Source organism: Diospyros lotus, chromosome 8 (assembly GCF_014633365.1).
Source record: "Diospyros lotus cultivar Yz01 chromosome 8, ASM1463336v1, whole genome shotgun sequence".
Classification (NCBI taxonomy): Eukaryota; Viridiplantae; Streptophyta; class Magnoliopsida; order Ericales; family Ebenaceae; genus Diospyros; species Diospyros lotus.
Window position 1 is genome coordinate 33,198,354 of NC_068345.1, and position 144,179 is coordinate 33,342,532.

Below are 144,179 nucleotides of genomic sequence, written 5' to 3' on the forward strand. Positions count from 1 at the left end.
TTATTAAAATAGATTATGAATATTGTATTTCAAATTAAAAATAATACTCCACCACATTTTTTATGGTTAAAGATGCATACAAAATTTATTTATATTGATATGATATAATTTATTATAAGATAGTGTCTATTAACCAATATACGAGCTAAAAAAAAGTAGAATATGAAAAATATTTTACATAAAAAAAAAATCATTATATTTGTTAAATTTATCTGATAACAATTAAAAACCAAGTCACGTGACTTTTTATATGAAATTATTCAGGTAAATTGATAGTTTAAGTACAAAAAAATTTATCAAAATGACTTTGGGTTGAGTGTTTGAAATACGTAGGTAACGTTTGTTAAAATGAGTAAAATAAGGTAGGATTAAGATATCTTATCCGAATAGGAGAAGAGATCGATTTATTTGAAAAGTATAAGATAAGAAGTCATATGATTTTTTTTCATATAAATTTAACAAATCCAATAAAAAATACATTTGTATGAAATGATTTATATATCATAATTTTTCACTCTATATCTTAGTTAACAAACACTATCTTAATGAATACAAATATAGGGTCATGTACTTGTCATATGCTAATTAATATTATTTTACTATTTCATTTATTTTACAATTATAGATTTCAAATTTATTATAAGTGAGAAGGTGAACGAATCCTTTAAATCAAATCTTACACTTTCATTTTACAAAATATCTATAATGATTAGTTAACTAGTCTACAATATTTACTTATCATGATAACGCGTGAAAATTATTTTTTTTAACAAATTGAGTTATTTGTAAAAGTCACCAATAAGATTTGATAGTAAGCACGTTTCTTATCAAACATTACATATAATAAAATGAGTTTCATTTATTCATTTGTTGAAAATCGTGGGATTAAGCAACGGGTCGCCCACAAGAAAAGGCATCCCAATATGAGTTTCACCTAAATCTAATTTTTTAGAGTTTTAAACTTGTGAATGGTTACTCACAATATATGTTGATTTTAGTTTTTATTATGATTTATTAACCTAATTAAATAACTTAGAAATATAACATAAAATTTGTGGTGGCTTTCATTCTGTGTTATTTTTCTATATTTATAATTGTTAAGTGAATGTTTTGGATTAATGTTATATATTAATCAATTTTCCGTTGTTGCTAATTTTATTCTTTTACTAGTTACTGCGGTATTCAACACATTTTTTTATTAGTCAATGGCAAGATTAATCAAAATAGCATAAAGATACAAAACTAAAAATAAAAATACAAATATAAATGTAATTGTTAAAATACAACAATCAATTTTTAAAGTAAAAAACGTCATAGTCAATATGTTTAAAATTGTTGTCGCCTAAGACAATCAACGCTCAAGAATATCGCCCACCTAAGATTGCAAGAAAGAGAATAATCAGAATGAGTTGAGAGCTCCTGCATAAACACTCAAATACTTAAATTAGGCATTAAAGATGTAAAAAACTATAAAATAGAGTTTTCACTAATATTAAAGACATGCAATTTATCGAATGAATGCTTGTTTATTTATAAAAAGGTATGAAATAATCATAAAGTTATTTGGTTTAGGATTTATAATAGATGGTGTTTATCCCAACATTATAATATCTCATTAGAATTATAATTTTTAATAGATAGTATTTATCTATTTTTTATAAGACCCTTTAAGGATTTTGTAAATGTCGAAATTATTTAGTTTGCGTATTACATGAAATCCCCTGCGAATAAGTAAAATTATTTGGGCTAGGGAAGATCTCTTATAGATTTTTAGGCTCTCCCAATTTCTTAGGTTCATTCATCTTATTTTTTACTGCACTAAATTTATATTTGCATGGTGATATATCAATAAAAATAAAAAATAAGTCCATTTAGTCATACCACAGTCATTCCTAACTATTTATTCGAAATTGTGATGTATTATTCGATTATGCAATGCGATTGTAAGTGAGTACAAGAAAAATGTGTACTTATTCTCAGCATACAGATCAAGTGGTAGGATCATGATAAATTAAGATTTGTACCAATAAATTGTGGGTTTAATTTTTTGTATTATATAATGAGATATAATTTTTATTTATAATTTATTTTCTCTATCAAAATACAAAATATGAATAAGAGACTGTCCTAAGATAATAATCCCAAAAGAGGACTCGTGCCCTATCCTCCCAAGGAGCCATTTTTCTCTTGATTGATTTGGATGGGGGAGCGGCTAAGTCCCGAGTCGGGACCCTGCCAGAGCGGATGACGCGAGATTTCTAAAATTTTCCCCAAACCAGGGGGCCGTTTGATAAATTGGTGTAAGGTCAGGTCCTGATCCCCAAATAATTCCGGCTACGATCTCTGTTCTTTCCGATCGGGCCAGACAATATAATTCCTCGTCTGGTTCAAACACCGGAAACCTTCTCTTGTTGGTATCTATAGTAGTCTCTCTCTACTACAGCAATCTCCAAATTCATCGGCAATCACAGATTTGTCGAATTGTTTCGATCCAATTCGCCGCTGTCCAGGTTTCACGGACGCTTTTCCTCATCCTATTAGATTTGGTTTTATTTGAGTCTGTTTGGTGTCTCGATTTTGAAGGATTAGATTATATTTTGCTTATGCGGAGTGGTCTGGGCTGGATGTGGTGAATGGATCTGTGATTTTACCGTGGATTTCGTCGCAATTTTGGTCGCGGCTGGCCTGGAAATATGGCGGGGCAAAACCAGGGAGGGCCAAATATGGATCAATTCGAAGCGTACTTCCAGAGAGCGGACTTGGACCGAGATGGAAGGATCAGTGGAGCTGAAGCTGTTGCTTTTTTTCAAGGATCCAACTTACCCAAACAAGTACTTGCTCAGGTTGTCTCCCCTGTCTGACATGTTATATTTGAAAATGTTATCAAATCGGCCGGTACACTTTTTTTTCTGTGTTATGCTATGGTTTCCTTACATAGTTGATGGATCCCTTTTTGTAGGATTTGGTCATGATGTTGTTCTTGTTGTTGATGTGATCAGATGAACTTCATGTAGAATACTCAGGAGTAGCATGCCTATCATCCTCCTATATGAACCCCCCAAAACACACGCATAAAGGCTGAATATACCAATGAAAGATGAAAAACAATTTGCCAATAGGAGCAACGACGCAGATTAGGCAAAACAGCACTATTGTCGTTGAGGGAATGCTGGGGAATGGGGTAGGCCAAAATTAACTTGGTTTGAGAATGCCAGGAGACGGGAACATATTAACTTTGTAGAGACAATAAACAAAGATCTAAAATCATGCCTCAACTGCAATTTTAACCCTTACACAGTGAAGTGAAAAGATGGGGTCTATGTTATATTCAGAAGTTAGAAAAGGGTTTAGTTGAGTTGAATCAGGCAGGTGGGGGAAATGTCATTTTGTTGAATCCCACAGCTCCCCTCTTAGAATACAGTTATTCGTTTTCAGTTGTTTAATTTGATCCAGGATATAGGATCATTTCTGGTCACAATTTGCATTATAAGGTGCCAAAATGCATCCGTACAGCCACAGCCAAGAGAACTGAGAAAAACATCATCTTCTTTCCCGAGTGACTAGAAAAGGGAGTGTCTCCTGGCTATGAATATGATTTTTGAATATTTGTGATATGAATTAGTAGTCATTGATCCTCAGTTACAAACTGTAGTCTTCCCTACAATAAGTTGTGGCATGTCAGGGCTTCAAATATACTTTATTTATTAGAAAGTTGAAATTAAAGTTTTAAATATATATCCAAGCAGCATGTTTGGAGCTGTTTCAAGTACGGAATTAAAGGGATTCACTTTGTAGCTTTTATGGGCTGCAGAGCAAAAGAAGGTTGAGGGTTTAGGATCAAAGGTCTTTTAGGGACTTAAATAGGTTTGGTGAACAACAAACTGGAATTATGGCCTTAAGATGTCCACAAGGGTTTTACGTGAGTCTTGCTTAAAAAAGACCAATGGAGTTTTTTTTTTTTTAAATTTTATTTTTGCGTGAGAGGGCAATGGAGTTTACCACTGAAAGATTGAAACTATTCAGAAATTTAATTTACCAAAAGTGTCTAATTTGTATCAACATACTAGCTCAAAACTTGTTCCTATCATATATTAAAAGAGGTTATATTGCCCATTCAAAAAGGTCTGCTTGTATTTCCTTTTCCAATTAAGGATCTTCTGAGTACCACTAAATAGAAAATTCTCAAACCTTTTGAAGTCTTGGACTAATTTTGGGCAAGCAAAGACTTAGCATCCTTTAATCACAAAAAAGGAAAGTAGAATGTTTGCCATAGCACTAGTGATATGATTCCCTATACCACCATAAACCATCTTATTTTGCTTGCATCAAATATTGTGCTTAAAAAGGAGTAGCCATCCAAGCATGCCTCAAACTTTTTGTGGCACAAATACAATTCCAAGCACTAAAAACCTCCAAATTTGTAGCCCAAGCATCACTTACTCCACATAAAAAATGCTAAAAACGAGATTTTGGAATTTCTCGAGGCACTAGGTAATGCAAAAGAGGATTATGAAATTTTGATCTCCAGAAAACTTTTGACCATAAACCCTTTACCGTTATCAGAGTGTTGCTTGATGGTAAACTCCATTTCCTGATAGCATTTTAGTCCATTTGCCCTCCTTCCAAATTGATAATGCTCAATGGTTGATCAAACATATATATATATATATTTGTATGTATATATGTGAAACTATCATGAGATTTATTACTTAATGTTGGAGGTTTTATGTCTAAACTGGGGGGAATAGATGATACCTTCAAGAGACTGTCTCATTCCCAAGGGTAGGATGGTCCATAAAATTTTGGAAGCTGCTAGGAGGTGTACTCAGGCAGTTATTAGCTAGCATCTCTTGGTGTACATTCCAGAAGATACATGTCAACTGACGGCTATATACATGTACTGTGGCATTAGCTACCAATCATGAAAATGGAAAGAATCTGATTTCTCTCTCCAATTTTGTTACTCTCTCTCTTCTCCGAATTCTCTTAGGATTCTCTCATTAGAATCCTAAATCACCCTTGTTCTAAGGTGTTGACAATTGGTATCAGAGTAGGGTGGTCATCGGCTTGAGGCAGCCTTTCGGCAAATCACGTGGTCCGAGCAATTGAAGTAGACGTCGTACCGATCGGAATTATTGATTGATTGAGTCGGGCATGAGTCAGGAAACGAAGGAGGGAAGAACAGGAGATACATGATTGGACATCTTGGTCGGGTGGTTTCGACGATCGAAGGAGTAGACTGTTGTGAGTATTAATAAGGAGGATGGTGGAAGGCATGCAGATGAAAGAATTGGAGTTGAGGTTGTATGCTTTGGAGCTGGGTCTTCGGCAGAACCATGAGCAAGTATATAAGAGACTAGAGACGGTCGAAGCAGGAATTCGACACACCCAGGAGGAAGTTAGCCACATTCGAGCAAATGTGTTGATGATTGAGAGGAACCTCTGAGAAGAATTATTGGGGTTGAGCCAGCAGTTGAGTGCTACCCTCACCATGTTTTTCCGGCAGCCTAACGCCAATTTGTCGGTGGACTTCCCTCCCGAGACACGACAACATCCATCATCACAGGATCAAGGGGTAGGCCAAAGGCGGACGGGCATATGGAGTATGCTGCTAGAAACTCTTTTCGGGGATCCTTGGCGAACCAAACTAATCCTCCTATGTCGAGGCTAGAAATTTTGATGTTTGAAGGAGATAAACCTCGGTGGTGGATCAAACGTTGTGAATGTTTCTTTTACCACTACAAAATATTAGAAGGGAGCAAGGTTAACATGGCAGTCTTATCTAAATGATGTGGTTTATTCATGGTTTCAAGGGTGGAGTGAGCAGAGAACGAAATGGAGGTGGCCTGAATTCACAGAGGAATTTTGTGCTCATTTCGGGGAATGAAACCTAACTGATGTTGTAGAAGAATTCAACAAGTTGAAGTAGGATGGAACAGTGGAAGAGTATCAGGTAAGGTTGAGGAACTTAAGTCTATATTAAGACAAGCTTACTTGACCTTAGATGAGCATTATTTCGTGTCTAGTTTCTTTAGCGGGCTGAGTGATGAACAAAGACCGACGGTCAAAATGCTACAACTAACTTTTGTAAGATAGGATTGAGAAGGCCCGCTTGCATGAATTGTCCTTGGAGGTGTTTGTGAAAAAGTACAAGATATCTTCAAGGGGATATGGGGGAAGTAATTGGTAGGGCAACGTAGGGGGAAACTTCAAGGGCATTAATTCACTAGTAACAAAGGGAACCCATCCCCCCGCCCCCCCCCCCCCCCAATCATGCTCCCTTGAAGCCTCTCACAATGGAGCAAAAGACAAATAGGACCGTGCTTTAGATGTGGAGAGAAGTATACACCCAAGTATCAATGCAAATGGAAGGGCAAGAGGAAGAAGGAGAAGAAGAAGGAAAGAAACTGGGCAGCAAGAAAAAGCTGGAGATGGAGCTGACGAAGAGGGAGGAGGATAAATATCCTTACATGCTCTTGAGGGTTGTCCATCGGAGAAAATAATCAAGATAAAGGGGATAGTGGGGAAGAAGAGGGTGATAGTCCTCATTGATAGCGGGAGCACACATAGCTTCCCAGATGAGGACACAACCAAGGAGTTGCAATACACCTTACAAGCCATCCTTCTGCTATCAGTTACAGTTGCAAACAGTAGCAAAATGATCAGTAAGTATAGGTGTAAAAACTTCACATGGAGGATGCAAGGTCATGAGTTCACCACTGATCTAAGGGTTTTACGCTTGGGGGCTGCCATTTTGTATTAGGTGTCGATTGAATGAGAACGGTGAGTCCATTGATATTTGATTTTAATGCATTGGAGGTGACTTTGAAGGGGGGGGGGGGTGGGGTGGGGTGGGGGGCAAGAGATTGACATTAATCGGGTGCTTGGAGGAGGGTGAATGTAAAGTGGTATCGGGCATAAAATTGTTTGAGCATGGAGAGGCTGCCATAGCTCAATTACACTTCTTGTATGCAATCGGGTTGGAGGAGGAACAAGGGGATACCAAGGAAGAGGCGGTGACTGATCATTGTTGGTTTAGATTGGATGCTATAGTAACCCCTTCAAGCGAGGTACTATCTTATGACTCTTTACAATCATTATTGGTTGAATTTGAGGATTTGGTTGTTGAGCCATCTACCTTACCCCCAACTTGGTTCCTAGAACACACCATCCATTTAAGACCCAATACCGAACCCATTAATGTTAGGTCCTACTAGTATTCTCCCTTCCAAAAGGCAGAGATCGAAAGGTTGGTGAAAGACATGTTATCTAAATCAATAATTCAACAAAGCCAGAGCCTATTTGCCTCCCTTGTCCTTCTCGTAAAAAAGAAGGATGGATCATGGAGCTTCTGTGTTGATTATCGCCAACTAAACTCCCACACGATCAAAAACAAATTCCTAATTCCTATCATAGAGGACCTCCTTAATGAATTATTCGGGGCTACCATATTTTCGAAACTTGATTTAAGGTTTGGATACCACCAGATTAGGATGAGCCCCATATACATCCCTAAAACTGCATTCAGAACCCACCAAGGCCTATTTGAACTTTCCAAACCTTGATGAATCACATCTTTGGCCCTTACCTTAGAAAATTTGTCCTTGTCTTTTTTGATGATATACTCATATACAATCCAAATTACGATCAACACTTGAGCTTCCTACAAACTACCTTCCAAATTCTTAGATGTAACCAATTGTTTGTGAAGAAGTCTTAAGTGTACCTTCACGGAGACAAAGGTGGAGTACTTAGGTCACATAATCACGGGGAAGGGAGTTAGCATTGATCCAAAGAAAATTGCTACCGTGGTGGAATGGCTGACACCACAGATGGTTAAGGAGCTAAGGGGATTCCTTGGATTGACGGGGTACTACAGAAAATTCATCAAGAATTATGGGATTATTAGCAAACCACTTACGGAGTTGCTCAAGAAGAATGGAGTTCTAGGGCAGAGACAACATTTTTCACCCTTAAGGAGGCCATGACACAGGCCCCAATCCTAGCCTTACCTGACTTCTCCAAACCCTTTACATTGGAGATCTATGCTTGTGAGTCGGGGGTGGGGGCAATGTAGTGCAAGAGGGAAAACCAATAGCCTTTCTCAGCCAAGTCTTGGCCCCAAAACACTTAGGGCTAAGCATCAACCTCTCTTATATGGAGAGGAATCCATTTGTGATAAAAACGGACTATGAAAGCCTCAAGTTCTTGATGCAATAGAGGTTTCACACTCAATTACAAAAAAAAAGGGAGTAACCAAGTTGTTGGGATTGGATTATACGATACAATACATAAAGGGAAAGGAGAATACAATGGCAAATGCATTGTCAAGAAGGGAGGAGGAAGGGGAGTGTCGAGTAGTTTCAGCCTTGGTGTCGGATTAGGCGAAAGAAGTGTCAAACAGCTATGAACAAACCCCTTGGGAAAATGACCTTATGGCTCAATCGGTTGTCAGGCCAACTTATCATAAAGGATATAGTTTAAAAGTTGGACTACTAAGGTACAAAGGAAGGTTGGTCATAAGTGTCAGCTCAACTCAAAAGGAGGATTTTACAATCCTTACATGACTCTCCCATTGGAGGACATTCGAGTATGAATGTCACTTACAACAAGGTAAGACAACTTTTTCATTGGCTGGGGTTGAAGAAAGACATGATCGAGTTTGTGCTGGAGTGTTCCATTTGCCAGCGTTGTAAACATAAGCAGGTTCCTTACCCGGGCTTACTTTAACCTCTAGACATATTAGAGCAGGTGTGGCAGCAAATTCCATGGATTTTGTGGAAGGTTTGCCTAGATTAGAGGGAAAGAATACTATATTGGTGGTAGTGGATAGGTTGACGAAGTTCAACCATTTTTAAGTCTAGCTCGCCCATTTACAGCCCTTGAAGTAGCTAGATTGCTATTGAACTCAGTGGTGAAGATGCACGGGTTACCCTTATCAATTATATCAGACAGGGATAAGGTGTTCACTAGCAATTTTTGGAAGGAATTGTTCAAATAGTTAGGAGTGGGGTTGCATATTTCAACAACCTACCATTCGGAAATGGATGGATAGACCGAGAGAGTAAAACAATGTCTGGAATATTACTCAGGTGCCTATGCTGCTCTAAACTGAAGAGTTGGAACGGGTGTTTACGCCTTGCTCAATGGTGGTATAATTCTAATTATCGCTGATATTTAAAAAGGTCCCCATTTGAAGCCCTCTTCGGGTACAAACCCTCTTTGATATTCGCAGTCATGTGATACGCCAGTGTGGAATTGGTTGCTGACCAATACTTACAACAGAGACAAGAAGCATTACAAGTGATAAAGAGAGAATTGGTTGTGGCACAGAAAAGGATGAAGCAACTTGCAGACACAAAGAGGAGTGAGAGAAGCTTCGAGGTGGGAGACACGGTCTACTTGCAGGTCAAGAGATTCCAGCAACAGCTTTTGGCTGGAAATCCTCCCACCAAGTTGAGCCCAAGGTACTACGGGACCTTCCAAGTGGTAGCCAAAGTGGGGAAGGTAGCCCTATTGATTGCAGCTGCTAGAGGGAGTAGGAATTCATCCAATCTTCCATGTCTCTTTGCTGAAACGGTTGGTGGGGCCTCTTGACCGTATAAGTTTACACCTTCCTCCCGTGGAAGCTAACTTAGCTAAAAGGCGATCTCTTAAAATTCTATTCCCATTACACAAGTGTTGGTGTAGTGGACCCACTATCACCTTGATCACACAACTTGGGAGTACCTACCTGACCTCCTCAAACAATTTTCCCGAGTTGCTTAGCTTTTGTAATTTCTTGAGGACAAGAAAGGTCTTAAAGGGAAGAGGTATTGTCACATTCCTAAGGGTAGGATAGTCCATAAAATTTTGTAAGCTGTTAGGAGTTGTACCTAGGCAGTTGTCAGCTAGCATCTCCTGGTGTACATTCCAGAAGATACAACTCAACTAACGGTTATATATATGTATTGTGGCATTAGCCACCAATCATGAAAATGGAAAGAATCTGATTTCTCTCTCCAATTCTATTATTCTCTCTCTCTCTTCCGAATTCTCTCATCAGAATCCTAAATCACCCTTGTCAGCTCTAAGGTGCTGACAGAGACAAGGATAAACAGTCTACCACTGAAGCCTCCTTAAACCTAGAAGTCTGGAAAAGGTCAAGGGAAACCTCACAAGATGACCTATGGTCATGCCTTGCAACAATTACTGGCCTTGAAAAGAATAAAATTATAGAACTCCCCATCTCATAATTCTTTTCCATAAACTAACACAATTCGTATGGCTGATGGTCTTAGGAGGCCACTATCCTCAAGAACAGCCATATTTGCTCCCCATAACTCTCAGCTGCAAGTTACTAAAACACTCTTGATTATTAACAACACTTTTTCCAACCTTGGGGATTATAATAATATAGGTCAGTTGACCTTAAAACACTAGCCATTGGTTCACTGATAGGGCCTTAATGGGCTGGATTTGATGTGCATGGCTTCCTCCCCTCACCTCAAACCCTAAACACATTTATATGCACCCTAGTAGCTCGGACATAAAACCTAATTGTTTGAATCTGTTAGTTCTATATAATGACAAGTATATCCCAAGAGGGGGGGGGGGGGGGTTGAATTGGGATTTGGGTAAATTTTTGACAACTTAAAAAACTTTGGCTTGCAGCACACTATGTTTCGAAACTACACTTACTGGCATGTATGTTTCGAAACCTTCTAAGGTATGTTTCGAAACCTTACTCACTGATTTGCAAATTTTGAAACTCCTTTATATTTTCAAAAACAATTCTTTTAAAAACATGAACAAGGATAATAAAAAGTAAGAATGAGAAATTAAGTACACACAAGATTTATAGTGGTTCGGCAACTTGCCTACTCCACTACCTTCAAGCTTTTACCCACTTGAAGGATTTGCAAACCACAATCACTTTCACTAGCGATCAATGACACTAAGAGTTTTACTACGGTTCACCCTAAAACCTTACACAATAAGTTTTTACAGGCTCAACTCAAACCTTACAACAAGATAAATAACACTTATCTTTTACAATCCTAACAATTTGAATGTAATTAAAAACACCTTACCAAATAGTTATAACAAACCTATTGGTATGGAGTGAGGAGAGCTTGAAGGAATTAGAGCTTTGGTTTCGGCTTGCTTCTCCTTTTTGCACCACAATGCACACCAATGAATGATTGAAAGGATTTTCCTTGAGAGTTCGTTAGAAGAGCTTCGTTCGCTTGTGCTTGTGGCAAAAATGTCTTGTAGATGTGTAAACTTGTGCATACTTGTTAGAGAGAATTTTCTTGTCTTCAAAGAGCTGATATATATATAACAAAAAGATAGACTTTTGGCTAATGAGACAAGATAAAAGAAGTAGGTTTTGAAACAATACATTTTTACACAGAGGTTTCGAAATATACATAACATGTTTCGAAACATACAGTTTTTACAACTGGATATGCACCAAGAGACAAAATGAGTGGAAAACATCTCTTTAAAAACAAAATGATTTGGTTTTATTCTCCACTTAAAACATATTTGAAATTAAATCATCAGGGTATGAGAATAATTTCAAAAATAGGCTTTTAAAATAGCTTTTGAAATAAAGTGCAAAAGCATGACATAATTTTTAAAATTCTTTTAACACAACAACAACATATCTAGCCTTTATCCCACTATGTGAGGTCGGCTACATGAATTCTAGACTTCCATGTATTTCTGTCTTTTGTCATATCCTCATTTAGATCCATATATTTCATATCAAATTTTAATGTCTCTCCCAAAGTCTTCTTGGGTCTACCTCTACCTCTTTTTGTGACTAATTGTTCAATTTCATCAACTCTCCTCACAGGAGCATCTCTTAGTCTCCTTCTCACATGACCAAACCATCTTAGTCAAGTCTCTCTCATCTTCTCCTCGATTGGCACTACTCCTACCTTATTACGAATAACTTCATTTCTAATTTTATCATTTCTTGTATGTCCGCACATCCATCTTAACATCCTCATCTCCACTACACTCGTCTTTTGCTCATGCTGGTATTTGACTGCCCAACATTCTGAGCCATACAACAAGACTGGTCTTATAGCTGTCCTATAAAATTTTCTTTTCAATTTTAATGGGATTTTACTATCACATAACACCCCCGATGCATTTCTCCATTTTAGCCAACCTGCCTTAATTCTATGTGCGACATCCTCGTGGATTTCTCCATCTTTTTGAATCATTGATCCCAAATATCGAAAATGGTATTTTCTTTGTAAGATTTGGTCTTCTAATTTTATTATAACATCATCCACTCTTGTAGAATTTTTAAAATTCTTTTGACAGAGTTAAATGTTTCGAAATATGAAAAGTAGGTTTCGAAACATACTTCAGAAACATGTTTTAAAACATGTTGAACAAGGATACACTGCTGACAGAGGTTTCGAAATATATTATATAGGTTTCGAAACATGAGCTTTAGTTTTTAAATAGGTTTCGAAATACAGCATATAGATTTAGCAAAACTTGAGACCTTATCAATATACATTTCGAAACATGTTTAGAAACATGACAGACTGATGTTTCGAAACATGATGCATAAAAAATTGAATTTATTCAAACATATCAAAGAGCATTTCAAATATGTATAGAAACATAACAGGACAATGTTTCGAAACATAAAACCTTGGTTTTGAAACATCTTGCATGAGTTTGGATTTTTTCAATCATTTAAGCATTTGCGCCAAAAATATTCATGCATGTTTTCGAAATATGAAAGCTTATTTCGAAATATGATTTTCACAAGGATAGGTTTGTATCACACACATTTTCTCATATACCAAAAAATATGATACAACAGAATCTGCCTCTATTTTACACATTGGTCTTTGGATGGAAACATCCTGATTATATGCGGTCTATGTATTTTGCTTTCCTTGGTATCTGTTATGTTTTTGGCTGCTTCACCATATCCATAGCAGGAGAAACATCCTGGCTCTTAGATGCTTCATTATTGTTACTTCTACTGGTAGAAAAGGGAACTCTGTTGCTTGGATGGAAGAAAGAGTTCATGTACACTACTAACAGTGATTTAATTCATTATTGTACTTGTGTGAAACTTCACAACTTATTCCTTAGCATGCTCATAGCTTCTCAAATCTGCCGTCTGTGACCTTGTTTTTGTGAAACCTTTTTATTTGGTTGCACATAGTGAGATAAATGCTTGTTATGTTGTTGTTGCAGATATGGATGCACGCTGACCAGCGCCGTACTGGATTTCTTGGCCGCACTGAATTTTATAATGCCCTCAAACTTGTAACTGTGGCACAGAGCAAGCGAGATTTAACTCCAGATATTGTCAAAGCAGCATTATATGGTCCTGCCTCAGCAAAAATCCCTCCTCCCCAAATTAGTCTTGCCACTACCCCAGCAGCCCAGGTAAATCCAGTGGTTGCTGCACCTACACCACAGATGGGTCCAGTTGCACCAACATCATCTCAAAGTCTTGCTTTCAGAGGACAAGTACCTTCAACTGCAAGTATAAGCCAGCAATATTTCCCATCTCAAGGGATTCAGTCAGTGAGGCCACCTCTTGCACAATCTATTGGTAATGTTTCCCATCCACAATGGGCTGTTGCAAGTCCTGCTCTTCCAAATTCAAACAATCCCAGCGATTGGCTTGGTGGAAGTACCGGTGGAATTTCGGCTGGTGTATCTCATGTCACAAACCAAGGAAGTCAGGCAATATCCTCTGCTGCATCTAAACCACAAGATTCACTTCTGTCAGCTTCATTACTTGCTAAGGATTCTAATAAATCAGTTGGTCCTGTGAATGGGTTTGCTTCTGACCCTGCATTTGGAGGTGATGCATTTTCTGTTGTCCTATCTTCAGCAAAAAATAATTTGCCAACACAATCTGCAAGTACTGCAGCAGTATTGTCTGCCATTGGTCCGGTATCTACTGGGCCACAACCTTCGCCTAAGCCAGATCCATTGGATTCATTGCGAAGTACATTTATGCAACCATCTACAGGAAACCAGCTACAGGTCACACAGTCACTTCCAAAACCTACTCAACCGGTTGCAGCTCAAACAGCTTCCACACTTGTATCGACAGGAATTTCAGGCAGCCCAGGAAGTTTTACTGCCAATCAATCTCAACTGTCGTGGCCAAAAATGACACCAGCTGGCATTCAAAAGTATACAAAAGTTTTTATGGAAGTAGATACTGATAGAGATGGTAAAATCACTGGTGAGCAGGCCCGGAACCTATTCTTGAGTTGGAGACTGCCAAGAGGTAGAGATACTTCCACCTTGATCTTAGCTTTGTGCTTCATCACCTTCTGGTTATTTGTTGTTTTCCTGATATCCAGGTTTTCTCGTTTAAGGATGCTTACATTGTATACTTTTTCCTTTTCTTGTTACTTTGACTGGTAAAGCAGTATGTGTTTCATGGCATATTATTGATGGTTTATGATGTTTATTTTTTTGGGTGACAAAGAAGGCACTTGGAATGTTCAGATTTTTAATTTCAGTTGCATTTTGGTAGTTTTGAATAGTTTGGCTTGCAATATAAAAGATAAGGAGGGGCAAGGCAAAAGCATGAAAACTTAAAAGTTTGGGAAATTACAAGATAGAAGAAAACCTAAGGACTTGAAAAAGATAATGAAGGGTATTTTGGTAATTCTGATCTCATTTTTTTGGAAGAAAGGAAAAGAGGCCAAAATTTTATTTTGAGATCTAATTCATCAAAAATATGGTTTGGATGGAAAGTTTGGGGTAAAATATGAAATTTTGTGAAAATTCAAAGAGTTGCCTGAAAGATCCTAAATAAATGTTAAAAATAGTAGTAAAGTCCTAAAAATGATGGAAAGATTCCATAAATGGGTTTTGAGTTGGAACTTACCAAAATATGAAATTTTTGAAATTTCGTGTATGGTCAAAAATTAGTAAAACTGCCCAAAAATATGAAAAATGAGGTCTAAAATTTTGAAAATTTCTGGAAAATTCCATAAAAATATATGAAAGCATAAAAGTCATTATGGAGCTGTTATATGGTGAAGAATACATTAGTTATGTGGAAATTTTAATTTTTTTTTCATAAATAAGGATAGTTAAGAAACATTAAAATAAATATTCTGAGATAGTGAGATTTTATAAAATTTAAGTGGCATATCCTCTGATGAAGATAAGATCTTTTATGAACAATTTATGTTGATTTGTTAGAGAGAAAATGGAGGAATTTAGCTTAAAATTTAAAAGACATGACTTGGGAAGCCATCTTTGAGAGTAAATTTTGAGCTCTACAAGGAGTCAGTTGGAGGCATTACAGGGCATTTAGATCTACAACTTTTTTTTGTTTAAGTTGTGACCTAAAAGTGATATGAGAAGGGTGCAAAACAGGCTCAATGTTGTTAGATTTCTTGTAGCTGACTGCCGACCTCATATAGTGGGATTAAGGCTTGATATGTTTTTGCTGCTGTTGTTATTCAAATACTTGCTGGACTTAAGACGACAATTTTGGTGTTCTGTCTTTTGGATATAATTTTTGCAAGCTAGAATCTATGTAGCTGACCCCACCTGGTGGGGTTGAGGCTTGAAACATTGTTGTTTATGATTTTTGCAAATTGGATGGAACTTTAGCCTAAAATGACAAATTTCTTTGACTTTCAAGATAGACATCTAGATGTTACAATTAAAGGTACCGAGTTGCACTATTAAGTTGGCATCTTCATGCTACATTTTAAGATATTCCTTTCCCTTTCCATATCCTGTTATTAGGTTTGGTAATCTTCTCTTATTACATTTTCTTTTTGATTTTTGGGTCGGGGGGTGGGGGTGGGGGGCGGCTGTTGGGGACTGGGGGTTATCTTGTAAGCTGTTTGTTCTCATAACATGTTATTCTCATTTTTAACACTGTTGGCCTTTGCCAGAGGTCTTAAAACAGGTTTGGGACTTATCTGATCAAGACAGTGATAGCATGCTTTCTTTGAGGGAGTTCTGCATTGCACTTTATTTGATGGAACGATACAGAGAAGGGCACCCTCTTCCACCAGTGCTTCCAAGCAATGTTTTGCTTGATGAGACTCTTTTGTCTCTGACTGGTCAGCCCAATACTTCCTATGGAACTGCAGCTTTGGGACATACTGCTGGTAGGATTTATTTATTTACTTTTCGCTTTTGATAAATAAAATTGTAATAACACGAATTGCCAAAAGAGAAATGGTAGTATGGATTAAATTGTATTTTAAGAATTCTGAGATTCGTCATTTAACATTCAAAATTTAAAATCAATCAACTTCATCTTTCTGTTTAGGTTTCAGACCGCAGCAAGGGATGCCTGGTGCCCAACCAACACCTGCAGGTGGTTCTAGGCCACCACTGCCTGGAATGTTTCCTCGAGCTGATGGAGCAATGCAATTTGATCAACAGAAGTCCAGAATGCCATCAATGGGAAGTTCCCCGGTAAGCCAATCCAATGATGGGGAACAGAAATCAGTAGACACAAAGTTTCAGGAGTTGGCAGACACAGAGAAAAAGGTTCTCATTTTCCACATGTTTCAATCTCTATATACCATAGAATCATTTGTAGTATATGAAACAAATTTCTTCTTGAAATTTCCTTGGCCCAAATGGTTTTTTGGTTTCAGCAGAAAAAAAGTATAATGATCCCCCATCTTTCTAAAATAAAAAAATAAAACTTCTTAGATACCTTGATTAGTTAGAATCAGTGTGAAAGAGTCTGTGCAGATATAGTGACCTAGAGCACATTTCCAGTCAGAAGTAGTGTGAGTTGTCCAGTAAAATTTAAATTTAGGAACTGATGCTGTCCATTCTTCTATAGATACTTACAATGATATCTTCAATTTGATATGGATGGTTTACAAAGCCAGAATTAATGACTCGTGCTTTAAAGCTTAAATTAGTGATGTCCTGGATTTGACATGGAGGGTTTAAATTGGTTGTTCAGACTGTATTCTGAACTCTTTTTAAGCTATCTTCAGTCTCAGTTACTTTGACTAGTGTCAGATTGGAATCTGACAATGGAGAATTCTCAATTTCCAAGAGGAATTGAGAGGAGGGAAATTGGGAAATTAGGGGGGAAAGACGAGAAGGGAGAGTGAGAGCGAATTCAGAAAGGGAGGAAACTGATTTCCAGATTTATTCATCATGTGTGGGGTAGGCGTAGATCAGTTGTATTTATACTGATCTTTAGCCTAGATTGGGTGCCAAAAACAGTTATCCCATCCCACTTGTCTTACAACTTGCCATAGGACATGTTGGAACATTCCTCCAGCTATGCCAGTACACACGACTTATTTAACAAGGCCTAACAATCTATTACATAGGGCTCAACAGCCTGCTAACGTGACAGTCCCCTCCCCTTAAGACATTTCTTGTCCTCAAGAAATGTATAATAAGCTGGCTGAGTTGGGAAATTGCTGGAAGAGATCTGGCAAATGCTCCCATGTATTGTTGTCTTCATGGAGGGATGACCATTTGACTAGGACCTGGTTGAAAGGAACTCCATTCTTGTGAATAACTCTTTTATCTAGGATAGCAGTAGCAACTGCCTCTTCCATTTCTTCTCTTACTATAGGGGGAAGCGAAGGAGTGGATCTTTGTGCTCTAATGGCTTTCTTGAGAAGAGAGACGTGGAACACATGATGAATTTTTGTCTCCTCTGGCAGCTATAGCCGGTAGGCTACTGTCCCTATCTTCTCCACTATGGTAAATGGCCCATAGTACTTAGGGCTCAATTTGGAGATGGGCTGATGGGTTAGGGCCTTGAGATGCTATTGGCCAAGCTTTAGGTAAACATCCTCTCCAATCGAGAACTCCCTCTCCCTCCTTTAGGTAAACATCCTCTCTGATCGAGAACTCCCTCTCACTCATTTTTCTGTCAACCAATTGCTTCATCCTGTTTTGTGCCCTGGCTAACTCTGCCTTAACCAACCTGATAGTCTCTTGTCTCTACTGCAAATAAGTTCCAATCGCAACCATTATAGACTGTTCCCCAATTGCTGGTAGAAGCCTTGGCTTATAGCCGTAGAGAGCCTCAAATGGGGTCATCCTGATTGAGCTGTGAAAGCTCGAATTATACCACCATTAAGCTATTGCCAACCACTTATGCCATCCCCTCGGTTGTAGAAAACTGTAACACCTTAAGTAAGACTCCAAATACTGATTTACCCTTTTTGATTGGCCATCTATTTCAGGGTGGTAAGCAATAAACATCAACATCTTAGTGCTTAACAATCTCATCAATTCCTTCCAAAATAGGCTGGTAAATATCTTATCCTTATCTGATACTATGGACTGAGGGATTCCATGCATCTTCACTACACCATCCATAAATGTTCTCTCCACTTCTTGTGCCGCGAACAAGTGGGATAGGCTAATAAAATGACTGAACTTAGATAATCTATCCACCACCACCGTAATGTAGTCCGTCCCTTCTGACCTTGGGAGCCCTTCTATAAAATCCATGGTTATATTGGTCCACGCTTGGTCTAGTATAGCCAGGGGTTGTAGTAGACCCGAATGAGCCACTGTCTCATGTTTGCATATCCTACATACATCACACTTCAACACATAGTCCCATACATATTTCTTTAACCGAAGACAAAAGAATACTTGTTGTACCGTAACCGAAAGAATACCCGTTGTACCGTAACCAAAAGAATACCTGTTGTACCTTACGGTAGGTATTCTAAATGTCCGAATGACCCCCAATAGGCTGAATGTCCGAATGACCCCCAATAGGGGACTCATGTAGTGCTCGTAGGATCCTACTCTTCAACTCCCCACACTCTCCAATCACCAGCCTGCCCTTGTACCTTATCACTCCATTGTTAAATGAATAATCCAGCCTGCTATTGGCATCCACGCTTAGTTGTTCCAACAACCCCTTGGTCCACTCTCCTTGTTGATAGCTATCTGTAATTTCTTGGAGCCAATCCGATACCACTGCTGAAATGGCTGCATTCATTCCTTCCTCTTGGCAGCAAGACAAAGTGTTTGCTTTTATATTTTTCTTTTCCTTCTTGAATTTGATCATATAATCCAATCCCATGAGTTTGGTCATACCCTTTTTTTGCAATTGGGTATGCAACCTCTGCTGCAATAGGACCTTCAAACTTTCATGATTTGTTTTGATAACGAATCTTCCTCCCTTAAGATAGTGTTGCCACTTCTCTACTACCATAAGGACTGCCATCAACTCCTTCTCATAAATATTGAGTCCTTGTGTCTGGGGGCTATGGATTGGCTAAGGAAGGCTAGGGGCTTGCCATCTTGTGAATGGACTGCCCCTTTACCTTGGTTGCTAGCATCGGTCTTTAGGACAAATGGCTTGCTGAAATTCGGCAATCTAAGCACTGGTACTTCACTTAGTGCTTTCTTCAACTGCTAAAAAGCCTCATCAGCCTTAGGGTTCCACTTAAAACCATCATTCTTTAACAATTCAGTTAAGGGCTTGTTGATCATCTCATAATTCTTTACAAATCTTCGGTAATACCCGGTGAGCCCTAGGAACCCTCTTAATGCCTTGATGCTGATAGGTTTAGGCCATGCCACAACAACCTTAATTTTCTTGGGATCCGTGCCCACTCCATCCCTTTAAATTATATGCCTAGGTATTCCACTTGTTTTTGTGCAAAATCACTCTTTGACCGCTTGATATACAATTTGTTCAATCTCAAGATCTCAAATGTAGCATTAAGATGGTCTAGGTGTTTATCAAAAGAGAGGCTATAGACTAGGATATCATCAAAGAAAACCAACACAAATTTTCTGAGGTATGGTTCATAAATTTGGTTCATGAGGGCTTGGAATGTGGCTGGTGCGATGGTTAGGCCGAAAGACATGGCAGTGAATTCAAAATGGTCGTGGTGTGTCTTGAAGGCTGTTTTGGGTATGTCATTTGGATTCACCCTAATTTGATGGTATCTTGATCTTAGGTCCAGTTTAGAGAATATAGAGGCGTGTTAAGTTCATCCAATAAGTCCTCAATGATTGGGATAGGGAATTTATCTTTTATGGTAATTGCATTGAGTTGTCTATAATCAATACAGAAATGCCATGTATGATATTTTTTCTTAACCAATAGGATGGGGGTGAAGCAAATGGGTTGTGGCTAGGTTTGATCACAGATTGGTTCAACATCTCTTTGACAAGTTTTTCAATCTCGGACTTGAGTTTAAGGGGTATCTATAAGACCTAATGTTCATTTTTTCAACATTAGGTAGAAGGGATATTGTGTGGTCCAAGGATCTTTTGAGGGGAAGTGACTTAGGTTCTACAAAAAGATCTTGGTATTCAACTAATAGTACATCAAGTAGGGCCAATTCGTGTGCTTGCCAGGTGGCTCTAGATGGTTGGCTCCCTAGTTTAGAATCTCCCTCATTCCCCATCTCCAGCTGCTCAGTAGCTTCAATTGAGAACATTTGTGCTACTTGGGACACCTTTTTCTTGAATAGTTGTTGCAATTTCTTCCCCCTGATTAGTTTGCATGTTCCCACTTCCATGTTCCCTTGCAAAACCACCCTCCTTCCATCCTTCTCTAGGGTCACCTCCATCTTGTTGAAGTCAAAACTAATTGGACTCACTTCCCTCATCCAATCAAAACAATATGGCATCCCCCCAACTTAAGTAATCTTAAATCAGCCTGATAATCTTCTCTTTGCATTTCCAAGTAGAATCCCAAACATGCGGATTTGCTGATGACTTTACTCCCATTGGCTACTATTACAGACATGGGTTGTGTGTTGACCAATGGCCACTTCATTCTCTTGGTTGTTCCCTCATCAGTAAAATTGTGGGTACTCCCACCACTATCTATCAAGACCATGAGGGTGTTGTCTTACATCCTTCTCTCCACTTTAATAATCTTGCTACTGGCCATTCATTTGATTGCATGTGTTGTGTTTTGAGGAAAAGTAAAAAGTATGTTTTATTCACAATGTGGTACACACACACACACACCAATGCACAAGGTACAAGCATGGGATAACACATCTTCCTAATATATATGTAGAACACTATATAACACATATAATATATGTACAACGTTAGTTCTAATACTCTTCCTCAAGCGGGTGCATATATATATATATCATATGTGCTTAGCTTGGTACAAATGTAGGCAAGCCGTGGACCTTGCAATGCCTTGGTAAAAAGATCAGCTAGCTGATGTACTAATCTCTCTAGAAATCAATTTCTGTCTCATAAAGTGACAGTCTATCTCTATGTGTTTGGTTTGCTCATGAAAAACTGGATTAGAGGCAATATGAAGAGCCGTCTGATTATCACAAATAAGTTGTATAGGCCTTGAATCTCCAAATTTGCTTGAGCCAAATCAACGCACATGTGGCTAAAGCCATGGCCTGATATTCCACTTCTATGCTAAATTTAGACATAACATTTTGTTTCTTACTCTTCCAAGACACCAAATTTCCTCCAACTAAGATGCGATAACCCGAGATAGAGCATTTATCTGTAGGACTATTAGCCCCATCTGCATCAGTATATCCAACAACCTGCTTGTGTTCTTTGTTCTCAAACAAGCAGCTTTTACTAGGAGAACTTTTAACGTATCTCAAGATACGCACTAAAGCATGCCAGTGACTCACATGGGGAGTCCAAGAATTGACTTACCACACTAACAACAAAAGAGATGTCTGGCCATGTAATGGTGAGGTAATTAAGTGATGTCTGGCAACAAAAGAGATCTCTTCCCTCTCTTTCTTCCCTATCCTTCTTGATTTTTATCTTCTTCCTTCCAGAGAATTCTTCAAATTCTCTGGACTCCTCGTCAGATTCACTAAGGTTTGACATTAAGCTTCCCAACCAGTTTCTTATATCGCCAAGGATCCTCTAATGGCTCCCCTTGTCCTGGTACAAGTTTAACATTAGGATCCATAGGAGTATCTATAGGTCGGGAATCAAGCATACCAGTCTCTTTCAAAATATCTAAGGCATACTTCCTTTGAAAGATGGACACACCATGGGTAGATTGAGCTACCTCAATACCAAGAAAATACTTCAGTTTGCCCAAATCCTTGGTTTGAAAATAAGTATGCAAACGAGTCCTCAACTGCCCAATACCAACATCATCATCTCCTGTAATAACAGTGTCATGTATGTACACTACCAATAATATGACTTCATCGGGAGAATGGCGATAGAAAATAGAATGATTAGCTTCACTTCTACTCATACCAAAAGATTATATGACAGAATGGAAGCAACCAAACCAGCACCGAGGAGATTGCTTCAGGTCATATAAGGACTTCCTTAGGCGACATAAGAAAAGCATTTTTAATATCCAATTGATAAGGGACGTAGAGGAATCAAAATGAGAGAATAAAGATTTATTACCAAAAATATGCTTTGAAGTAGCAGAATCAAGAATCCAAGGACTAAGCTGAGCATGAGCAAGACAGATATGAGGAGTACCATTGGGTGACTGAGTAGAAGAAAGAGATCCCTGGTAATAGAAGCTATGGGGGATGAGGCCTGTCTAGCTGGCTGAAACTGACGATACTCAGCCAACTCCTTAGCAGAGATCGCATATGTAGAAGCTGGTCACATAGTATGAGAGGTATCGGGTATCATAGATTGTGTTTGTACCCTTAGGAATCAAAATGTACGTTGGCCTTGGGAGGACGACCATGGAGTGCATAACATGGATTCTTATAATGACCAGAACGATGACAATAATTACAATAAGAGCGCTTACCACTACGACCACGACACCTCTACCATGACCACCTCTAAGTCCAATCTCAGAGGAAGATCCAGGAGTGAGAGGCAAGTATAGATTGCTCTCCATCTGATTAGTGTCTCACAACTTATAAGAGACCATAATCTTGGTTCTAAATTTAACTCCCATTCTTGTTTGATTAAGGACAAAAATTTCGGGCAGGTGCTACTCAAAGGATGCCTTGATCATGCTGCTTCCAGCTCTCCAACCCAGCCTGTTGAGTCTAATTCAATTGTTGGCAATAATTTTTGTCAAAGTGTAATGTTTTTCCTTTAAACAAATGTAAAAGACAACATCCATTTTGGCATGGACTGTCACCTAGTGTTCATGTAGCTCACAATGATAAGGTGTGTCAACAATGGCATGCAAAGTTAGGGCATCCATCGTTCAATGTATTGCATTTGGTTCTTAGTAAAATTCACATTCCTTGTTCTCATTTGATTTTTTCTTTTTGTGATTCATGTAAAATTGGAAAACTCCATCAACTTCCATTTGCTGATTGTCCAATTACAGCAAAAATAGTGTCAGCTTACCTTTCCTCATTCCCTAGTGGGTTCCTTAGAGCCTAGTTATGTTCACGAGGCCTTTTTAGACTCACAGTGGGTTAAAGCTATGGAGGAAGAGTTTTCAGCCTTGTAGTGCAATCATACTTGGGATTTAGTTCCATTTTCTGAGGATATGAACCTCATTGGCTGCAAATGGGTTTTTAGAGTTAAATATAATCCTGATGGGATAGTGGTTAAGCACAAGGCTTGGTTTGTAGCCAAGGGATTTCTTCAAACACTAGGAGTTGATTATGATGAGACTTTTAGCCTTGTTGTTAAGGCCCTTACTATTCAAGTTTTATTCACCTTAGCTGTTACCTTTGGTTGGGACATTTAGCAGGTGGATATAAACAATGCTTTTTTGAATGGTGACCTTACTGAGGATGTGTTTATGTCTTAGTCAGAGGGGTTTGTTGATGCTTGGTATCCTTCGCATGTGTGTAAGCTAAGGAAGTTTTTCTATGGCCTTAAGCAAGCTCCTCGAGCTTGGTATGCAAAGCTGAGAGTTGCTTTACAGTCATGGGGGTTTATACGGGCTGTGTCTGATGCTTCATTGTTCATTAAGCGCACTCCTCAATTTGTGCTGTTTGTATTGGTGTATGTAGATAATATCCTAGTCACAAGATCTGATACCGCAGCCCTTAGAGCATTTATTCAAGATTTGGACACTAATTTTGCTCTAAAAACTCTAGGACCTGTTCATTACTTCCTAGGGTTTGAAGCTCATAGATATCATAATGGGATTTACCTCACATAGTCTAAATATACCTTAAATTTATTGTAGAAGGCAGTTATGCAAGATTATAAACCATGTGATACTCCCATGAATTTAGCTATCTCCTTAACTGATGAGGGTGATTATTTCTCAAATCCATCTCTATATCGAACCATTATTGGGTCCTTGCAATATTTGACCTACACTAAACCAGATATCTCCTTTGCAGTCAATAAGCTAAGTTAGTTTTTGTTCTCTCCTAAACAACAGCATTGGATGGCCTATAAGAGATTGTTTAGATATCTCAAGGGTACCCTTGGTTTGGGTTTATTGTTCTCACCAACACCTATTGATTTACTATTAGTTGTCTACATTGATGCGGATCATAGTGGTTGTAGGGTTACCAGACAGTCAACTAGTGGTGTTTGTGTGTTTCTTGGGAATAATCTGATAGTGTGGAGTTCTTGGAAGTAGTCAGTGGTTGCTCGGTCTGTTGGCGAGATTGAATATAGGGCTATTGCTCAAGGGGTAACTGAGATATTGTGGCTGAAGTCACTGATTGTATGGAGTGACAATATGGCTGCTAAGAATATTGTTGAAAATCCGGTGTTTCATTCTTGCATGAAACACATTGAGATTGATGTGCACTTTGTGTGAGAAAAGGTGAAAAATGGTGAGGTGGAGATTCATTATGTTCCTACTTCCCATCAGCTAGCTAATATCTTCACTAAGGGTTTACCAAGGAGCAGATTTCAGTGTTTGTGTGTTAAACTCAGTCTAAAGTTGTCACCTATCCAGGCAGCAGTCTCTCAAGAATTTTCAGAGGTCAAGAGAGTCTAGTTTGAGGGGGAATGTGAAAGAGCATATTACCTGAGTTGCTGTTATTGTATTTGTGCTGATGATTATTTAATTAGTTGTGTTGTTGTTGTAATTTGCTATATAGTAGGTTGCTTTGATATGCGCTTATGTTGTCGTTGTTCAATCTTAGTTAGGCGGTGGCTTAGGCTTGCTGAGTATATATAATCAACAATGCCTTCATTTTATGTATCTTGGTTCTCATTTTGTTCATTTTATTTTCTCTAAGTAAAGATCCAAGTATTATTTTCTCTCGATTGTGCCCTAGCTTCTTTTGCCCTAGTTTCATTCGTTTCATTTATTTTATTTATTTTTTTAACTTTTACATTTGTTTGTGTAGTTTGTTTATAAATTATTTGTAGAAATAATTTTTAATAGATGGCTTTGACCCATGACTTCAAGTCTTCAACCTCCTACCCCCCCTCTCTTGTTGCAGTTTGATTAGAATAAAGATTTGTGGAGATGAATTTTGGTGGTTGCAGATTATTGTTTTTTTTTTAAATTATTATAATTTAAACTAGAATGCATGGAGGGCATTTTGAAAAATCAAAATATTGATAGAGCTTCATAACACAAATTTGGTGTTTGCTTATATAATAGAATAAGATAATTGAACAAACTTAATAGATGATCCAGCTGAGCTGGTTAACTCAATATGTAATAAATAAGTTTGGAGAAGCACCTAATGAAGACAAGATAAGAGAGTCACAATTAGATAGTTTGATATGTGAAAAAAGGTCAATAGAAGCACTTGTGAGGTGAGTGAATGAAAGGAGGAAATTTGTAGCAAATGAGATTAGATGAAGACTAAAGAAAAATTTGGTAATAGACATGGCATAGGATATAATGGTCTTACAGAGGACATGGCCATGGATGGGAATGGTTAGAGATCTTTAATTCATGTAGTCAAACCTATCAAGTGGGATTAAAGCTTGTGATTGTTGTCATTGCTGTTTGACAAGATTCACTTGAGTGGGGGATATGATCGTGAATGGAGATGGTGAGAGGTCTAGAATTCATGTAGCTGATCCCATCTAGGTGGATTAAGGCTTGTGATTGTTGTTGTTGTCTAATAAAGATTCACTTGATGTGCATATGCTGAATGGACATATTGACATGCTAACTATGTGATTTCCTTTTTCTGTTTGTTTTGTTATGGAAGGTTGAAGGCAAAGAGAAGGTTGTTCTAGATTCTAAAGAGAAGATTGAGTTCTACCGAATGAAAATGCAGGACCTTGTGAGTGGTTCTCCTTTCGCATCTGAAGTGTTACAGATATTTAACTTCTATGATTTGAGACACTATATTGCTATGCATTTTTCCTGTTCTTGACGTTCATGGTGCTTGATTTTTAGATCAACTATGTTTCAATATGTTAATTTCTTTTTAATGCTTTGTTTGTTTTGACTAGGTTCTGTACAAAAGCAGATGTGATAATCGCCTCAATGAGATCACAGAAAGGGCCTTAGCAGACAAGGCTGAGGTATTTCATTAGGTGTACTGGATTGTGTTCTTTAAGTTGTTGAGATTTGTCTTCCTGTTCACACAAATTTTTAATTTTTCCTTCTTCTTTTATACCCCTCCCCAACAACCAAAAAAAAAAAAAAAATGTATTGCAGGCTGAGTTTCTTGGTAAGAAATATGAAGAGAGATACAAACAAGTTGCTGAAGGAGCCTCTAAATTGACAATTGAAGAGGCAGCATTTCGTGAAATTCAGGTTGAATATCTTTTTCTTTTGTGACTTTGAAGTGTCCCAACTGTGCATGTTGATCAGAGCATTTATACAAATTTAGCAGTGTTGTAGTGGATAAAATCGATTGCCTATCATGTCTTGTTCTCAGCAACTACAGCCTTGCTGTGTTCTCCTTATCCTTGTAGTTTCTCCAACATTATCTACAGTACTTGTTGCAGTTGTTGTCAATTTTGAATTGCCTTGTTTCACAAGTAACTCCATCTTGGCTGACTCTTCTCATATTGCCTAAAAGTTGGGATAATTCTTTTGTTTACATGTTTCTTTCACTCTTTTCTTTCTTGTCTGTTTCTTTATTCTGTTGGGCCAAATTTGTTAGTGTGCTTTTACTAACTACCAACTTGATTTGGCAAGCAAAACGTGCTTATAGACATTTTGTGTAATTCTCCCCCACCCCAAGACTTTGATAATGGATTTAAATTAACATCATCTCTAGGAGAGGAAGATGGAGTTGCATCAGGCAATCCTTAAAATGGAACAAGGAGGCAGTGCAGATGGGATTCTTCAGGTAACTTTAATCACTGTGCTCCTATGAGCTAGAGAGATATGGATGAATATGTGCCACTGATATATTTCGGATGTACAGGTTCGTGCTGACCGTATACAATCAGACCTTGAGGAATTAATGAAGGCTTTAACTGATCGTTGCAAGAAACATGGAATAGACATTCGATCAACTACAGTTATTGAACTCCCCACTGGTATCTCTTTACTTGGTCTTGATTATTTTCTATTATTTAATTGCAACTGTTTCATGCTTCTACCTTTGAGGTCTCTGCAATGAGGTTTTTGGAATTGCTTTTTGTATGGTATATTGATATTCATATTGTACCTATGGTGACCACCTTAACCTGTAAAAATGTTATGTTCCAATCAGAAATGTCTGCTCATCTTTTCTAAATTTAAACTACATATAGATATTATATATGTGTGTCTGAAAGCTCCCTCAACGAAATAAGAGAAGGATAAATCTTGGATCTGCGCCGCCCATTCCCCCCCCCCCAACAAAAAAAAAAAAAAAAAACCACACACGGAAAAAAAAAAAGTGGTAGGTCAAGATCTGGATTGAGTCCTTGTACTGGTTGAAAATTACTTGGTGATTAGTCCTCTTCTGATATTTGGAGTAATTAGGAAGTAAGATGTTGTCAAATTATAACTCGCTTTTTTTTGAAATGGTAAATCCTATCTGCTCCTTTAGTACCTTCTCAAAGAAATCTCTCTCTCTCTCTCTCTCTAGAACACATTGGGCTAGCCCTCTTAGATATCCAACTCTAATGAGAGCAATAACTTCACTCATGGCCTTTATTTTGAAAAATGTCAATTTTAGGCTGGCAGCCTGGAATCCCAGAGGTATCATCTGTTTGGGATGAAGATTGGGATAAATTTGAAGATGAAGGTAGGCATCCTTTGTTCATGACAGGAAATTATGAGCTCTTCTCCTTTGAAGATGTGTGTTCTAATGCTTTCATTTTCAGGATTTTCATTTGGTGTTGCCATGCCACCCAAAACCAAATCCGCATCTTTCGAGAGGGAAAATGATTCTGTAAATGGTGCTTCATCCCCTGATTTAATGTCGTATGACGATGAAATGTCAGATAAGCCTTTCAGTACAGGTGGGCATGCCTTTGAGAGTGAATCAGCTTTCAATCACAGTGAAGATGAATCAGGAAAAAGCCCATCTGGCAGTTCAATAGGACATACTGCATCTGGAAGTCCATTTCAAGAATATTCAGATAACCATTTTAAGAAGAGTCCTGAGGCAGATGCAGAAAGCCATAGGTATGGTGTTTGATGATGTTGTTTCCATGTCAGTTTCTCCCGTCTATCTTTCCTGTATTAATATCTCTTGTAACATGGTGGTCCCAACTCCTAAATCTCATCATTTATGGACAGAAGCTTTGAAGAACCAACCTGGGGTAACTTTGACAACAATGATGAAGCAGATTCAGTGTGGGGATTTAACAAGGTGAGTATGGTTCTTTTAGATGCATATTTATGTGCATGATAATGAGGTGATTTTCACGGAAGTCGGTAATCAGTACATCTTAACGATGCTATGGGATACTTGAATCCTACATTTTTTCCATTTGATGTTGCCAAATTTTTTGTATATTGCTTTGAATGCTTAGTGCTCCCCCTCCCCAGTGTCTGGGGTTCTTTTTTTTTGGCTTGGAACCCTGAAGAAGGATTTGAACTGGGAGAATTGTTTGTAAGACTTGTGATAGACTAGCCTGAAACTGTAACACAGATTATGGAAGACCCAAGTACTCTAATTGGTGCAACTTGTCCATTTTCCTTCGTATCTGGGCACCTGGCAACATAGACAGGACAGTGATTTGTCTGCCCCCAAGACTGATAATATTCGCTATTGGCACTGAGCAATGAATTTTCTTTCATCTCCACCAAATCTGGCACTAGCTTTGACAGTGTAATTGTTGTTCTTGTCATGTACATATTGATTTGCCTCTCCTAACTGGCATCACTTTTCAGGATTCGGATCATGGCAAGCATGGAGAGAAGTATTTCTTTGAATCTAGTGACTTTGGGGCGAGTCCAAGAACAACAGATTCCCCAAGTGCAGGCAACATCTTCCCAAAGAAGAGCCCCTTTTTCGAGGATTCTGTACCTAGCACTCCAGTTTCCAGGACTGGTTTTTCCCCACCAAGGCACAGTGTGGGATCAACAGACCAATTCTTTGACAATAGCTCAAGGTTTGATTCTTTTAGCATGCACGATCAAGCATTCTCCCCTCGACGGGAGACTTTCACAAGGTTTGACTCTATAAACAGCAGCAGGGGATTCGACCCCAGTCAAGGAACTCTCTCTAGGTTTGACTCTATAAAAAGCACTGGAGGGTTTGACCGCAGCGAAAGGTTCTCTTCTTTTGACGATGCTGACCCATTTGGCTCGAGTGGTCCATTTAAGGTTTCATCAGACAATCAAACCTCTAAAAAGGGTTCTGACAACTGGAGTTCTTTCTAGATGGGGATTCATAAGCCTTCACGATTCAACCTCAACTCCTTCGCTTATCTTTATTCGTGTGGGGTGCCATGAAAATTTTGCGTGTTGTATAGCCTGAACAAGTTCTAGACACTGTTGATGTTGGATTGTCCTACGTGCCACAATTCAAAGGGTGAAGATTCATGCTTTTCTGTTGTCATTGATGATTTCCACTCGAAGATTCAGAGGATAGAAGCATCAGGTTCCCTTGTCAGCCAGCTCCCGGTGGTGTGTGCTTTAATGATTTTGGCTTTGTAATGGTGCTGTTATTGTGTTTGTTTTCTTTGAAAATTTTAGGTCAGCTCCGCTCTTCTCCTCTTTTTATATTAAGAGCATGGACAATATTCAAGGGCCTTATCTCATCGTTTAGAGTTGTAAGCAGAGAGAATTCTGGTGTGTTCTACTTGTCACCCTGGTTAAAAAGATTGATAGACTCTATTGTGAGGCAATAGTTGTTTAAATGTTTTAGTTTTTATTTTTTGTTGTTACCCGTTAACACGAGCTGAGAGTCAGTGCAGATCTATTTTTTTTATTTTTGAAAAAAATATTTAATGTAATTGTGATATCATATCATATTGATATTTATGCATAATAATCATTACATGGTAGTTAATGGGAAAATTTTTTATTGTTACATTTATCAAAAACTGCCCATTGTCATGTATTTAAGATGATTAACTGAACTGTGATGATACCCTAAATTTGTTGGATTTGGGTCTAATACAATGCATAGCAAGTGATGGCCATCAATCTGATAAAAAGAATAATGTCCAATCAGTGATTTTCCAGTAGTCCTATGCATATCTATATCTTTTTCTTCCCAAATGAAATGAATATAAAATAGGAGGCCATTGAATCATGAACGACCATATCAACTGAAAATAGTCGAAGACTAAAGACTACACTTCAAAATAAGCCATTCATCTCTGCAAGCCTGCAACTAGAGTTAGTAGTATATAAAGATAAAACAGAGTAAGAGGAATTCATCTTAAAGACCAAAAGCCATAATGATAAATCAAGTACTCCAACTTGCAGCCCTGGGGTAGAGAAATGTTGATAAGCTTCTCAGAAACAAAAATGATCTAAATATAAGGTGGCAATATGTCAATGATAATGTATAAACATGAATATCGGAGTTAATAGTTTTCTTTTTCATCTAAATCCAGCTACTCAATCGTACACCATACAATACAATTACAATCTGTCAAAAAGCAGGGATGTCCTGACAACGTATTTGTTTTATCAGTGAGAAGCTGGTACCAGTGTTCTTCAAGCAAAGGGAAAGAAATAAATACATGGCTTGATGTCAATCTCTTGTTCTATCCATCTCTTTCTGCACTTGATTATAAGCAGACAGCATTGATGATCGAATATTTGCTATTTCTACAAGGGTATCCAAAGCTGCAGGCATGAAATGCACATAAGAGGTAAACCTCAGAGCCTATGCTTGCAATGGACATATGTTTGGAGTGTGGAGTCACGAGGAGCTATAGTGAGTTAGATGGAGATAGCATCTTGCAAATTTACCTGTCTCGAATGAAAGTTGGGCAGCTCGAAGCTTTGGAGAAACCAAAGCCCCAAACATCGATAGTAATTTGAACCGTTCCTTTTGAATCTGCTGAAGGCAAAAACAAATATTGTAAAATGGATTCCTATACACATTTCCCCATTCCAACACAGAGGTGATATGGTGTTTACAACATTGTTCTGACACTCGAACTGGACTAACTGGCAATAACTGGTAAATCAAATGGTTCAATCAGGAAGTAGATGAACTAATTGGTTTAAATGGGAAAAATTTTATTTCGATGAAGGGGAAGAAAGATGGTGATCTTTCTGAGTTTTTAACCCATCAAAACAGCAAACGCCCAAATCTGGGTTTTGAATCCATCAAAACTCCCGGATCTTGGTTCAGCTAGATTTGAGTCCTCCCTGTTTTGTTCCCAGATATGGGTTTAGTGAACCCAGGACTGAACCCAAAACGAGAGCACCACAAGAAAGAAAAACAGGTGAGGGAAAGCTTGAGAAGAAGAGCCACGGGGCACAGGACAGAGGGGAGAGGCTGAGTGTTTTATTCCCTTTTATACATCCAAGCTCATTTTTGTAAATAAGACAATAAAATCATCCAGTACCATGGGCTAATTTTGCATAAAAAATTATAAAATGATAAAAATGTTACCATAGGATATTAATAATGCATAAAAATATTCATTGTTTTGGAATCCGGTTTGACCCTGGCCCAATAGATCATTGATCCTTCCCCTTTTTTGGTTTGATATCTTAATCTGGATTTGATAATATTAGTTTACAATGATCTACCAATAAATTTATTAATTCAAGGCCTCCAACCCTCTAACTTGAAAGTACAGTCTTTGTATTTCTACTTTTTGTCTATATTCACAATCTCCCCCCTTTAGTGGCCAAAAAATTGGAGAATTTGCAAAGAGCTTTTTATGGAGAGGTATAATGGACAAGACAAATTTTGTTTACCCTTAGCTAGGGGAGGCTTTGTGGTCTGGAAGTTAAAGACTCTTTAATCGGGTGTTCCCCTTGACAAGTGGCTGTGGAGGTTTGTAAGCGATAAAGATAGAATGTGCAAGGGGGTTCTTATGGATAAGTATGGCTTACAACGATATGATTGGTCTACATGGCCTGTTAGGCAGACGCCTGTGGAAAGGGATCATGAAGGTGTGGGCCAACATATTTAAATTCATCACTTAGGTAGGAAGTGTGGATATTTTGAGGTACTCACTATACAACTAGTGTGGCCACTGTCCTCTAAATGAGCAATTTACCAACCTCTACATTTATACTTGTAAGCAATAATTTCTAGTCCAGTCGATGACTCCATGCAATTCAGGTAAAATGTTTGGGATCTGGAAACTGACACCATGGTAGCTGCCTTTGACATTTCCTCAACCTCACTCAAGGTTTGAGTAGGATGAAAACAAATGCATCTGGAATTTAGAAAAAAAAAAATGCCTTTTTCGATTTGCTCATTCTACAATGCCTTCAATGACAAAGAGAGGATCCGGGGCTTGCTCTCCCTTGTCAAATTTCTTTAAATCATGCGATAGAGCTTGCTCAAACCGGCTTCATCAAAAAGGTTAGGGGGATTATTCTTTTTTGTGTCATATGGCATATTATGTATGGGAGGATATATGGGAGACTTTGCAACATGCGGGGGTCAGAGAAGAATTTTCTTTCTTTCTGTAGATGATCTTCTCCATGTAAGTCTGTCTGATAGGTTTTCGTACAGGGTTTGCTTCTTTAAGCTAAATAAGTACACAACTCATTTGATTTTTTGTTAAAAACTATGAAAATGTTCAATGGCAGTAGTTTCTAAATTGCATTTATACAATTTATGTATCCAAGTTAAATTCAAGTTAACACTAAATATACTTTTGACAGGTGGCAAAAAAATTGAACATTGATTTAGCTATAATTCAGAAACTAAAATTCTCTCTCTCTCCTTTTTTTTTTGCTAAGATCAGAAACTAACATTTTCAGTGTCACAAAGCAGTCTCTTTTCAGTTTTGCACATGTGGCAAGTTAACTTCTAGATATACCACCCTCGTAGCTGAACTCAAAGAAAGTAAACTATGGGAGGGGTGTTAGTGAAATAGTAGCACCGTCCGCCAACAAAACAAAAACAGCTAAAAGGAGATGATGGAATGGAGCAAGATCAGTTGCAATAAACTTACTTGATTATCGACTGTGAGTGTACGCCCATTACTTTCTGGTCTTTTCTCCTGAATTTCTTTGCACAATGATTCAAGAGAAAGTAAGAAGCAACATAAGATTAAAAGGCCCTGAAGGCTGATAGTAACCAGAAATGAAAAACAAAAGCACTAATCAGTATATTCCATGGAAAAATAGAGATCTCTGACAGAGAAACTGACAGGATGAGAATCTCCTAATTATTGGAAGTCAAAAATCAAGCAGAAAGGTATACAAAAGGTGAATTTTTGACAGTTGATACATGTACCAAGCTGTTGATAGATTCCTACTACTGCAACAGCAATAGCAAAATAATCCGTTGAAAAGACAAAAAGAGTACAAACGCATACCAGATGTTCCCCTATATCGAAGCTGTGGATTAGTTGCTTTGCTTAGTAACAACTCATCCTTGCCAACTTCTGTTTCCTCAGAGAAGCATTTCTGATTATCAGGGGAGACCCATTTGAACAGAGTAAAGTTTGGTTTCTTCATTGTAGAATCAACTACAGAAGACATGAACGTAAATTATTCACAGCTTCTGGTGCACAAGGACAAGGACAGAGAAAATCCAATGTGCACAAATCATTAGCTAAGCAAAATGAGATTGTCTATTTTTCTTTAGAAGCGTTTATTATCTGAACAGTAAAAGTTGATTTAAGAAATCCAACTATTAGAATCAATATCTGAAGTGACAGAGCATCTAAAAGTCCCTTCCATGATCTGAAAGTTCTCATTGCAGTGATAAATGCACCAAAGGACGCATATAGGAACTCTTCACGATTCAATTTCAGAAAAAAAATCCTTAAATACCATCTAATGCACTAAAATACAAGATATCATACAATATGCATAAGTTGTAACACAGACCCATTATTGAAAATCTAACTTATAATCAAAATCCGATTACTCTAGAAAGATTACCATCCTCTTGGGTGACTTGCAAAGATGTTGCAGCACAGTGGTGTTTGAGGTCAATCAAGGCACTGTTGATTCGTGAAGCACCCATGGAATGTCGAGCACTAGCTAAATCCAGCCATCCCTGCACAAATAGAACGCTTGTAACAACAAATGGTTGGTAAACATTATCTTCCCGCGTGCGCTATATCAACAACTGCAAGCCTGAAGTTGCTGGTCACCAATTGAATCATACTAGACATTAGTGCTAGACACGACCTAAAACCGAGCACAACGATTACAACTGCGTAACTTGCATTTGTTTGAATGAAATAGAGATGTAAAATTAAACACACTGTAGAAAAAATTAAGCAACCAAACGAACACGCAAAATTAGGTTAAATAGGAACGTGGAGAGCGGAAACAATATGTAAATTGCAGACCATTTACCTGGCGGAGAATTGAAGATAAGGAGTCGAGTAGGATCAGATAGCTATCCACCGAATCAAGAAACTCGAAAACGTTCAGCTCTCCTTTTCCTTCCCCTTCTTTCTCCGGTTGTTGTTTGGCCGATCCCCTTCGGTTCTCAAAATCGACCTCTTCTTCTTCTTCATCCGCTTGTTGTTCGGTGGATCCTCTTCGGTCCTCAAAATTTTCTTCTCCCATCGAAAATCGGGGGTCTGATAGTTCAACACTCGCAAGTCGCTGCAATCCAACACAACAATCGGGGGTCTGATCGTTCTTCTTGCAGCACAACGATGGCCTTCCGGCCTTTCACGGAAGGGCTTGGTCCCCTTTCTGTAAATTTATAAGTTTTTCTGGTTCAAAGTTCTAATTCAAGTAAAAAAGGTGCCGTTTTGGATTAATGGTAAAGAGGTGGGCCTAACAGGGAGAGCACGAATTGTTTGGTCCAAACTGTAGAAACCATTAAATTCTATTCCTTTGGTTCAGTTTAAGATTTTCTTAAAGCAAGGTTTGGTCTGTAAATTTTGACAAAAAAAGGTTTGAGTTTGACTGTTTTAGTTTGTTTGCAAAAATCAAATCGTATATTATAATATTTATTATATATCAAAAATATTTTATTGATAAATTTTATCCTTTTTTTTTTTAAACTTTGTATAGCAAACTTAAACAAATAAGCTACAAAATTTTTATTTTAAATTCTCATAAAAAATTTATATGAAAATTGATACCTCTTAATTCTTAAATTAAACAAATAACTAATCGAATAAAGAGTTTTTTCTTCTGGTAAGTTAGAACAAAGAAAGTGGTAAGTGCCCTAAAACTAAGGGGCAAAAACTTCGCAAGTGTTATTGTTTTAAAGGGAAACCAGAACCAGAAAATACAATAGTTTCGGTGCAAACATAAAATTTAAAAGAATTGGTGGGCACTTATGAAATATAGTAAAGATTTGTGGATAAATCAAAATTTTGTGAGTCGGCTTGACAAGTGCGCCAACCAAGCCGGCCTCGCGTTGGCCGCAATGAGGCGTTGGGGCTTGCTTTGAAGCTGGCCCATCAACCAGTCCATCAATGGTAATCAAATGGGCCCCCTCTATCGGGCTTCCTCCAGAATTGTCGTTCTCGGAAAAGTGGGACCCGTACGGCCGTACACATTTGACAGCTATTTTTTATTGACCAAATTTAATAATTAAATTGCCTTTCACACTGTAATATCTCATTAAATACGTCAGCTAGATGGTCCACCATAGACTTATAAGCATCTTTATTAATTAATTAATAGTTACTTCAGCATATTTTATGTCATATATTTTCTTCTTTATTAAATTTTTATGTTAATTCTTTTTTAATCTTGTGACAACTTTTCTTTATACCCTTCATTTATTTCATAAATATATATTTTCTCTTTCTTATGACAGGTCAAAATTATTTCAACCATATGTTTTATTATTATATATAATCTTATTTTTCATCAAACGAAATGAAAATATAAATTTATAATTCTTAAAAATGTCACATAATTAAGTTATTTTTAATTAAAATGTTATTTAAAGATTTAAGTATGGTACTTAATTTGATATTTATATATTAATATATTATATTACGTGCTTAATTAATATAAATATTTAAATATAAAAAATATTTAATATATTAAATAATAATACAGATTAAAGTTATAAAGTAAGTCCGTTTGAATGACTCGTCCTCTGAAAATTAATAATAATCCAGCAAATAATTTCAAAACTTCCATTTTGAAGGGATTATTTATGCGCTTGCAATAATAATCATTCCCCATATAGTGGTATAGAAGAGGACAGACAGAAAAATAATGAGTGAAAAAGGCAGGCAGCAAGGCTGGTTTTCCAGGTTTCGTAGGGACCAGTGAACTGTGAGAGAGAGGAGGCGGCGGGCTCGGCTCCGCAAGCCATGTTGTTTCGTCAATGGTCTACTCTGCTCTCTCTAAGCAGCTCAGCTAAGCCAGGAGAGCTGATTGATTTTTGGAGCTCAACAAGTCAACCCCCCCTCTCTCCCCCATCCTCTCTCTCTCTCTCTCTCGATATATATATATATATATCCTCCTTTAAAAATGATATTTAGTCGTCCCCTTTTGTTGTTCCCGTTTTCGACTCTCCGAAGTACTATTTTCCTCTCTCTTCCCACCCTGCCCTTACCGACTTTGAAGAAAACAGAAACGAACCCTAATTCCTGGATTCAAATAATCAATCTCCCCTAACTGTATATCTGCCTGCAGAATTTATCCCCAGATGATGGCGCATCACCGGATGGGAACTGAGTTTTCACGATAAGTTCCTCAAGTTTGAAGAATTAGCTTGGAGGGTAATGGATTTTTTGGTTTCTTCCTTTAATTTAAGCTGAATCGAGCCTGTGCACGTTTTTCTTGAAAATTCTTTTGCACGGGTATGCATGATTGTGAGTTCGGACTTGCTCTGATGCTGCTTACGTCGACTAGTGTTTGCTGTCTCGTTTCGTAAATGGGGTATTTTGAGACCAAGGATGCAGTTTTTAATCTGATCTACTTGAATTGGTTATATTCATATTCTTGGTGGTGTTCGGATGGTTAATTTTTTAAGGTTATGAATCAATTTTTAAGGGAAGGAAGAGAGCTTGATCAGTAAAAGTGAAACTAAATGGAAGTATGAGGGGGAGAAGATAAGATGAGTTCTTTTTTCTAATTTGAGCTGGTTAGCTCTGAATTTAACTGTAGGCTGAAAGAGATAATTTGAAGGAAATGTATTTCTTAGAGAGATTTACTTGAAGTTGAAAAAAGAAAAGGGAACTTAAGAAGGAAAGAGAGTTCCATCTCACATCCATGCGAGGTTAGAAAGTTTTCTTTATTACCATAAGTGAGCTTTTTATTTCTGTTTTAACTTTTTCTTTTAAAAAAAGGATACATGTGCAAGATTTGGGTGTGGTGGTCAGACATATATCTTATTTCATGACCTATTCCATATTGGTAGTATAATGGGGAACTTTTTGATATGGTACTTGGTCCTGAAATTAAAATGTGTACTTAACTAGCACTTTTGGATAAAAGACTTGTGTTGTTACAAGTAATATTAGTGCATAAAGGAGGATTGTTTTTCATGAGTCCATTCCATATTGGCATGTATTGGAGAAGACATTACTTAGGTTTAGAAATTTAAAAGTTAACTTCAGATAGCTTTGAGTGAGGTGAGGGCGTATGGCGTAACTATGGAAATAGAGTTGAACCAATTTTGAAGACTTAGAATATCGAATATCCATTATGGTCCTAAATATCCTTGGAACCCACCTTTCTCTTTCCTCCCTATAATTTTTTTTCTTCCAAGCACTAACTTGTGATGATGCCATTTATATTTTGTTGTTACCAGTTCTTACTTTTATTTTTCCCACTCAGGAATTGCGAAGTTTTATCTTCCGATCTGTCATTACAGCTGGTATATTAATTTCTTCTGTTAATATATATTCTTTGGCAGGTACTTATTATCTGATGGCTGGAAGCTGGGATGGAAGTCATGATCTTGGTAGCCAGTCGGATGAGAACTATCTCTTTGACAGACTACACATAGAACCCATATACGATGCATTTATATGCCCTTTAACAAAACAAATTATGCGCGATCCTGTTACATTAGAAAATGGACAAACTTTTGAGCGAGAAGCAATTGAAAAGTGGTTCAAAGAATGCAGGGAGAGTGGTAGAAGGCTGGTGTGTCCGTTGACGCTAAAAGAACTAAAAAGTACAGAATTGAACCCAAGTATAGCTTTGCGGAATACCATTGAAGAATGGAATGCCAGGAATGAAGCTGCTCAGCTTGATATGGCTCATAGGTCACTATCTCCAGGCAGTTCAGAGAATGATATTATGCAGTCCTTGAAGTTTGTCCAGCTGCTCTGCCAGAAAAGCCGGTCAAATAGGCATGTTATTCGTAATGCAGAACTCATTCCTATGATTGTTGACATGTTGAAGAGCACTAGTCGTAGAGTTCGCTATAGTGCTTTAGAAACTCTTCGAATCGTGGCGGAGGAAGACTCCGACAATAAGGTTGTAAATTTTGCTGCTACAAATTCAATAACCTGGGAATTCAAGCAATTGAATGCCTCTTATATATGCTTTTTTAAATATATGTTTTTTTTTTCTTTTTGCAGGAAATACTGGCTGAAGGTGACACAGTACGAACCATAGTTAAGTTCTTGTCCCATGAGCAATCCAAAGAGAGAGAAGAAGCTGTCTCTTTACTGTTTGAGCTCTCCAAGTCCGAGATTTTGTGTGAAAAGATTGGTTCAATTAATGGAGCTATTCTTATATTGGTTGGAATGACTAGCAGCAAGTCAGAAAATTTGTTGACTGTTGAGATGGCTGATAAAACTCTAGATAATCTCGCAAAGTGTGAGAATAATGTAAGACAGATTGCTGAAAATGGTAGACTGCAACCTCTTCTGACATTACTCCTGGAAGGTATTTCACTGTCATCGATATTTTTTTGTGTTTTCTTTGTTTGCCTAGAAATGGTACTTCTTTTTAGTGGTGGTGTTATTGTTTCTTCTTTTTTTTTTAGGGTACAAGTGTTATTGCTTCTTGGGGTCAATAACTTCGGTAGTTTCCTAAGGTAGAATAATTTTTTGTTTGTTGTTTAGAATGTACATACAATTTTTCCCATGTTAAAAGTTCAATCATAATCTGTGGGTGGAAAGAGTTCCTGCTCTAGAGTTTTACAGCACTTGTGCCAGTTAACTGGATAACAGAATGGATATAAGGTTGAAAGCTTCTTGGTGTCATATCATTTGCCACCTGAATATCTTCTATCAATATCATTGAACATGTTGACTTGCCATCATATACATCTCAATAGTGTAGGCCTTCAATTGGAACACATGCAGTGGTCCCATGCTGACAAATGAGTGGCCTAGCTACCCAAATGGGGCATTTGCATACTTATGATCCTATGAATAGCAAATTGAATTTCTCCTAATTATTGTGATATATTGTGCCTGAGTGAACATGTTTGTCTATGCCATCAGTCAGCTGTAGGCACAATAAATGACTTAGCATCATGCACCAGTGGACATGGGGTTCTTGAGGCTTTTGGTGGTTATAGATGGAAACATTGTATTTCATGCTGGTCATGGTTGCCTTTGAATTTGATCTGGATGCTGAGAGATTGCTGTAGTAAGGAAGGAAGGATTCTCAATAATGAGTCTAATCCCACAACTTTATCTTATCCACAATAAGATTTATGTTGTTTGAACTCTTTCACAAACCTTCGTAACTTATAAGACTTCAGTTTGAGAAGATACCAATTATGCTACTTGATTCTATGTTTGAGCTGCTTTATCCTTTGGCCAAACATCCATATGGCTCTCCTTTCTATATGCTACTCCACTGACAAATTTGATATCTTCTTTCTGCATACTACTCTACTAGCAAATTTGGCATTTCCGGCATTTCCTTTCTAAACTTCAAGTATGCATCTTCTATTAGTTCGAGTAGGTTGCTCGCAAGAAGAATAGGAAAACATAAAGAATTACTTGTCATGGTAGGACATCCTGTTTGATTTACTTTACATGGGAAACATAGGCCCTAAGTTTGGTGGTTTGAGAAGCTGTAATCATATTTTTTCTATACAAAACAGAGCATATGTTCTCCTTGAGGTCCTTCTAGGCTTTCTCCTCCTTTACATTCAGTCAAAAGCATAGTTATTTTTTCTATTGATAAGTGTGTAGGAATTCTCAGAATTCTTGTATATTCATAGCATAGATTTATAGTCAATTTAAGGCGACACCTTCATAAGGAAACTATCAATCTATCTTCTAAGGGAACTAGCTATTAAAGAAACATATACAATTAGAAAACTAACTAATTAGGCAGTTAGTTGATACAAAAAAACAACTAGCTGTACATTCCATATCTACATTAGGAAACATAATCTTTTACATTCAATGGTGAGCCAATTAGCTGAGTGAGTCTTCTATTTTCATTATTCCAACACTCCCCCTCAGGTTGGTGAGTGGATATCTGCCATTCATAGGTTACCAGCAATCTCTTGAAACCTAGAAGTGGGTAACTCTTTGGTTAGAACATCAACCAATTCATTTTCTGATGTCACGCGAGGTATAGTAATGAGTCCATTGTCAATTTTCTCTTTGATGAAATCTTTGTCCACTTTTGCATGCTTTATTTGATCATGTTGTATTGGGTTGTGCACTATACTAATAGTTGATTTGTTATCACGGTATAGTTTCATCGATCCATTTTTAATAATCAAATCCTTTAGAATTATTTTGATCCACAAAAGTTCACAAACACCTAGAGCCATAGTTTTGCTTCTGTACTTGATCTGGCTACCACATTTTGCTTCTTGCTTCTCCAAGTGACTAAATTTTCTCCTATGAAAGTGTAGTAGCATGTAGTTAACCTCCTGTTTGTGAGAGATCCGACATAGTCAACATCGGTTATACTTCTACTGTCAGGTTACTTCCCTTTTTGAATGAAATTCCTTTTCTTGGAGTAGTTTTTAAGTACTTGATAATTCTCTGAACTACTTGTAGATGTTCCTCCTTAGGATCATGCATAAACTAACTAACTATTTTCACAGCATAAACAATGTCAGGTCTAGTGTGATTAGATAAATCAATCTTTTTTCTAACTTCTGGTAACGCCCTTTATCAATAAGTATTCCCTCCCCGCTTTCTTGGCCTCATTCTATGGTTTGGATCAATAGGTGTACTCACTGGTTTGCATCCAAGGGTACTTGTTTCCTTCAGCAAGTCAAGTATATACTTTTGTTGGCATATAAATATCTCTTGTTTAGAATATGCCACTTCAATTTTGAGGAAGTATCTTAGTTTCCATTGCTCTTTCATTTCAAATTCTCAGGCCAATTGTGTTTTCAGCCTCAATTTTTCTTCTTCATCATTTTCAGTAACTATAATATCATCTACATATACCAATAGGACTATTATCTTTCTCTTACCTGAGTGTTTCACAAATAAAGTATGGTCACTAGGGGTGTTCAAAAAAATCGGTGCACCGCGGAAACCGGCCAAACCCAACCGAACCGGTCAATTTTTATTTTTTGCGGTCCAAAACGGTTTGGTGGTTGTACAAACCGCATGGTTTGCGGTTTGGTTTAAAACCAAACCGCCCAAGAAAATATAAAAAAAATATATTATTATAAAAATCACCCCAACATCCCCTACAACCCTTATTATTATAAAAATCACCCCTACAACCCTTATTATTATAAAAATCACCTTATATTTTTATAATAATATATAACAAGTTTATAATAATATATAACTATTATAATTGCCAACAGATTATAATAGTTTATAATAATATATAATTATCCTTTCCAATATTTTTATAATATATTATATGTTGTTAATAGTTATTTTCAAACCGCGATAAACCGCACCAAACCAGACCACAAATGCGGTGCGGTTTGGCCGCATCCAAACCAGACCGCAATCTAGTTTTATCAAAAAATCGCACTAGCGGTTTGGCTTGCTGAAAATGATTCAGACCGGCCAAACCGCACTGTGAACACTCCTAATGGTCACCATGACTCTGCTTATACCCAAACTGCATCATAGTCTTAGTGAATCTCCCAAACCAAGTTCATGGAGATTGTTTTAGCCTATACAAGGTTTTCTTCAGTCTGCAAACTTTGTCAGGACCATACTTGCTATCAAAGCTCGGTGGTGGCTCCATGTACACCTCTTCTTCTAAATCTCCATGAAGGAATGTATTTTTTTTACATCATATTGTTGGATTTCCTAGCCAAAATGAATTGCTAGAGATAATGGGATTCTCACTATGTTCATTTTTGTCACCAGTGCAAAAGTCTCTTGATAGTCCACCCCATAAGTTCGTGTGTAGCTTCTTGCAACTAGCCTTGCCTTATATCGTTCAATAGTTCCATTTGCCTTAAATTTAACAGTGTAGACCCATTTATAGCCAACTACTCTCTTTTCCTTGGGATGCACCACAATCTTCCATGTTTTATTCTTCTCCAAAGCTCTCATTTCCTCCTCCATGGCATATCTTCAGTTCCTATCCCTTAAAGCATCATATACTATTTTGGGTATTTTGATTGAGTTAAAGGTGGAAAGAAAACTTTTGTGTTGGGAGGATAGTTTATGTGAGGGGATGAAATGGGCTATAGGATGTTGGGTACACTTTCGTGTTCCTTTTCTCCAAGTAGGAAGATAGAGATCATAATTTGAGTTAGCATCACAAACAATAGTGCTATTAGTTTCAGAACTGAACAAGTTCAAAGTGTTTGCATTACCTAGGCTTGGAGTTGATTCTTGGACTTGCATGAGAGGCTGCGAGGGTTGTATTATTCTTGAATACTGCTTCAATGGCTTTAAAGGGTTATGGATTTGAACCTGTTCATGGACATTGGCAGTGTCATTGGTAGGTTCAATGTTGTCAGTGTCAGTATCTGCAATGTCTTTTGTTGCAGTGATATCTGCCATATCTACAACCTGTTCAATTGTTTATGGGATGATAACACTGGGAAAGGGTTGAGATGATGATGATGATGGTTTATCAAGAAGGTTTGCATGTAGTTCGAGAAAGGGTATGGAACCTGAGCACACATCTTTGTTTCTAGACTGCTGCCCCTAAAGATGGTTTGAGGAGATCTATAAAAAAGGTTGAGACTCATGAAATGTGACATTAAGAGAAACATAAGTGTGTCGATTAGAAGGATCATAACATTTGTAACCTTTTTGGGTAGAAGAATAACCAACAAAGATGCATTTTTACCTGGGAGTCCAATTTAGATCTGTGAATTTTGTGAATATGCAAGAAAGCAACACAACCAATTACTTTTGGGCAGTGTTCAAAAACGCGCTAGGCGTTAGTCGGGCAGCAGGCTGTGCCTAGCGCCTAGGTAGCGACTAGATCAACAGCAAGCTTGCTGCTATAACAAGCAGCAAGTTGCTGCTACTTGCTGTAGCGAGCAGCTACAGCATGCAGTAAGCAGCAACGCAACAGACAAGATCAACGAGATCGGAGGAAGATGGATACATATCGGAGGAACACGAGATCGACGACGACAGCCAACAGATGAGATCGGCGGCAACGAGACAGAACGACCAAGAGACGAGATCGACGGTGGCTGCGAACGACCAAGAGACAAGATCGGCAGCGAGAGAGAGAGAGAGAGAGAGAGAGAGAGAGAGAGAGAGAGACAACCCTTGATGAATGACTAGAGAGAGAAAGGGAAGGGGGAAATAGGTCGACCCAGGATGCACATGACCTAGGCGGCCCAGGCCGCGCGCGACCCAGGCGGTTAGGCACCACCGTGGCTCGATTAATCGGGCCCGGTGACTAGGGGTGTCAAGCAACCCTTAATCGCTGTGGCCAGTGGCCACTTAACGCCTAGGCGGCAGCTTAGGCCGAATTTTCGAACATTGCTTTTGGGGATAGATTTCTAGTAGACACAATGTTTGGAAAATGGTTGGACAGAATATGTATAGGACTATGATTGGCTAGGACTTTTGAAGGAAGATGATTTATGAGATAAGTAATTGTTAGAACTGCTTCCCTCCATAGGAATTTTGGAGCATTGGACTGAAAAAGAAGTGCACAAGTGACTTCTAGGAGATGATGGCTTTTCATGTTCAACCACTCCATTCTGTTGTAGGGTTTCAATACATAAAAATTCATGAATAATACCTTCCTTGATAAAAAAGGGAGAGAGATTCTAATTGAAAGAATTCCTGGCATTATCTAAGCAAAATTATTTTATTTTTGCTCCAAATTAAGTAAAAATCATTTTTTGAAATTGAGGAAGCAGTGAATTAACTTTAGATTTGTCTTTCATTGAGAACAACCAAGTAGCCCTAGTGCAGTCATCAATAAAAATGACAAACCACCTAGCCCCATGAATATCAAGAATTTTTGTTGGCCCCAAATATCAGAATGTATCAAAGTAAAAGATTGACTGCATTTCATTGAATTGATTGGGAATGAAGTACGACAATGTTTAGCAAATTGACACACTTCACATTGAAAATTTGACACAACTAGATATTTAAACAATGATGGAAACATATATTTTAGGAGAGGAAAATGTGGATGACCAAGATGAAAATGATGTGCCCAGATCATTTGTTTATTAGATGTGGTTAAAAGGGCTTGAGAGAAAGGAGATTGGTTTCCCTTTATTCGACCATTATCAAGATCCTCAAGGTAGTACAACCCATCACACTCTTTAGCATACCCAATCTTTTTCCCTGAGACTTGATCCTGAAACACAATGAGAGTTAAAGAACGTTAGTTTTCAATGGAGCTCTTTAGTAATTTTTTTGACAGAGATAAGATTAGTTGAAAGGTTAGGGATATGAAGGACATTTGTAAGAGATATGGAAGGGGTAAGCTGAAGACTTCCTTGTCCAACAATGTCAGTGGCAAAGTCATCAGCTATAGTAATTTTTTGGTTTCTTAGGGTTGGTTTGTATGAATTAAAGAAAGAGATATCATGAGTCATATGATCAGTTGCCTTGAAATCTACAACCCATTTACTCATTTTAGTATGTGATGCTTTAAAAGAATCAGTCATAAGACACATACCACTTTTGGGAGGAGAACAAGAACCTGAAGATTTATTCAGGGATTCAAGGAGTCTCAATCTTCCTATGTCTTCTTTGTTGAATTCTATAGACGACTCCTTGTCTGGCTGTGTAGTGTCGATTAGTGATTGCTTTTTTCTAGCCACATTAGCTTGGCTATTTCCTTGGCCCTTGAATCCTCCTGTTCGTGCCAAAACTTGGGCCTTACCATGTAGTTTAAAACAGTTCTCACAAGTGTGACAAGGTTTGTCGCAGTAGGTGCACCACAGTCATCTTTGCTGGACTGTTTCCTTGATTTTGTTGGCTGCAAATTACTGTTTCCTTTATTCCCTCATTCTCCAGGTCTATGAGAGATAATTGTTGCACCCTTTTATATACAAGGTTCCAACATAACAGCTTGTCAACTCTCTTTAGCACGAACAATTGAAAAACATTTATAGGAATCTTACCAAGAATTTGAACCCGGATTTGACCATACTCATAATTCAATCCTGCAAGAAATTCAGATACTCGATCATTTTCGAGTAATTCTTGAACCACTTGAATGTCATGGTTGCATTCTAGTTTCAAATCTCGGTAGTGGTCTATTTCAAGCCAAAATCCAGTGGTTGTAATACTCGATGATAGACATTCCCCCTTGTTTGGTAGAGCTTACTTGATTCTTTAGCTCGAAGAACAATGCTACATCTTTCTTCTTGTAGTGAGTCTGCTGTAGGTTTTCCCATATTTCCTTTGTAGTGGTAAGGGAACATCAAATTTTTACTGATCTTTTGTTTTATAGAATTTGTTGAACGAGGAAGAGAAATTCAAAGTTTGAAGAGGCTAAAAAAGATGGGATAATGATAAGACTTTAAAGTCTTGTAGATTAGATATTGTAAACTTGTATTTTAAAGTTTGATTAGCTTCTATAATTTAGGAGATAGGGCATCCTAAAATTTAAGAGATAGCATATCTTATCTCATCTCTTACTTTATAGGAGAACATATAAGAATAACTGTTGTACTTAATCCCTTTCTTGTTTCTAGTCGAATTAATCAAGCAAGAATTCACTGCTTGTTTCATGGTATCAGAACCCTAGGCAAGATCCCTAAGTAGTTTTTTCTTTTTTGCCGATGCAAATCAAAGATCATGGCCGATGCAAATCAAAACCCTACCCTTATTGAAACTTCAACCACTAGTTCCCTGAGTATGATTCAACCCTCTACTCCTTCTCAATCTTTCCCTAATCTGTCCAGCCATCCAATCGACAACCATCCACTACAAATTACTCACCATAAACTAAATGGGAGTAATTTTAGGAAATGGTTTCAATCCGTTTTACTAGTGATCAAGGGAAAAGGAAAATCAAGCTATTTGATCGGTGCAATTTTTGCTCCTCCATCAACATATGCCTTTTACAGCACTTGGGAAGCAGAAAATTCAACCATCATGGCATGATTGATAAATTCCATGGAGCCTAGGATTGGAAGGACATATCTCTTTCACAAAACAGCTAAGGAGATTTGGGATTCCGTGTAAGAAATGTACTTGGATTTGGAGAATTCATCTCAAAGTTTTGAAATCAGGTCAACCATAAGAAACTCCAAACAAGGAAACTCGAATGTTACAGATTATTTCAATACTTTGGTAGAATTATGGCGTGAGATGGACTTATTCTATACTATTGTTTGGGAGAATGTTGTTGATAGTATTAAGTACAACAAGATGGTTGAAAAAGATTGGATTTTTGATTTTCTCCATGGACTTAACAGTGATCTAGATGAAGTGCGTGGTAGGATTTTAGGTACTAAGTCTCTGCCTACTTTAAGAGAAGTTTTTGCATAAGTTAGACGAGAAGAAAGCCAACGCAAGGTGATGCTTCAATTAGCTAATGACCTAGCTCATCAACATTATGCTCTTGTTATTGTTAAGCAAGGGGAGTTTGTCTAAAAGGATGCAGGGAGGGAGAAGCAATGGTGTGATCATTACAAGAAACCATATCATACGCGAGAGACTTGTTGGAAGATCCATGGCAAACCCGCCAATTGGAAGCCGAAGGATAAGAGAGAAGGTACCAGATCAGCTTATGTAGCTGCTACATTTAGTGAGAATGGACCAAAACTAGTGGAAAAAGGACAAAAAACATATTTGAATCTAACAGAGAAACAAATCTAGACCTTGTGTCGACTGTTAAATCAGGGTAACAGCTTGGCCAGCCCTTCTAATCATCAATCTACAGTATTAGTTGCTCTGCAAGGTAATCCTCACTACTCTTTGGTGTCAAAATGGCTTCCTAAGGATGTATGGATAATAGACATTGGGGCATCTGACCATATGTCTAATTCTATGGATTGTAGACTGAATATAGGCCATGTCAAACACTGATTGAGATCTCTATGGTTGATGGTACTATTTCTCCTGGCTTGGGATTTGGTAAAGTTTGTATTTCTAACCTAAAACTTAATGCAGTCCTATATGTGCCAGGATTAAGCTACAACTTGTTATCAGTGAATAGAATTACAAATGACATGAATTGCAAAGTGATTTTCTTCCCATCCTTCTATTTATTTTAGGACCAAGTCTTGGGGATCATGATTGACAATGCTGAAGCTAAGGATGGTGACGCAGCGTGTAGCGCGAGTGTGAAGAAAACACACCAAAATAAACCCTTGAAAGAGCAAACTTCAATGGTCGAAGCTTGGCTTTCAAGAAGACGCAAAAACAAGACTGTTTTGCTAAGAAAACCTAAATAGGTTGCTGAAATTTGATTAAGAAAAACTTGATTACAAACTCTAGATCCTAGGCATATTTATAGTATTTGGCTAATCCAAATCCATCTAATATTTGGAAAACAAAATCCAACTAGAATCCTAATAGAAATAAATCTTAATCCAACATGAAGTAGAATCCTAAATCAAGTAGAAATATGAAATTGAATCCTAAATCAAGTAGAATTCTAAAAACTTAAGAAGTATTAAAATATTGTTTCGGCGTGGTCGAGAGTCAGCTTTAGGCTGGGTCTTGATTGGTGACCGCATCATTCACCTCCACTTGAGAAGAATTCGTCCTCGAATTATGATCTGGGTATGACAACTCAACGTCCGGCAAATACAAAGAAAGATCAGCAACATTGAATGTTTTGGAAATACCCATATGATTTGGCAAATCCACAACATAAGCATTATCATTGATCTTCTTTGTAATCTTGTAAGGACCATACTTCTTTGGCTTGAGCTTGTTCTGTTGTCCTGTAGGAATCCGTTCATTTTTCAAGAATATCATGACTTCATCTCCAACCGCAAATACCTTATGCTTCCTATGCTTGTCAGCTGCTGCCTTGTACTTCTTATTCGCCTCGTGCAACTTTTGCCTGACATCTTCCTGAACTGCTTGAACGTGTTCGGCTAAGTCACTGGCTGCAACACTGAAACCTGGTACCTTTGGCAATTTTACCAAATCCAATGCATGATTAGGAACTTTCATGTATACGATAGAGAATGGTGATCTTCCTGTTGAGCTATGTACGGCATTGTTGTAGGCAAATTCTGCTTGAGCTATGACTAGGTCCCATTGTCTTGGCTTGTCTTTGCAAACACTGCGAATCAGATTTCCTAAGGTACGATTCACCACCTCTGTTTGTCCATCAGTCTGGGGATGTGCTGTGCTACTGAAATTCAAAGATGAATCGAACATTCTCCACAAAGTAATCCAGAAGTGACTCAAAAACCTTGTATCACGATCCGAAGTAATAGTTTTAGGGACTCCATGTAGTCTAACAATCTCCTTGAAAAACAGTTTGGCTGTAGCTACTGCATCTGCCGTCTTCTTGCATGGGAGAAAGTGCGCCATCTTGGAAAACCTGTCAACCACTACAAAAACAGAATCCATACCTCGTTGGGTTCGCGGTAGACCCAACACGAAGTCCATAGACAAATCTTCCCAAATAGCATTGGGAACAGGCAATGGCATGTAAAGACCGGCGTTAGAAGAGTGCCCCTTAGCTGTTTGACATATATAACACCTCGCCACAATAATAGAAACATCTCTCCTTGCTCTTGGCCAATAATACCTTCCCATAACAGCTTCAATAGTCTTGTCTCTGCCAAGATGCCCTGCTAAGCCACCACCATGCAAATCCCGAATAATTTTCTCACGAAGAGATGTGCAAGGGATGCACAACTGATTTCCCTTCATGAGAAACCCATCATGCACATAAAAATCTCCTGATGGTTGCTGAGACATGCATTGTTCCCACACATGTTTGAAATCCTCGTCTGTCGCATATAATTCTTTCAAGCACTCAAACCCAACAATCTCAACACTAAGGGTCTTGATCAAATCCACACGCCTACTCAAAGCGTCTGCCACTCGATTATGTTGTCCCGACTTATGTACAATTTTATATGGAAATTTATCAATAAAAGCAGACCATCTAGCATGCATATCACTCCTCAATTGCCTTTGGCTACTCAAGTACTTAAGAGCTTGGTGATCTGTGTAAAGAACAAATTCTTTGGCAATCAAGTAATGTTCCCATATCTTAAGAGCCCTCACTACTGCATAAAACTCCTTATCATAAGTAGACCACTTTCTTCTGGCTTCACACAATTTCTCACTGAAAAATGCAATTGGTCTCTTCTCTTGGGACAACACAGCACCTATACCCACTCCACTCGCATCACACTCAACCTCAAACAATTTGTCAAAGCTTGGCAAAGCTAAGACAGGAGCGGTACATAATTTATCTTTTATCAAGGTGAAACTTTGCTCTTGTTCTTCACCCCAATGGAACTTTCCTTTCTTTAAACACTCAGTAATTGGAGCCACAATACTACTAAAGTGTTTGATAAACCGCCTATAGAAAGTTGCTAACCCATGGAAACTTCGCACATCACTGACATTTTTAGGAGTTGGCCACTCTCTAATAGCTCGCACTTTTTCCTCATCTACCTTTACGCCCTCTTTACTTATAACAAAGCCCAAGAACAACAAGCTCTCACTCATAAAAGTACACTTCTTCAAATTAGCATAAAGTTTGTTTTCCCTCAACACACTCAACACCTCTCGAATATGCCCCTCATGCTCATTAATAGACTTACTGTATATCAAAATATCATCAAAATACACCACAACGAATTTACCAATGAAAGGGCGTAATACTTGGTTCATTAGTCTCATGAAAGTGCTTGGTGCATTGGTTAGTCCAAAGGGCATGACTAACCACTCAAACAACCCATCTCTTGTCTTGAAAGCTGTCTTCCACTCATCTCCAGGTCGAATTCTAATTTGATGATAACCACTTCTAAGGTCAATTTTGGAAAAAATCACAGCCCCATCAAGTTGATCAAGCATGTCGTCGAGCCTAGGAATTGGAAATTTGTACCCAATAGTAATTTTGTTGATGGCTCTACTGTCAACACACATCCTCCAACTCCCATCTTTCTTTGGTGTCAATAATGCTGGCACTGCACATGGACTCATGCTAGTCTGAATGTGCCCTTTTCTCAACAATTCCTCTACCTGCTCACGCAAAATCTCATTCTCCCTAGGACTCATCCTGTAGTGTGGTAGGTTAGGCAAGCTAGCACCAGGAACCAAGTCAATGTGGTGTTGAATATCTCTCATAGGAGGTAGCTCATTAGGCAACTACTCAGGAACCACATCATGAAATTCCTCCAACAATCCCTGCACCTCCACTGGAATTTGATTTACCTTCAGTAGCTCACTCACACTCTCTCCCTTGATAACCAATAAATGAACCTCTCGAGTATCCTTACACTCCCTCACAAACTCTGTGTGTTTATGTGTAATGGTAAGAAAATTTCGCCCCTCCACTTTAGAAGCTTTGGTTTGATTCTTTTCCACTATGGGTAACAAAGTATAACGCACACCTTCTTTCTCAAGCTGATATGTGTTCTTCCTACCCGAGTGCTTAGCATCCACATCAAATTGCCAAGGCCTCCCAAATAAAATATGGCAAGCATCCATATCAACAATATCACAATAGACTTCGTCGGAGTACTTACCGATAGAGAAAGGCACCCTGCAACGTTCATTCACATGTATGCCACCAACTTCTTTGATCCATCCAATCATGTAAGGGCTTGGATGTTTTTCAGGAGTTAACTGCATCTTTGCCACCACGTCTCTTCCTATGATGTTCTCCTGACTTCCACTATCAATAATCAACTCAAAGATTTTTCCTTTCACCGTACACCTCGTGCGAAAAAGCTTATGTCGTTGAGTAGTATCTTCATTCTTTTGAGATAGCATTAACTTCTTCACTACACAGGTATATTGCCCATGTCCATAATCTTCTTCATCATCCTCCCCATCAGGCCCGCAATATACTTCCTCTTCAGCAACATCTTCCTCTTCCTTTTCAACAATGTTAACTGTTTTCCTCCTTGGACAATCACTAGATCGATGCCCAACCTCATTGCACTTGAAACATTTTAAAAGAATAGGCTTTGCATAAGGATTAGGGGATTTTTAAAGATTAGAAGTAGTACCTCGAATGTTTCCCCCCCATTGTAGCCTTATTAGGGTTGACTGTATGGGGTGGATTGGAGGGTTGCGCTCCTTGAACCGACTTGCCTTTATCAAAAGCTGGTTGTTTATTTTCATTCCCATTATACCGACGATAGGTGTCATTACGAGATCTCTCACTCAACATTAACTCAGCCTTTAAAGCTAAGTTCCTTGCTTCTTGCACACTTAGAACCATCTGAACTCCAATTTTATCACGAATAGCAGGCTTCAATCCATTCAAGTAACGAGCTGCTTGTTGATTGTCACTTTCTGACAATTGGTTTCTCTTCGCTAATCGTAAAAACTCAGAGGTATATTCATTCACACTCTTCATTCCCTGTGCACATCTTTGATAAGCTTCAAACATATATTGTTCATAGTCAGGGGGCAAAAACCTACCTCTTAACAATTGCTTCATTCGTCTCCATGTCTGAACTGGCTGTCGGCCTTCCCTCAATCTAGTTTCTCTTAATCGCTCCCACCAAACAGATGCACCGCCCTTCAACCTGTAAGCCACTAACTTTACTTGTCGTTCATCTGGGATCTCCATGTATTCGAAAAAACGGTCAACCTCAGTGATCCAATCCAGGAACCCCTCAATATCAAGATCTCCACTAAAGGTGGGAATATCAACTTTTAGTTTATACTCATCGTTGCTCCAGTGGTTGTGCTGATGCGCATTCCTCCTAACCCCTCTACCACCAGGGTTAGCTATTGCTCGACCAAAATCATCCTCTTCATCGCTATCTTCAATCACTGGTCTTCTAGGATTAACAAGGACATGATTAATAGGTGGTCTTCCCGCTCCGGCTTGATTCACCCCATTATTCAGGTTCCTGTCATCATCAACTCGTAGTAAGGTGCCCAATTGGTTGCTATGTTGCTCCAATCGCTGCTGGATAGTACGAGTTACTTCCCGCTGTTCTTCAATTGCTCTCCAAACTGCGGACAACCCCTGATCACCGTCACGAGGCTGGTTGCTACCGTTACCTTCAAGATTGGCCATCTGATTGGTTGATTAACCGCTCTGATACCACCTGACGCAGCGTGTAGCGCGAGTGTGAAGAAAACACACCAAAATAAACCCTTGAAAGAGCAAACTTCAATGGCCGAAGCTTGGCTTTCAAGAAGACGCAAAAACAAGACTGTTTTGCTAAGAAAACCTAAATAGGTTGCTGAAATTTGATTAAGAAAAACTTGATTACAAACTCTAGATCCTAGGCATATTTATAGTATTTGGCTAATCCAAATCCATCTAATATTTGGAAAACAAAATCCAACTAGAATCCTAATAGAAATAAATCTTAATCCAACATGAAGTAGAATCCTAAATCAAGTAGAAATATGAAATTGAATCCTAAATCAAGTAGAATTCTAAAAACTTAAGAAGTATTAAAATATTGTTTCGGCGTGGTCGAGAGTCAGCTTTAGGCTGGGTCTTGATTGGTGACCGCATCAGATGGTCTCTATTGGTTGAAAGGAAGTCCCTCAAATCCATTCCATTCGAATAAAGTTGTTCTAAATGTTAATTCAAATGCCAAAGCTATGTTATGGCATAAACGTTTAGGACATCCTAGTTTCCCTTATCCTAAATTTTTGTACCCTCAATTCTTCATTAATAAATATCACACTCGTTCATGTGAACAATATACTCTTGCAAAACAACCTTGAGCTCATCATTCCATCCAACCCTATAAACTCTCATCACCATTTCATTTGGTTTATAGTGACATTTGGGGCCCTTCTAAACTCTCAAATATTTCAGGCTCTAGGTGGTTCATTACCTTCATAGATGACCACTCTAGGACTTGTTGGGTATATTTTATGAAAGAGAAATCCGAAGCTAGCAGTATTTTCAAACAATTCCATAAGTTTGTCTTGAATATGTTCCAAACTTCTATTCATATTGTTAGAACTGATAATGGGAGGGAATATTTTTCACATGACATAACCAATTACCTACTTGACAATGGAATTGTACATCAAAGTTCTTGTCCTTACACACCACAACAAAATGATGTGGCTGGAAGAAAAAATAGGCATCTCTTAGAAGTTGCTAGAGCCATGATGTTCACCACTTATGTCCCTAATTCTTATTGGGGGGAGGCAGTTCTTACGACCGCCTATCTCATATATCATCTTCCCTCCAAGACATTGAACTTTCAAACACCCCTCGAAACCCTTTGTGCTATATATCCTCATGCCCCATTCTTACAATCTCTTGAGCCTAGAGTGTTTGGTTGTGTTGTTTATGTTCACAACCATAGTATTTCTCACACTAAGCTTGATCCCAAGGCCCTAAAATGTCTATTCATTGGTTATTCCCCTACCCAAAAGGGCTACAAGTGTTACTGCCCTATGAACTGCAAGTATTACATCTCCACTGATATTACAATCTATGAAGATCTTCCCTTCTATCAGTCCACCTCCTCCATGGATATACCTGCTGATCCTATCACTGCTCTTCCTTTTTCACTGCCAGTGTATTCTCAAGGGGGAGAAACTCCAACTTATGACAATACTCTGACAGTGGAATCAATCCCTATAACAACAGCAGCCCCAGCAGCTCCTGAAGCAACCCCTGATTCAAAACCAACAACTTTTGACCATTGTTCTGGTCAGTCCTATTCATCTCAGCCTCAGTTTGTCTATTCCCAACGACCAAGGAACCAAACAAGGCTGCAACAGTGCCAATCATCTCTACCAAAAGCTGGTCCATCAGAGGATGACTGCAGCTTTGAAGGAGATATGTCAAGAAACAGCACAGAACATGGCACTGACAGTGATGCTATACCTAAGGATGGGTTAGATTGGGCAATGCCAATAGCCCTACAAAAGGGGGTGAGGTCTTGTGCAAAATATCCTATCAAAAATCATTTGACTTATGCTAAGTTATCTCCTAAGTTCAGAGGTTTTATTGCTAAAGTTGACAATATAGTAGTTCCAAAAGACATCCGGGAGCTATGCAAGATCCTAAATGGAAAGCAACAGGTATGGAGGAAATGAAGGCACTAGTTGGGAATGGTACTTGGGATATAGTGAAAAACCCTTAGACAAGAAAATAGTTGGATGCAAATGGGTATTTACTGTGAAGCACAAATCTGATGGCAGTGTTGAAAGATGTAAAGCTCGGTTGGTAGCCCAAGGTTTTACTCAAACCTATGGGATAGACTATGAGGAGGCCTTTTCTCTTGTGGCAAAATTAAATTCTATTCGGGCAATCCTTTCTATTACTGTAAATTTAGATTGGCCACTATTTCAATTTGATATTAAAAATGCATTTCTAAGTGGGGATTTGGATGAGGAAATATATATAAAAATCCCACCAGGTTTTGAAGATGAGGTTGGTATAGGAAATGTTTGCAAATTGAGGAAGGCATTATATGGCTTGAAGCAATCACCTAGGGCTTGGTTCAAAAAGTTCATTATGACCTTAATTCAGTTTGGGTATCAACAAGGATAGGTCGACCATACTTTGTTTGTGAAAACCACAGAAAATGGAAAGAAATCTATTCTAATTGTTTATGTTGATAATATTATTGTAACATGAGATGACCTACAAGGGATTGAAACCTTAAAGGGGTAGTTGAAGGCCAAATTTGAAGTCAAGGATCTCGGGCTTATGAAATACTTCTTAGGCATGGAGGTTGCTAGAAGCCGAGAAGGGTTATTTATCTCACAAAGGAAGTACACCATTGATTTGCTAAAGGACACTGGGATGATGGCTTGAGACCTATGGGAACTCCACTAGACAAAGGCTGGAAATCAAGAGAAGAAGATGATGATGTCCCTGTAGACAAGGAAAGGTACCAATGTTTGGTAGGAATATTGATTTATTTGTCTTTTACTAGGCCTAACATAGCCTATGCAGTAAGTAAAATAAGTCAATACATGCATTCACCCACACAAAGACACACAGATGTTGTTTTTCATGTACTAAGATATCTTAAAGGAACCCTTGGAAAAAGGGTTGATGTTTCGGAAAACCAAGTAAAGGGAAATTGAAGGATTTGTGGATGCAGATTGGGCAGGCTCAAGTAAAGACAATAGGTCAACAACTAGGTATTGTATCAAGGTATGGGGAAATGTTGTGACATGGAGAAGTAAAAAGCAATCAGTGGTGGCTCGTAGTATTGCTGAGACAGAATTTCGAGCTCTAGCTCAAGGAATATGTGAAGTTATTTGGTTAGAAAGGCTATTGGGAGATCTGAAGATACCCTTGGTTCAATCTATAAGGGTGTACAGTGATAGTAGGTCGACAATAAGCATAGTAAAGAATCCTATCCAGCATGATTGCATGAAACATGTTAGGATAGACAAAAACTTTATAAAACGAGAAATTGAAGAAGGGGGAATAATTTTGTCTTATATTCCTACCAATGATCAAATTGTAGATATATTCACAAAAGCCATGGCAAGACCCGAATTTGAATTTCTAATTGGCAAGCTGGGGATGACTAGCATCTACTCCTCAGCTTGAGGGGAAGTGTTGAACAAGGAAGAGAAATTCAACGTTTGAAGAGGCTAAAAAAGATGGGATAATGATAAGACTTTAAAGTCTTGTAGATTAGATGTTGTAAACTTGTATTTTAAAGTTTGATTAGCTTCTATAATTTAGGAGATAGGGTATCCTAAAATTTAGGAGATAACATATCTTATCTCATCTCCTACTTTATAGAAGAACATATAAGAATAGTTGTTGTATTTAATCCCTTTCTTGTTTCTAGTCGAATTAATCAAGCAAGAATTCACTGCTTGTTTCAGAATTCCATAGCCAAGACATAATCACCAAATCTTCTTCATCCCATGTGCTGAATCCTGGATCTTTTTCTTTCGGGCTAGGATCAGTTAGATGTCCAATCTTCCCTCTTCCTTTGAGAAAAGTGTGAACTACCTGACTCCACTACAAGTAGTTAGTTCCATCAAGCTGGTATAGATGATTTATATTCTGGAAATTGCTTCTTGTTCCTGTTGCGATGACAGTCATAGGTGAGGCCGATAGTTCACACATAGCAGTTGAGATATAGAATCCTTAGAAGCGGTTGACATATTGTGACGGAAAGAAAGGAGAATGATTAAGGAAGGTTGCAATGATGACATAACAAGAAATATGTGATGGTGGCAATGAAAGCCAGGAAAAAATGCCCTAGAAAGATGGCTCTAATACCATGTAGGAATTCTTGGAATTCTTATATATTCACAACATAGATTTTCAGTCATATTTAAGGTGAGTCTCGACACCTTCATAAGAAAACTATCAATCCATCTTCTAAGGGAACTAGCTATTAAGGAAACTAATTAATTAGGCAGCTAATTGATACAGAAAAACAACCAACTGCACATTCCATATCTACATTAGGAAACATAATCTTCTGCATTCAATGGTGAGCCAATAAGCTGAGTAAGTCTTCTATTTCCATTATTCCAACATAGAGGACAGCTTGTAATGTTCTACACATGCATGTCTTGGATGCCTGCTCATTTTTCTTTAGTAAGCTGGATCTCGCATGCAAGTCTTAGGTTATTTTTTGTTTTTAAATTCTCTTTCGTGCCTTCATCATATTCCAGCTTTGCTCTTTATCTTTGAGTTCAGTAAAACAGACTCTTCAGTTTTTATATTAACATTCAAACATCTCTCTCGTATGGCTCAAAATGTCAGGTAGCTAAACCCTAACACATGTCAAATATGAGCATAGTTAAGATAAGAATGTTGTTGAGTTAGATGTGATGTCATTTAAGAAATGACAAAATAAAAAATAAGATCTTACGTAATATGGTTGAAGTGACGCCCCTTAAGGCTAAGTTGAGGGAGTCACGATTAAGATAGTTTGGACGTGTGAGAAGAAGATTAATAGAACCAATTTGAGATGAGTGGATGAAATGGGGGAAATCTGTAGAAAAAGAGAGAGAGGAAGACCAAAGATGACTTGGTAGAAAACCTTTAGGCATCACATAGAATATAATGGTAGTAGTCAAGCTTACCCAGTGGGATTAAGGCTTGTGATTTTTGTTGTTGTATTCAAACTACATAGACAATTGGGCCACAACAATTAATGTGTTAAAAATAACCAGGTAGAGAGAAAAATGGGATAAGATAAACCCAAAAGACTTTAAAATCATAAGAAATAGGTATTCAGAAAAGGTAGTTCTGCACCTTGGAAAGGCCTTTAACCCTAAACACAGGAACAAATTAGGGGCTTAATTTCCAGAGTAAAGATGACAATGAAGAGCAAAGGACCAACATTAATTGCTAGCAAGGCTTGGTCTCAAAGATGGTGTCACAACCCAAGGATATATTAAGAATTATCTAATACATGTATTTTCTTCTCGTTGTACTTGCTGCTTCACTTGTTGTACCTTTCATTAGACAGCCTATAAATAGGTTAGTGTAGGTAGAGAATGTACGTTTTGAATGATAATGGAACTTGCTATTTCTCTCTCAACTTTCTGTTCTCTCTCGTTTCCCTCTGATCTCTCTCCCTTTCTCTGTTCTGACTGCATTTTTCCCTCTAATCTTTCTGTTATCTCCCTCTTTCTGTCTAATTCTACCTCCATTTCTGTTTTATCTTTCCCTGTTCCTACCAAATTCCTCTGTAATTTCCTATTCAACCCCTAGGAAAACCCTAGGTTCATGACCAATGGCAGTACTACAACAATTACAACATACCCAAGTCTTAATCTCACTAGGTGGGGTCAACTACATAAATTCTAGATCTCTACGCATCCTTATCCATATCTTCTACTACACCTAGCCATTAGAGGGATACTCCCTAACAATTTTCTTTGTCTAGAATTCATGGTATTTGATCTAATGAATTTTAGGTTGGTTGTGGGCTACTTATTGCAGCCCTCAAAGATGACGATGCAGTGAAAAAATATTCTTGATGCATATATCTTTACTAAAAAGTTGACCAGAGAAGAAAGGAAAGAAAATAGCTGATTACTTTTTTTCTTTGAATCTGGAATTCTGAGCTAAATATAAAGGGGTAATTCACTTCCCTCATTATACTAGGAGTGGAACTATAACATAAAGTTCAACTTACCTATAGTTGCAAGCCCCAAGTCCAGAGCTAAAGTGCAATAGAAGCTGCATTTGACGGACCATGTGAGCTGTTAGACATTTTTTCTTGGTTTTAGTTCAGCATCATCCATGAACCATATACTATTTTCTAGAAAGAGAAACATTGCTCTTTAGAGAGAAGAGAGAGAGAGAGAGAGAGAGAGGCGATACTACATGCCACCATCTTCCTTCACCGTTACCTGTCACCACCCCTCTTTCATGAGATATTTTGCAGCAATGCTTATATCAACTTCTCTCAGCTTGGACACTGATTAGTTATTCTAGCAATAAATTCATCAGTACCATTCAAACCTTGTTTACTTGCTTGTTTTATTTTCTATTTTTTTGGGAGTGGGAATTGTTGTGGGAAGCATTTGAACAATCAAATCTACACCATTCTTGTCAAAATGAGATGCGATGAATCTTGCATTGGTTGGTACAATCAGCACCTTTTTATTCTTTTCCTAACAGACAAAAATCAATTGTCAATAAGATGGTGAATACTTAAAGTTTCTGAACTTACCTACAGTTACAAGACCCAAGTCCAGAGCTAAAATGCAATAGCTAGCTGTGTTTACAGACCTAAGTAAGCTATTAAACTTTGTTTAATTTAATTCAGCATGCCCTCTTTACTATCCATGGACTATATGCGATTTTCTATAAAGAGAAAAATTGCTTTTCAGAGAGAGACAGATAGAGGGGGGAATACTATAGACCACTATTTCTTAGCTGTTATCTGTCACCATCCCTTTCTTTTATGAGATATTTCATACCAATGCTTACATCAACTTCTCTCAGCTTGGACACTGATTAAACCTTGTTTACTTGCTTCTTTTTTTTTTTTAAATTCTTTTTGGGTTGGGGTGGAGGGTTTGTTTGGGGGAAGCATTTGAACAATTAAATTCAAACCATTCTTGTAAATGAGATGCAATGAATCTTGCATCGGTTGGTACAATTAACACCCACCTTTTTATTTTTTTTTGCTAACCGACAAAAATCAATTGCAATATAATGGTGAATAGCACCATTTCTCTGGCACTGATTCAACAAGAAATGGCAGTGCTTTTATTCATGCATATGTACATAAACTCACCCATCTGAAGGCCTATATTAGTTTAGATATAAAACGTGGAGGGTGCAGAAATGCAGGACACCATATGCTTTGTTATTTCAAATATCAGCATCATTTCCTTAAATCAGGGAATCCCAACCCCAGACAAGTGCTGTTGTCTTGGGACCTTCAAATTCTATTTTATATATGTATTTGCATAATCAACTCATCACTTTTAGTGTTGAAGATATTCCTTCTATTCTTCTATTCGTGCACAATCAACATAAAATTCTTTCAATCTTTGCTCATGAACTCTAGACAAAATATTAATGGATAGAGATGATTGGAGAGCTATAATTTGTGTAGTTGATTCCACCTAGTGGGATTAAGGTTTTGGGATGACAATGATGCATTTGTGTGTATAACTTAATGCATAGAGAGATTAGGTTCATTTGATTGGTTTTATCCAAGATGTAATTGATGGGCAAAGATTTTTCAATTTTGCAATGATGGGTGGAGGCACCTGCAGCCATGGATGTAGATTGATGGATTACAGGTGATGTTTAATGGAGTCAGGGGGACTGGGGAAGAGGGATGGGAGTTACTGCATTATAAGGATATAGAAGACATTTCAAACTTTCCACTGAGCCAAAAAAAAAAGAAAGAGAGAAAAAATCCTAGTACAAAGCCAAATTGCACCTAATACATGCAGGACCTTCTCACCCTTAATTTATATGGAAAGATTAACAGTCTCACTTTAGTCTAATCTGAAGGGATGCCACCATGGGGTTTAAAAGTTAAAAGGGCACATGAGGGGCTTTCAGGTTCATGAGAAGGGATAAAGTGAAACTCCTAATTAACGTAAACTGGACTAGGTTTTGCATCAGGTCTTTTTTTTTTCTCTTATTGATCTTTTGAACAAATCTTTTTGATACTTCCAATAATCAAAATAATTTGGAGTTCAAGATTCTGTAGTCATTTACTTGTGGCTTTATCGGTAGAGACAATGCAATTCCTTCCGGCTGTCTACCTCCTAGAAGCTGTAGGTTGCGAGGCTTCTCTGTACTTCAAAATGTCTATTTGTTTCTTAGCCACTGAAAGGGGCAGGGAAAGAGTTGGTAGAAGTTCAGTTCTCCTTTTGCATATTGGGGTTGGTAGAAGCTGTAGTCATATACTTGGGGTTGGTAGAAGCTTAGTTGTTGGACAGAATAAATAGTGCATTGTATTTCCATCCCAAGTTATTTGCATAAAAGAATTCCATTTTCCTTTTGTTAATGTCGTCTTATTGCTAAATGGACTGTTGCAGGCCCACCTGAAACTAAGCTATTGATGGCTTCATACCTTGGTGAGTTGGTTCTAAACAATGATGTGAAGGTGTTTGTGGCCAGAACTGTTGGTTCATCACTAATCGATATCATGGGAAGTGGTAACATTCAGTCCAGAGAAGCTGCCCTCAAAGCACTGAATCAGATTTCATCTTGTGAAGCAAGTGCAAAGGTTTTGATAGAGGCAGGTATACTTCCCCCTCTGGTCAATGATCTATTGTTCACTGTTGGAATGAACCCGCTTCCCATGCGATTGAAAGAGGTCTCTGCAACAATTCTTGCCAATGTGGTGAACTCGGGTTATGATTTTGAGTCTGTCCCAGTTGGACCTGACAACCAGACTCTAGTTTCAGAAGAGATAGTTCATTACTTACTCCATCTGATTAGCAACACTGGTCCAGCAATAGAATGCAAGCTTCTCCAGGTTCTTGTTGGTCTCACCACTTCTCCCACTACTGTCCTGAGTGTTGTTGCTGCCATTAAAAGCTCTGGTGCCACCATCAGTTTAGTTCAGTTCATTGAGGTTCCACAGAAGGATTTGCGAGTGGCTACCATAAGGCTTCTCCAAAACCTCTCTCCTTACATGGGTAATGAACTAGCTGATGCTTTACGTGGGGCAGCTGGCCAGCTTGGTTCACTAATCAGAGTCATATCAGAAAACATTAGTATCAGCGAAGAGCAGGCAGCAGCAGTTGGCCTTTTAGCCGATCTTCCAGAGAGGGACATGGGCATCACAAGGCAGATGTTGGATGAAGATGCCTTTCCGTTGGTCATTTCGAGAATTGCTAGGATCAGGCAGGGCGAGACTCGGGGCAGCCGCTTTGTCACACCTTATCTAGAAGGGCTTGTTCGGGTTCTCGCAAGGGTTACTTTTGTGTTGGCTGATGAACCTGATGCAATAGCACTCTGCCGTGAGTACAATATCGCTGCATTGTTCATTGATATGCTTCAGTTCAATGGAATGGACAATGTACAGATGGTTTCTGCCATTGCCCTGGAGAACCTGTCCCAGGAATCCAAGAATCTGACAAGACTGCCCGACTTACCAAAACCTGGTTTCTGTGTTACAGTCTTTCCATGCTTAAGCAAGCCAACTGTTATAACTGGATTGTGTAGGATCCACCGCGGAGCATGTTCACTAAAAGAGACGTTCTGTCTTCTGGAAGGCCAAGCTGTGGAGAAGTTGGTGACCCTTCTGGACCACACAAACGAGAAAGTTGTTGAAGCATCACTTGCCGCACTCTCAACTCTGTTGGAAGATGGCGTTGTTATCGGGGAAGGAGTGCAGGTATTGTGTGATGCAGATGGAATCAAGCATATATTGGAGGTGTTACTAGAGAAAAGGACAGACAATCTTCAGAGGAGGGCAGTTTGGGCGGTTGAGAGAATCTTGCGTACTGAAGAAATAGCCTATCAAGTTTCTGGTGATCAAAATGTGAGCACTGCCCTTGTTGATGTTTTCCAGCATGGCGATTATCGAACACGACAGATTGCTGAACTTGCATTGAAGCATGTTGATAAGATACCCAACTTCTCTGGGATATTTCCAGTTTGAGCCCTTTGTAGATGCTTCACTTGCAATGACAGTTGATAAACTGGAGCGCCTTGCTTTTATTGACTTATTTCCCTTCGGGCACTAGTTTGAGCTACTGCTGTTGCATGTAGAATTCCCAATTCCGGTCTGGGAAGCATCGCGAGGTCTCTCTCTCTCTCTCTCTCTCTGTTTGATAATTTGTAGAGTGCCATGAACTATTCATTTGTTATTGCTGCATTGGGGTTTCTTTACAAAGCCGCATTTATTGTGCTAGCTTTTGAGTTTTTGTACATTTAGGACCAGATTTTCAACGAAGGGTTGAGCTGTCCAGTGGTTTTCCTCAGAACCCACTCATGATGCATGTCGAATTTCCGTTTTCTGTAATCACCACATCTACATTTCATCTATTCTCACTCCTCTAATATAAAAACAAGGTCAAGTGTTGTATTAATCTTTGTATCTTGTACATTGCCTCAGGAGCTAAATTGGTTTTCTTAATTTCAAAGGAGTTAAATAAGTTCTTATATTCTTAAACTCAGGACCTTGTTATCCTTGTAATATTATGATTTAAACGCCATCCACTGCCGTTTATATTCGTTCTATCCCAAATTAAATTCTGTCTCCTATAACGAAGAATAACATAATCTATATTTATCTAAAATGTACGGTACAAGGTATATATACAAGTGTATACTAAGTAATCTTATTTACATTAATACCCATATATTTATACATTTTAATACCTCCGTCGAGTGAAAGCATATATATTATGCATGTCTAATTTGGTACAAATGTCACTCAAGAATCTCTAAGTGATGATGAGTAAATTAACCAATTGATTATTGGAGCTCGTAAATGTTGCAACAACATCCCCAAAAAGTACCTTTTACAATCAATCTTAATATGCTTAATTCTCTTGTGGAGTATGGACTAGAAGCAATGTGCATAGTCACTTGGTGATTTTGATGACTCAATTAATTGTTTTAATCACATTAATTCACAAGTTACTTGAGTAAATCAACCAATTAATTATTCGAGCCCATAAATGTTGTTAATAGCATCCCATAAAGCACCCTTTCGAAATCAATCTTGATATGCTTGGTTCTGGTGGAGTATGGACTAGAAGCAATGTGCATGGTTAATAAACTTCATGATTTTTGACTTCTCAATTAATTGTTTCAATGACATTAGCTCACAAGTTGTAAAGAGTTATTGTCTTGTATAAGCTTCTGCATTGAACCTAGTAACAACATTTCATTTCTTAATTTTTTTAGAGACCAAATTGTTATCAACAAATGCACAATCTATCTGTAGGAGACTTTGCCCAATCAATATTTGTATATCCTACAATTTAGTTATTCAGTATCTAGATATATCATGCTATGACCAATGACACTTTTAATAAATTGAAACTTTTAATAAATTGAAGAATATGAATTACTGCATCATAGCTATTATCACAAGGTGAATCTAAAATTGGCTTACATACACTTACAACAAATGAAATATCAAAACGAGTGATTGTGAGGTAATTAAGCTTGTCAACTAATAAACAATAGAGCCAAAGATCAAAAATAGGCTCCCGTTGTCTAGAAAATAATTTGATATTTGGGTCTATAATGAGTCTATATGCTTACATCCAAGCATGTCAATCCCCTCGAGCATATTCAAGTCATATTTTCTTTAAGAAATATAGATTCTTTGCTTTGATCAAGCCACCTCAATATTTCAAGGAACCCAAATCCTTGATCTGAAACCATTATTGAAGGTGAGCTTTCAACTTAGTGATACTAACGTGATTGTTCCCTATAATAACTATATCATTAATATATATCACCAGGAGAATATGGCAATAGGATTAAAAGTGATAAAAAGAAAAAAATGATTTAAGTCCACTTTGAGCCAAAATAAACTCTAGGACAGTTGAATTGAATCCATCAAACCAATATCGAGAAAACTGTTTTAAGCCATATAAGGATTTTCAAATGTGACACACTAGGGTAGACTCCCATTGAGTAAAAAAAAAATAGAAGGTTGCTCCATATACACCTCATTTAAATCACCATGAGAAAAATATTCTTAATATCAAGCTAATAGAGAGGCCAATGAAACATAGTAGCAAGTGACAAGAAAAGACAAATAGAGGAGATCTAAACCTTAATGGTAAAAACCCAACAAGATTCAACAATAGACTTACCCTTTGGAATAGGTACTAAGTTCCAAGTTCCATTGGAATATAAAGTAGATATTTCTTCAACCTTAGCATCATGTCATCTTGGATGGGATACAGCTTCTATAACAGTCTTAGGAAGAGAGGTAAAAGAAAAAGAAGATAAAAAGAGTGATAACTAACAAAATTGAAATAGGATGTTCAAAAATGCAATGAGTACCTTTAAAAGAGCAATAGACAAGTCAAGATCAAAAAGTATGGAAGATGGATCATAAGTGGAAGGGCCAATTGGCACGAATGATGAGTTTTGATAAGGGCTCTATAGGTCTATTAACAATAGCTTCTTTGATAGGTCTACATGTCTGGGATGTCATTGATGAGTCTAAAGATTAGGCAATCGAGCTAAGATAAAGATGAGGGTGGTAAAGAAAATGGAAGATTAAGAAAGGGAACAAACAAAGGTAGCGAGATAAACACATTTGAAAGAAAATAGGATATGACTTAAAAAAAAGTAACATGAGCATAAACAAAGTAGTGAGCTAACTCAGGGGAGTAACATCGATATCCTTTTTGAAGACATGAATAATTAAGGAAAACACATTTGAAAAAACAATCTATCAGCTTATCATGACCAAGGGCAAGTTGATAAATAAAACAAGTACACCCAAAGATATGAGGAGGGAAAGAATACAAGTCAACTCAAGGAAAAAGAATTGAATGAGGAATTTGGTTATCAAGGATAAGGGAGGGCATTTGGTTAATGAAGTAACACATTGTTAAGAGAATATCATCCTAATATTAAAGAGGCAAATGCATATGGAAAAGGAGTGTGCTTGTAGTCTCAATTAAATGACGATTACTAACACGACTTAAACCTCATACATAAGAATGGATAACTAAAAAATGAGAATTAACACATTTATTAGCTTGAGCTGGGAAAGAACTACAACTATGTTCTCTAAGTTAAGACTAACACTCTAAAGTAGAAAGACTAGACAGATTGGAAACTATCTTCTTGAGATGAGATAAGAGTCAGGGTGCCCTAGTGAGGACTCATATCCATGCCAATCATCTGTCTATTTCTCATATCCTAAACAAAAACAAAATTAAACAAAAAAAGGTGATGGAACAATTTAGATTATGAGTTAGTTGACTAATATAAAGCAAATTAAAAGGACATTGTGGTAAATGTAACACATATGATAGTGGTAAAGTATGAAAGGGTTCTGCATTTTCAATACCCTAGACAGAGGTTTGAGAACCATCAACTAAGGTAACAGTAGGTAAGGATCCCAAGGTGTGAATATGTGAGATGTAATATCCCAAGAGCCCAGAGAAGTTAGTATATATCGAGGATAGTGTAAGGAATAAAACAACACCAGCTGGATATATTTTGGGTTGAATGTAGGCAAAGAACTCGAGGTTAAGCACACTTGAGCTAGGGAAGCTCAAGGATGGGTGACCCCCTGGGAAGTTCGCGTAGGCCTATCAGAGTAAGTTGTTTCGATCCTTTATATCTCTCGATGCGGGATGTTACAGGTGGTATCAGAGCCGACCCCCGAGCCTCTAAGCGCGGTGGTGGGGCAAACCTCAGTGAGGACACTGAGTCCCTAAGGGGGGATGTGTGTAGGCACTTTAGGCGAATCCCACATCGGCCATGCATCGGGAGGAGATCTGGGACCAGTTGTAAGGTCGCATGACGAGGACGTCATGTGCTCAAAGGGGGAAGAATGTAATACCCCGAGAGCCTAGAGAAGTTAGTATATATCAAGGATAGTGTAAGGAAGGAAACAATACCAGCTGGATACCTTCTAGGCTGAATGTAGGCAAAGAACTCCGGGGTTAAGCATGTTTGAGCTAGGGAAGCTCAAGAATAGGTGACCCCCTAGGAAGTTCGCGTAGGCCCATCGGGGTAAGTTGTTCCGATCCTTCATATCGCTCGATGCGAGATGTTACATGAGAAGAGTAAATGATTACCAAGCATTGGTAACACTAGAGTCAAAAAATCCATAGACTAAGAGAAAATTACTGTAAAACAAGTTGTGGGATTGCTAGTGTGAGCAAGGGATGCGACAAGTAAAGTGGCATATTGCAGTGTTCGAAAAATCGGCCTAGGCGGCCTGCCGCCGAGGCGTTAGGCGAACGCTGGCTGCCCCGATTTTGGCCTAGTTGACACCCCTAGGCGCCGGTCCGCCTAACCGGCCGTCGGCAGGCCCCTAGGCGTCCCAGGTCAGCCTAGGCGGCGCCTAACCGCCTGGGCGGCCTACTTCTAAATTTGTAGGGTTTTAAAGAGAGGAAACAAAACATAGCGGCCTCTCCTCGTCTGCCCCGATTGCTCTCTCCCAACTGCGACCGCCTCTCTCTTCGAAAGCTCATCCTCATCGCCGTTGACGCCTCCTGTAACAACCTGTTAATGGGTCTAGGTTTTTATGAGAAATGTGGTTTTATTATGTGTGATGTGTTTCGGGCATTTTCCAAATTAAATGGGCCAAAATATTTTATGCGTTTATAAAAATGCAAATTTATGAAATGTTAATTCATGAAAATTATGTGAAAAGATTAAAGAAGAATAAAGTTGAAAAGTCAACGGGAGATTAAGTGTAGTAGAAAGTCAAGGTGTGTGTGTCTAATTGGGTTTGGGTTGCTTGTTTAGGCCTAAGCCATGTAGTAATGTGTTGTGTATTTAGTGGATGGGTTGGGCTTGAGCCCATTGAGGAAAATTGTGTCTTAAATTAAAATAGAATGGCATAAATGAGATTTTTCTCACATGTGATGTGTTTAGATTAATGGATTGGGCCTTAGAAACTTGGGTTGAGCCAAGACGAGATTTTGTATATATATTAATTGTTGTAATGTTGTGAAGCCCATTGGGCTTGATGCTGTGTTGAGACCTTTGAGTGGGCTAATGGAAATGGGCCATTATAATTAATTGATCTAATGAGTTGGGCTTGGGCCTATGTAAGTGTATGAGTGGATTTTTGAATTGGGCTTAGGCCCATGAGAGATGGAATTTAATAAATGAAATTATATATATATATATTTGTATTTTGTAGGTTAAAGGAAAAGAAGAAAGAATTGTAAAATGCAAAGTGACCAAATGGTCCCTGCTTTATTGAAAAAGGTGAGGGTAAAATGAAGATTTGCAAAATTGGTTGATAAAGAAATTGAGAAAGAAATAAGAATAATGTAAAATGTCCAGCATGAGATATTTTGAGTTTTGTGTGTGCATTTGAGGGTGATTTGGTAATTCTTGTGGGGAGAGTGGTTGGCTTCATGCTCCTTCTTCATTTTTCTTCTCCCCTGGCGGATTCTTCTTCCTCCTTCCTCTTCTATTCTCATTTTTCTTCTTCCATTTTTGTTGCCATTGAAGCTTCAAGTGAGAGGTCCAAGTTGGGTGCTCTTCTTCTCCTTGGGATTCCATCATCAAGGCAAGTTCTCCTTGCACTCTTGTTCTCTTATGTGTGCAAGTTTATCATTTTCGTTTATTGAGATGTCAAAATGCCTCATGGCTCTTTACCTTCTCATGGTTAAAAGTATTTTTTGGTATTGGAAATATATTTTCTCTTAACCATTTTTAATTTTAAAACTTGTGTTGGGTCTTTGTGTTAGTCTCCATGGGGCTTGTTCACCCCATTTTTCATTTAAGGAATGGCATTTGTGGGTTAAGATGCTAGTGGGAATTGTTTTGGGTTTGTTTTGAGTGTTTATTGGCATTTTGAGGGTTTTTGGAGGCTTTTCGGGCCCTTTTTGGGCGTTCTCGGCCAAGTTGACTCGCCCAGGTGGTCAAGTCGACTCAGGCCGAGTTGACTCGGTTTTGGGCGAGTCGACTTGAGCCAAGTCGACTCGGATTTCCGCCAAGTCGACTCGGCCGCAGCTTTGACTGCTCCGTGCATGTTTCGCTATTTTGGTCATAACTTTTGACGTAGAACTCGGATTTGCAATCCGTTTGAAGCGTCATAAACTAGACTTTGAGGGCTTCGATTTGATATATAATATCATATATTTTGGATATGATTTGAGCTGATTAAAGCTTTTCTTAACCCAACTCAAGTGAAAGTGTCAAAGTAAATTGTTTCTAAATGCTCTCTTAGATATCCCTCAATCCTCTAAATGATAAGATGTGTTTGAAGATATATGTATGTTAATACATGAGATTCATAAGATGAAAATATAATTGACTTGCATAAGATAATAATAATAATAATCAATTGGGAGATTGTTAAGAAATATCCTTGGTAGGTATGTCCATGGAGTCTCATGGGAGATGTCTTGATAACTCTAGATGAATAATTGCCCTTAAATAAAAATGAAATGGCCATGTAAGGATGTGATTGGAGATATGCCTATGTGCATGCATGGGCTCATGAGTGAATATGTTATTAGCATGTTTAAATGTGCATGATATTCATGATGTGTACATTTCTATAATGGAGCATGTGTGTTATATTTATGTGAGATCTCATGAACATTGCATGGCATTATGATTTGCGCCCTATTGCTATTATTTTGACGCGACGGCTATGTTCCGCAAATGGGAAATGAAAAGGATATCCTAAAAGAGCGCTTGGCGCGGGTGAGGTAGCCATAAAACCCGGTAGGTGATGCTCGAGCCAATGAATGACAAATTGATTTTGTATATATATGTATGCATCTATGCATGTGAATAAACGGCTTGAGAGCTAATGGGAATAAAAGGGCTTGAGAGCCAATGTGATCCATGTATATGGACGGCTATGTGAGCCAATATGGTGCATGAAGACTTATATGTTCATGAGAGATGATTCGATGCATAAAATGCATAATGGCATGGGGATAATTTTTATTGATGGGAACTAAATGGAAAATGCTACTTGTACTTGGGGAGTAAGGTTTATTCCACTTTGAATTTTCATGCCTTAACTTTATTTCTCTCTTGTTGAAATATATGCTTGCCTATGAAATGGTTTTATTAATGAGAATTGAAGGATGGGTTCAAATGGTATTGGGGAGTCGAGTGTACTCCATGTTGTTATCCATCCCTTCTTTCTTGTTTTCGTGTATATATATATTTGTCGAGCCTTATGGCTCGCTTTGGCATATGGGTTGATAAACCAAAAGGAAGTATTTTTTTTTTTTAAGGATGTTGTTGTCTAGTTTAGAAGGTATGAATCCAATGGGTATTTAGATGTCGGGTAATGGTCTTTCTTTGGCTCTAAGTATTCATGCCTTCATGTATCGTGTTATGGTTACTTCCTTTGCTATATACTTGCTAAGCCTTGCGGCTCACGTTGTTTCTTTTGTCATTCCAGGTAATGGAAGATAGTTATTTTTGGAGCGAGTTCTGGTTAGATGTGTACAGAGATGTCCTGACCTCAAAGATTCGTGGGTATATGTTGAGGGCAAGAAATAAAGGGCTTATTGTATATATTTTTAAAAGCCTCAGTGTCCTTTCATTTCATAATGTATAGGCGGTAAGCCCAAGATGATGATGTATTGAATGATATGTAATTTATTCCGGCTCCTATTGTTAGTGAGCAAATTCGAAAAAGAAATTTCTTGAAAATTTGAGTATCTATATCCATCTTGAATGAACATTCTCTCGGATTTCCTGTGCTAGCGGAAAAATCCGAGAGCGGGCCCTGACACCTCGCCGTCCGACCATCGTCTCTCTTGGCTACGATTTTTCGATTTCCCTTGGCCTGGACCAGTCGTTTCTCTCGCTCCCTGAAACTATTCTTCCTCCGACCACCAGTATCTCTCTCTCTCTCTTTCTCTTTCGTTATGCTTCCTGATTTGCAGTAGCCATCTTGCACTCGATTCGCTGTTCTTCCCAATTTACAAATAGAAATTTTATTTGCTATATACTATATAGTATATAATATATATATAATATATATTATTACAATATTACTGGTATTGCTATATGCCTATATGTATTGTTATATAGTATATAAATAATATAATATGCTATTGCTATGTATATATTACTAATAGTAACAGTTATAGATTATATATATGTTATTGCATTATTGTTGATTTTCTACTTTGATTTACTTGAAAATAATATGACATTACATCAAAAAGTTAAAAAAATAAAAAAAAAACAACAATTTTTCTAGGCCCCGCCTAGGCACCCTAGGCGCTAGGCCCTAGCTTGACGCCCGACTAGCGCCTAGCACATTTTAGAACACTGGCATATTATGTTACCCAGAACTAAGCATACTTGTCTTAAGAGATAGTCACTAGTGAAGAAACACCAAGGGCGATAGCCCCCTAACATCTTAAAGTATCAATAACAATGTGGGTAATGTTAGTCATCGAGGTAGGTGACCATGTAAGCTATAGCAAATCTCCCAAAGGCTGTGAAGTATGAAAACGGCTCGAAGATGTCGTTTCGGCGTTTCCAAACCGTTTCCTATTTTGAAAATGTGAAAAACGGCCCTGAAACCTTTTTCGGGCTGTTCGTGTAATTTTTTAATTTGTAAAATTGCGAGCCGTTACAAAATTTAAAAAATTTGGCCGAAAACGCGTTTCTGGCGAGTGTTGCCCAGCAAAGGCACGAATCCCTAGAAAAATCTCCCATCCTTCTTTTTCCCCTCTTTTCTTCTTCTTCTTTTTCCAACGATTTCTTCCAATTCAATCTTCCTCGCCGTCATCTGCTCCATTGCTCCCTCGACTCGAGTTCTTTTTTCTCACCGCCGGTCGAATTGCTTCTCAGCCCTCTCGCTTCTGGTGCTGGTTCATTCGCTGACGATATCCATCGCTTCTAGATTAGGTTCCATGGTCGCCAGTTGTCCCTTCCCTTTTGTAAGTAACCCCTCTCTTTCTCTCTATCAATATATATATATATATATGTTTCTTACTCTTCTTCTTTATGCGAAGTTAAACTCATTGGTGAGAAATATATATATATATATATATAATTAGACTCCGCCACCTACTCTTTTTCTGTCCCTTTCTCCCAAACTCAATTGCCTTTAAACTTAATTGATTAAAAATGGGAAGTGAATCTTAATTTATAACATGAACTTGTCAAAGAAATAGATAAAGAAATTATACCATTATAAACTTTAGAAATTGCATCCGACAAGGTACTAATTTGTCATTAGTACAATATCAGGTATGTCTAATTGAACCTCCTAATTTTCTACTATCATTTACTGTTATATTCTATGGGGGATGGGGAGCACATATAAGTAATTTGTTATTATAATTTTGATCATCTATTGTTAGTTCATATATTGTTAGTTTACCATTTTGATTACTTAACTGATTGTTAGTTTCTTAAGTATATTGTTAGTTTACCAATTTAATCATCTATTGTTAGTTCATGAAAAATTTAGGGGCTATAAACACTAAACACTAATACATGTCAAAACTTTTTTGGAGCAATGTTGTATTTATAAATTTGTGGACTGCTACATATATTTAATTTGGTGGAATTTGATCTTATATTATGTTTATGTTTGTTTGAATACATTATGAAATTTATGTTTATTGTTTATATTTGTTTGTATTATGCTTGAATTTTTTTATAATTTTTTATATTAAAAATTATATTTACAAAACAAATCCCTATATTTTTTAAATTTACAGTTTACTCTGTATTTCTATTTCTTACTTTTTTGAAAAAAAATATCGTTTCTATGTTTTCGTTTCCGTGCAACCTAGCCAAAAGGTAACTAGTATGATTGCAATAGGAACATTAGACTGGAGTAAGTCCACCATGGTAACCACCACCATGACGTTCACCTAAATTACCCCCATGACTAGGAAGGAAACTAGTTTAAGTAGTGGTAAAAGTAGAGTGATCTCTAGGTAGAGAGGAGCTATGATCAACAATAACTAAAGAGACTTGAAGTAATCGAGCAAATGCCTTTATCAAAGGTGGAACAAAGGCACTGCCTAGAATTTGTGTTTTAACTGGCTCAAGTTCTAACCAAATCCCATGGAACTTGAATTTGTTTTATCTTGTTGCTTTTTTCACATTAGCATTAAACTACATTAGTTTATTAAAGTTAGTAATGGAAGCTTGAAACTTACAAGATAGGTAATCATGTCTAAATTATTTTGTTGAAGACGAAATAGAACATCAGTCGCATCATATATACAAGTGATGTCACTCGTATACAACTCATGGGTACAAGTCCATAAAGCATTACACTTATGAGGTTGAAAAATAGGCATCAAAATGAGCTCAAGAATTTGGCACGTCACTAACTCCATGCCCAACCCATGAAACTAAATTTCCACTACTAAAGATCATAAAGAATAATTATTTTCATTCATTTTTTTATTTTTTATTTTTTTTATATGGATCTAAATGAAGATATGACAAAAGATAAAAATACATGAAAGTTTAGAATTCATGTAATCGATCTCACATAATAGGATAAAATTTGAATATGTTATTATTGTTGTTGTGTGGTTAATTAGCATGCCCAAGAATTAGGGAATGGTAACAATTGATGAGATAGTTGCCATGAAGACCGTGGAATTATGAAGACATGATGATGATTACAAATTCGAATTTGATAATCAGCGAGAGAGCCAGAAATCAAATTTGAAAATCACCTAGAAGTCAAGGGGTTGCAAATTGAACTCGAGATTGCAACTAGATCTGCAGATCACTAGAAGTAAAAGCGAGCACGAAGCATTGGAAGGCGCGACGAGCAGTGTCAGTGAGAAGAGCAGTGCTGGTAAAGTACAACATCAGTGAGCAATGCTAGTGAAGTCTAACAATAATGCCGCAACTAGTTTTGTAGGCTCATATAACAACGAGTAGCACAAGTGAAAAGAGCGACCCCATGAAGACGACGACGATCAATAAGCAACGTTGACGAAGTCGACAGTGATGGCAGCCGCAACACTAGTTAGGGTTAAGGTTAGGGTATGACTCAGATACCATGTAAAGAAATAAAATAATTCATATTTATTTAAAATGTATAGTACAAGGTATCTAAATACCCTAATTACATTAATACATTTCCTTATATACTTATACACTTCAACACCACTAAAATGAGACTCAGGAAGCTCAACTCACATCAAACATGATTTGGTTATTATGGTTATTACATTTGATTTAGTCGAGATAAAGTTTTTACATTTGATTTAGGCTCAACTCACATTATCTATGACTGTGAGATGTTATTATGACTAATTATTTTTATACTTTTAGTCTTGTATGAAAGTATGAAGGTTTGTTCTTTTTAAAAGCAAAAAGATAATTTTGTCACAAATTTAAAAGTTCAATTACTTATTTAACTATTTTAAAAATATAAAGATTAATTTAGCCCCTAAACTAAATACACGAGCTAATTTGCCACTTTGCCTAAAATGCTAACCTAAATTTTAGTGTTATCAAAACTTTGTCAACTTCTCTAATTCCCAGAAAGACTTTCATGTATTCTACCATCTCAACTTTTCAAAACTTTCCCCCCACCAAGAACTTCCTCGCTCATAACTTTTCACATACAAACTATCCATTAAAACAAATAAATTTTCATAAATAAATACCTTTTCATTAAAATTTTAAATATATAATTCATTTATTTACTTGCAACTTAACGTTTGGATTAAGCAAACCAGTTATCTTTCTACTCGCATTACTCTATACCCAAAGCAAATACCTAGAGATGTAAATGTGTGCTCAATGATTTTCCAGTTAATCCCATTTAAAATTTAAATAGATATAAAAAATTAAAATTGAGAGATATAGATACAAACCTTACTTAAAAAATTATTATAATAAATATATAAACAGAGTTAACTGGAACTCGTTTACATCCCTTGGGGCGCACCATCTTATTTGCTAAGATTTTCAGTTCTCCAACGTATGTATAACAACACCAGCTTAGTCCATATTTCCCGGAACTTGTATTTTATCCAATATTGACTGAACCATCCGCAGGTCAAATATGGGATTTAAAGATTCATACACTGGGAAGGTGTTGTCAATTTTTGGGTTGTCCTGAAGAAAGAGTGACCTTAGAAAAGAGTAACCTTTTTACTAGGTTGGATTTGGTTGGCTTGCACTTACAGTACCATTAAGCTTCTAGCTATTCCTCTCTTGTCATCTGCTAGGGAGCTGTCTGTTGGATGGTAATTATGTGATCCTTTATATTCCAGTTTTACTAAATTCAAGCCATTATTGCAAGATTTTCAATACAAAATGTTATTATAAACTCAAAACCATTTCTGCCCTAAGAAGAAGTTGCTGGCACATAGAAGCCAACACATGCAAGCTTTTAACAGTTAGTCATCAAACCAACTTTTCACTGATGTTGATGATATATGAGGCTATTAGCAATTTTCTGAAGGCTAGACTAAAAAATGCTTTTATCATTATTTCACATCTGATTGAACTACAACCAGAATCAGCCTGCCGACCAACCAGCTCTGAACATGCAAATCACCACTATCAAAACAAAGATGTTTATCAAATTTGTTCAAAGAAAAGCTTCTTAATCCATTATCTTCTGAGGCAAATATAACCAACAAGGATAGGACCATTTTACCAAAAGCATATACCAAAGAAAGTATTCAGATAAATAAATGATAAATTTCTTTCGATGGTGGAGAACAAATTACATGGAAGCTAAAGAAACAAGAAGTAAATAATAATCTGAATAAGAAAGACCAGATGGAGCCACCATCACACAAGTTGAGAGAAATAAAACCAAAAATTACATCAGGAAGAAATCTCACAGGTCATGGTGCATGTTCAAAGTCTTAAGGTGCAAATAGACTTCCAGGCTTTTTCTGCGAATTCAAAAAATTTACCAAGGAGAAATCATAGATGTAGCACTGCCATTGATTTTGTCATGCAAGAGGAAGCATCCAGTTCATGTGTGACATGATTCCTTGAAATGTGGCTCCAGTTCATTCCTGTAACAGACGCATCACACATAGTGAAGAAGTCTAAGACTTGCCCAAATATTTTGAACATTTCAATGCCAAATATAAGATTTCTATCAGCAACAAATGCAGCATTCCAGTCCATTGGAGCATCAGGATGCGTTGAAGCCTCTGTCCAAGTAAGATACATGAGATCTAGCTCCCAGAGCTTCCTAATGGCTTTATTTCTCCTACCAATTTGGCCGTCCCCTTCACACCAGGAGACAGAGAGCATAAAAAGTCGACCGTTACATGATATGAGTTTTGGATAGTACTCATGTACACGGGGAGGGGATGGGCAGGTATGGATTCCAACCCAGTAACCCCTCTCAATGTCATATCCAGCAAGCTTGTCAGTTTCAGAATAAACGTAGAACATCCCATTACAAACAACCCCTGAACAAACAACACCAAAATCCACAGGCAGCCTCTGGATCTCCATCCATTTATTTGATACAGAATCATAAATTTCCCCTGAATCCAAGGGCTCATCCCACGAACCAAGCCCTCCTACAGAAATCAGCACAAACCTTTTACAATCTTTGGTGTTCAAGTGATCAATTTTTTGTCTGACTAATTTGTACGGCTTCATATTGGGAAACAAAGAAATGTCATTCTCATCAAGGGCATTTCTGAACTGCCGCCTTACTGACAGCCTGTGGGGATCCTCATAAACATCAGATACCCCACCAATCCTTGACCTGGGGAAACGTCTGTCTTGACGATTTTGATTGTTTCGGATAATCAAGCAATCTGAACTAATCTCACAAATCCCTAAAACAGGTGTCGACCTTGCATACTTCATGGATGCAACTTTATGCCATGATTTAGTCAAGGGGCTAAATACAAGCACTCCTTTATGTGTTTTGAATGAGCTCCTATCCACCTTCCCATAGTTGGCCAAGCTAGAACAACCTCCAACAATGTAAATATCATCCCAAATGCTGGCAACAGAAAAGGAGAATCTTCCTTTGAGAACTTCGGCATCTAGTCGATGCCACTGATTAAGAGAGACGTCCAGAGTATGTATCTCCCCGGAGCAATAACCATCTTTGACAACACCAAACACAAACAACCACGGGCTTTGATACAAACCTTCCCGTCTCATCTGCATGAACCGTTGAGTAGTTGTCAAATTTCTCCATTTTCTGCATACAAGTCGGGCATTCATGAGACTGGTCAGTGGGAGTCTCACTAAGCACATTTCCAGGATGTCATCTGGAAGAAACACATGCATTCTGTTATGTGGTGACTCTTCAGGTTCCGAAACCCTCCTGTGATTCCTCCTCCAAAGCTTCTCCTTCACTTTGTAAGAGAAGCAATCCACAGTGGTCTCCTCAGTTCCACATATTGAGGCATACCCTTTTCCTTCTTCACTGCAACTTGATCGCCTTCTACCACCTGGATCCCCAAATTCTTCACTTGTATCAGCACCAACTTTGCAACCTCCCCCCCTACCGTACAAATTAAGGCATCTCAAAGAAACCCCTTTTGCATCGTCCTCTTCATCCCCTTCACTTCCGTGGCTCTTCTTTTTCAATTTTTGGCTAACACTTCTGACAAGACGCTGGGACAAACTCAAAGGCTCAAAATTCCGTCGAAGAGATTCTTCTCCTATTAATCTTTCAGAGATCATCCTATTTCTTCCTTTTGGTAGAAAGAGCAATCAAAACATTTTTGTATAGCAACATGCATCCATCGTTACCGTCGAACTGGCTTATTCAATGATCCACCTACGACGAAACAAAAATTTGAAAAGAACTAAGCTGAAAGTTTCATGGGGAAATAAAAAAAATACAGACACTCATTAGGTATCATATTTATGGAAACGAATAGAGACATTAGGTATAGGACTTCCTTTCTGCTTGTTTGCCGACAACACACAGATTCAGAGGGAAAACAATCAATTAGCATCTTGACCTTAGGCACCATGTTCTAGGTAATATTTGGAATCTGACAAGTTATACGGAAAAAAAAAAAGGTAAAGAGAGGTTTTCCGGATCACCCCAGCAAAACTAATCTCATGAGAAAAAGATGATCATCAAACGGCACTTGATCGCATGCATTAAAAACAAGCAATAACCAAACATTCGATTTAAAGAACCGGGGAAAGCAGGAAAGAGCGAATTCAAGGTCCGACTTTTTCTCACAAACCGAACAGATCTCTACAGAAATGCTGAAATCAAGGTCAGCAAAGAACAAAAGACAACATCACTTAAGTTCCAGAAACGCACATTGAGCATAAACACTAGAAATCAAACTCTGCAGATCCACATCTCCAACCACCGAATCCAGACCGCAGGACAAGAAAACGTACCTCCGGCCTCCTTACGCATTGCCGCCCACAAATCGAAGCCGATCAAAAGTCAGAGAAACCAAAGGCGAGACAGAAGGATGAACTACGATACAACAACGTTACCAAATTCGAGCAGAATCATTGTTAGGTCTCAGCCATCATTCATCCGATCAGACGAAGAAGACGAAAGACTCTCTCTCTCTCTCTCTCTCTCTCTCTCTCTCTCTCGCTCGCTCGCTCCGGAATGAAATCTTGCTGCCGAATTAGGTTTGGGCAATGAGTGAGTGATTAATCTGAAAACAGTAAAGGGACGCGTACCCTGCAGAGAAAAGGCGACGCTTCAGCGCTTCTTTCTGTCTCTCTCTCTCTCTTTGCTTTGCCCATGTGGCATTCTCTGCCTTTCGTTGTTTTTTGCGGGGTTCGGTTTTCTTTCTTTCTTTCTTTCTTTTATTTGGAATTTAATTAATTATTAGTCATCTTTCTTTTTTTCTAGAAATAATAACGCTGGAGGAGGAGTCATGATTGCCAATGGAGCGTCCCCAGCTGAAGCTTTTCGGCCAAGTCAGCTTACAGCCGTTAGATTCTGTTTTGATCATCTCGAGGCGGTGATGTGATTTAACGACTAAAGTAATCACGGTTGTTTTTAAGCTCCTCCAAAATTCTCTTTTTCCCTACTCGTGTATGTGTGTGTGTATATATATCGCATATGTTGTATTGTATGGGCTCTCAGCCACTCACTCACGCTTGACACTCCTTTTTCAATCACTAATAAACTAATGAATAAAATGTATTCTGTTTTTTTGTACATGAGACGAGAGAAACCAAACCATGGTTGAATTTATTATTATTATTATTTAAATTATGTTTAGAAATTCATATAATTTTCAAAACGTAATAGATGTATCTTAAAAGTTAGTGAAATATCAAACGTATTTAAGTAAACTAATTGTCTTATTTGGGTTATTTAGCTGAAATTGGAACTCAAAAGACTATAAAGAGTGTGGAAAGAACGTTGAAATGTTCAATTGGGGAGAGAGAGAGAGAGAGAGAGAGAGAGTTAGTTGGTGTGAGTGTTTGGAACGGAACAGATCCACGTGGTGGCTTCGAGTGGTAACGTCCGAAAAGTGCGGCGGCGAATGTGGCCGTCAATTTCATAACAAATGGCCGGGGCCGGACTGAGTCTACCGCCGCCGTAGCTCCGCCTCTTTTCATTAAATCCTTCACACCTAACTAACCTTTTTCTTGAAGACCACACAAATCGCTCGTATTATTGGACTGAAACACCGAATAAAGGGATGTTAAAGGTGAAGGTGAGACACACCAACTACATCGTGCTATTGGTTCGCATTATTATTATTATTATTATTATTATTATTATTATTATTATTATTATCCTCTTTAGTCTTTCCCCATTGGAAAACAGAAGCTGCTTAAATTAAGGGCAGAGGATGGACATGGGACTGACGCCGATTAATGAGCTCGCACTCGCAATAGGGGTGGGTTGGGTTGGGTTTTCTTAATAAATCAACCAATTTCTAGTGTCAAATATGATAAGAGTTTCAGCTACTTCCTTTCACTGTTCCCTTCTGCTCTTTACGTCAAGAAACTATTTTGCAGTTTGGAGACACCTTCTTAAATTAATAAAAGTTTAAAAACTAACTACGATGTTGCACTGTTATGCATGTATAGGAACTTCAATTCTCTTTAATTTTTTTAGATAAATTTATATAAAAATAATGTTGGGTATAGTGGTATAATTTGTTCAATGTTAAATGTGAAGGGTCATGAGTTGAAATTTAGTTCACATAATAAATTTTTACTTTTAGAAATAAAATATCCGAGAAGTATTATTAAAATTTGACAAAATTTCAACAAAACAAAAAAAAAAAAAAGACATCGAATTGCTTGTTTATTTCAATATTTTTTGAGAAAAGCTTGAAACTTGCTTCGTTATAAAAGAATAAAAAGATTCATCATGCTGACGTCCAACCAAGAAGATTAATTTAAGCCGAGACCTATTTAGTGAGTGGTTGGTTGAGTGCAGTCTGAAAGAGGAGTACCCGGGCAATGAATTCAGTAGCTGACTGAAAAGTATGCCAATAGTCCTCGTTACCAAACATGCAATTATTTGGCCATGAAATATCCAAGCCATAAAGTTGCTCTACTTGAGCTTATCGCCTATGCGAATGCGAGGACCATTTCGCTTCAGTTCAATGGTCTTTTGAGTGAAGAAATGTAACTTGCGGCGTAAAGCAATTATTCTCTCCTGGCTTTCCTTCCTCTTAAAAGTGAGGGCCAGACAGATTTAATAGCAAATTAAGATTCCTGACTTTTTGCTTTAGTCTGGCCAAATCCAAATACGTGTACGGCCAATGAATATTGAAATGCCAAATCAATTTATGAAACCAAGCATTTTAACTTCAAATTTTAGGATCCAAAAGGTTTGAAAATTTACACTGCAACAATACGATGATGTGATGACCTCTCTTTTAATCCCTCCAACTAACTCCAAAAAGCATGATAATCGTCTTTCCTTTGTTTCAATTAAATCAAGCTCAAAAGCTTTAATCCTAGGACTAAGCCTGGTAACAATGAATTCTTCAAAAAATTACTTTGAAGGGGAACCACAATCTCCAGTGATTTAAAGATCTCTGTCGATCCCTTCATGGACCTTGCTGCTGTAAATAAAAAAAGAAAAAAAACAGGAGGTCTCAATTCTGAATAAAGCACAAGTCACAACTGCTTCCCAACAAGAAGTTTATGATAGATAGATTGGCAGTTTTTTTTTTTTTTTCCCTATGCTATTATCTATGCAGGATGAAGTAATTTGAGTAGAAATTAAGATCTTAATGGGCCGACCAGATAAGATAGGCGAGTCTTTAGTACCCAAATTTCATAAAAACAATTTCCTAGGAAAATGAGACTGAACCTTCTAAGACCAAGATCTTCCCCAGTTATGGGGCATGCTATAATTATTGGGTGGTTCACATACTAGGATGTAAGAAACATATATTCGCTATAGTGACAGTACGTGTGATTGTACAAGGATTGCTTCATCTAAGTTAAATTATGAACTAAGCTCCAAATTTACCTTGTCAGGCTACAATGCTTGCTGAGATCTTGACATAGAACCTTGCTCACTCCTCCAGCCTTAACAGATCCCTTCTTTATCAATTCGGCTAGCTGAATTAATCAATGCCAGCAAAATGTGTTTCTCAATATCATAGAAGATAAATCACTTTTACCCATTCGAACAAAGTGAGGAAGTTGTGAGCGAGAACTCACCTCATCCTCAGTTTCCTCAAGCAACCTGTGGCATAGCACATAAAATGATTATAAAGACATGAAAGCAAGGCCAAATAAAAATTCCATAAGCTCGCCCTGTAGTCAGGGATGGAAGACTTATTTGATAATCTCACCTTCCACAATAAGTTGACATATCTTTCGAATAGGCTCGGGCTTCTTGTTTATCTATGACAAGAAGTAGAAGAATCATTAATCATCTTTCAGAATAACCTTCATCTAATATGTAAAATATTCAGACGAAGCTCCACAATGAACAAACAAGGACTTTAGAAGTCATTGAGATGGAGTAAACAAAATGCTGACCAGAATAACTTCATCTTAACACATCCCAGAATAAAAATAAACATATTGGCATTTTTTAACTGCACCTATGAGTCTATGAAATCACCCATAAATACGCAAGCTACTGTTTGCTTTTGCACATTGACATGAAAACATTCAAACGGGACCAACAATTTGTATTTCATTGTTCCAACCTGTAGATAGAATAAGCCAGATCCTGTTATAAACACTGATACTAGCTTCTTTCTAAAGTTTCAAATGGTTGTGGTTGGCAAACCATTAACATGCATCCAACCAAACATTACAAGAACTATACCGAGTTAAAGGATCCTTCTTAAAAAAAAAACATTGACTGGTTAAGCCATGGATAGAGTCATAGACATCTGCTGAGGTTAGTATCTTTGCTCTTTTGTAGCCAGTACCCTGGGAGAATAAAGGGGGCTGCTTTGGGCAGATAGTGCTACCAATTTCATAAGCACATCTCAGACATGGATCCATAGAAACAATGCTAAATAGGACACTGCTTAATAAATGAAAATTGTGACAACTGCCACTAGTGGACTGAGAATTTGCTGCGATGAAGTTTGGATGGAGAGCTAAATCCATATGACTGCTACAAGCAAACTAGAATTTTGGCTTGTTTATTGAGTCTAATTAAGAAAAATAACATAAGTAGGCATAACCAAACCAAGGCACTATACTACTGTACCACATACATTTATTAGAGTAAAACACATTTCTATATATAAATCCAGAATTTGTTTCCATCAAGCAACTCAAAAAAAATGAAAGTTCTGTTGCAGTGAAAATCCGTAACCCAAAAATGCAAGCTGAAGGTAATTCTTGAGTTTATGACTTCATGTAACTAGGTAAATGTAACCAAGATCTCCCCAATCGACTACGATGTGGGATTGGGTTGTCACAAAGTCTATTTGCCAAGACTTGTTATATTCTATCCACTTTCTTCACTAGAGATTTATCATTTCTCTTTTCACATAATCAAACCATCTTAATTGTGTCCACATCTTATCTTTAATAGAGGTCACCCTAAGTTTATCACGGAGAACCTCTTTTTTAATTCTCTTCTTGTATAGTTGCACATCCATCGTAGCACTCTCATTTTTGTTCTACTAATATTTTGCACTTCTATGCCATACAAAAAAGCTAGTCTTATAGTTGTTTTATAAAAATTTTCTTCTCTTTTTTTTACTCGGATATAAAATTTTTCTTTTAACTGTACTATCACATAAAACATCAAACACACTTTTCCATTTTGCCTAAATTCTATAGGTCACATTTTCTTTAATCTATCTATATTTTTGAATAATTGATCCAAAATATCTAATTTGATCTTTTTATGGGATGACTTGATCTTCAAGTTTCAACATAACATCATCCACACTTATATTCTTACTAAACTTACATTATGATATTCAGTATTTAATTTGCTCAAAGAAAAACATGTAGATTCTAAAGTATTCCTCCATATCTCAAGATTAGTATTCATGCCTTGTCTCATCAACCAAGATAATATTATCTGCAAATAGCATATACCAAGACATCTCTACATGGATATGTTTGGTGAGTTCACCCTTTACTAGGGCAAAGAGAAGAACTTGATGCAAATCCTTGATGTAATCCAATTGTAATCGGAAAACCCTTAGTACATCCTCCACTTGTTTAGACACATGTTTCTATTTTATAATACATGGCTTTAATTACCTGTGTATAAGCAATTCAAACATGTTTTTCTCTAAGACCTCCCATAAGACTTCTCTAGTTTTTATTAAATTTATAAACACTTATTAAGTTCTTTTGTTATCTCTATGCCTTTGTGTTAGGCACCTAAGAAAGTATACAACTTCCATTGTTAACCTACCAGGCATGAAGCCAAACTGGTTTCGGATGCCTTGATTTCTCTTCTTAATTGTTGCTTATTCACTCACTCACAAAATTTCTTAGCGTGGCTCATTAGCTTAATTCCTCTATAATTTCACAACTTTGAACATCTCATTTATTCTCATAAATGGGCACTAAAGTACTACATAAGGTACTAGATTTGTTAATAGTAGGGTATATATCAATGTTGGATGAACCAAGATACTGTCTTAGAATTGTAATAAAATGTCTCATACATAATGACATTATTCAAGTAAATATTCTTGTTGAACAAATAATTATTTCAACATCTAGGAAACCATATTGTAAAAAAAAATGTGTCAGGAAACAATAAAAACATCACTATTGTCTAACGGCACGTCCTAAACAGACAATTTATCATAAATGTAGTTTAAATAGTTTATACAAACTTTAAAAGAATTCAAATATGGTTCAAGTATTTTCACAAGATACACATATTTAGTACATATTAGCACAAACAACTACTAATTGAGCTCCAAATATTTAGAAAAAAAATAACACTACAAAATAATAAATACAACAAAAATCACAAGCCTTAATCCCACCAAGCACGACCAACTACATGATTTCTAAACCTCTATCCATCTCTATCCATGTCCATATCTTATGTCATGCCATTATATCCCATGTCAAGTCTAAGGTTTCCTATCAAATTTTCTTTAGTTTCCCCCTCCCTCTTTTGCAATAAACTTCCTCCATTTGATCCACTTGCTTCACAAGTGTCTATCAATCAAAATTGTCAGGCATTTTTCTCTTCTAGAAATAAATTTGAAATAATACAAGAAATATAACAACTGTATAAGAAAACAGATATATGTAAAAAACATATAATTTCTCTATATATTGCAGCAAAATTTTCTAAACAAACAATATACAATCTTTTGTAGATTGCTGGGAGTTGGGAAAAGAATAAACAGTATACAGGAAATTCCCAGCAATTTTTTTGCATATTTCTACCAATTGAATATGGTGTAAAGTTCTATATAATCACTTGTATACAAAAAAAAATTGAGTAATTCCCCAGTTTCTACAAATAATTTGGGATTGGAGAACAACCTGGGGCAATTAGATTCAGAGCTGAAGAAAAGTGAAGCAAAAAAAGAAAAGGAAAAAGAAGGTAGCTGGAGCATCCACCATGATCAAGTTCTGTTCCATGTGGTACACCTCATTTGGCAACACTTTCACTGCAAGCCCAAACTTGGAAAATCTAGGATCGTCCACAACTTGTACACATCTCTTATACCAACCTTCTTCCAGTAAGATGGTGGGGCTGCCATGGTAGGACTCTCTCTCTCTCTCTCTCTCTCTGGGGTTTGGTTGGTGGGTGGTCGAATTTGGAGATGGTGGTTGGTTTTCCTCTCATTGGCCATCTCACACCCCTCATCCTTCGTGCAGTTGGCATATCAAGAAAATGCCTTAATCAAAATGCCACTTAGTAAACCGTTGTGACTGATATCCACTAAAAAATTAGGTGATACAATGTCCCTCATATTTTATATTGGATTTGCTTCACCATGAAACATGCTGGCCAGAAAAATACAAGACCTACAACTATGCCTAGAATACAGTCACATTCTAACTTAATAATGTATTGATAGTGAATTCTTGCCATATTACTTGCTTCTATGAGTTCAAAAAATAACTTTAACTAACATGTTAATATGGCAGTTTCTAGTTTTAGTTTCTAGTTTTACAAGTAATGCAAGAACCAATCATATGGAAGCAACTAATTGTGGTGCGTGGTGGTAACATATGATCAACCTCCATCTTTCAAATATAGAAACCCATAGAATTTCCTTTAGTGGGTAGCTAAAAGATCAGTAGTCTCAAATTGTGCAGAGAGCATCACGCATCAGTACCTTGTACTAATTTAATCCCACATTGGTAGCAAGGATGCTACATACTAAATAGGAAAAGCTTTTAGTAATTTAATCCCGCATCAGTACCATGCTAGAGATGTCTTGGTATATTACTTTGTTCTATTGGAGTTTAAATGGTAACTTCAACAGATTTTGCTTATGTATGAGCTGTGAATTAACATATGAGTTTATAGGAGTGGTCATTCTATGCATACCAATTGTGAGATTATCCCAATTATCCACCTTAATCCATTCTTGTTCGGTTGAAGCTATCTGCAATATTGAAGAACAAATTATCAGCATATGAGTGAGATGGAAACTGTATTTAAGGTCTTTGATGAATACTGACCAGCAAAATCTCTAGGCAATCTTATTGCACAAAAATTTATTTATAAAATAGCAGGAGTGGAAGGGCAATTTACAATCTATTGTGGTTGTTCGTGTTTTTTTCTCTTTTAGGTCCTGACCTAATGCGACTCATACTTAATCAAGGGAATGGCACCAAAACCCCAAGGTGTCCCCAAAAGAACACTTGCAGCTATCACTAAATGAAATTGTTTAATTGTTAACCATCATCTCATCTAAAAGCATAGGCTATTAGATAGAGGGGTTATCTATTACATTATCATTTTTACTCTCAACATGACCCCTCACGTGTGGCCAGATTTCACTGCATAACCAATCCAAACACATGCAACAATTTAAATATTGAGTAAGCAGTGAGGTTTCAATTCAAGATCTTTACTTGCTTTAATACCATGTTGAATTATTAACCATCATCTCATTTAAAGCTTAAACTGTTAGATAGAGGGTTAACTTTATCTTTTATATTATAGACAGGTACTTAAACCAGTTGCTACAATATTTTCCAACATAAACTCAGCTACAAAGTTGATTTGAGGAAGATGTCTCAGCTACAAAGGTGGGAAAAGGAGCTAATGTAAAGAGAGACTTACCTTCCTTAGTGTGTAGTCTTGCATTTTTTCACAGAGTCCATCCAGAAGTTCAACAACCCTCAGCTCACTGACTCTATTTTTATTAAGTGCATAGGATGCAGTCATCAGAAAACTTCTATCAGCAGAGAAACAAAAACAAAGACAGAAAAGAAGAAAAGATTGTTGTTCTTTTAACAAAAGCACTGCCTAGAGTTCAACTACTCTGCTCATTGATTATTACCTCAGTAATTGCGCAGAATGCAGGTATCAGGCCCTTGTACTTACAACAAAACAATATACAGATGCATACAAAGAGGACAACAAGAGGTGTTTTTCATAAATCCAATCCAAGAGTTCAAGAACTGGTTCATTGATCTTGCCTTAAGTAATTACACAGGATATACCTCCAGACACACATGTTAATGCCAACAAAAACATGTAAAGAAATGAGAGAAGATGCAGAACAAGTCCTGGTATTATGAACTTGATTTCGATCAACCATCCTTGCCACTGGCTCATTTACTCATTATCATTAATGTTGAGTGAAAATAATAGTGTAAAAGACAAAGTTACCCTTTCTCTATCAGCTAAGACTTTGATGAGTTAGTGGTTAATAATTTAACAAGCACGTGACATTGGCTCATCTATTTCAGTATTCTTTTTCCCCACACCTATTATTTTTGTCAACCAAGCAATTCCATAAACTCATAGATCAACAATATCTAGACATATTTTCCATTGATTCTATCAGAGTTAGACAGTTCTCCTTGCTGCTGATGTTTCTCAGTTCCAGCAAACCTTTTCTTCATAGTTTCTCAGAACTCCATTTACACAGAAATTATAACTTCATTTTACATCCTAAGTTTTTTCTAAGCTTACTTTGCATGGGAGTGAATGAAGATGTGGGTACTAGTCTACTAGAAGTAATGATTGGATTCTACTGTGGCTGAAATGGAACAAAAGTAAGAGAGGGAAGGAAGAGGGGTTGGTTATCAGAATGTGATGTCAATAGTTTTTGCAGTTAATTAATTGTTCCACTTGCTAAAAGATATCCAAGTTAATTGTGATAGTACTTCTGAGTCCAAGTAACTTATGGTGATACCACGCCCCTAGAAGACGTCCTACTAAAATTCACTCTCTAAACATTTGGTAGAAGTAAATTGGTCACCCTGCTTTTCTCCAGCGTGGGTGGTGATGTGGAAGAATTTGTGCTAGTTTGGTAATAGTTTGAAAGGTGAGTTGTTTTGGTAATTTTTTAAAATATATATATATTGTTAATTTTGTAAACAATTCTCTATTAAGAGCATCTTTGAAGTCAGGTTTCTACAGGATTTATAGCTTCTTTTGTTTAAAAGTATCAGGTTCGTTTAAAATCATATTGTTCTAATTTTTGCAAATATTCACCATTAATTTGGGCATTATCAATTTTAGCTATCATGTCTAAAATCAATAAAATTCTTTCCTTTGTAAATTACTCATCTTTTTAGAACAAGGACAAATTTCAGGATTGTAACATATACATTCAGAAGGCAAGAACTCACAGAATTTGCCACATTTCCAGCAATCTGTCATTAGAGGGGCAATTTGTCATGACCCAAGAGGAATTAGAGGGGCAATGCTGTCATTAGTTATAATTGTTTGTTAGGAGATGCTATTCATTCTATTAAAGTGCACATGAGTGCTGTTCTACAATATTCTATCAGTTGAACAGCCTATAAATAGGCCATAGCATGTAAAGAAATGTATACTGAAATAATATAGTGAATTCATATTTTCCCTCACTTTCTCCCTCTCATTCTTCCTAGTTCTCTCTCATTTCTCTTGATTTCTGCTCTATATCTCCCTCCAATTCTTCTCCATTTCCCTCCCGAATCCTTCCCAATTCCTTCCTAGACCCTAGCTAAATCCTAGGGTCGTGACATTTGGTATCAGAGTCGTTCGTTCCTCAGCGGCTTTCTTTGTCAAGTAATTCTGACAGCTCTAGCCGTGATTCAGAAGTTTGTAGTAGTTAGCCAAGGTGATTCAACGCCAACAATTTTTGGCAAATTGTAGGAGAGGCCAATTCCGTAATCCGATTCGACTTGAGTTTTGAAGGTAATTTCAGGAAGCCACAACAAATCTAATAGCTTCTCGGATCCAATTGATTCTCGAGGCTATTGAATTGTGTATTAGGTGAAGTTGGCAGTGATTGGGTGAGAAGGAAGACACGATTCAGGAAGTGGAGCAGAGGTGAATTCAAATCCGATGGTCCTCAGCAGATCAGTGAGGGTCAGAATTGCAAGCAACGCAAGGCGAGCGACTCTCGACACCAGTCTAGGTCACTGCATGTGACTGAGGTGGGAAGGAAGGCGCGATCGGAAATGGTTCAAAAGTTAATTCCGCAAGTGGCAATTCTCAATTGCCCTGATTTCAATTGTGATTTTCAACTCAGATTTGGAAGTTGAGCAAAAGGTCTGGGCGAGCGTGGAACTGAGATTCTAGGAGTAAGGAAGGTTGTCGATTATGGATCAGTTGCCAAGAGCGAAACAAGGCTAGGCAATTTAGGCAATCTAGAAGCTGAAGACGAAGCAGGTGGTAGCCTCGTGGTTGGAAACTCGGCTTTGGAAATGGATAGCAGCGATTCGATTGTGATTCCGACAGCTCTTTGCGATGAGACTTAGAATTGTTGAAGGTGCAATCAATCAGCTGCATCTCAGTTGCTGCTTGGGAGTTAAGCGAATCAGGATAGGGCTGATCGAGGCAGATTTGTGAGGTTCCAGTGACAGAATTCTGGTGAAGTTGGAAGCTGTGAGTAGGCGAACTTGAAGGCCAAACAAATTCGATCCTCGATTGCTGAAGTGAGGTTGAGGCGAGAAGGAAGCTTCGGTCGGAAGTGGATATTGAGTAATCGTTGTGCATCGAAGTGCAATTCAGTCCGAAGAATTTCTCAGCTGACTTGATCAAATTAATTGAGCATTTCCTTGGCCGCTGACTCTTGTTTGAGTTAATCAAGCAGATCTAGATCCAGATTTCAATGGATTTCGTTTGAGGCGGAATTAGATTGGCTGAACTTGAAGCTGCTAAGGTTGCGGACAAATTTTCGAAGCTGATTAGAACATATTGTCTTTTGAAATTATCCAAAGCCAGCAGATTGTTTGAAGGATAATTGATTTGGAAACCATCAGCAGCAACTAAAGGCTGATTCAGATCTAGCCTTTTGTGAATCTAAGGTTACTGAATTTGAGTACCGGAATAAGTTTCCGGAGTGGTCCTTGGAAGCTGATCAAGAGGCTGTTGTAGTGGTGAATTTTTAAGGAATTCAACTAAGGAGATGGCCGAAGGACTGTGCTGTGGCAACGAAAAATCAAATTATCACTATATTTATTCTTTTTTCTACTTCTTCTTCCATCTACTAATTCTTTGATTCCAATTAGTAAGAGGGACCTTGAACTAAGAAATAGACCCTAGAAGCTAAAAAAGGGTATCCTGAGCAATTGCAATAATCGGGTTCATTCTTTTACCAATTAACATATTAGAAGATTTCACAAAACCTTTATCACTTAGTTTTCGACTTTTCGAGAATATATTAGCCGATGAATTAGTAGTTTATTTGAATGATCGGTCTCAACTCGGGAGGAAGAACTGGTAATAGATACAAAACCATCCATTCTGGTTCTATATTTGTTCAATAAAATGCTTTGCTAATTCCATGCGTCTAACCAAAAAATCCTTTCTTCTTCCAATTTTTCGATCTTCCCATTCATTCCCTGTGGACCCTTCCTCCCCTAATAAACAACTGCATGATTTTTTTATCCTATTTTCATACAAATTCCAGGTAGTGCAGGAAGCTGATGAAGTAGCAGTGGAAAAGGAAGATGGTGTACATGCAGTTGATGCGAAGTATGAGACTGACAAGGTCATAACAATGGGAATAGTAGTTGCAAAGAATGAGGAAAAACCTGAACTGAATAAGGCAATTCTAAACGACAAGAAAGAAAAGGCAGTTGTTGAAGAAGAGACTGAGGTTCTACAAGAGGAAATACTTGTTGAAAATGTGCCTAGGGTATACTCCAACAATCAGCAAGTAGGAGGTTGGGGAAAACCTCCTGTTGAGGAATATGGTAGTCCACTCGATGGTGATGTTTATGGGGTTTTACAACAAGACCAACCCAACTATGAGGAAGAACCAGTTAATAAGACCAAACATTGGGGTGATCTGGAGGAAGAAGAGAGGATTGTACCGGGCAACTTGCTTGGAACATCTCATACGAATGTCATTGGCATGGGCACACAAGACAAGACAAAGGTGACATTGCAGCCAGAAGAATTGGGAGTATTGCACAGATTTTTGCCTATAGAGAGGATTGAAATTATCTCTATGGTTGGAAAAGATAGGGTTGCAAGACTGACAGCTCATTCATAACCATTTTTAATGGCAATAAGGAAGAAGTGGATGGCTGAGATTGGTGTTGCAGCAAGTCATAATACTGTTATTGTTGAGAAAAAAGAAAAGAGAAAGCAAGAGCAAAGAGAAATACGAGAGAAGAACAAAAAAAGACGAAGAAGAAACCAATTGGTGAAGAGAAGCATTGGATGAAGAAACACCGGCTCGGTTGTAATAAGTTTCTTGGGGACAAGAGACCTTTCAAGGAGAGGAAATTGTCATGACCCAAGAGGAATTAGAGGGGTAATGCTGTCATTAGTTACAATTGTTTGTTAGGAGATGTTATTCATTCTGTTAAAGTGCACATGGGTGCTGTTCTACAATATTCTATCAGTTGAACAGCTTATAAATAGGCCATAGCATGTAGAGAAATGTATGCTGAAATAATATAGTGAATTCATATTTTCCCTCCTTACTTTCTCCCTCTCATTTTTCCTAGTTCTCTCTCATTTCTCTTGATTTCTGCTCTATATCTCCCTCCAATTCTTCTCTGTTTCCCTCCCAAATCCTTCCCAATTCCTTCCTAGACCCTAGCTAAATCCTAGGGTCGTGACAATCTAGAAGAAAAAAAAGTAAAAACTGCAATACTTTTTTCTCTTCCACACTAGTGGATAGCTTTAACCCTTTATGTGCAGCAGCAGGTAAAAGCTCCTGGCTTTTCCATCTATATCACAGAGAATCCCATCCCTCCTTTCTAAATACACGTAAAAACTGGAGTTGTTTTTCAGGAAAAAAAAAAAAGGAAAGAAAAGGAAAAACTGTAATTTTCTTTTATAAGTTGCAACGCTCTTTCTCAAGTTCAATTTACTATGTAGATATAAGATGTTTGGGACAGGTTATACCTGTAATCAATCAGTTTCCCTTCACGCTGACCTTTAGAGTCTAGGCGATGCCTCATATCCAAATGATTCCTTGGCTTTTCCTGGAAGAAGCATAAAATTATTACAGCAAGGACAAATTTGAATGTGCAAAACAGGAAACAAGATAACATGAATGGTTAGTGACCAACGCTATTGTTTGCTCCTTGACATCTTGACTGCTAAAATTAGGAGAGATCTCAAGGAAAGAAGGATAATATTTTCTTTTTCAGCAGCATGTCATATATTTCTGGTATGGGCAATTGCACCTGATGCTGCTTAATCAAGATGGAACAAAAAAAAGTAAAACACTTAAATATTTATCATTATTGCTGCTCTTTTTCAATAGATTTATAACACCTCAAACTATAGACATGTTTAGATAAAGAAATATGAGTACATAATGCCAAAAGGATACCTTAAGTGAAAAAAGGACATTCTTTCTAATCTCCAGAAAGAAACACAGTGATGAAAAAAGAAGGAAAAAATTCCATTAACGTGGAAGAGATTAAAGCCCCTTTTTGGCCATTTGTGAGAATAAAGTGCCTTTTTTTTATTAATAAAAGCGTTTTTGTGATTTTTTTTTTATGATGCTTGGCCAAAATAGAAAGCGCTTGTACTACTAGCAAAAGCTATTTTTTTGCAGGGGAGAAAATGCAGAAAATAAAATTCTTTTTAATCAAAATTACCCACAATCAACATTTAAGATTAGAAACATTAAATCTTTAATCATATCTAATTCTTGCTGCATCTCTTTACAAACCACTCCATACATAATTCATATCCTCGCAAGCCACTAAACACAAATCACACATTGTGCCCTCTCATCAACCTTCATCGTAGTTTTTCATAATTTTGCAAATTTGGAATCTGCTCTACAAAAGAAAAAAAGGCTCCAATCATCAAGCAAAATGCACATATCCTTAAAATTCTCAATCTCGGTTTCTCTGATGTTATTGATTTTGTCATAATCCTCTACAGCTTGATATATTTTCCTAGAAAGATCACCAATTTGTATTGCAATTTGAATGCTTTTACTATGTTTTCTAAATCTTGATAGCAAATAAAAATTGGGGATTGGTTTTCATAAGATTTTGTAGTTGTTTTAAGTATGATTTCCTAATTTAGCTCATTTTTTTAATTAGAAGTAATATTTAATCATAAAAATTTAAAAGTATTAAAAATATTTGTATTTAACGGATAGACACCATCAATACCCTTTCTGATAAATTTATTGTTAAAAGCACTTCTTTTCACCCACAGGCCGAACACATATGACAACACTGAGATTGTCTCTCAAATGATCTGGCCAAATGCTAAACTGCTTTTTTCTTTTAAGTGATTCTTACAAAAACATTTTTTTTAAAAAGTGATTCTCACAATAGCAGAAATTTAACAAAAACGCCAAACGAGCACTAAAACCTTAGCAGCCTATAACCTTTCGCTTCTGAGGTCAGGGTGTGGACCTAATGTATTTCCTGTTACAAAAGTGATGTCTGTCCAAACTCACAAGAATTAGCAGTTTTTGAAATGAAATGGAAGCATGCTACAGGCTAGCAGTCTGAACAAGCACATTTATGGAGGAAAACTTACAATGCATGTCTGCAGTTCAATAACCCAATATACACAAAAACAAATATCAAATAGAAAAGCATGTGGCATACTCTAATGCAAACAACATCTTCTAACACAATAAAACAGTAATTATCTGTTTCTTGCTTTCATGTTTGGAAGCATAATAATATCAAATGACAGGTGAACAGTACGCAAGACAAGTGCACTCTTACGTTGGAAAGACCGAGCTCCAGTTCGTCCTGCACGTCATCCAACACGAAAATCAGATCCAGCACGAATATAATCTCTAAGTTACAAATATTTCAAATCTGAAATAAATACTTCAATTCCAGCAAATATGTTCACAGTGGCGATAAAAAGCTGCCAATTCTTTCGAAATGAAGAAAACAATCGGAAACAGATCGCCATCAAATCCAGAAAAATTAACGAAGTTCAAAACCCTAGATAAAGAGCAATAGATGATGTTTTACCGCAACGGCATTGCAAGCGGCACATTTATCATCGATGGACGCAGCGAGTGAGAAAAGGGCGGTAACTGTAAGGAATAAGGCGACCGACTCAACATTCATCTTGCAATCCTCCCCCACCCTCTCTCTCTCTCTCTCTAAGTCCTAAGGCTTCTATGCAGGCAATCAATCGTTCAAACTTCAAACCTTCTCTAAGGCCTCCGGATTCGATGCCCTTTCTGACGTCAACATCGAGCTATAGACTGGGAGTAATGTTATTTATTAGGTGGTATTTATTTATTAAGTAATAGAAATGAGTATAAAAAATATACACTTATATTTTTTTTATTATTTAATAAAAATATATTATTTAAACTGAAGATTAATCTCCAATATAGATAAATAATATTATTCTATAAATTAGATTCTGATCATTTATATAATAAAAATGTATCACTTAAATTAAACATTCATCTCCAATATAAATAAATAATATTATTTTATAAACTAAATTCTAATCATTTATACAAAAAGCTTAATATACAGCCATCACAAATAATATTTGGTATAGTTTTAAGATGTGAAGATTTGATATCTTACTAATATTATTACTTTCACTTTTTAAAGTCATTGAAATAAATAAAATTATTATTTATGTTATGTAATATATTACATCACATAAAAAATTACATTAGTTAGATACGTTAAATTAAATTTAATACATAAATATAATATTTAATTTTTTAATAATTACAAATTTTGACATTTAATCTAAAAAAATAATTAAATTTCATAAAAAATTCAAAAATTTTCGTAAAGACCTAAAAATATTTTAAGAAAATCTAAAAAATTTATATAAAAAACCTAAAAATAATTAAAAAAGACATAAATTTCATAAAAAAAAATAATGAAAATACCTACTTTTATAAAAAAAGATCTAAAAATATTAAAATAAATATATTTCAAAAAAACTAAAAATCCAAAAAAGGGATAAATTTCATAAAAAATTATGAAATTTTTTATTTATAAAATTTAGGTCTTTTATTATTTTTAGGTCTTTTGTGATTTTTTAATTTTTTTTATGAAATTTAGGTCTTTTAAATATTTTTATATATATTTATGAAATTTAGGTCTTTTTATCAAATTTTGTTTTTTTTTCATATCATTGACCAAATGTCAATTTTTTTAATTGTTAATGAACTAAATATCATATTTATATATTAAGCTTAATATCTAATGTGCCTCACTAACGTAATTTTTTTTTTATATGACGTGATATCCTATATGACATAAATAACAACTCAATTTACTCTTAGTTACTATAAGAATTTAAAATAATAATTTTTAATATTTGAGATATTGAACCTTGATGTTTGTACTTCAAATACCAAACGTCATATTTTTTAATTGTTGAGAGGCCTTCATATATATTACGTAACGATTCACCTCCCGAAGCCCCCACTAGCATAGAGGATCTGTAAGAAGATCATCACTTTAGTGATATAAAACAAAAGCACCACTAAAACTCACACATAACCTTTATCTAAACCATATTTTTTTTGCTAAAGGCATACCCAGCCCCCTCACCTTTCACCATTTAACTATTTTGCCCCCTCAACTTCCAATTTTAAACCTATTATATACCTTAACTACTAATTTTATAATAGTTACATACCTTAGTGCAGCAAGCATTGCTGCGTGAGTTGCACATGCCATCTGATGTGGGGCCCACATTGATCAAGCCAATGGAAGTGTGCCACTTGTCTCGATCTGCAAGATAGGAAGAAGGCCGATGGCTAATAGCCGCCTGAAATGACAGAAAGATAGGGAGAGCGAGAGCTACAAAGAGAGCGAGGGATACAGAGAGAACGAGAGATACAGAACGAGAGAGCGAGAGCGAGAGATACAGAGAGAGCGAGGGACACAGAAAGCGAGAGCGAGAGATACGGACAGAGAGATAGCGAGAGCGACAGATGCGAGAGCGAGAGAGACCGACAGAGAGAGCGAGAGTGAGAGAGAGGCGGAGAAAGGAAGAAGACGACGGCGGAATAAGAAAACGCCATCGCCGCCCCCCGACCCCAATCGACGCCCAACGCCCAAATCTGCCCACTACCCACCTCCCACACCGCCCCTTGACCTCAATTGACGCCATCACCCTCTGCCCGCCCACGCCTGACCGCTACTATCGACGGCCCCCCAACCTCGGTCGACGCCTCAGACGCTGCTGGCGACCACCGACAGAGAGAACGAGAAAGAGGCAGCGAGCGGCAGCAGGCGGGAAGAGGTCACCAGAGACAAGAATGAAGAAGAAGGTGATGTGCTGCACGCGCCTCAATCGCGTGTGTAATACACGCGTTAACCCAGGTGTGTGTAAGATTCAAAATTGGAAGTTGAGAGGGCTAATAGGTTATTGTTTAAGTTAAGGGGGCAAAATGGTTAAATGGTGAAAAGTGAGAGGGCTGGGTATGCCTTTAGCTTATTTTTTTAATCATATAATATCTTATAATCATCCTTACATAACCATTCACCATGTGGGCCCACCAGGGCTTACATAAGCTGCACTTACCTCAAAAGCATAAAAGCATTATTCTGACCAAATAGTCGACACCTAGGATCTAATATCGGGATAGCTCTGCACTTGCTATCACGGCTCGATGAACTGAACCCAACCTCGTCGAACGTACTTGTTCCCTTGGACAACTCTCTTACTTGGAATAATGGAAAACAAATATGAGTCGCGAGACTCAGCAAGCTCATGAAAGAAAGGCAACTGGTTACGGATATGACTGTTCCCAACATCCCATGCAATTCATGCCAATGCAATTATACCATGTCATGATCCATACGTGCCTTACTTCAAAATGTATAACATAAAATCAACTACACATAAAGGGTCATTGGGGCCTACATAAGCCACATATTGGCACCCAAGTCCCGCATACAAACCCGTTGGCAGTCTTTTATAGACTACCATATTATCACTATTCCAAATATGCTCTCTCCTGTCATCATATCGTCTTATCTTGTTGTTGCTGTGGGACTCTAACCCCCGGTCTTGTTGTTGCCGTGAGACTCTAACCCTCGATCTTTCTATTGCCGTGAGTCTCACCCCAAGGTTTTTTCCTCAGGCTTCTCCCGAGCTAATCTCTAAACCGAGCTGAATCTCCCCTGGGCCGGTACTCCCAACACCTAAACTGGCACGATACTCCCGCCCAGAATAACAGTAACAATAGAACCATGCAATGCAACACATAAGAATGCAATGGCTTCTGTAGCATAAACGTGATAGCAAGGCCCCCATAAACTAAGCATCATGTCATGTTACGTTCACATAGGAATACATACATACGGCATGCTCTAAATGCATATGTTCACCTAGGATACCCAAATTGGCTCCTAGACCAACCGGGTCATGCAAATGCTCACACATTCCATCACACACAAAACATGTCCCACCAGTAAGTGCAACTCAGTCCCTATGCAGCACACACATCATGATATGCACAAACCAAGGCGGGAATCTGGCAGTACTGGCTCTTTTGGCCCGTCTAGCGCTTATCGTAACAGCCGATGACTGGCGCTCATACATCCAACCATCAACTGCCACGACCTACGGTCAACAGTCAGTGACTTTGTGACTGCACTCTCACCCTGCAATTAAAACATAATAAGAACAAATCATAATAAAACTTTTATATTTTTTTATTTTAGTGAGAGGTTTATACTCGTCAGTGTACGAGTGCAGTTGTAGTCCAAATTTAAATTTATATTTTCTGGATGAATCCAGGTCGTCCACTGAGAGATTTATTTATGGCAAAAGAAAAAGAATGTCACACACACGCACACGCATTTGGACAAATTGGCAACAAGGTTTTTTTATGAGTTTTTTTAGACAACAGATACTAGAAAATAAAGTAAGGCAGAAATTGAAATAAACATTAAACGTAAAAATATGAATTTGGATAGTGTTTGAGTTAAGACAATTTCAGTACCAACCCGTTGATTCCCAAATTTTAGCATAAAAGATTAGCAACATTAATTTAATTTCAGATATGAGGGTTTGTTATTAAATGCAATTAGAGATGATGATAGTTCTAGGTTAAGCAATCCCCATACATGATATGCGGGATTCTAATTTAAACAACCACCATAAATCCAATTGCAATTAATACACAAAACAACTAAATTAATCATCTGGGTTTAGGTATGATAGCGTTTCCAGTTCTAGTAACTCTCATACATGGCATGAAAGCTCTAAGTTAGGCTTACGCTCCAATCCAAACCTAGTGATTTTTTAATAATTAATACACACTCATACTGAAATTTAAATTAATGTTACTTATTTAAAGCGCAGCTTTCTTTGGGAATCATTGGCGTTGGACACTGTCATTGCCTTAACCCAAGATTAGATTTAACTACTCATTTTTATTTGAAAGTTAATTGACAGAAATTTAAATGACGTAATTTAAATAGCAGAATTTAAATGACAAGAAATTTAAAGGCATAAACTAACCGGCCATTTAGGCGGTGGATAATTAAATGACAAGAATTAAAATTGCAGAAATTTAAAGGCACAAATTAACCGGCCATTTAGGCGGTGAATAATAAAGTAATAATAAATGACATAAGAATTTAAAAGAAGAAAGAAAAAAAGTAAGATTATAAGAGAAAGTACTAAAGAAAATGAGAAAGAACAAGAACAATTCTCAAAGAGAGAATTATAAGGAAACAACTAAACTTTTATTCAAGAATAATAATCACACTTACAAATGCAATCAAGTGATCTATTTATAGGCCACAAGATGCAATACAAACCACACAATTTCAATTATTCAACTAGACATAATTATATCTAATGGGCACTCACACACTTAAAGTTAAATGGATTTTAGCTATAATACACACCTAATATTAAATGGATTTTAGCTAAAATACATACCTAATAAAGCACTCATAAAGTTAAATGGATTTTAGCTATAATATCCACCTAATAGTTAAATGGATTTTAGCTAAAAAACACACCTAATAAAGCTCTCACATAAAAAATAAAAATAGATTTCTATAAATTGGTTTTTAATCTTCATTAGGATTAAAAATAATCCTTGGACCTTCTCCAAATAATATCTTCCATGGGTTGCTCAAATTGGGCCTTAATTCTTCATGGGCTTGAATTCTTCATGGACTTTAATTTTTCATGGGCTTGATTTTTCATGGGTTTGATTTCTTCATGGACTTGAATTCTTTATGGGCTTGATTTCTTCATGCCTAAAAAAAAAATAATTTAATGTTATTAATAAATTATATATTATATATATGTATTACACATGGCACATATATATATATATTACATACATGCATATAATGATGTATATGTATTATATATAATTTGATATATTATTCATTTTTTAAATTTTACTTTATAACTTCATTTCATTCATTTTTCAATTTAAACTTGCATATAACCATAAAATATATATTAATATCTAATTTAAACTATTTTTAAGATCAAAAGAAGGGTATAATTATAACAAAATTTTTACAAAATTAACCACTAATCATACCCCCCAACTTAAACATTGCTAGTCCCTTAGCAATCAGATTATACACCTGCCAAACTTTATTCAGAATAACTGTATGAATGTAAAAATTTCAAATTTGAAACCAAAATACATAAAATTGAATAAGTAATTTAGCATTCTAAATTAGATTTTTGGTTAAAGGTCATACAATCTCAGGAATAGTAATTAGGATAACCAACACACAGACTTATTCTCTTGAAGTTTTGACTTCAAACTTTACTATGGATTTTCTCTCCAATAAAAAAGATTCCTCAGGTGTACACACAAGGGGGTGCACCGTTATAAGAGTAAATGCAGAACAAGTTCAAAACTCGGTGCCATCCCAAATACAAGGAACGTATTTGCACGAAAGAACAAGGAAATTAACACAGCTTCATGATTGGAATAATGCTCTAGACGAGTAACTTCTGAATTTAAACATGATTCCCTACTCCAAACTCGAATTCTGAGATCACATGATTTATAGAATCAAAAAGGACTAGACTGGGTTGTAATGGGGCTATAAGGTTAATACGGGTTGTCAAAGAAAAGGTAGAGTGTGCAAAGGGTATGTCGGGATTTTTTTTTTTTTTTTTTAGCATTTATTTTGAAACAGTTATGCTGAATATCTAAGAGAATTTGCCCCATTTTTTTCACTTTTTTTTTTCTTCCTTTTTTTTTTCTTTTTTTTTTCTTTTCCTCTTTAAATATGAAAATAGATAAACAGACTAATTCCCAAAATCACACCAGGTTGGATAAAATTCATATGGTTATGGGTTAAATAAGGGTAACGAAAGAAGTTGTACTACAAATGGCTCAAATGGGCTAACAAGAGGTTGATTTAAAGAAAGAAATAGGTTTAATAGGCTCAAACTGAAAGAAATTGATCCCCCTATCATGCTTCTCAGTCATCTAAGTCGAAGTTTGAAACCAGTCAAATTCATCCGCTATCATACTAGACATTCAAAGCGAATTGATATTTTGAAGCCATTGAAAAGATAAGATAAACAAGAGAGCATATTTAGAGTAAGTGTTATTTCACTCAGAATTAACGGTTATTAGGCTCAAACACTTACTTGGGTAATAGTCTCCACTTCTGTTGAGGGATCATACAATGTACTAATCAGCTAATTACTGTTACCTTTGACTTTATGACCGATAACCAATTTTTAAATTTTGAATCCCCGATGAATGCAAATTACTTATTCTAATGCATATAGGTTTTCAAATAAGAAATCAATACATCCATGTTTCGTATTGCAAACTTAACCGACTATCAGTACATAATTTCAAAACTTTAGGAATAACGTTATTTAAAACATAATTTTTTTTTTAATAAGAACAGATAAAGATAATCAATTCACACAAGACTACAAACTAGCAATAGCAAACTCACAGTTAAATATGAACAAGATAATTCATAACTAAACCTTACACCCCCAACTTGAATTGCAGTAATAAATTAGGGTTGTTAGGAATACCTGTAACTCCATAAGTCCACTTTGCTGTGAATTGCTAAAACTTAAACAACAAATGAGCACACCATATATATATATTTATATTTTCACACCAAAATAAAAATTCCATGCAAGTCATAAGATAAGCAAAATGCGTCTCAAGAGTACAAAAAGTACTCCTTACTCAGCCATCTTATCAAAGACTTTGCTAACAACATTCCACAGTTTTGTTTTTTTTTATTTTTTATTTTTTTATTTTTTTTTTAAAGAACACAACCAAGAAAAATCCTGCAAGGTGTAAAATAACTAGATGCGTCTCAAGAGTACAAAAAGTACTCCTTACTCAGCCATCTTAATAAAGAGCATTTCTCACAGTGATAAATCTAAATTAATCGGACCCCTTTGGCGCTTGTTACTAATTGCCTTAGACCAGTCTATCCGAGGCTCATGAGGATCGTACTGTGGAACATAAGCATGTAATTTCTCTAGCAGCTTATCAATGGTGGATGCAGAAATGAGAATCTTTCTTGCTGAACGAGAAATGAACTGTTGGTCCACAGCCTGATCAAGAAAAGAGAGTAACCCATCGAAAAAATGGTTAACATTTAAAAGTCCAATGGGTTTGGTATGGAGATTACTCTTGGCCCAGGAGATTATACAAAAGATTTCTTCAAGTGTTCTAAAACCTCCTAGTAAAGCAATGAAGGCATCTGACTGATAAATCTTACAAGCCATGCGCTCAGACATAGAAGTCGTTTCTATAAGTTGACCGCGTGTAATCCCGGAAATATGTGGTTCAGCTAAAGGGATTGGCATTACACCTACCACAGATGAATTTCCAAGATGTACAGCTTGTGAAACATAACCATTCAATCCACGACTTCTCCCTCCATATACCAAATTAATTTTTTTCTCTCCTAGTTTTTTACCAAGTTCGCTCGCTGCAAGTGCGTAACAAATATCGCTCCCAAGTTAAGAGCCACAAAGTACACATATGGTATTGATTCGACGAACTAACTGGCCTTCCATGTTTGTTCCTTTTGTATGTCCTGAAAAGAAGTTTGGCGATCAAAAGTAGCTATACAACAATTCAACAAGAAATAAATACAAACAAAAATCATGCGTATGTATAAGTAGTTGTGATTGTGGCTCATATCTTCCTCTGGTTTTACGTCCAGAAACGGCTTAAACACTTTTTATGAAACGGGGATAAGCTTCCCATCCAATTTTCTTATAGATTGGCAAACAGGGTCGTTTTTAGTCAGATTCCCAAGACTATAGCGTTGGTGGTCACTTCTGAACTGGGTCCATAAAGCAAGAAATTCTCTTTGCACTATTCCACATGGATGCGTCTCAAGAGTCAATCGGATATCATCCAAAGACTCCTTACTCAGTCCATCCTTTATGAAACTAATTTTATCTTCTCGATTTATGGACGTAAACCCCACAGATTTGCATCGTGTGTTACAGGTCCATCGAGCACATTTGTAACAACCATTCACTCTTTTCGCTCTTCTTTTCTTCGCAAAACTACTCTTCCCTAAGCCTGGAAAATGCTTAAAACTAGGTGAAGTTTCACCAGCTAATCGAACTTTTGCTTCGATCAACCAACGAATATCTTCAGGGATGTTATTACGCATCAACAGCCTAAGTCTTTCACACCTAGCAGCATAAATTTTTTTCAAATCATTCTGCGGGAGAGATGAATAGTACTTGTGAATTTTTGAGAGATAAAGATCCATTTTTTTTAAAAAAAAAAAAAATATACTAAGAAGAAAGTAAAGAACTATAAACTTTACAAAATGGATGAGAGTACCTGATCGGAGAATAACACAAATGAGAGAAGATTGAGCTCAAGAGGGGTGACTTGCCTCATACAGATATGGAGTCTCTTATAGAGCAATGGGCATCACTATTCTACACTCGACTCGAGGCATGCCATAATTGCACCGTCAGACTTGACGTCGTTTAGCGTCTCATTTTTTAACATTCGGCAGTGTGCCTTTTTTTTTTCAACGCTCGGCGCCTCTGTTTTCAACATTTGGCAGTGTGTCTTCTTTCTTTATAGGGTAGTGTGATTGCACTGCCCAAGAAAAGATGGCTACCACCAGCGTCAATTCTGTCTCTCTCAATTCAATTTTTTTTTAATTAATTTTGTTTTAATTTTTTTATTTTTTTAAGGTAAAATTTTGTAGACACCTTACCCCCCAACTTAAATTGCGCATTGTCCTCAATTAGCAATAAAAGGATAGAAGATAGGCATACCTGGCGGTTTTCAATACATAAACTCGTATGGAGAAATTTTATTTAAACTGCACATAGAGAAACACTAGTTAAGTAATGCAGAAAATGAACAACTTATATGTATATATAAAATTATTTTATTATATTTTTATTTATTTTTTTTTGAATTTTTTTTTCTTTTCTTCCAATTAAGGATCAAATGAGTGGTTGCCCACCTAATCGTATAATATCTCCCATTCACTACACCACTTTTAAAGTTATTTTCAAAATTATATAAATTGATTTTTCTCATGAATGCACATACATATTTTGAAAATATATCGTCCGGAGGTGTTGGTTTTATTATATCCGCGTATGGTACATTAATTTGCACAAACATCTCACACGTGTTTGGTTTAATTTGATCCTCAATAATATCGACTAACCTAAAAGATAGAAATTGAGGGGTAAATGTGGATAAACTTATGATTTTTTCACATTTTGGCTCTCGAATTTTATCCTTTTCTTCCTCCCAGGTTTCTTCTTTTCTTACATCATTTTGGTCTCTTTTTTTTTCCAAGGCTTCATTGACATCTACCTCACTGTGATCAACCACTCTCTCTTCTTGCACCAAAGGGTGTACTGTCCTAGGGGCATCAAGTTTCTCAATTATTTCTCCATTCCTTAAGACAGTCACTCCTATGTCCTGCTCCTGACTTTCACTTTTGATGATGGGTTTTATTAATGGGATTTGGAGTGAGTTGGGATGGACAGGCTCTGACATGCTCAAAGTCTGTGTTAGCTGTGTCAATTGGTTCCTAATGTCCTCTGTAACTCTAATGGTATGTTCTTGACATTTGGACATTTGTGTAAAAATTTCCATTTGGCCTTGCATAAATAGATTGAAGGTATCTTCTAATGAACTCCCATGAGGGGGTTGATATGCATCGAATGTAGACCCTTCATTCGTTTGAAATGATTGAGGCTGGGAAAGGAAGTGCTCATGTGGTTGAGCTACAAAATCATTTTTCCATGAGAAATTTGGATGAAAGTGTGAATTAAGGTGATATGCATCAAAGTCCGAATGGTAATTTTCCTCATGGTTCTGGTAATACATTCCCTCATAGTTGTGTGTGTGTGTGTAACTGGATTGACCATACAATACCTCTTTAAAAGCAGGTATTATAGGGCAGTCATCCGTTAAATGAGCTGAAATCTCACACACAGCACACCAAACCTCAATTTCATGGTAAGTGGGTAACAAATGGGTAGTGTCTGGTTGCAGATCAAAAGTGGATTGCCTAAGAGGGTATAGATAATCCTTAAGAGGTCTAGACAAATCGGATTCAAAATGATAATTTTCATCATGATAAGTATCTTGTGCAGACAGATTGTAGTAATTTTGAGACATGAGTGTAAAGTTGACAATCCAATTGTAGGTAAAGACTCAAAATGATATGAAAATACTGTTTCAAAATTCTACATGATTTCAGTTTCATATACAATGCACAAACAAAAATAAAGTAAAAGAGAAATAGAGTTATCGATTTTATCAAGAGATGCTTATTCTTTTATTTTTTTTTATTTTTTTCTTTTTGTTTTTGCCTTAATCTCCCCGGCAACGGCGCCAAAATTTGACTGCACTTTCACCCTGCAATTAAAACATAATAAGAACAAATCATAATAAAACTTTTATATTTTTTTTATTTTAGTGAGAGGTTTATACTCGCCAGTGTACGAGTGCAGTTGTAGTCCAAATTTAAATTTATATTTTCTAGATGAATCTAGGTCGTCCATTGAGAGATTTATTTATGGCAAAAGAAAAAGAATGTCACACACACGCACACGCATTTGGACAAATTGGCAACAAGATTTTTTTATGAGTTTTTTTAGACAACAGATACTAGAAAATAAAGTAAGGCAGAAATTGAAATAAACATTAAACGTAAAAATATGAATTTGGATAGTGTTTGAGTTAAGACAATTTCAGTACCAACCCGTTGATTCCCAAATTTTAGCATAAAAGATTAGCAACATTAATTTAATTTCAGATATGAGAGTTTGTTATTAAATTCAATTAGAGATGATGATAGTTCTAGGTTAAGCAATCCCCATACATGATATGCGGGATTCTAATTTAAGCAACCACCATAAATCCAATTGCAATTAATACACAAAACAACTAAATTAATCATCTGGGTTTAGGTATGATAGCGTTTCCAGTTCTAGTAACTCTCATACATGACATGAAAGCTCTAAGTTAGGCTTACGCTCCAATCCAAACCTAGTGATTTTTTAATAATTAATACACACTCATACTGAAATTTAAATTAATGTTACTTATTTAAAGCGCAGCTTTCTTTGGGAATCATTGGCGTTGGACACTGTCATTGCCTTAACCCAAGATTAGATTTAACTACTCATTTTTATTTGAAAGTTAATTGACAGAAATTTAAATGACGTAATTTAAATAACAGAATTTAAATGACAAGAAATTTAAAGGCATAAACTAACCGGCCATTTAGGCGGTGGATAATTAAATGACAAGAATTAAAATTGCAGAAATTTAAAGGCACAAATTAACCGGCCATTTAGGCGGTGAATAATAAAGTAATAATAAATGACATAAGAATTTAAAAGAAGAAAGAAAAAAAGTAAGATTATAAGAGAAAGTACTAAAGAAAATGAGAAAGAACAAGAACAATTCTCAAAGAGAGAATTATAAGGAAACAACTAAACTTTTATTCAAGAATAATAATCACACTTACAAATGCAATCAAGTGATCTATTTATAGGCCACAAGATGCAATACAAACCACACAATTTCAATTATTCAACTAGACATAATTATATCTAATGGGCACTCACACACTTAAAGTTAAATGGATTTTAGCTATAATACACACCTAATATTAAATGGATTTTAGCTAAAATACATACCTAATAAAGCACTCATAAAGTTAAATGGATTTTAGCTATAATATCCACCTAATAGTTGGATTTTAGCTAAAAAACACACCTAATAAAGCTCTCACATAAAAAATAAAAATAGATTTTTATAAATTGGTTTTTAATCTTCATTAGAATTAAAAATAATCCTTGGGCCTTCTCCAAATAATATCTTCCATGGGTTGCTCAAATTGGGCCTTAATTCTTCATGGGCTTGAATTCTTCATGGACTTTAATTTTTCATGGGCTTGATTTTTCATGGGTTTGATTTCTTCATGGACTTGAATTCTTCATGGGCTTGATTTCTTCATGCTTAAAAAAAAAATAATTTAATGTTATTAATAAATTATATATTATATATATGTATTACACATGACACATATATATATATATTACATACATGCATATAATGATGTATATGTATTATATATAATTTGATATATTATTCATTTTTTAAATTTTACTTTATAACTTCATTTCATTCATTTTTCAATTTAAACTTGCATATAACCATAAAATATATATTAATATCTAATTTAAACTATTTTTAAGATCAAAAGAAGGGTATAATTATAACAAAATTTTTACAAAATTAACCACTAATCACTTTGTACCCTATACCCTTAAACTTAGTCACTTAAACCCATTGTTTCGCACACTTTACTCATGACAACATAGGCAACATTATGTCATTCACGTTCTCATCTATTATCATACAAAGGAAACCATCTCCACATTCTTGATAACTTATTAATAGAACCTCATAATCTTAACCATAGCCACTTTCTAAGAACCTAGCCCCATAGGTTCGACATCATTCCCAAGGGAAACGGAGCGATACAAAGCTCCATGACGGTCAAAATGAAAGACACCAAGACATCATTGCTTAGCTTATTCCATTAACAATAAACTCATTAATAAAATATAAGTCATATGGTGGTTACCATGCGGATTATTATTATTATTGCGTAGAGCCGAGTTATGGTGAGGAAGGGAATAAAATACGAAAAACCACGGATACTTTCACGGGAAATAAAGAACACGAGGAGAGGATTAGAAATTTACCTGAAAATGGTTGATTCTTGACTTTTACTCACTCACGCTGCAAAATAAAACGTTTAACAAAAAATAATAAGTATGTGACCTATATTAATCAAATCTAACTATATAAAACATGTAATTTGATCGTGTAAAACTTATAATCTAAATATAAAACACTTATACTAATTTTATCTATGTACTTGACTATCTTAACCGCATATTAACTCTAAAATCCCTTAATTTTCCTTCTTCTCAAAGCTGGCCGTGCCCTCTTCTCCCTTAATTTCCTCTCTTTCCTCCTCTATTTTCTTCTCTGTTTCACGCCAACGCTCTGGCCAAAATGGCCTCTAAATTGGCAACCAAACCTTGTAGCCAAGCCACTCGCACATCCTTATGCTAGCCATGCTTAATTTCAAATGAGTTGCTGAGGCTAGACGCGTGGCTGCACCTTGCCCTTATATTAACATGTTATTATCAAGTATTATGCCATTAATATAGTAATTGTTAATATTATATATATATATGTATTTCACTTATTCCTATTGAGAGCAATCACGCACCGCAACTTGCTCCAAATTGCAAACACTTTTCTTATTTAATTATTTTATATTATATATAAACATATTAATTGTTATATTTTTTTTTTACCTTAATCACTTAATAATCTAAGTCTTAGAAATTTTACAAACTTCTGATCACTTTCTCATTTATAAATATTTCATAAGTCACCAATCACTCTAAAACATTGGAATTAATAATTATTATTTATCTCTAAAATTTCGAATATTACATATTAAGCCTTTATGAAAAATAAGCATGAGTGAAATTTCTACTAAATTGGTATGATGCTTAAAAATAAAAAAAAATAAAAAAATTCATTTGATACTCATAATTATAAAAAAAATCAGTATTAATATATGAGAAAATACAATAAATATTTCTCATATTCAACGCAATGTTATAATTTTCTCTATATCATTAATTAATTTTGTTAAATATTAAAAATAAATAGAATACATTTATATTTAATTATCATTTTCTCTTTTTTTATTTATATTTTTCTCTCTTCTCAAATTCCTCATCTTTTCCTTCTTCTTTTTTTTCTAATGGTCTCAACAATATAACAATGACGACAAAGATGATAATGATAAATGTCTCTATCTTTCTTCTTCTTAGGTTCCAATGGAGATAGATTAGACTTTTTCTTCTTTTTCTTATTTTGTTTTTATTGAGTTCTAATAGAATCTTATTCTTATTTTTGATTGAGATGAAATCATTTTTCTTTTTTTAATCTTTTTCTTCTTTTTTGGGTCTGACCTCTAAAAAAACCCAAACTAATATAGGTTACATAAAATCTAAACACACCTATATAAAATCTAAATTTTTTCGTGTCATCAAATTTTTTTTTCTTTTTATTATAAAACTCTTTTTTTTTTTCTCTCTCTTGGTGTTTTGGGTTTAACATAACCCAGATCTAAATTCCATCAAACCTTCTTATTCTTATTTTTTTATTTCTTTTTGTTCATCATATAAGTTTATCACACGCAAACAATGAACTTTATGGATTCACTACACGTTGAACAATCTACTGGGTTCATCACCGACATCAACTATAAGTTTAGTGGATTTCATCCAACGTCAATTATTTTTTTAAAAAAAATATTTTATTTTTTAACAAAAAAATAAAGATAAATTAATTATATTTTTCTCTTTATTTAACATGAGAAATTATTATTGTTAATTTTCAAACTCAGGAGGCTTCTTGTAATTTGACTAAACCTCAAGATAATTTTTTATAATTTACTCAAAGGAAAAAAATGCAATTTCGTAGAGTTTTTAAGTGATAAACCCTAAGGGCTCATTCGATATTGTTGTGCATTTTCTATTTTTTGTTTTTATAAAATCAATTTTTTTTTTGTGTGTTTTTTATTTTTCAAAAAACTATTGTTGATTTTAAAAATCTAACCCTTTTTTTTCGTTTCTAGAAACATTTATGATGAAAATATATTACAACATTTGGTCATAAAAAAAATTAAGAAATATACAAACAAACGCAATCAAATTTATATATATTAATAAAATAATATATCATAACATCAAAAGAAGTACAATTGATCACACAATTATCTAGTAGTACTCATAAAAAAAGTTGTGCTAATCGATTCAAAACATTACTCATCTAATGAATTTGACTTGAATTAAAGTTAATACTTTCACTTAGGTTAATGTTTACCCCATATTCTTTGTCATCCCCAAGGATAATATTTTCATCGACATATTAGGTGAATAATGAATCCATCTAATTATGCATCTTGATATAGTTTTGTACGACACAACAAATGCGTGCTATACTTGAAGTCAAAAGGCAGCATATGTCTAAGAATGAGAAAATGTGCTTTCAACACTTGGAAGCATCGTTCAATGACATTGTGCAATGAAGAATGTCTATAATTAAATAACTATTCAATATTGACTAAATTTTGTCATCCCCTAAAATCACGCAAATGATTATGCTATTCATGATATGATGTGAGAAATCTCGATATATCAATATTAGAGATGGCAAACGGGCCGGCCCGGCCGGGCCCGGCCCGCCACCAAATGGCCCGCAGGCCGGGCCAAATCGGCCCGCTTAAAAACGGGCCAGCAAATTGCTAGCCCTAGCCCGGCCCGCAGGCCAAACGGGCCCGCCCATTTTTTTTTTTTTTTGATACCATATTTGGCCATTTAGCCCACTTTAAAGAAAAACAACCCGCTCAAAAAGTCATTTTTGGAGGCCAAATTACAAATAAGAAAAAAAAAACAATTAAAAATTATACCTCTAATCTTCATCATCTTCATCAACAACAACATTTAAGTCTTGTTTAGAAAGTCTTATATCATCAATGCTTGACTCCTCCTCCTCATCATCATCTATAATAAAAAATTACATATGTTAATTATTTATCATATAAGAGAAATGTTTAATATTATGTTAAATCCTAGATATTAGAAAGTTTAAAAAAAATTACCTCCAAAACCATGTAACCAACTCCGTGTGCACAAGAGAGCTTGAACTGTTTCATCATGCAAACGACTTCTATTGTAAGCACCCCCGCCCGGATATCCCAACCACCCGGTCTATCCGAACGAGTGCGCTCACAGAAGGGAAGAGGAATAGACAAAAGACAGAAATGCCCTGGCATGCATAAATAAGAAATTTAACAGCGGAAGCAAAACGGTAAACATGCATGCCCACAAGCACCCCGCTGATACAGCGGTCATGAAGTATATAAAAATACATACAGACCCTGTGCCAACAATAGGAGGTACAAATGACAACCTGGCACAGTCAAAAATAAAAGACAGCGACTCTAGCAAAACATCAGAGATGACGGGGGCAGCTAACTGTACACCTTACCAACGCGGCCGGCTGCTAAATGGAACGATCCTCGCCCTCGGCCTTTGCTTTACCCTTACCTGGAATGATGGAAAGCAAGGTGAGTCGCAAGACTCAGCAAGTTTATAAGAAATGAAAGGCTATAAATAAAAGAAGAGACCATCCCAAACACAGCCCCACAAGTACACACAAGTCATGAGACGCTACAACACAACAGTGCAGTATAGTGAAAGCACATACCGGTCCTTGGGGCCCACACAAGACACCGGCACCCAAGTCCCATACCAACCTGCCGCTGCCCTGGAAGGCAACAATATCCTCAACAAACCTGTGCGCACTGTCCCAGGGCGGTACTCCCGTCACCCGTATCCACGTCGGTACCCCCGACAACCGAGCCATAGGCTCCCTCGGAACGGTACTCCCGTCCGAGAACTAAATACTATCAGTAGCCATGTAATGCACATAAAATGCAATGGCGTAGTGAGCATCAACGTGATACCAGGCGCCCATACATCCAAGCATCAGGCCATGCTCCGCCCATATAGTAAGCCACACACGATGCATATGCCCGTGCTGGATGCATTATAATCAAGCTAAAATGCCCGTGACCAAGCATAACCAAATCATGTTAATCCCAACATGCAGCCCGTACCCATGTGCACATCAAGCCATGCAACGAGAATAAAATATAAGCAGGCATGCTATAATCACATAACGGCTAAGCAAGTTAGCAGTGCTTGGCACCGGTCAACGGTCAGTGGGTAGGAGAGACTCGCCGGCGGCCTAAGGTAGACCGTACGACAGTCACTCCGCCACCGAACCGTCGATCCCAGCCCCCACTGCACAACCGCTTCAGCTAGAAAATAACCAAAAATCCAATTAATACCCGAACCGCTAAGAACCTAGCCCCGGGTGAGTACGGCATCATTCCCAACAGGCAGGGGGGTGGCACAAACCCCCGTAGGCAACCAACGAATAAAACCCACGAGATCCATTTAATAAATTAAATCTTAAACTAATCGTTTAAAAACTTCATAATTAATTAATAGCCAAAACAAATGAAGAGAGGCCCAATAAATCGCCAACGAAAGAAACGACGAGATAGGTAAGAAGAACTTGCCTTATCAGAGATATCCTTAGGCTCGTTGGGTCCAAAAGCAGTAAAAATTATACAAACTGCAATATCCCAATTATTTGCCAAAATTAATAAAATTGGACGCAAAACGAAATTCTGACCGTACAGAATATTAATTACTAGCTGCTCTACATACCTGGATAATTAAATCTGGAATTAAACGCAATTTAATCTGAATTTTTCAGCCCCAAAATCTCACAATTTCTCCCGTGCGCGCGCTGGTTTTTCTCTAAAATTGCTACTGTTTCTATGCTCAAAATCATGCCCGAAATCGGGCTTAAATGTGGCCAAAAATAAGCGGAGGAGACGCGGCCACGTGGCAGCGCGCAGGCCAGCCACTGGGAGGCCACCGCCTCACCGAAACGACGTCGTTTCGGACGTCCAGTGGCTGATTAAAATCAGCCAAAAATCCCCCCCCGGCACGCAGCCCCCGCGACTCGAAGCCGCGTCCACCGCCTGGCAGCCTCGCGCGCGACCGCTCGCGCCCGCATGTGTCTTCAACCTATATGTGACTTATATTATATTTAAGGTGATTTTGAGCCCTTTTCTGCAACACACGCCAGCACCCGAAACTTTCCGTTAATTGCACTAACGCCCACTTAATTAATTACATTAACTCCCGAAATTTCTGAAAATCCCATTATTGAATTTCTTTTAATTTTCCTATAATTCCAGAAATTCCTAAAACAAATTAATTAATTATTTTAATTTCTTATTTCCTTAAAATCACATAAGTAAATTTTATTAAATCACAACAAATTATTTTAATATTTCTTTTAATTTAAATTACCCCAAAATTAAATTAAATTGGCATTTACGGGGCGTTACATCTATACTTGTTCAAAATACGAGATCTAATGCTACAAGCGGACTCCGATGCTACGGTTGTTATCGGAATACTCAATATATCACAAGCCATCTCTGCAATAATTTTCCCTCTATTAGCTCGCTCTCTCCAATATGCCAAGACATCAAATGCTCCCGATATTGGAATCCTTGGCTCTTCCAAATAAAGATCAAGTTGGGATTTTCCGGCATCGTTAGAAACTTGGCAATCAAATGCTTCAAAATCCTATCAAATAATAAAAAAAATAGTCAACCAAATATTTATATCAATTATATATGAACAAGTGTTTTAAAAAAATATAGACTTACATCATATATATTTTTTGACTTCTTTGCTTGTTCACCTCCAATGAAAATTTGTGATCCACTAACATTTGAGGAAGGCATTGAACTTGAACTTGATAAACCATTGTTAACATATTCACCATAAAGCCTATACAAAGTCGTCTTCACCCTTTCCAACTTCTCTTCATAGTTATAAGGATTGAACTTTGAATAAGTGTACCTCAAAAAGTTAAACTTCTTGGTTGGATCAAGAATTGCCCCAAATGCAAGAACCACTCTATAATCACTCCAATACTTATCAAATTTTTCTTTCATCCTTGCACTCACACTTGCAATCAACTCATCATCATTTTCCAAGTTAGATGTCAAGAGACACTCTATCCTCCAAATTTTCCCAAAATACAAATTAGATGTAGGGTAAGAGGATCCAGAAATCAAATTAGTGATAGTATAAAATGGCTTCAAGAATTCACAAATTATCTCCCCTCTTGTCCACTCATCACTTGATGGACACCACCTATAATTTTTATCACATAAGCTTAAACTATGAAATGCACGACGATACTTGAGTGCATTCTCAAGCATTATGTAGGTGGAGTTCCATCTAGTGACAACATCCGGTCTCAACCCAATTCCTGTATCAATTCCACCAACTTGCTCAATACATTGATAAAATTATCTCATCCTAGCTTCTGAACCCCTCACATAATGAACACTTTGTCTTATTTTATGCAATGCCTCACTAGCTACCTTCAAACCATCTTGAATAATAAGGTTCAGTATATGAGCACAACATCTAATGTGAAAGAACTCTCCATTAAGCAACAAAGTATTCGACAAATTTAAATGTTCTTTCAATATATTTTGCATGTTGTCATTTGAAGTGGCATTGTCCAAAGTGAGAGAAATTTTTTTTTTCTCCAATCCCCTATCCTTTAAAAATTCCAACACCTTCAATGATAATTCATGTCCACTATGTGGTGGCTTCATATGAGCAAATGACAATATCTTACTATTTAACTTCCAATTGCCATCAACATAATGAACAGTAAGAGAAATAAATCAATGATTAGTGCATGCAGTCCAAACATTAGAAGTCAAACAAACTCTACCAGGAATTTGGGCCAATTGTTGTTTTAACTTCTCTTTCTTTATTTCATATGTTCTCAAGACATCCGCTTTAGCAGTATTTCTACAAATGAACTTACAATGTTCATTCAGAAACTTTTGGTAATTTCTAAACCCCTTCCACTCAACCATATTAAAGGGAGCACCATGTGAAATAATCATCTGAGCAATAAGTTCACGATTTACTTTAGGGTCAAATTTTTTTCTCTTCAACTTCCCTTCATAATCAATAAGCATATCTCCCGCATCATTATACTTAGAAATCATCATACATTTAGGAATATGACGACTTAAATGAGAGGTTCCTGATTTAGATGGACATGAATATTCTTTACCACACCCATTGCATTTACACCTTGGTTTGCCATCACTACCAACACCAATTTTCACAAAATGGTTCCACACATCAGAGGTTAAAATCTTAGGCTTTTTTGATTGTGATTGTGAGATGAATTCCTCATTAACATTACTAGGGATTCCTCTCGAAATTTGATCATCACCATCCATTCTAAATTTCTAACAGAAGAATCCTCCCTGTAAATAATTAAAATAATTCATTTTAAATAATTAACACAAAACTTTAGGTAGGCAAATAATTAACAAAAAAAACTTAACTTACCTTGCTTTAGCTAGGCAATAGAGGCAGGCGGCGTGAGTGAGGCAGTGAGCGAGAGAGGGCGAGGGGCGCGGGCGACAGAGGGGGAGCGAGGGCGACTGAGGGGCGAGGGCGGCAAGCGAGGGCTGTAACACCCGAGAATAATTTTGAGGATAAAAATGATGGGCATAATTGGAATTTTGGGAAAAATAAGGCTATAAGGCACACTAACACAACTTTGGACGACCGAATTAATCAGAGGGAGTACCTCGGACCCTAGATAGCCAAGGAAAATGGTAAATTATCGACGATCAATTAAAATTATGATTTTTAGTGATGAAAGAAATGAGATCGGGAACAGTTTTCGGTACAACAAAAATATAGCTGCCAATTAGGCCATATTACCGAATTGTTGTAAACGACGGCCAAAAAGTCAACGGAGAGTGCCAAGGACTAGTATTCGATGTATAGAACAACCCTTAAGTGGTTTCAGGTTGAATCGATTGGATTTAAGGTCAAATAAATCAGTCGAGCCTAAGTGTAATTTTCTAAAAATTACCCGATGGAGGTTTAAACGACAATTTTTCGAAAGTTTCAAGAGATAAATGAGAAGTACCAATCTTGAGGGTTTTAGTGATGGTGCTAGAAAGATCAGGGGCTTGAGGATAAGGACCAAAATGCAAAAGGAAATTCGAGGGGGGCCAAACTGTAATTTTTGAAAATCTGCCATGGTTGGACAGATTTGGCCGCGATTTGTGGCCGAAAAATCCGGCGATTTGGGCAGCCTAGGGTCGTCAGGGAGTGGCCTAGGGTGGCTTAGGAGGCGTGGGGAAGAAGGCTTGGCCGGAGATCGGCCACGTGGGGGCGGATTTTGGCTATAAATAGCCAAGGGTTTCGGCCGAGAAGGAAGCACCAAATCGAGCTCGTTTTTGAACGATTTTTGGAGCTTTGATAGAGGGCTTTTGGTCTCTAGGAGTCAAGGATCATTTTGGGATCGATTTGAGGCGTTTTGGAGTAGGTTTGAGGGGGTTTCGAACTCGGCCGAGGGTTTGAGGCGGTTCGCCTTCCGCCGCCTGCAACTGGCCATTTGGGCCATTTTCCGGTGGCCTTTCGACCTGATTTTGGTGGGGTTGTGATCGACTTTGCAAGGGATTTCGGAGGGTACCGGTCTCATGGCCATCGGAGCAACCGTCGGCGGCCGACTAGAGGTTGAAGACGGTGGCGCTTGACTGCCACGCGCCAGTCCGAATTGTCCAGCCACTCACCCGCGCGTGGGGGCGCATGCCACGTAGGTAAATTCTGATTTTTTTCCAAAATTTTTGGAAAATTATTTTATGAATTATTATGTAAAAATATTTGAGAAAATAGTTGTATAGATATTTATTTTATATTATTAGAGAAGAAAATGGGAGAAAAATAGGAAAAATATGAGAAAATTAAGGAAAATTATAATTGTTGGATAAATGTGATGATTAGGGTGCCTTGAGGGTTGAGATGAAGTGACTCGTGCGAAGTTCGAAGAAGGCACGCAAATCAAGGCAGGCACACAAATCGAGGCAGGCACGCAAATCGAGGCGACTCGCGCTCTTCAAGAAAGTTGAATTACAAGGTGAGTGTTCGCCCCTAACTTTGTTTTAACTTGTGAGTGGTTCTACCCGAAAGGACCTTGAGTGACATGTGAATGGTTTACTGTGAATGTTCATCCCTATGGCTTGATTTATTATGGTTGTCCAAACAATTATTTACACATGCATTGAATTCCGTACGGTAAATTACATACATTGAGATGTTGATTTTATGCATGTTATGATTTTTCGGCATTGGCTTGTTTTGTGTCGTCTATGTGGGACGTGGGTTGGTAACTTGTGACGTAGCCCAGAGTGACAGCACTCGGGATGCGTACCTAGGATTAATGCTAGGTGACCCACTTGGGATGGGGCTGAGACGGACTTTACCCTACGGGACCCAAGTGGCGGGGCGGAGAGTGGACACCACCCCGGTTGTTGGCTCAAGTGGTGGGGCTGCGAGTGGACACCATCCCAGGTTCCTTTGAGCAATAGCATTAATGCCGAGGTGACGTCGATTCTGAGGATAGTGCTGATGTGACACTCTTGGGGCTAGGGTTGCGTTGGGTTTTGGAATGCTTTTGAGTTGGAGCGTAAAGCCTAACAATGACAATGGGGTGATTCCCGGGTTCATATGTCGAGGTTGTCCCTCTTAAGCAGGATTGTCTTGCCAATGGGCCGAAGTGGTTGTGTCGCCTTTAGAGAGATTGCATTTTCCCCGATTAGGGTTAATGCTGTGTGGGATTCTCTTAGGCTGGTGCATGTCAGGATTTATCGGTTTTATGCATATGATTTTGCATTCCTGTATGAAAATGTTTTTGAACTCTCACTTAGATGATTCAGCATCTAATTTGGACTATGTCCCTGGAATATTCAAACGTTCCAGGTAAAAGTAGTGGCGCTAAGGGAAAGAATGTCGTCGAGATGTAGCTGTTATGTTCAATTTTCGTAGGTTTTTGTCTATGATTATGATGTTCAAGGATAATGTAATATTGTGATATTTTCATGTGAAACATCGATTTGGTTATTATAAGAGAAATTTGTAAGATATATATATCATTGAGGTTTCGATCTTGCTTCCGCTGATGTGATTGATAATACATGTCTTAGTCTATTAATTTTTAAATTTGATATGCTGAGAAGGTACGATCGGGATTGTCGAGAAATGTCTATGATGAGGGTATGTATGTCGAGAGGTTTATGTTGTGATGTTGAAGAAAAAAAATATTCCCAAAATCTCGAGTTAACGCTCGTTGTGAGAAAGTGGGGCGTTACAAGGGCGAGAGCGAGAGGCGCGGGCCAAGGGCGCAGGCGCGGGCGAGGGCGAGACAGAGGGCGAGCGCGGGCGAGGGCGAGGGGCGCGGGCGAGGGCGAGGGAGTGGGCGAGAGCGAGGGCGAGAGCGATGGGCGCGGGCGAGGGCGAGACATAGGGCGAGCGCGGGCGAGGGCGAGGGCGAGGGCGAGAGCGAGGGGCGCGGGCGAGGGCTAGGGCGAGTGAAGGGCGCGGGCGCGGGCGAGGGCGAGGGCGAGGGCGAGCGAGGGCGAGGGGGAGAGCGAGGGGCGCGGGCCAGGGCGAGGGTGAGACAGAGGGCGAGCGAGGGGTGCGGGCGAGAGCGAGGGGCGCGGGCGAGGGCGAGAATGACAGAGGGCGAGACGAGGGTGAAGGCGAGGGCGAGAATGACAGAGGGCGTGACGAGGGTCAGGGCGAGGGCGAGGCAGAGGGTGAGGGCGAGGGTAAGGCAGAGGGTTAGGGTTAGGGCGAGGGCGAGGCTGAGAGTGGGGGGTTTTGTGGGCGATTAACGGGCTGACGGGCTGGGCCAAATCGGCCCGGCCTTAAATGGGCCAGCAAACTGCTAGCCCTAGCTCGGTCCCGGGCCGGGCCCATTTTGCCATCTCTAATCAATATATTTAGAATCAAGCAAATAATATTTATTTGTTGGTGGCATATGAAACCTATTTTTTGAATTAATTAGGTTGTGTTCTTTTTGTTGTTTTTAAGTTATTTCTAGTTTTTAATTTTTTAAAATAATGAAAACACGTTCTCTTTACTATTTTTAAAAATATATTTTTAAAAACAAAAAAAAAATGTAAAGAAAATTCAAAACATATTGTAGAATATCAAAACAGAAAATGACTTATTTGTAGAATAAAGTCTAAAATATATATTTTGTAGAATATTTTTGTAGAATATGAAGATCAAAACCTATAAATATTGTAGAATATGAAGATCAAAACCTATAAATAAAATCACATCATAGATTAGTCTAACTTATTATGCTATATAAATGAAGACAAAATAAGTCAATTACTAAATGAAGACAAAATAAAAACAAGTTTACACAATTAAATTAACAATAATAATTTATAAATTCTAAAACTCATTAGCAATTAAAGAAAATAACAAACAAGAAAAATAAACCAAACTCACATGTCTAAGAAAATAACAAAACACTCACAAACTCATTCATGATTAACAAAATCATGTATGATATATCATTTAAATTCAAATATTGACCACCCAATCCTTTTTTCTTTCATCTAGCATTGCCAAAAACATAGTCCTCCACAGTGGATCATCATGTGTAAGTCTGGCTCTATTAGCATAACAGTGTTTCGTTTACTCCTTCAAGAGCATTGAGTCCTTTTAAGCAATCTTTTAACATACTCTGATAACAGTACACTTGCCGGAAAAGTTGGTGGCGGTGAACTGTGACAGCGTGGTGGCAGTTGCTGGCGGTGACCGATGGCTCATTGAATTCATTTTCTTTTCCATTAATTCCAACTTTTTCCTTAGAATTTTCTCCTATTATAGTCAAAGCTTGAGCCATTGCATTTTGAAATTGCTCTCTTGCCTTGCGACGATTTGCTACTACACTACCGGATGCCTTTATTTAAAACTCACCCATCCTTTTCAATTTCTAGAATCTCATGGTCATCAACAATCTGTTATTGGCTTAAACAATCTATCTAATTGATAAAATAAAGAAGCTGACAAACCGTTGGGGATATTACAGCAATTTAATATTAATATAAACTGGTATAGTAAAACAGCAAGCAGTGGCCGATGTAGAGAGCACCACTGCAACAAACATATGAATGTTACAGATCGAGTCGCGCAAACATGCTATTTTGAAGACAGATTCGCCCTGCACTGGCGGCTAATAGACTATGTCGACAATTTTAACAGGATGAAACGATCTTTTCGACAAAACAATAGCCAAGAACATTTGGAGCTGACATAATTGTAATGGTATTTTGCTCTTTATTTTGGACAAGAGAGAGATTGGAAACGAATTGGGCTCTCAATTTTCAGTTGGAATAAGAACTCTCTGGTGAACAACGGAACGACAGGAAAGAGACACACAAAATGGGCTCTCTAATTTTCGTTTAACATTTTGGTAAAGGGATGGAGTTCGATTATATATAATCGAATCCGACCCGATATAAGGGCAAGCAACCCAACAGACAAGTCGTGAAAACTAATCATGAAAGTTGGAAAGATGTTGCAACAACTATTGTAGGAATTGAGGAACGCGTAGAGAAAATTCCAAAGACGTGTGGATGGAAATCTGAAATGGGGTTCGGATTATTTAAGAAAAATAAAAAATAAAAATAATATATATTAAATATTTTTTTAACAAAAAAATATATTATTTTATTCTTTTTAATTCGATTCGGACTGATCGAACGGACAGCGGCTTGCACATGTAGGTATGGGTTCGTTCGTTTACAAAATTTAAGTGCCCATTCGGACCCAAAATACATAATTTAGGCTATTTATACCCACATCCTTCCTCTTCACCAATTAATATAGTATAACTTATATTCCTACAGAGTCAGCACATGTACACTCACACACAACACAAACATCATATTTATCACATGTCAAATTATGCAAACAATTCAACAACCACAAATATTTAAATAAGTCTAAGCCCAAGCAGAGAGATGCGTACCTTTCTTCTGTATAATCACACCGCGAATTGAGAATATGGGTTTGTCTTGATTTGAAGGACTGTCTATGTCTCTTTCAAGTCAGTAGAAATATCAGAATAGAGATGAGAAAAACCAAAGAGTAAGAATGGAAAAAGATAAAGAAAAACCCAAGACACATTTTTGTATCAGAAAATAAATTATAAATGATCACGGATTCACAAGCTCCATATATATTTACAGATATGATATCACAAACTCACAGACTTCATAGAATAAATTTGGAATTGTAGATCTGATTTCAGAAGATAAAATTACACGAATTACATAAATAATCAGTCAATTTTGCATTAAGATACAAAAAAGTGACTAAACTTCAATTTATAACTAAAAAGTTATTAAACTTCAATTTAATATGTAATTCCGTAATTATCGTCAATTGCTGTTAAAAGAGACTAATGAGATGTTTTTAATTTAAAAACCCAAGAGACTATATAAAAGTCCAAAAGGAATAAGTCAAAAAAGAACCAAGAAAACTTTCATAATGAAAAATATTCCTATCCCGTGAGGCACTCTGGTGATTTTACTTTCGAGGTTGAAAATGAGAACTTTTCGTATAGTAAGACTCAAAAAAATTTTGGAAACCCTTTTGAGTCGTTCCCTTTCCATGAATGTGTCAATTCACTCTAAAGTCCTCGTCTTAAATGCCGGAACAAATAATGGTAATCTTAATTCCAAAAGAACAGGGGCTCTCCCATCTGGCTCTCGCCATTATAAATAAGAGGTGATCATTTATCTCTAAATATGTCAAAAACACTATAACAACTATTTGAATTATGTTCTAATTTTTAGTTGAATTAATTTAAATTTCAGAATGCTTGCATAAAAAAAAAACACACATAACGTCATTTGATTAGCATCTGTCTTGTAGGCTCCCAAAGATTTGAAAGTCAATTCTTTAACTATAAATTTTATTATTATATCTAGACAACAATAATAATATAAAAACATCGACGACATTAATAGATAATAAATTTAATAATGGTATTATTTCTTACGATTCCATATTATTATTTTGAAATTGATTGATAATTAATCATCATATAAAAACAATAGCACTATTATATTATAAATAGCAATAAATAGTAAATTGACTAATAATAAGTAGTCAAATTATTTAAAAATTAATCTTTAAACTTTTCCATTCATACTATATTTTAATTTTCGTTGCCACAATTACAAAATTTTAATTTTGTTAAAATTCAACACCTACTTTAATTTTTCATCAAACTCCATTAACGAAAATAAATATAACATACATTAATATAAACTCTATAATAACCTAACCTAAACCCCATAATCAAATAAATTTAAAAATTATATTAGTGTTTGTCACATCTAGTCATGGCATATAATACTTCGTGGAGGAGCAACAGAGCACAACCATCTTCTAATTGAATCAACAATGCTATAAGACAAATTTATACCATATTATTTGTAGAATAAATCACTCTAAATTAATTGTTTATGGAGGTGAAATCTCATATTACCTATCGAGTTAAAAAAAAAAATGTGATTTATATATAATTCTCATGATAATTTATTTTTGTACAAAATTATGTAACCTCTAATCATAGTAGAATACATAACATTTCAAATGTCAGTTATGTAACGAAAAGAACTTCTCGCTATATCAAATAACTTATACAAGACGTCGTAGAATATGATTGCAAGTTTATAATGAATTCCATATATTTTTACAAAACATTGGCATTTAACATGTGGGAGGGAATACTTGAAGAAAACTCTGTTTTGACGAGTGGAGGGCTGCCAAATCTAGTATTTGAATGAGCCATTCCTACGTCCACTTCAAAGTCAAAGATTTGCAGCTGTGTCGTGGGAACAGTATCCATTATTATAACAACAATAGTAATATGGTATTATTACATTCATTTGCTATTATTGTTTATATATATGAAAACGGTATTTATCAAATATATTGATGATGCTTTAGAGTTTTTTTTATCGTCTGATTTGTTTGAGAATTGTGTTATTAGTTAGATGTCGTTGAACTTTAATTTATTCAAAACTTATTTCATCGATAAAAGATAGGAGTTTTATTTTTCAGTATGTTCTCGGGCGATTAAGTCAACTATGAGATTCATAATAGAATAATGTGCTAATGATACAACTAATTAAGTATATGACTCTTAGAATTTTACATCTTAATATATGTGCATTGTAGAATCAATAGAGAGTTATGATCGTGTCACTTGAACGATTAAATGCAGATTTAATGAATGGCTATAATTATGTAATGTAAATAATTAAATTTGAATCAATGAACTATTAGGACAAGAATTGATTTGAGTTTAGATTTGGAATTTTTATTTGAACTTTCAAGTTAAATCTTAATTTTTAATCTAAAATATGTGATATCCTAGTTCAAATCTAAAAGGAAAATGCTATTGGTAGACATATTTTGTACATTTTGCGCTATATAAGTGGGTATTATGACAAAAAAATTTCTCATAAGACGCATAGAGGCGCGTGAGGCGCAGGGTATTTTGATCATAATACCCTCTTATGTAGTATAAGATGTACAAAATAGATGTACACTTAGCATGATTCAATCTAAAATGTCTTAATGTCAATGACCATACGTCACCTTTAGAAAATTTACAGAGAATGACAATTTTGTAATTATATATGAATGCGCATCATCAGGTATCGTGCTGTATTTGTTTAATTATAAAAATATTCGAGGCAGTGCTGTTTTATATTTAAATAATCTAAACCATAGTCCACTCATTCATTTATTGTTGCTCCTCTCACTGTCACACCCGCGCAGAAAAAAGTTAGCAATTAAGAGATAACAGAATATTTAGTGATTACTTATTGTATTAAAATATAATGATTAGTTCCACAATCAGCCTTATTTCATTAGCTCCTATAATTTTATTTTAAAACATCAAATAATAGTGGGATGATCTGTTGTCTGCAACACTGGGTAGCGGGGTGTGTAAATCCCACCCTTTCTCTTTTTTTATAAATTTCTTCGCATCTTGACGTGGATAACATGAGTTTTGTCAAATAATAATAGTTAATTCAAAATATGTAACTGTTGATTTCAAAAGAATAAGGGACGAACATGCAATTCTTAAAATTACCTCATGTTTAGGTCACGCATAGGAGTTAATGTGTATGAATTTATAAAAGTAACTAATTGAATAAAGTCAAAAGAAAAAAAAAAAAAAAAGAGATTGATAATGATGAAAGTGACAATAATAAAAGTTCAACGTTAAGTCTACTGACATTTAATTTTAAAATTATACCATTCCTTACCTATCGAATCATCAATGCATTCAATTCCAAATTAAAGTTCCCAATGACATGGACAGGCGATGGCTGTGACACAACATCGCACCTGCTCCGGTATTACCTTTAAAAGGAAAAATTACGTAAATTGCATGGCCTTTTAAAATTACATACGTAAATTGCTAATTTGAAACAAAAAATTGCATCGCCTTTTTAAAGCCGACCTAAATTAGATAAAGTCAACTCTAATCAATTAAAACATTTGAGAACATTTTTCTTACATGTCGACTAAATCTGTTGTTGTGTCGTAGACAAGAGCTTAAAATAACTTTTTAGATTAAAATGCATAAATTTTTCTTATGTAAAAGGATCTCACACAAATTCGCAAATTAAACAATTCTGATATTTAAAAATCTCTCCAAATATTCTAAAAAATAACAAACAATTATCCATAAAAAATTATAATTCTAAAAAGATTTCAAAATATTAGGATAAATATCATCCATAAAAATCATAATTATAATAAGATTAGAAAAAATTAAGATAAGCGTTATTTATAATAATATTAATTAATACAATAATCTTAATTTTAAATTAATTAAGATTATTGTATATCACTTTATAAATAAGAAAACATTCATTCCTAAAAATGAACGTCGCTAATAATAGTTTCAATATAATATTTATTACTCTTAATGTATGATTTAAGTATCGAAGTATTTGTGCAAAAATCTCCCCGCACTCTCTAACTATTTAATTTTTGTAGACTCAAGCAACTTAACAATGACGTTTTTCATCAAATAAAGTTATTATTATATTTAAACAATAACATAGTCAATTTCATTGTCTTCACCAACCATTGCCCAAATAAATAAAAAACTAATTATTCAAATTTAAAATGTAGGTAAAATACACATGCACCCACAAAATTTGGTATAAATATAGACTACCCATTACATTTAAAAAAATTATATGACGATCCCAACTGTTCAAAATTTGTATAAAATTATCCACTATCAATAAATTTACGTTATAAGAATATCCTAAGTTTTATATATTTACATAATTTTTTTTAAAAATTCACTTAATCAAAGGGATATCCAAGCAATATTTAAAACTTAAAAGCTAAAGCTCAAACATGTTTGACTGTAATTAGCTCTAAAATTTAAAGCGTCACCACTACTGGCAGGGAATTGGTAATTACCACGTTAGGAGTGGAAAATGAGTTGTTTTATTGGGGCACGTCCGGTGTAGATTTTTTTAGAGTCAAGTGTCTTCTGTGCTTTATCGCGTTAATAATGGCTTGTCATCAGCCCACAGCGTACGCCACCTGCTCCAATTTGCGGGCCATATTTTTGTTGGATTTTCGCAAATCCAAGCAATGGCAGTCTGATATATATTATCACGTGATATAAATAGTTAGCGTGTATCCTTACATAACAACTATATAAATATTTTTTTTTTGTTACATAAAATATTAATATTTATAAATATCATAAGAGTTTTTAATATTTTTTTATTTAAAACATCCTAATTTTACCCAACTAATTCTGATGAACAAGTGACTTAACCTTCTAATACACTATTGGCTAAATTTGGATATAATCACAATTTATACACATTTAAAATTAGATATTTAGCTTAGTTTATATAAAATTTATTTTTTAATTTTATTATTATTTTTAATTAAATATTATTTTATCTTTTAAATCATCAGGCTAATTCAAATATCTATAGTACACATCAAAGTTAAAGTATTTTATCACTGTGGGGTAGGGGGGTAGCATGCTTAAGGTGTGGTGTTGGCAGCTCAGGGCCACCAGCCCGTCCGCTGTCTTCTCGCCAGATCCACTGTTTGTCAATTGTCAACGTCTGCTTATTCAGGCTCCAATCTTCAAATTAGTTTTGCAAATCTCTCGTACGTATACGTTGATTTTAGCACATTAAATTATGGCACTTTTGATTTTAATACTGTCACATCAACTGCGGCACAATCAGAGTCCAAACTAAATCTTATATATTAATTATTAAAAATAATTGAATTTTATTTTGATTGTAGGTTAGATTTTTAATTTTTTTAAATAATAAATATTATATTCAATAAAATGAGTTCAACTCAAGTGGATAAAACCCATTGAAGAAAGTTAGAAAAACTACTAGTCCCTGAGTAATTCTCCTAAAGAACGTTTTTGGATATCCTCTCTAAGGTCTATTTTGAGTATCTCAATAGACAATTCTAACACTTCTCTTGAATATGTTCGAAAACCTTTTTAAAAGTCTCTCATAAGTTTAAGAACATGTCAATTAACTTCTGAAATCTTTACCTGAATATTAGTAACATATAATTTTGAAAAATTCAAGTGCTCATTTATTTGATAGTCTTAATTTCTATGAATAGGAATTGATTTCTCTTAATCGAAATATAATTAGAACTACACTCAAATTATATTTATAATATTTCTACGTACTCTATCATAAACTAACTTAAATATTAAAAGATTTGTACGGGAGACACTTTGTGCCATTAATTATTTTTTATTTTGCAAATTTTTCAAAAATTGAAATATTGAGACAAACTCTCACGTATAACTGTGAATTTATTCTTGCATCTACACAACAATGAACATTCAATATTTTTAAGATTTAAAACAAAACTAAGAAGTCAATAAGTGATGAGTTAGAAAATATTATTCAACTTACTGGATAGAATATTAAAAAAATAAATAAAAATTCACAAAATAAAAGAATGAAATAACAAAAAATAAAATAAATACTGAGAGGATAATTTTAGCCACCTTATATGCATTAACTTGTCATTTTATATTTTAATAACAATGTTAGAGTGTGATTCATAATTAAAATTAAACAACAAATAAATGTTACTGTTAAAAAAATAAAAATAAAAACTCAAACAAAGTTAAGTTTTTTGGTAGTAATTAAGGTTAAATTCACGAATTATTGACTGCATTCGAGTTATTTACAGTGAAGAAGATATTCCTGCCAAGTTGGAATTTTCTTTATAACAAGGTCTGAAGATCCAGTGTCTGTTTCTTCTCACTGAAGTCCAAAGCTGATAATAACCTGTTAACTTCTCCACGTGAATTTGGATTCCATTCCTTCTTCCTTCTTCTGCCTTCTTGCCGTGGCATCCATCTAACTTGCAGAATCCCACTCAATTTCAAACTCTGAATCCACTCCAGCTTATCCATCTTTTTCCTCAATTGAAAGGGGAGGACAAGTAACCGGTCATTTTCTATTCCACTTTATTCCATTGCTGCTCGTTTTTTTGATTTTTAATTATTTTCAGGTGAGCTTCTCAGTGTTTTGTTGTTTCCACCACCAACCGCCCAAGCCACCTCCCCATTCCATTTTGGCTTTGAACTGGGGTTTCCTTTTTTCCTTGTTTCGGATTTCATGGTTCTCGAGGTCACAACGTGCTTGATTCTGTCCAAATTCCATTTAAGGCTGATGGTTGTTAATTTTATCTTTTTTGGGGCTTTCATTTGACAAGAGAATCTAATTCTTGTTTCTGCTATCCGTTACCGTGACTTTCCTTTCCTTTTTCGTCTGCTTTACTGCGTTTTGGGTTCTGTTTGTCTCCTCATGTTCTATGTTCATGGAAACTAATGGGTTTCATGACATTTTGTCGAACCTTTCCTACGAATTACCCAAACCCATGAGTCGATTTGCAAGGGGTTCTCTTCTGAAGCAGGTGATTTGATTCATTTTAGGGGGTAGAAAGATAGCAGTGCCCATCCATCTAAAATGAACCTGCTTTGGATTCTTTCATTGTTCTTACTTCATTTTGGTCTTTTGGCAAATGGGTTAAGCGGGAATGTTTCTTCAAGACCTCCAGTTGTGAATATTGGAACTATTTTTTCGTTTGACTCTACCATTGGTAGAGTAGCCAAGATTGCAATTCAGGAGGCTGTGAAAGATGTCAACTCCAATTCAAGTATTCTTCCCGGAACCAAACTAGTGGTACAGATGCAAGATTCTAATTGCAGTGGGTTTCTTGGCATGGTTGGAGGTAATAAATTTATACCGTTTGTTTCAAATTTCACTAGCTCTGAATTGGTTGCTGGGAAAAGTAGGCAAACGGAAGAACAGAAATTCTGTACAACATGTTATATTTTATATCAATCCTGAAAAAACGAAGGCCGTCCCAGGTAACCAACTAGTTGAGTTAGGCTTGTTTAGTGAAGGTTTTGTCAAGCTCAACCCAGGAAGAGGAAAGAATTTCACTATTCTTGTTTTCCTGCATTTTTTTTCACCAATCAAATGGAGCCTAGTTGTTTCCTTGTATTTTAATTCATTTTACAACTCTGTTTTAGAGGAGTTGACTGATAATGAGTTGTTGTTTGCAGCCTTGCAGTTAATGGAGACTGATGTTGTTGCAATTATAGGTCCACAATCTTCTGTAGTTGCCCATATGGTATCGAATCTTGCAAATGAACTTCGTGTTCCCTTGGTTTCATTTGGAGCTACAGACCCCACTCTATCTTCTCTTCAGTTCCCTTATTTTGTTCAAATGATGCAAAGTGATTTATTCCAAATGACCGCAGTAGCTGAGATAGTTGATTATTATGGTTGGAAGGAAGTTATTGCGATATTCCTTGATGATGACTACGGAAGGAATGGTGTGTCAGCATTAGATGACGCGCTTGCTGCGAGGCGTTGTAAAGTCACTTACAAGGCTGGGATCCGCCCAGTGTCTACAGTGAGTTGGGGTGACATAATGAGTATTCTTGTTCAGGTTGCAATGTTGGAATCTCGAGTTATTGTTCTTCATGTGAATCGTGATTCAGGTTTTTTGGTATTTTCCGTGGCTCAGTATCTTGGAATGATGGAGAATGGGTATGTTTGGATAGCTACTGATTGGCTTTCTTCTGTGTTAGATTCATCCTCACCTCTTCCCACTGATACCATGGACACATTGCAAGGGGTACTTGTTTTGCGTGCACACACGCCAAATTCAGATAGAAAGAAAGTTTTCTTCTCTAGATGGAACAGATTGACTGGTGGTTCTTTTGGGCTAAATTCTTATGGACTCTATGCTTATGATACTGTTTGGCTGATTGCCCATGCTCTTAATTCATTTTTCAAGCAGGGAGGGATTATATCATTTTCTAATGATTCTAGATTGCATTCTGTTGAAGGGAGTAATCTCCACCTTGAGGCAATGAGTATTTTTGATGGAGGAGCACGCCTACTTAAGAATATCCTGCATAGTAATTTCGTTGGTTTGACTGGTCCTGTCCAGTTTAATCCTGATCGGAGTCTCATTCTTCCTTCATATGATGTTATTAATGTGATAGGGAATGCATTTAGGCGGATTGGTTACTGGTCTAACTACTCTGGCTTATCAACTATACCCCCCGAGGATCTCTACTCACTCCCACCCAATCGTTCAAGTGCAAACCAAAAACTGTACAGTGTCATTTGGCCTGGAGATACAACAGATAAACCTCGTGGTTGGGTTTTCCCAAATAATGGAAAACGGTTAAAAATTGCAGTACCAAATCGGGTGAGTTACCGGGAATTTGTATCACAAACGCAAGGCACTGATAATTTTAAAGGCTTCTGCATAGATGTATTTACAGCTGCTGTCAGCCTGTTACCATATGCTGTTCCGTATCAATTTATTTCCTTTGGGGATGGAAAGGAAAACCCAAGCTACACAGAGCTCACACGTTTGCTCGCAGAGGGTGTGAGTGCGCATATAAAATAAAATTTACTGTTCAAATAAATAGAGTTAGTTTCGTGACTGGCTAATTCTTTGTTTATGTAATTATTACAGGTATACGATGGTGCTGTAGGTGACATTGCCATTGTCACAAACAGGACAAAGATAGTGGATTTTACATTGCCATATGCTGCATCTGGACTGGTTGTATTGGCCCCATTTAGGAAGCTTAACACTGGTGCTTGGGCTTTCTTGCAGCCTTTTACACCATTAATGTGGGGAGTTACTGCTGCTTTTTTCATTGTTGTCGGGATAGTTGTGTGGATTTTGGAGCATCGGATAAATGATGAGTTTAGGGGGCCCCCTAAGGAACAGTTCATAACCATTCTCTGGTAAGTTTTACATTCAAACTTGTGAACTTGTTGGCCAACTTCTAATGAAAGGGTTAATTGAAGTATAACTCTTCAGTGTTTTTTTGTTTGTTCTTTGTAAATTCACCACATATAAAGTATTCTGAATAGGGCGATCTGCCCCATGGTTGCAGCATTCAACATGTATGTGCTATGATTGTTAGGTGAGGTGATCAGAGCACAGGGTAATTCAAATCTTAAGTACTGTTTGGTGTTTCTCACCTTATAGACTATTTTTTTGTTACATGCTGAAGGAATTTTTGGCCTTTTTGTGATATCATGTCCCTAAACTGAGATGCCAAATGCCATGTATGTTTGTACTTACAAAATACAAATCAAGGTGGCACGGGTCCACTTTGCTATACCCATTTTCTTTCGATCATGTTCCCTACATTGATAAATTATTAAGGAATTCATAAATGCGATAAATTTCCTGAGTGGTATTATATGTAAGCATTAAGTTGCACTACCTCCTTTGTCCTTTGAGGTTTGGCAAACTAAAACCTATCCCGTGAAGGTTTTAAAATAGGTTTCTTCAAGTGTCAACTCCTTTCTTCGGTGGTTAGAGAAGAAGTGGAACTTTGCTGCAAATTAAATGATAGAAATAGTATACTTCATAAAACGGGTAGAAATTCTCTTGGTTACCAATGAAAGTATGGTCTGAGAGTTCAAATACAGTCATGTCATTGCCTATAATTTATGCATGGAGAAAGGTCAAAGTACCTCTTGAAGATCAAGAAAACTGACAGCACGTTCAAGAGCTTGGAGCTTGATCACAATGTGGTTTTTGATTGGCATTTCCTCTTCTTTGCTTGTGTTGGACAAGAGACCGTAAAACTTAGTAGCCTTTGTCATGGCCCCCAATTTGGGGAATACAGCAGCATGGTCTTGGGCTTCATCCTAGAATCTCAAATATTAACCTTAGTACGTTTGACTGAGGAACCTTGGTGCTACAGGTAGTATTGGAGCTGAATCAGAGTATTATCATCCTGGTGCTGTCCATAATCTGCCTGGGGGTGACCGTGGGTTGGAATAAGTGAGATATTTGAATATGGTTAAAACTTAGATGGCTATCATTAGTGGTTTTTAGTTCCAAGATTCTACTAGCTTCCTCAACTACTCGGATGATGGTTTTACTGTTAGATTAGGAAATGACGCGAGGCCTTGCTATTTGTCTCCAAAAAGAAATGGCCAGTTATTGATATATCCAGTCCATCTATCTCTTATTTTCCTTGATTAACAATCCAAACACCCCTTTATATTAGGTAACATCTGGTCAAGAAACCAATACACCAAAGAAGCACTCTAACTGCCTAGAGCTAGTGAACCTCTATTTGAGACTTTACACACTTGCCATCAGGTGGTTGAAGTTAGAGGGGTTTCTGTCACCTCCAGAACGGCTATAAAAAAACAGTCGGTTAAAGCTTATTTTTGGACAAAATTCTTTATTAAGTAAATAATTTGGTATACAATAAATTCATTTCAGCAAAGCCCATTCACTAAATGAAGTTGGCTTAAACTTCTGTGATCATTACCAATGGACACCATCATAGTATGGAGACCATTGAGATTTGGACTTCTAAGTGCTTAATGATTGTCACCAAATATATAGAGAGGTTGATAACGTAAGGATTTCAATCATTGAGTAGGTCAAAATAACTATATTGATCAACCACTTCTCTAATCCCTCGAAGTTTAGACCACTTTTGAAATTAGTTGGCCAAGGAACCAAGCTTTTTGGTAGTTAGAAACATATAAGATTAAAAAATGTGCACATAAACTGATAGAGGTGAGAGACAAGATTTAAATGAAGATATTGACACAACAAAGAAGTTATATTTATGCACTTAATTAGCTATGCCTATAAATATAGTATGACAAGACAACCATAAAAAAAACATTGAAATAACAAATCGTATGGATTCACAAAAACTCTGTGGATAGAAGATATCGAAGTAGTTTTGAGGATTCAATAATACTTCAAAAGAATTGAACGAGGAGTCGTGTGAGGTGAAAATCTCATGTATGGTTTTGTAGAGTGGCAGTAAGGGTGACTTATTTGTTAGCTTTTCCACCGGAGAATGAACTCTGAGAAGGTAAAGTAGAAATTAATATGATAAAGTATTTCCCCAACTCCCGATATTATATAGAATGTATGAAATACATATGAACGAAGGAGTAAAGATAATTTTCTAGTCAAATTGGAATTTGCAATATATACAAATGAAAAGGAGTTGGCAGTAAGGGTGACTTATTTGTCAACTTTTCCACTATCACTCCCAAAAAACCAAACTCTGCCTTACGTAAAGTTGTCAGAGTATGATTAACCTTTGGATTTGAAATCACTGCTTGTATACCTGATTTGAAAGATATCATTCAATCCATATTTACACAAGTTTAACATAAAAATTAACAAAATGTTTGATGTGTCTGGATGCCATGTCACCATGCCACATGTATGCCACATCATCAAAGGCTAATTAGAACCCCGAAGATGGAATAACCTGGTGGACTCTTTCAAAGAGATGCCTTCAGGGCTTACTAGGCCAAGCTTGGGATATAAATGCCTGTACCCGTGGGATGCAAGCACTTGTACCTAGCTTGCACATGACTATATCCAATGAAAATACATGGTGGACTAATAATCAAACTTGTGTTTGTTGTAGGGTCTAAGCTAAGGAAAACAAACACACCCAAATGGTTGAAGGGATAGGTAATTGGGTTGTTTGTAGTAAAGGAGCTCAAAGGGAGAGGCAAAATTTATAGGAGAAGTTGGCAAAAGGTTAATTGTATATACAACTGTTTGAAAGGCTTCTATCTAGAATTTTAAAGGTATATGAGCATGAGCTAACACTATAAGACCTATTTCAACAATATGCTGATGCTTCCTCTTAGCAACTCCATTTTGTTGATGAGTATGAGGACAAGTCAAACAATGTTGAATACCATGACATTTATGATATAGTAAGAAGACTTGAAATTCCCCTCCATTGTCAGATTGTAGAGCTTTTAACTTTGAGTGGTATTGTAACTCAACAAATTTGTGAAAGACAATGAAAACATAAAGAGCATTAGACTTCAGTTTCAATGGATATAGCCTTGCATATTTGGAATAGGCATCTATAAAGATGATATAGTATCTATAGCCCTCAGTAGAGACATTAGGAGCTAGATCCCAGATATCTGAATAGATTAATTCTAAAGGTTTCTTGGCTGTAATTTCATAGTTAGTGAAAGGAACCTGAAGTAGTTTGCCAAGTTTACATGATTCACAAGAGGAAAGAGAAGAGTTGTGTTGTATTTTGAGAGGAGAAAAGTATATTTTGATATTTTATTCACAATGAGGTATACACACACACACACACACACCCCAATCTACAAGGTACAGCCATGGGACAACCTATCTTTCTAATATATATGTACAACACTATCTAGCATATATATGATATATGTACAACACTAGTTCTAACACTGCCTCTCAAGCGGGCACATATATATCATATGTGCCTAGCTTGGTACAAATGTAGGCAAGCCGTGGACCCCGTAGTGCCTTGGTAAGAAGATTAGCTAGTTGGTCATTAGAGCCAACAAATGAGGCACTAATCTCTCCAGAAATCAATTTCTGTCTCACAAAGTGACAGTCTATCTCTATTTGTTTGGTCCGCTCATGAAAAACTGGATTAGAGGAAATATGAAGAGTCGCTTGATTATCACAAATAATCTGCATAGGCCCTGAATCTCCAAATTTCAGCTCCTTAAGAAGTTGTTAGAGCCTAATCAACTCACATATGGCTAAAGCCATGGCTCGATATTTCGCTTCTGCACTAGATTTAGCCACAACATTTTGCTTCTTACTCTTCCAATATACCAAATTTTCTCCAACCACGATACAATAACCTAAGGTAAAATGCCTATTTGTAGGACAATCAGCCCAATTTGCATCAGTATATCCAACAAATTGCTTGTGTCCTTTGTTACTCAAACAACAAGCCTTTACTAGGAGCACTTTTAATGTATCTCAAGATACGCACTAAAGCGTGCTAGTGACTATCACATGGGGAGTCCAAGAATTGACTTACTACACTAACAGCAAAAGAGATGTCTGGCCATGTAATGGTGAGGTAATTAAGCTTCCCAACTAGCCTCCTATATCGCCAAGGATTCTCCAATGGCTCCTCCTGTCTTGGTACAAGCTTAACATTAGGATCCATAAGAGCAACAATAGGCTGAAAATCAAGCATTTTGTCTCTTCCAAAATATCTAAGGGATACTTTCCTTTGAGAGATGCACACACCATGGAAGATTGAGCTACCTCAATTCCAAGAAAATATTTCAACCTGCCCAAGTCCTTGTTCTGAATCTGAGAATGCAAATAAGTCTTCAACTACCCAATACTGACCTCATCATCTCCTGCAATAACAATGTCATCTATGTACACCACCAATAATATGACTCCATTAGGAGAATGGTAATAGAAAATAAAATGATTAGCTTTACTTCTATTTATACCAAAAGATTGGATGACAGAACTGAAGTGATCAAACCGAGCGCTGAGGAGATTGCTTTAGGCCATATAAGGACTTCTTCAGGTGACAGACCAATCGAGACTCCCCCTGAGCAACAAAATCAGGAGGTTGCTCCATATACACTTGCTCTTGAAGGTTGCCATGAAGAAAAACATTTTTAATATCCAGCTAGTGCCATTATTCCGTCTCCCTCTGACTCTTCCCAAGCTCTTGTTCACGTTTCGCTCGAAATTCTCATCCCATTTATACTTTTGTGAGCTATCACCATTTGTCGCCTATTTATTATGCTTTTGTATTTGCTCTCTCTTTTGTTTCTATTCCTAAGACAGATGTTGAAGCTCGTTCTTACCCTGGTTGGCGACATGCCATGGATGGGGAGATGTCTGCCTTGCTGGCTAATGAGATGTGGAATCTAGTTATTCTCTCTCTGGGGAAGTCGATTGTTGGTTGTCGGTGGGTGTTTATAGTTAAGGTTGGTTTGGATGGCTCTGTTGATCGTTTGAAGGCTCGGTTAGTTGCTAAGGCCTATACTTAAATTTTTTGCTTGGATTATGGTGATACATTATCTCTCGTGGCTAAGATTGCTTCTGTTCGTGTTTTTCTTGCTATGGCTTCTATTCAACAATGGTCTCTTTATTAGCTGGATATTAAAAGTGCTCTTTTTCATGGCGACCTTCAAGAGGAAGTGTCTATGGAGCAACCTCTTAGTTTTGTTGCTCAAGGGGAGTCTCAACTGGTTTGTCACTTGAAGAAGTCCTTATATGGCTTAAAGCAATCTCCTCGGTGTTGGTTTGGTCGCTTTCGTATGAGTGGTTTTAGGTACCATGGATTGTGTGTCTGCACCCGTAGGAATTGCAACATTGGCTTTGGGAGGGTGACCATGGAGTGCATAATATGTATCCTTGATGACAATAATTATAATAAGGGCGCTTACCATTGAAATCATGCCCAACACCTCTACCACGACCACCTCCAGGACTAATCTCAGAGGAAGATCCAAGAGTCTGAGAGGCAAGTATAGACTACTCTCCAACTAAAGCCTCAAAAAATGTTTGTGTACTACGAAGGATCTGAGCAAACACCTCTTCCATGGTAAGTATAGTGGGACTACTCAGGATTTGAGTGCGAACATCCTCCATATTGGGCCCTAGGCCTGCAAGGGTAAGCACCATAAACAACTTGTCTCTTTGCTTCTTCTGCTCATTGAGATCGACTAATAGAAATGAGATTATATGGGCAACTAGGAACATGTAAAATAGAATTAAGAGAAATAGATGGAAGTGGATCAGCCCTACTGATACTAGTGGGAAGGGTTTTAGGCCCATTAGCCACACTGATAGGAGGAAGGGACGTAAAGGAATCAAAATGAGAGAATAAAGATTTATTACTAGAAATACGCTCTGAAGTAGCAGAATCTAGAATCCAAGGAGTAAGCTGAGCATGAGTAAGACATATATGAGAAGTACAAGTGGGTGACCGCGTAGAAGAAAGAGATCCCTGGGCAATAGAAGCTACGGAGGATGAGGCCTGCCGAGCTGCCTGAAACTGATGATACTTAGCGAAGTGAATTTTATTCAAGATCATTTGCAGTACAGAAAAAGAAGGATGCCCTAATTTGGTGGGCCATGATCACACACAGTTTTCTTTGTTGCTGTGTTTTTATTCAGAGAAGTGACATGACAAGATGGGGATTTCAAACTGACATTCTAGAATTGATAGATCTACATCTTCACGCAAATGAGACAAAGGTGCTCTTATAGATGCTCAAGCAGAAACAGAACTCGATGCAGGTACCAATTGATAGAGATCATCCTTAAGCAAACCCTCGGAGTAGTAAAGTTCCTTTATGAAACTCAACCATCACATTATTATCTTTTGTGAGCTGAGAAACACTTATTAAGGTTTTTAGTCATGTGAGGAACATGAAGCACATTAGGTAAAGAAAAACAATAGAAGTAGGTTTAGTTTGAGTATAAAGTTGACTAAGACCAACATTTGAAATGGATAACTTCTTATCATTACCAATTGCTACTTTGTCAATGTGTTGATAAGGAGAGTGAAGAGTGAGGTTATGAAGGTTAGAGGTAATGTGGTTTATTGCCCCAAAATCAACAAACCAAGATGGATCACTGCAAGTTTCTGGAGAATCAAATAGGTTATCAGAGGGATTGTTATAGTGAGAACCTTCAATAGAATCTGTCTTGCTTAGGAATATAACCAGCTCTTGAATCAGACTGAGATAATCCCTCTCTTCAAGAATTTTGACTGGAAAAATGTTGAAATTTTTTGTCAAACCAATGTAACATTTGTCAACAAAATAACATGGTGTCCCACACAATTGACAATATATCTTCCTAGTGTTAGATATGCCTCGACCTCTGCTTCCTCTATTGGGAAAACCTCCTCTATTGCTAGTATTACTACTGTCATTCTTTGACTGGTGAGAGGCAATATTTACATTCATTGAAGTAATTCCATCAAAATTAGGGCTGAAGATGAAGAAGAGTTCTTAACAGATAATTGTTGTTGTTCATGCATGAACATTAAGTATTAAACCTTCTCTAGGTTAATATTATCCATTTGATAGGTAACTAGAGTAACAACAGTTTCATAATCACTGTTTTGTCCACTCAGAATAGCTAAGAAAAGATCTTTCTCACTGATTGGTTCACCAATTGCAGCAAGGGCATGTCCTATTGTTTTAATCTTCAAGATGTAGTCATTCACAGATAGGGAACCTTTCTTGTGGATCTTAGTTGTTGTTTTATCTGAAAAGACTTGGCAAATGTTTGCTGAGAGTATAAGTTCTCAAGAGTATACCATAATTGTGCTGAAGATTCACAATGATTCACCTGAGCTAGAACTTCTTTGTTGATTGTAGAGAAAATCCATCCTAGGGGTAATTGGTCTGATTTGAGCTAAGTGAGATATTCTTCATTTACTTTCTGTGCGTTAGAATCATCAGAATTAGGATTTGGCAGATATTTGACTGGAGATTTCTCTGATTTGTTGATGAAGGAGATCAAATTGAAAGCCCTAATTGTCGCTAAGATTTGAGCTTTCCAAAACAGATAGTTGTCTCTATCTAGTTGGATAGGACTGTAATTGAGAGCTCTTGCTATGGAGGAAATATCAGATGGCAAGGCAGAAGAAAAGGAAAATTTTCAGCCATAGATGCTGGTTGTTGGCTCTGATGCCATGAAGCGAGAGCTTCTATGAAGGATAAAGAAAGAAAATTAAAGGAAAAGAGAGAGAGAGAGAGAGAGCTGAAACTTCACTGAAGATTATTTCTCAATAACCAAATTAGAAGAGCAGTTGAGTAAATATATATGTGTGAAAAAGATACTGCTCTATATCCCCTCTTGTATTTTTGTACATTGTTCACTAGAGATTAAATACAAGAGTGGATCTCGATTTAGGTAACTAATCCCATATACTTATGGATTAGTCAACTCAATCAAGGAAGGACAAATAAGGGAAACAATACAAATAGGAAAGCAGAATCTTATCCTAATAAAAGGAAACTCTGAAAATAAGAAAACTCTAACAATAAGTAATGGTTTCCAATTTCATAACACTCCCCCTCAAGTTGTTGAGTGTATATCATCCATTCCCAACTTGTTAATAATTTCCTAAAATCTTGACACTGATAGTCCCTTGGTTAAGACATCAGCTAGCTAGTCATTAGTTGGAGTGTAAGGAGTACTAATCAATCCACAGTGAAGGTTTTACTTTATGAAGTGCCAATCTACTTCAATATGTTTGGTTCAATCATGTTGAATTGGATTGTGAGCAATATTAATGGTTGACTTGTTGTCACAATAAAGTCTTATGGTCCCTTCTTGCTTAACTTTGAGATTTCAACAATGATCTTGAGCCATAGAAGTTTGCATGCCCCATTTTCCATTGCTCTAAATTCAGCCTCCGCACTAGATTGAGCAACCGCACTCTGTTTCTTACTTCTCCAAGTAACTAAGTTCCCTCCCAAAAAAGTGCAATAACTTGATGTGGACCTTCTATTTGTGAGAGACCTAGCATAGTTATCATCGGTATAGGCTTCAATAATCAACTTGGTACTTTTTTTGAATAGGATACCTTTCCCTAGAGATGCCTTAAGATAATGGAGGATTCTGAAGACAATAAGCATATGTTCTTCTCTAGGATCATGCATGAATTGACTTACCACTCCAACTACAAAAGTTATGTCCAACCTTGTATGGGATAGATATATAAGTTTACCCACTAGTCTTTGATATCTTCCTTTATCAATCACACTACTTTCTCCCTTTCCAATTATCTTGTAGTTTGGATCAATAGGACTACTTCTTGCCTTGCTATTGAGACTTCCAGTTTCTTTGAGAAGATCCACAACGTACTTTCTTTGAGATATGAAGATGCCCTTTTTAGAATAGGCCACCTTAATATTGAGGAAGTATTTGAGCTTGCAGAGATCTTGATCTCAAATTCTTTGGCTAGAATCATCCCAAATCACAATTATATCATCAATATACACCAAAAGGGCAATAACCATACCTTGACTTAAATGCTTAATAAATGGTGTGTGGTCTCCCCTACTTTGCTTGTAGCCCATTCTACGGATTACTTTTGTAAATATGCCAAATCAGACTCTTGGAGATTGTTTGAGACCATACAAAGCCTTTTTTAGTGTACACACTTGATTAGCTCCAAAGTTCTTGTCAAAACCTGGTGGAGGCTCCATAAATACTTCCTCTTCTAGCTCTCCATGTAGAAACACATTCTTCACATCAAATTGCTGCAAACACTAATTAAAATTAGCTGCAAGGGAGAGTAATACTTGTACCGAATTCATCTTTATGTTGGGGAACGCCAACTCTTGGTGTACTAAATGCAAGGGTTTTTGGATTTCAAAAACTTTTTCGAAAAACACATCAAGTGCGCAGCAGAATAAGGCACAAAACCACCTTGCAAGACTCGGTATCATACAATCATATGCATAAAATTGAAACCATTCCATAGGACGTTTAGAGATATACCTTACGGAGATATCAGTTTCGATGTAGGGGCTAAAAACCTCCTCCAATGGCAGCAACTCCTTGCTTCCAACAGCTCACGAACAGTCCACCGGGCAATCTCCTACTGCCCCGAACAACAAACTGGGTGACTAGCCCATCTCCCGAAAATACAGGAGAACCCCATAGGAAGACCCATGTGCTAGACAAGTCTCCTATGGGTGATTCAAGCTGGATATAGGGTTCAAAATAAAAATTTCCAATCCAATAAACTCTTCATTGGAATGGGATTTCTACTCAAGCAAACAAGAAATGGTTGGAGCAACAAGTGGAAACAATGGGCTAGGGTTTTTGGCATTGGAAGAAGGAAGAAGAAGGGCACAATGGCCGAGAGAAAAGAACCTAGCCGCCAATGCCTTCTCTATATCTTTTTTTGCTTCTTCTTTCCTTTTTTATATGCAAAACCAAAACCCTAAAATGCCTAATATGGACAAACGATCACAAGGGAGCGTGAGGGGACACAGGGGAGACCACCCAAACCTCCAAAGACGAAGGACGTCCTTCTTGTTGAAGCCCTCAGCCACGTGTAGTCCAAATCGGCATAGAAACGACAAAGAAGACGTGCTGGTTCTCGACATTCGCGACAGAAATTGTCGACAGTTCAAGGGAAGCTGTCGATAGTTTCCTTCAGATTTCTAGCAAATTGTTGATAGTTCATATAGGGCTGTCGACAATTTCTTTTCCTTGCTTTAAGTTTCTCCAAATTGCATCTAGGCCTCGTTATTAACTCTTAATGACACTTTCACCATCTCATGATGAAACCGAGACCCCCATTAACTCTTAACGGCATACCCGTCAACTCTTGACAGTTACTCAAATTAATTCCAAAACCCTGATCCATTAACTCTTAACGGCATGCCTATCAACTCTTGACAGTTACTCCAATTAATTCCAAATCCGTTAACTCTTAACAGCATGCCTGTCAACTCTTGACAGTTACTCCAATTAATTCTGAACCCAATCCGTTAACTCTTAACGATGTTATCATTAACCATTAATGACGATCATTAATCACAACTTTAAAATCGCTTAGTTAACCACACTTGGATATGCGTGTGACCTTCTAGGTTCACCACTAAGTAGCAATCGAGACACGTCAAACACTTTGACGTCGACCAACCACTTTGGTCTACAACGATGATCCCTCCATCTCCTCGAAGTACCCCGAAAGATCCTGAGTGACAACTAGTATTATGTCAGGGCGATCCTACTAGTAATGAAGTCAAACTTCAATGAGAACTTATCTGTGCTTTCAATTCCTGTGTACTATAATCCCTCCATCGATTAACATCCCGATCGAGTGAGAGTCATGTAGTGATCAAACTCACTAATTCGATAGCTATGCCAAGATTTAGTGTGGTGTGGTCAAGATGACGCATCGAAACTTCTTCCTACATTGAAAACACTTTCCAATCAAGTGTACTCTGGCCAGAGATTCATACAACCACCATCACCACTGATCGCATAGGATGTTCGTCTCGCGCCAGAGGTTGATGGATCCTATTAGCAATCACCTGCCTCTATACGCTACTGCACAGAGGCCACACAGTGCATCTCCCCATCCGGTAACCGAACAGCTTTTAGCAAAGGCAAATATGAAAACATATTATTATATTTGCAAGATTTATATCATTACCCCCTAATTGTCACCGTTAGATGTCATCTAAATCTAGCATTAGGGCACTAACACTAACACTTTACTACTGATGCAAATGTCTCTTGGTAATCAACTCCATAAGTCTGAGTGTATCTTTTGGCAACCAGCCTTACCTTGTATATTTCAAGGGTTCCATTTGCCTTATACTTAAGAGTGTAGACCTATTTGCATCCTATCAATTTCTTCCCCATAGGTAAAGTCACAACTTCCCACGTGTTATTCTTCTTTAGTGCATTCATTTCCTCTTTCATAGCTTGTACCCACTCCTTAGTCTCTAATGCCTCACTTACCGAGGTGGGAATAGCAACTGAATCAAGAGCAGTGATAAAGGCTTTATGTTTAGGTGTTAGTTTGTGAAGTGAAACAAAATGGGAGATGGGATGATAGGTACATTTCCTGCTAGGTTTTCACACTGCAATAGGTAAATCTAAATCACAAAATTTAGGTTCATCAACAAATGAAGTAGGTTGAGTGATTTCATTACCCAATGCTGGTTTAATTGCTAGGATTTGTGTTGGTTCTGAATGGGACTTAAGTTTCCTTGAGTAAACTTGCAGTTTGGTTGGAGCTAGTTTAATCGGCTGATGTTATTCGGTTGCCATAGTGTCCTCTAATGAATTAGATAGAGATGAAGAAGGTGGTGTATGAGTGGGAGAAGGAAGTGGTAGTGGAGGAAGTAGTAGTATGCAGTCTAATCCTCGATCTTGCAATGAAGTCTCCCCATGAAGAGAGGGATTAGAGGGCTGGAAATAAGGTTCCTGTTCATTGAAGGTGACATCCATGGTAACGAAGACCTGATGGGTCAATGGGTGGTAACATTTATAACATTTTTGAGTAGGGGCGTACCCAATGAAGATACATCGCAAAGCTCGAGGATCAAGTTTGTTGTAGTTTTGGTTTTGTAGATGAGCAAATGCAATGCATCCAAAGACTCTAGGAGGTATTTGGTGATGAGGGAAGAAATTTGGATGAAATTCAGATAGGATAGGGCTCTTATTATCCAAGACTTTAGAGGGAACTTGATTGATGAGGTTGACAACAGTCAAAAGAACTTCCCCCAAAAAGTGTTTAGGACATGAGTGTGGAATAAGAGTGCACAAGTGACATTGAGACGATGTTTGTTTTTCCTTTCAACAACCCCATTTTGTTTGGGGGTATCAACACAAGAGGATTTGTGGATGATGCCTTCCTTTTGGAGAAAATGTGTAAGAATTTGATTAAAATATTCTCTTTCATTATCAGACCTAATCCTCTTGATTGATATCCAAATTGAGTAGCAATCATTTTATGGAAGTGCTGAAAAATGGAACTAACCTTCGATTTCTCTTTCATAAAATACAACCATGTAGTTCTAGTACAATCATCAATAAAGGATACAAACCATCTAACCCCGGTAAGATTTACAACCTTTGATGGTCCCCACACATCACTATGGATCAAAAGGAAACGTTTAGAAGCTCTTTGATTATGCAAAGGAAAGGAAACACGATGATGTTTAGCAAGTTCACAGATATTGTAATGAAAATTCTCAATTTCAATATGTTGGAAAAGTAAGGACACATGTTCTTGAGTAAGCTGAACAGAGGATGTCCTAGCCTAAAATGTTGAAGTCAAATTTCAGATGAGTTTGAAGATGGGAGGAGTTGAAGGAAGCACTGAGAGCTTTAGAGAGCACCAACCGAGCGTCACCCCAAGTTCATCCTAAAATGTTGAAGCCAAATTTCAGATGAGTTTGAAGATGGGAGGAGTTGAAGGAAGCGCTGGGAGTTTAGAGAGCACCAACCGAGCATCACCCCAACTGAACTTGCTAGAATCCTCAAGGTAGTAGAGTCCATTCCATTTCTTAGCAAATCCAATCATCCCCCCCGTTCTCAGGTCCTGGAAAACACATTGGTTAGTAGAAAAACTCACTTTGCAAGGTAAGTTTTTGGTGAGTTAGCAGACAGAGAGAAGGTTGGTAGAGAGCTTAGGGACACGGAGAACAACTTTTAGGGTGAGTTGAGGACTTGGACTTATACGTCCTTAGGCGGCAACAGTAATAGAAGATCCATCAGCAATAGCATTCTTCTATTACTAGGGAAAGGTTTGTAGGCGTCAAAAACAGGTTGGGTCATATGTCATATGATCAGTTGCTCCTGAATCAAGAACCCACGAGCCATGATAAGCAGAAACTTAGAGTTTTCAGAGATTAGGCACTCACCTGATTGAGCTAATGAGCACACATCAGAAGCTTTAGAGACAGAGTCAAGAAAGGCCCTGATTTTTTCAAGTTCTTCCCTTTGCAAAGGTTCAAACTTTGGCTGCTCTTGAGAGGGAGTTCCTTTCCTATTTGTTAGATTGGCTTGAGGTTGCTGTTGACCCTTAGTCCAATTGAGAACTTGGGCCCTTCCATGGAGTTTGTAGCAGTTCTCTCTTGTATGTTGTGGCTTTTTGTAGTAAGTACATCATACCTCATCTCAATTTGATGTTTTTGCTAAATCTGACCTTTGGTGTTATCCAAGGCTACTGCTGTCCTTGTTCCCCTTTGATATTATGACTGACCCTTCTGTTTGTAGGGTCTCAAGCATAACTGTTCACTGATTCTCTTCAGTTCTTACAATAGCAAAGACTTCAGTTAATGATGGTAGCCACTCTTTTCCTGGTATTTGAACCTGGACCTGATCAAAGTCTATGGTCAAACCTGCTAGAAACTCAAATATCTGATCCCTTTCCATATAGCTTTGAAGAATAGTAGTATCTGTTGAGCATGTGATCTGTATGTTCTGATAGTGGTCTATTTCTAGCGAAAGTCCCTTCATGACATTGTAGTATTCAGTGACTGAAAGATTACCATGTTTTGTCATTGAAATCTTTGTCTTGAGTTCAAATATAACTGCTTGAACTTTGGAGTATGGCTGACGAACAGTTTCTCAAATTTCTCTATGGCAGTAGGAAGGAACATATAGTTTTTTCTGATTTCAGGCTGCATTGAGCTCCATAACCATGACATTATTATGGAATCTTCTTCATCCCAGGCTTGAAACTTGGGATCCTTTTCGCTAGGTCGAGTTACCTCCAAGTGGCTAAGCTTTCCTCTCCCTTTGAGCTGCGTCTTCACAATTTGTGACCACTGAATATAATGCTTTCCATCAAGTCAATATTCTCTCATATTCAGAAGTTCTCCATTCAATGAATGCTGCGAAACAGGCCTGGTTGATATGGAGGTAATACTTCCTGAGTCACTCATCGTCGGATAATGGAGCAAGGCCGATTATTGGCAAGTTGCAGAAGGCACAGAGAAGGGAAAAATAACTGGCAGTAAGGCTGATTATCAGTAGGAAGGGCTGATTGCGAGAGAGTCCAAGGATGGTGGCTCTGATATCATGTGGAATGGAATACTGTTCTATATTCTCTTGTGTATTTCTGGACATTGTACACTAGAGATTAAAATATAAGAGTGGATCTCGATTTTGGTAACTAAGCCCAAATACTAAGGGATTAGTCAATTTAATTAGGGAAGGACAAATAAGGGAAATGATACAAATAGGAAAGCAGAATCTTATCCTAATAAAAGGAAACTCTGAAAATAAGGAAACTCTAGCAATAAGGAAACTCTAACAATAAGGAAAGGTTTCCAGATTTCTAACAATATGCGTACTCAACTAACTTTGTTAGAGACAAAATTGTACTTGACAGCTGTAAAAAAATGATTGGACAAGCCCTAACTGACTGACAAACTTAACCAATTCGATAGTAACTACAAT

The 144,179-nt window shown here is 37.0% G+C and overlaps 6 protein-coding genes across 14 annotated transcripts in view; 3 read left to right on the plus strand and 3 right to left on the minus strand.

Moving 5' to 3' along the window:
• The first annotated feature begins 2,203 nt into the window (after window positions 1-2,203).
• Window positions 2,204-30,178, plus strand: LOC127808033 (uncharacterized). Of its 2 annotated transcripts, none has more exons than XM_052346340.1 (13): window positions 2,204-2,843; window positions 13,219-14,272; window positions 15,909-16,127; window positions 16,292-16,515; window positions 26,019-26,093; window positions 26,266-26,337; window positions 26,474-26,572; window positions 27,042-27,113; window positions 27,192-27,306; window positions 27,933-28,001; window positions 28,081-28,384; window positions 28,502-28,571; window positions 29,096-30,178. In XM_052346340.1, exons 1-13 carry the CDS (start codon window positions 2,694-2,696, stop codon window positions 29,585-29,587), a joined length of 3,015 nt encoding a protein of 1,004 aa, XP_052202300.1. In that variant the 5' UTR covers window positions 2,204-2,693; the 3' UTR covers window positions 29,588-30,178. The 2 variants fall into 2 exon arrangements, with proteins under 2 accessions (XP_052202300.1, XP_052202298.1); XM_052346338.1 differs by having other exon boundaries at window positions 2,205-2,843; window positions 28,499-28,571.
• Window positions 30,179-30,667: 489 nt separating this feature from the next.
• Window positions 30,668-35,025, minus strand: LOC127808034 (uncharacterized). 2 transcript variants are annotated; one of them, XM_052346342.1, is made up of 6 exons: window positions 34,670-35,025; window positions 34,247-34,364; window positions 33,676-33,828; window positions 33,310-33,365; window positions 31,133-31,220; window positions 30,668-31,006 (listed from the first exon to the last, which is right to left on the minus strand). In XM_052346342.1, exons 1-6 carry the CDS (start codon window positions 34,883-34,885, stop codon window positions 30,912-30,914), a joined length of 726 nt encoding a protein of 241 aa, XP_052202302.1. In that variant the 5' UTR covers window positions 34,886-35,025; the 3' UTR covers window positions 30,668-30,911. The 2 variants fall into 2 exon arrangements, with proteins under 2 accessions (XP_052202302.1, XP_052202301.1); XM_052346341.1 differs by having other exon boundaries at window positions 31,133-31,223.
• Window positions 35,026-36,765: 1,740 nt separating this feature from the next.
• On the plus strand, window positions 36,766-63,198 carry LOC127808035 (U-box domain-containing protein 44). The gene is made up of 4 exons (XM_052346343.1): window positions 36,766-37,017; window positions 38,157-38,725; window positions 38,830-39,139; window positions 61,195-63,198. Exons 2-4 carry the CDS (start codon window positions 38,171-38,173, stop codon window positions 62,766-62,768), a joined length of 2,439 nt encoding a protein of 812 aa, XP_052202303.1. The 5' UTR covers window positions 36,766-37,017; window positions 38,157-38,170; the 3' UTR covers window positions 62,769-63,198.
• Window positions 63,199-75,446: 12,248 nt separating this feature from the next.
• Window positions 75,447-78,495, minus strand: LOC127808036 (F-box/kelch-repeat protein At5g42350-like). 2 transcript variants are annotated; one of them, XM_052346344.1, is made up of 2 exons: window positions 78,113-78,495; window positions 75,447-77,528 (listed from the first exon to the last, which is right to left on the minus strand). In XM_052346344.1, the coding sequence occupies exon 2, from the start codon at window positions 77,429-77,431 to the stop codon at window positions 75,692-75,694; it is 1,740 nt and encodes a 579-aa protein (XP_052202304.1). In that variant the 5' UTR covers window positions 77,432-77,528; window positions 78,113-78,495; the 3' UTR covers window positions 75,447-75,691. The 2 variants fall into 2 exon arrangements, with proteins under 2 accessions (XP_052202304.1, XP_052202305.1); XM_052346345.1 differs by having other exon boundaries at window positions 78,030-78,495.
• Window positions 78,496-80,449: 1,954 nt separating this feature from the next.
• On the minus strand, window positions 80,450-93,944 carry LOC127808037 (uncharacterized). 2 transcript variants are annotated; one of them, XM_052346347.1, is made up of 9 exons: window positions 93,719-93,944; window positions 93,461-93,487; window positions 91,659-91,738; window positions 86,415-86,487; window positions 85,674-85,731; window positions 81,511-81,562; window positions 81,377-81,401; window positions 81,183-81,274; window positions 80,450-80,766 (listed from the first exon to the last, which is right to left on the minus strand). In XM_052346347.1, exons 1-9 carry the CDS (start codon window positions 93,815-93,817, stop codon window positions 80,733-80,735), a joined length of 540 nt encoding a protein of 179 aa, XP_052202307.1. In that variant the 5' UTR covers window positions 93,818-93,944; the 3' UTR covers window positions 80,450-80,732. The 2 variants fall into 2 exon arrangements, with proteins under 2 accessions (XP_052202307.1, XP_052202306.1); XM_052346346.1 differs by having other exon boundaries at window positions 80,450-80,769; window positions 93,719-93,943.
• Window positions 93,945-126,176: 32,232 nt separating this feature from the next.
• LOC127807565 (glutamate receptor 3.3) overlaps window positions 126,177-144,179 on the plus strand; it is a 45,047-nt gene continuing 27,044 nt past the window's right edge. For all 5 annotated transcript variants that reach the window (XR_008024736.1, XM_052345522.1, XM_052345523.1 and 2 more), the window contains exons 1-3: window positions 126,177-127,136; window positions 127,474-128,816; window positions 128,907-129,184. Coding sequence is in view for 4 of the 5 variants with exons in the window: in XM_052345522.1 (XP_052201482.1) it covers window positions 126,872-127,136; window positions 127,474-128,816; window positions 128,907-129,184 (1,886 nt within the window). In the remaining variant the exon portion in view is untranslated. The remainder of the gene's footprint in view (window positions 127,137-127,473; window positions 128,817-128,906; window positions 129,185-144,179) is intronic.

Excerpts from the sequence above, each read along its gene's own strand:
- LOC127808037 (XM_052346346.1), bottom strand. The coding sequence starts at position 93,817 with ATGAATGTTGAGTCGGTCGCCTTATTCCTTACAGTTACCGCCCTTTTC. Across the intron at positions 91,739-93,460 it reads TGGAGCTCGGTCTTTCCAAC|GAAAAGCCAAGGAATCATTT; the intron begins GTAAGAGTGCAC and ends TGCTTCTTCCAG. Across the intron at positions 81,563-85,673 it reads TTGGGATAATCTCACAATTG|ATAAACAAGAAGCCCGAGCC; the intron begins GTATGCATAGAA and ends TTCTTGTCATAG.
- LOC127808033 (XM_052346338.1), top strand. The coding sequence starts at position 2,694 with ATGGCGGGGCAAAACCAGGGAGGGCCAAATATGGATCAATTCGAAGCG. Across the intron at positions 2,844-13,218 it reads CCAAACAAGTACTTGCTCAG|ATATGGATGCACGCTGACCA; the intron begins GTTGTCTCCCCT and ends TTGTTGTTGCAG. Across the intron at positions 27,307-27,932 it reads AGTTATTGAACTCCCCACTG|GCTGGCAGCCTGGAATCCCA; the intron begins GTATCTCTTTAC and ends TGTCAATTTTAG.
- LOC127808034 (XM_052346341.1), bottom strand. The coding sequence starts at position 34,885 with ATGGGAGAAGAAAATTTTGAGGACCGAAGAGGATCCACCGAACAACAA. Across the intron at positions 33,829-34,246 it reads GCAAGTCACCCAAGAGGATG|TTGATTCTACAATGAAGAAA; the intron begins GTAATCTTTCTA and ends TGTCTTCTGTAG. Across the intron at positions 33,366-33,675 it reads TCGATATAGGGGAACATCTG|AAATTCAGGAGAAAAGACCA; the intron begins GTATGCGTTTGT and ends CATTGTGCAAAG.
- LOC127808036 (XM_052346344.1), bottom strand. The coding sequence starts at position 77,431 with ATGATCTCTGAAAGATTAATAGGAGAAGAATCTCTTCGACGGAATTTT.
- LOC127808035 (XM_052346343.1), top strand. The coding sequence starts at position 38,171 with ATGGCTGGAAGCTGGGATGGAAGTCATGATCTTGGTAGCCAGTCGGAT. Across the intron at positions 38,726-38,829 it reads AGGAAGACTCCGACAATAAG|GAAATACTGGCTGAAGGTGA; the intron begins GTTGTAAATTTT and ends TTCTTTTTGCAG. Across the intron at positions 39,140-61,194 it reads TCTGACATTACTCCTGGAAG|GCCCACCTGAAACTAAGCTA; the intron begins GTATTTCACTGT and ends GGACTGTTGCAG.